General features: G+C 39.5%; 9 protein-coding genes and 2 non-coding genes across 20 annotated transcripts; 6 read left to right on the forward strand and 5 right to left on the reverse strand.

Annotated features, from left to right (window-relative positions):
- The first annotated feature begins 28,532 nt into the window (after nt 1-28,532).
- Nucleotides 28,533-28,604, forward strand: trnac-gca (transfer RNA cysteine (anticodon GCA)). The gene has a single exon. It is a non-coding gene; the product is annotated as a tRNA-Cys (tRNA).
- Nucleotides 28,605-31,595: 2,991 nt separating this feature from the next.
- Nucleotides 31,596-31,668, forward strand: trnar-ccg (transfer RNA arginine (anticodon CCG)). The gene has a single exon. It is a non-coding gene; the product is annotated as a tRNA-Arg (tRNA).
- A 5,983-nt stretch (nt 31,669-37,651) lies between these two features.
- LOC131971391 (transmembrane protease serine 6) lies at nt 37,652-57,691 on the reverse strand. Its single transcript, XM_059332819.1, has 18 exons — nt 57,451-57,691; nt 55,502-55,628; nt 54,824-54,966; nt 54,557-54,624; nt 51,015-51,202; nt 50,876-50,917; nt 50,031-50,235; nt 49,753-49,889; nt 49,544-49,656; nt 49,319-49,428; nt 46,861-47,003; nt 46,648-46,746; nt 45,581-45,694; nt 45,142-45,258; nt 44,409-44,577; nt 43,173-43,450; nt 40,222-40,358; nt 37,652-38,294 (listed from the first exon to the last, which is right to left on the reverse strand). Exons 1-18 carry the CDS (start codon nt 57,523-57,525, stop codon nt 38,130-38,132), a joined length of 2,430 nt encoding a protein of 809 aa, XP_059188802.1. The 5' UTR covers nt 57,526-57,691; the 3' UTR covers nt 37,652-38,129.
- Nucleotides 57,692-58,649: 958 nt separating this feature from the next.
- LOC131971400 (uncharacterized) lies at nt 58,650-76,636 on the reverse strand. The gene is made up of 11 exons (XM_059332829.1): nt 76,498-76,636; nt 65,103-65,148; nt 63,069-63,371; nt 62,843-62,960; nt 62,636-62,735; nt 62,298-62,385; nt 62,047-62,177; nt 61,724-61,934; nt 61,122-61,215; nt 60,916-60,994; nt 58,650-60,124 (listed from the first exon to the last, which is right to left on the reverse strand). Exons 3-11 carry the CDS (start codon nt 63,160-63,162, stop codon nt 59,138-59,140), a joined length of 1,902 nt encoding a protein of 633 aa, XP_059188812.1. The 5' UTR covers nt 63,163-63,371; nt 65,103-65,148; nt 76,498-76,636; the 3' UTR covers nt 58,650-59,137.
- A 538-nt stretch (nt 76,637-77,174) lies between these two features.
- On the reverse strand, nt 77,175-84,262 carry LOC131971406 (3-mercaptopyruvate sulfurtransferase-like). Its single transcript, XM_059332842.1, has 2 exons — nt 83,595-84,262; nt 77,175-79,917 (listed from the first exon to the last, which is right to left on the reverse strand). Exons 1-2 carry the CDS (start codon nt 84,172-84,174, stop codon nt 79,619-79,621), a joined length of 879 nt encoding a protein of 292 aa, XP_059188825.1. The 5' UTR covers nt 84,175-84,262; the 3' UTR covers nt 77,175-79,618.
- An 816-nt stretch (nt 84,263-85,078) lies between these two features.
- Nucleotides 85,079-88,324, forward strand: rps19bp1 (ribosomal protein S19 binding protein 1). Its single transcript, XM_059328797.1, has 4 exons — nt 85,079-85,266; nt 86,161-86,343; nt 86,976-87,070; nt 87,395-88,324. Exons 1-4 carry the CDS (start codon nt 85,212-85,214, stop codon nt 87,542-87,544), a joined length of 483 nt encoding a protein of 160 aa, XP_059184780.1. The 5' UTR covers nt 85,079-85,211; the 3' UTR covers nt 87,545-88,324.
- A 924-nt stretch (nt 88,325-89,248) lies between these two features.
- atf4a (activating transcription factor 4a) lies at nt 89,249-93,960 on the forward strand. Of its 2 annotated transcripts, none has more exons than XM_059332868.1 (4): nt 89,249-89,408; nt 90,433-90,612; nt 90,937-91,254; nt 92,158-93,960. In XM_059332868.1, the coding sequence occupies exons 2-4, from the start codon at nt 90,564-90,566 to the stop codon at nt 93,150-93,152; spliced, it is 1,362 nt and encodes a 453-aa protein (XP_059188851.1). In that variant the 5' UTR covers nt 89,249-89,408; nt 90,433-90,563; the 3' UTR covers nt 93,153-93,960. The 2 variants fall into 2 exon arrangements, with proteins under 2 accessions (XP_059188851.1, XP_059188859.1); XM_059332876.1 differs by having other exon boundaries at nt 92,161-93,960.
- Nucleotides 93,961-103,777: 9,817 nt separating this feature from the next.
- LOC131978277 (uncharacterized) lies at nt 103,778-109,585 on the forward strand. 4 transcript variants are annotated; one of them, XM_059341879.1, is made up of 4 exons: nt 103,778-103,851; nt 104,190-104,290; nt 106,438-106,702; nt 107,282-109,585. In XM_059341879.1, the coding sequence occupies exons 2-4, from the start codon at nt 104,199-104,201 to the stop codon at nt 107,951-107,953; spliced, it is 1,029 nt and encodes a 342-aa protein (XP_059197862.1). In that variant the 5' UTR covers nt 103,778-103,851; nt 104,190-104,198; the 3' UTR covers nt 107,954-109,585. The 4 variants fall into 4 exon arrangements, with proteins under 4 accessions (XP_059197862.1, XP_059197878.1, XP_059197870.1 ...); XM_059341895.1 differs by having other exon boundaries at nt 103,837-103,851; nt 104,190-104,351; XM_059341887.1 differs by lacking the exon at nt 103,778-103,851 and having other exon boundaries at nt 104,161-104,351.
- A 97-nt stretch (nt 109,586-109,682) lies between these two features.
- Nucleotides 109,683-112,126, reverse strand: LOC131978300 (G-protein coupled receptor 4). The gene is made up of 2 exons (XM_059341915.1): nt 111,727-112,126; nt 109,683-110,340 (listed from the first exon to the last, which is right to left on the reverse strand). The coding sequence occupies exons 1-2, from the start codon at nt 112,105-112,107 to the stop codon at nt 109,810-109,812; spliced, it is 912 nt and encodes a 303-aa protein (XP_059197898.1). The 5' UTR covers nt 112,108-112,126; the 3' UTR covers nt 109,683-109,809.
- A 5,598-nt stretch (nt 112,127-117,724) lies between these two features.
- On the forward strand, nt 117,725-118,576 carry LOC131974211 (G-protein coupled receptor 15-like). The gene has a single exon (XM_059336431.1). It carries the CDS (start codon nt 117,725-117,727, stop codon nt 118,574-118,576), a length of 852 nt encoding a protein of 283 aa, XP_059192414.1.
- Nucleotides 118,577-120,808: 2,232 nt separating this feature from the next.
- Nucleotides 120,809-137,057, reverse strand: LOC131971449 (uncharacterized). Of its 6 annotated transcripts, XM_059332918.1 has the most exons (25): nt 136,972-137,040; nt 136,699-136,864; nt 129,333-129,441; nt 129,080-129,195; nt 128,415-128,798; nt 128,263-128,322; nt 127,961-128,035; nt 127,226-127,374; nt 126,993-127,043; nt 126,822-126,872; nt 126,650-126,700; nt 126,480-126,530; nt 126,292-126,342; nt 126,115-126,165; nt 125,926-125,976; nt 125,752-125,802; nt 125,517-125,567; nt 125,396-125,434; nt 124,633-124,827; nt 124,380-124,517; nt 124,150-124,246; nt 123,783-123,898; nt 123,372-123,545; nt 122,663-122,752; nt 120,809-122,435 (listed from the first exon to the last, which is right to left on the reverse strand). In XM_059332918.1, exons 3-25 carry the CDS (start codon nt 129,437-129,439, stop codon nt 122,319-122,321), a joined length of 2,316 nt encoding a protein of 771 aa, XP_059188901.1. In that variant the 5' UTR covers nt 129,440-129,441; nt 136,699-136,864; nt 136,972-137,040; the 3' UTR covers nt 120,809-122,318. The 6 variants fall into 6 exon arrangements, with proteins under 6 accessions (XP_059188901.1, XP_059188918.1, XP_059188892.1 ...); XM_059332935.1 differs by having other exon boundaries at nt 127,961-128,032; nt 136,699-137,057; XM_059332909.1 differs by having other exon boundaries at nt 136,699-137,057.
- Between the last annotated feature and the right edge of the window lie 6,169 nt (nt 137,058-143,226).

The following is a 143,226-nucleotide window of genomic DNA, read 5'->3' on the forward strand; positions in this document are numbered from 1 at the left end:
GCTGGCTGACGTCGGCAAAGTAAAAGAATGGGGAACTTCTGTATACAGTAGTGCAAAGTGTGTGTATGCAGCAATTCCTTTCATTTAAAAACAAATGTTCTCTTATGGGAGACAATCATTTGTTTAATTTCTTTATAACCTGAACAAGAAAATGTATGTTTTCTGTTGTTTTCTCTTCCAAATATACACAGTACTGATTGTATAGTGACATGCTAAGATTAACTGGGTTGCAATCAGTGGTGGGATGTAACTAAGTACATTTACTCAAGTACTGCACTTAAGTACAATTTTAAAGTACTTGAACTTTACTTGAGTATTTCCACAAAATTAGTCACCTTTATACTTCTACTCCACTACATTTTAGGAGCAAATATTGTACTTTTTACTCCACTACATTTAGCTGCCAGTTTTAGTTACTTTTCAGGTCGAGATTTAACATAAAAAAATACTGTCAATTTAAAATGAATATGCATGTTTATTAATTATACCACCTAAAAGTATATTCCTGGACAACAGTAAAATGCTGCTTTCATAAATGCATTAATAATAATTTACAATAATATATATGGAATATACAAAACAAGCTGAGTGGGTCCATTCCACATTAAGTACTTTTAGTACTTTTAATCCTTTAAGTACATTTTGATGCTGATACTTTTGTACTTTTACTGAAGTAAGTTTTGAATGAAGGACTTTTACTTGTAGTGGAGTAATTCTTCAATGTGGTATTAGTACTTTTACTTACTTTTACTTACTTACTTACTTTTGTAAGGCATCTGAATACTTCTTCCACCACTGTTTGCAATCAGGTTTTGAGGCTACGTTTACATAATGATGGTCTGAACAGAAGATGCAAAAGTCAAGGTGGCGTTCACCTTTTTATTCCACGTTTAGACAAGCGTTTTCGGGAGAAACTTTGCGGAAGTTTTCACGCAATTGTAACCAATCTCAGCTCCTACTATTAGTGGTAAAGGCTAAGTAGTACAGATATGTTTTCATCAGTGTATCAATGTTCTTACGGACCAGAAGATCAGAAGTCTAGTTTCGCTCTAGGAGAAGGGGGTATTAGCAATTCTGCATTGAGTGTAAGAGTAAATGATTCACACAAACAACCAGGTAAGGTTTTTATGTAGTATGCTTTTGTATTGAATATGAAACTCTTTTTAAAGGTAGAAAAATATTAAATGAAATAAAAATGGATGAGTATCAATAAACACTTTAGGTGTCAACAACAGTTCACAAAAATTGAATCCCCAAAATCACAAAGTTAATGACAAAGTTACAGTTCTGTTTTTGTTTTATTTGGATGGCTCGCCACCTCAACTGAGTCCCCTTCCACCTTACAGTATAAGAAGAATCTCAGTAGAGGAAATTTCCACACAGGTCTTGGAACCAGGAACGATGTCACGAAAAGAAAAAAACCCGGCCAGAGGTTCAACCATGAAACACACACAATCTCCGGCAAAACACAGGTTCACAGGGCAATACAGCTTCACAGGACTCTCATCAATCCAGGGCTCTCTCATCTTCTTGATAAAAAGAGGGAATCTCGCTCTCCACGGCAACGAAAAGTATTAATGAAGAAGTCTGAATATCTTGCTCTCTTGGTCAAAAACGTTAACATGTGCAGGAAAAAAGTAGCATGCAGCCGCCTTCACATCGGTCCGGCAGAGAGAAAAAAGGAAAAACCAAAACACCGCAGCACGTAGGCCCTGACAGCGCCTGATTGGTTACACTACATCACGTGAACTCCTCATGTCACTGGATCTTGTACACGTTCAGAAAGGCATATTCACCACACTTGAAATGAAATAAAAATACTCTTTCAAACAGATTGAAATAAACATTATATTATATATAAATAATATTATTTATTTATTTATTGACAAATTTAAGATTTTAATCCTAAATCCTATTTATTCCTTCTGCCACATAAAAATATGAATTTATTCATTTATTTATTTTACCAATAGACTGATGAACTGGTTTAATGCCTAGTAACCTGGGTTACACCCTCCCCTCTTAAAGGTGTGTATGTCCCATTACACCCACACGACTATGAACTGGCCTAGGGGTTATTTGGGGGGTTTCTGCATAGCTGGGGTTCTGGAGTGCGTCTGCAAAAGCAAGGTTGAGGCCTTGGAAGAGTGACTGGACTATAGACAATAAGGGGTTTCCCAGTTGACTATACTGGAGTCGTTCAGGCTGTTCTCTGTGCCTTTGGGAACGTCTGGGGGTAGTGCACCACTCACTCTCTCCCATGTTGACTGGAGGGGTGTCTCTTCTCCTCGATGTCTCAGTTGCTGTTCCCTCATTGGTCCTGTCCACTGTCACTTCCTTACAAGGTTCACTGACAGAGCATCCTTCATCTCTGTTGCTGTCACTGAATGACAGGTCTGAAGAAACAGGAAGGTTTTCACTCATAATGTTTGATTCTGAGGGAGACTCTGACATATTCAGCTGAACAGGTAAGATCTCATGCTCTTGTTTGAAAGGTCTGGGACAATGTCCTGAGAACTCTCAAATAGAACTCTTCTCGCTTTGGGGGGATTTGTCTCAGTTTCTCTGTGTTCTGAGATGACCTCAGCCTCTGTATCAACAACTGCTGAATTTCCTATCCTTCCAGAACGATTTGATCTGTCAGAGCTTGGCTCATTGGAGGTCATATCTCTGAGAACAGGGGGTTTCTCTGGTTTGGGTAGAATGATTTCCACAGGTAGCAACTGTACGGTCTCTCTTTCAGATACACATTTCTTTCCTCTGCCCTGTTGCTCTATGATCGAAGTCTTTGACTTTTCCTTCAGGTCAACAGGAACAGGAAGCATATCAACTGAAGACAGGGTTGGTTGTTTTGTCTCCTCGGGATGTCTCTGCTCATTAGGTACTGTCTCTGGTCGGGTCAAAAGTCTTGTTTCAATAAAGTCAGTGTTCAATGTCTGTCTAGGTGAGTAATAACAGTAGTCATCGTCTTCTGACTCTGAATTGTCATTTGCCACCTCAGATTCATCTGTGACTTCCATTCTTGACTGTTTCCTCGTTCTAGGTTTGTTGATAGTCTGCCTCGGAAGTTGCTCGGATTCAGTCGCCGGTAAGAAACCACACGGAAGCAAAAGGTCACGGTGTAATGTGCGAAGTGGTCCATCTTTGCGCTCTGGTTTGACAGTATACACCGGTAGATCACCAGCATGTTTGACCACAATGTGAACGTCTGATTCCCATTTATCGGCCAACTTGTGTTTTCCTCTTATCCGAACATTCCTCACGAGGACACGGTCTCCTGCTTCAAGAGTGGATTCAACAACTCTTTTGTCGAAACGGTGTTTGTTGCGCTCAGCTGTCTTTGAGGCATTCTCTGTGGCGACTCTGTAGCTTTCCTCTAGGCGACCCTTTAAGTCATGCACATATTGGGAGTGTGACTTGGGCTGACTGTTTGCAGGTAGACCAAACGCCAAATCAACTGGCAGCCGGGGTTGTCTGCCGAACATTAGTTCGTAGGGACTGAATCCCGTCACATCATTTCGTGTGCAGTTATATGCATGCACTAGAGGTTTGACAAATTCTTTCCAATGAGACTTGTGTTTGTTTTCCAGAGTGCCCAACATCTGGAGGAGGGTTCGATCGAATCTCTCCACTGGATTTCCCCTGGGGTGATAAGGAGTAGTCCTGACTTTCTGAATGCCAGCGATGGAGCACAGTTCCTTTATGGTGCGAGATTCAAAGTCTGGACCCTGGTCACTCAGAAGTTTCTCTGGAAATCCGTAGTGGACCAGAAAGTTTTCCCATAAGCACTTAGCTACAGTCTGTGCCTTCTGGTTTCGAGTTGGAATCGCGACTGCGTACTTAGTGAAATGATCCGTCAGTACCAATATGTCTTTTGTGTTGCTGCTATCAGGTTCCACCGATAGAAAATCCATGCAGACCAGCTCCAAGGGTCTGCTAGTCTTGATGTTGAACAAGGGAGCTGCTCTCTCAGTTGGAGTCTTTCGGCGCACACAACGCTCACACATCTTGATCCTCTGCTCTACATATGCAGACATTCTAGGCCAATAGAATCGTGATCTCACAAGATCGAGCGTCCGCTCTATGCCTAGATGACCTAGGTCATCATGTAGACTTCTCAATGCTGTGGCTCTTAGTCCAGTTGGTAGCACAAGCTGGTGCGTGACTCGCCCAGGTTCTTGTCGTGCTCTGTATAACACTCCATCTCTTAGCTCTAGACGCTTCCATTCTCGGAGCCACAAAACAAGATCCGGAAGCTCTTGTCTCAGAGAAGGAGAGGGCATGTCTCCAGACTCCTTGTGCTCAATGATCACTCTGAGATCAGGGTCATCTCTTTGCTTTGCTCTTATCTCCTCTTCAGTCCAATGACCGATAACAGGAAGTCCATGATCATCTTCATGCTGGAAACCACTGGGCAGAGCATCAGCATGGACAGCAAGAGACTCAACAAGTGTGACTGATGGATTTGGACATGTGGAGGTTTTATGAGACCACTCAACATCATGCCTCTCACAGATGGCCCTCACTGCATCTGGAAGAACAACATCTGGAGTCTCCTGATCCTTCAGGTAGTTTAAAGTGAACTGCTTGATCCGTTCACACTCTTTCCTCGACACAGCGTCATTCTGGAGCTCTCCATGTGGCCGCCGAGAAAGTCCGTCTGCATCTTGATTCTGAGTTCCTGCTCTATAGTGGAGCTTGAAGCTGTATGTCGATAGAGCTGACAACCACCTGTAACTTGTGGCATCCAACTTCGCAGACGTGAGGATGTAAGTTAAGGGGTTGCTGTCGGTGATCACAGTGAATTCAGTGCCGTACAAGTAGTCACTAAACTTAGCAGTGACAGCCCACTTTAGAGCCAGGAACTCCAATTTATGAGCAGGGTATTTCGCCTCACTTTTTGTCAATCCTCTGCTTGCAAAGGCGATAGCCCTCATCTGTCCGTCCTGTTCTTGATATAGGGCAGCACCTAGCCCTGTTGTGCTTGCGTCAGTGTGAAGGACATATGGGAGTTTGGGGTTTGCAAACCCTAAGACAGGTGCTGTGGTGAGCTTGTCAATGATCTCCTCAAATGCTCTTTGACATTCTGGAGTCCACCTTTCCCCAAAGGATTCCTTCGGATGGAAGTAAAGGGAAGGTTTTTCTTGTTTTTGACTGTGTTTTCTGAGGGGTGGGTACCCGGCTGTGAGGTCATTTAGGGGTTTGGTTATCTTTGAATAGTCCCTCACAAACCGTCTGTAGTAGCCGGAAAAGCCAAGGAAAGTGCGCAGCTCTTTGAGGTTCTTGGGTACTGGCCAGGTCTTTAAGGCTTCAATCTTTTGTGGATCTGTCTCAACTCCATGCTGGGAGACAATGTGACCAAGATATTTAACAGAAGTCTGGAAAAACTTGCATTTCTCTGATGACAGTTTCAATCCAAACTCTTTCAAACGACTGAGGACTTTCATCAACCTTGACTCATGTTCCTCCAAGGTGTCTGAGAAGACTATGAGATCATCGATGAAGACCAGCGTCTCCTTGCGGTTGAGATCTCCCATACATCTCTCCATCAACCGTTGAAACGTACTTGGTGCATTGGTAACCCCTTGTGGCATTCTGTTAAATTCCCAAAAGCCAAGCGGGCACACGAACGCAGTCTTCTGTTTGTCGGCCTCTTCCATTTCGACTTGGTAATAGCCTGATTTTAAATCAAGGACTGAGAACCATTTTGAGCCGGTCAAGAGGGAGAACACTTCCTCCAAGTTTGGTAGAGCGTATGCATCCTTTATGGTCTGCAAGTTGAGTTTCCTGAAGTCGATGCACAACCGCACAGAACCATCTTTCTTTCGCACAACAACTATGGGGGATGCGAAGGGGGACTCTGACTCACATATGACACCAGAATCTAGCAGCTCTTGGAGGTGTTTCTTGACTGCATCCACATCATGTGGATGGATGGGTCTGGCTCGGTGTTTGAAAGGAGTGTTGTCACTCAGCTTGATGTGGTGTTTCACTTTGTTGGTATGACCAAAATCCATGTCATGCTGAGAAAAGACCTCAGGTGTGCTATTGAGCAGCTTTGTGATTCGCTCTTTCCACTCTCCTGGTAAAGGGGAATCTCCAAAGTCAAACTCCATTCTTTTGGTTTCAGGAGTGGTCGAATCAGCTGAAGGTTCTCTCCCCATCACCTGTTGAACAGCATGAATCTCAGCTAGCACTGACCTCGGAGGGATTGTGATGTCACGTTGTGTCTCATTTCTGAGCAGGATTGACATTGAGCAGGAGCGCTTGACAGGTAAGGTGCACAGGGAGCTTGCAATCAGCAATCCGCCAGGAAGAGACGACACAGATGCGGGCTCTACAACAGCCCACTTCTCCTGGTGAGCACCACTCATGTGGACCTGCCCCTCCACGACAACTGTACTGCCTGCTGGCACCACTTCAGGAGTGTTGCTGCATGCCTTTATCAAACCAAGATGTCCAGTACTTGCCTGCCTTTGTCGTACTTGAAGGATTTTTAAAACCACACTGTATCCAGGGAGAGATGACTGAGGGCAACTATCATGTCTTTCAACATAGTTGGAATAGAGGACATCTAGTGAATTGGTGCCAATGAGGATTTGGGGCACACTATTCACATCAGGGACAATCAACACTAACGTAGGGACCTCAGTCTCTTCACCCAAGAACTCCTCTGGAAATATCAGGTTGAGTTCTACATAGCCAAGATAAGGCACAGCCTCTCCATTGGCTCCTTCTATTTGCAACTCTACATCCAAAAGGTTATCAATGGATTTCAAGGAATGATGGGATAGGTGAGTCTGGAAGAATGACAACGGGATAGTGGTCACCTGAGATCCCGTATCCAGCAGGCAGTTAACTTTGTTACCTTCGGTAGAGACTTGAGCAGTACATTTTGTTCCAACCAGCTTTGGTGGCAGTATGGTGGAAGCGGTGTTAGCATTAGCACTCTTGCTGGCCACTCTCTTTGTCTTTCTAGGGCTTTTTGTCAGTCTTTTAGTCCCTGTTTGCCCTGCAACAGGGGCTTCTAGCAGTTTAACTGGTGGATGCCAATGCTGTCATCCCATTGCTGTTGTTTGTCTTTAAGAAACTGTCTCTTTCTCTCAACTAAAAGGGGATTTGGTTCACTCCTACAATGGACTGCAAGGTGAGCGTCTTCGCCGCAGCGGAAACAATACCATGGACGGGGCCTACTGTTTGCTGTTGGCCCTGAACTGGACTGGCTGCTTACTCTCTTGTTGGGAAACTGGTGTTGAGCTTTCATGGAGAAATCTTTTGAGAATGCAGGCGATGGTGCCTGATGACTCTGAGCGTGATGTGGAGTCACATGTGCTTGAAGGAGGGCAAGCTGATGTTTCAATGTTTTAATCTCTGTTGCTTCAAGGGGGTCGCTTTTAGCTTCCTGAGTTGCTTTCCTCATATCAATTACTTGTGCTTGAATGTCAGCAATCTGTTTTTTCAATGTGTCGATTTCAGTTGTATCAGGACAGCTGGCTTTAGTTTTACGTGGAGTTGTAGTCTGCAGCACAGCAACCTGAGCTTGTATCTCGTTAAGCTGTTTTTTCAAGACTTCAGTCTCAGCAACCTCTTTCTCAGTTGTAGCACAACTGTATGCAGCCACCTGTTGTGCTGTAGCTCTCAGCTTTGGGGCAGCAGGACTCGACTTGTGTAGTCCAAGGTGCTGTTTCATACGATTATGTGTACTTGCCTGTTTATCTTCCTCTGTTCTGATGAGTAGCACCAGCTCAGCAAAGGAGGGCGGTGCATCTGTTTTTCGTCCAAGTTGGAGATCAGCGATCAATCCATCATTCCAGCAGCCTCGACAGAACTGCTTCAAGAGATAGCGATTTCTTTCACTCTCTGCGATACCACCTCGTCTGACCACAGCACTCAGAGCAACTTGCAAGCGGTTAAGATAGTAAGAAGGCTTCTCCTCGTTGTTCTGCAGAACCCCCATAAACTTGGCCAACAGTTCATCTCCATCTTCAACGGAGCCATAGACTGAATCAAGTAGCTGAAGATACACTGATGGTAAAGCCTGAGGGCTAATAAGCTTGATGACATCAGTAGCTGGAGGCAATAAGCTGTCTAAGATCTTGCGTGTTCTGTGCAGGTCAGACATGGAGGGATCTGTCAAGAATATGTCAACATTCGCTCTCCAGGTATCATAGTCAAGTTCGTTGTTTGGGCGAGGAGTCTTGCCAGAGAAGGGTCTGAGGCGAAATGAAGAGTGCATGGGAGACATAGCCTCATTAGCGCGCATGACATGTTCAACAACAACTCGTTGTATGGCAGGAGGATTTACATCATTCATGGTGAGTACTGAATGTGTTGTTGAAGTAGTGCCATCATTACTACCAACTCTGTTTGGTAGGGATCTTTCGTGTGGAGTGTTCAAGGTAGCAGCTATGCTAGGGGATGGCGCCGCTGTCAACACAACAGGCTGCAACTGATCATTCACACTGGTAGGCAAGGATCTTACCTGTGGATTTTCAATAGTAGTCTCAAGCCTTTGTGATACTGCTTGGGCGTCACCAATCAATTCCCGCTGGCCACGTCTGGGTGGAGGAGATGGTGGGAACACAGCTGGTAAGTTCCTGACTATCTCTGGTGAGACAGAGCCAAGCAGAAGAGAGGGCTGTTGCATCACCTGTGACGGCGCTTTAACATTCTCAGCCTCCTGATCAGTTGCGTCATGACTGTTTAATTGGGAGTCTTTGACTGGTGCAGTGTCAGCAGGGAGGTTTACGCCTTTCCCTGTGCTCATTTTCATCAGCTCTTCCTGGAGCACATCTTGAAATGGTCTCCCACTTTCATCAGCAATGGCTTGCAGTTCTTCGAGATACCCCTTGGTGGCACTGCTGCTAACAGCGGCAGTGTAAACACTATCTAAGGAGCGCACATTAAAGATAATATCTGCATCACTTGAGCTCTGATATTCTATGGGCAACATGGGCTTTAATGTTTGCATTGCAGAGCTATTTGCAAATTCCACAATGGAGCACAGATGATACTCTGATTTTGGAGCATCAATAACGAGTACTCTGTTAATAGAGCCATAGTGTTTTAGGTGGCCCTCAAGCTCCTCATCTACTTCAGTTTGAGTTAACCCATTAACAATAACTGAGTTACGAACATTTATCCCTGCATCTTTCACTATTTCCATTGTACAATATTGTTGCTTACCTTTTTACTCTTGTCACTCAATAATACTCCACCTTCTCCTGGCTGGCTCGCCAAATTTCTGTAACCAATCTCAGCTCCTACTATTAGTGGTAAAGGCTAAGTAGTACAGATATGTTTTCATCAGTGTATCAATGTTCTTACGGACCAGAAGATCAGAAGTCTAGTTTCGCTCTAGGAGAAAGGGGTATTAGCAATTCTGCATTGAGTGTAAGAGTAAATGATTCACACAAACAACCAGGTAAGGTTTTTATGTAGTATGCTTTTGTATTGAATATGAAACTCTTTTTAAAGGTAGAAAAATATTAAATGAAATAAAAATGGATGAGTATCAATAAACACTTCAGGTGTCAACAACAGTTCACAAAAATTGAATCCCCAAAATCACAAAGTTAATGACAAAGTTACAGTTCTGTTTTTGTTTTATTTGGATGGCACGCCACCTCAACTGAGTCCCCTTCCACCTTACAGTATAAGAAGAATCTCAGTAGAGGAAATTTCCACACAGGTCTTGGAACCAGGAACGATGTCACGAAAAGAAAAAAACCCGGCCAGAGGTTCAACCACGAAACACACACAATCTCCGGCAAAACACAGGTTCACAGGGCAATACAGCTTCACAGGACTCTCATCAATCCAGGGCTCTCTCATCTTCTTGATAAAAAGAGGGAATCTCGCTCTCCACGGCAACGAAAAGTATTAATGAAGAAGTCTGAATATCTTGCTCTCTTGGTCAAAAACGTTAACATGTGCAGGAAAAAAGTAGCATGCAGCCGCCTTCACATCGGTCCGGCAGAGAGAAAAAAGGAAAAACCAAAACACCGCAGCACGTAGGCCCTGACAGCGCCTGATTGGTTACACTACATCACGTGAACTCCTCATGTCACTGGATCTTGTACACGTTCAGAAAGGCATATTCACCACACTTGAAATGAAATAAAAATACTCTTTCAAACAGATTGAAATAAACATTATATTATATATAAATAATATTATTTATTTATTTATTGACATATTTAAGATTTTAATCCTAAATCCTATTTATTCCTTCTGCCACATAAAAATATGAATTTATTCATTTATTTATTTTACCAATAGACTGATGAACTGGTTTGATGCCTAGTAACCTGGGTTACACAATGCATTTTCATCAGGTACTCCTTCCAAAAGGTTATCCCACCATCGACTAGATCTCCCAGATCTCGTCCAAAGCCGTCTGGCTCGCCTCCGACCAATTGGTGCATCCAAAATTTGATAGATCCGTCTCTGTTCAGTAATACTATCTGTACGGGACCTCTCATGGAAAGACTCCTGTAAGTTTATTAGAGCTGCCAGAGCAGCTTGAAGGTCCGACGCATTGAAATAATCCCACATGTTTGTTTATTTCCCTGTAACTGCACATGTATGTGACGTAAACGCATACAAGACATGAGCAGATCTGAATTTTGCGGCTTGGCGGTGTAGACGGACACGCTAGGGTGGAACGTATTCAAGTTTTCCATTCTGGAGGGTGGTTTCAGATTTTTGCATTTTAAGGCAAGGCAAGGCAAGGCAAGTTTATTTGTATAGCACAATTCAACACAAGGTAATTCAAAGTGCTTTACATACACATTAAAAACAGCAAGACACAATTGAAAACAATAAAAACAGTCAATTAAAACAGGGAAGATACAGCAGGATAAAAAAAAGAGATAAAATAATAAAAAGCACAAGTCAAACATCGTGTAGTTAAAAAGTAAGGGCAGTAGAGTAGAGCAGATAAGTGTTAAAGTTTAGAGTACGCTTCAGTAAACAATAGTGTTTTTAGTCCTGATTTAAAGGAGCTGACCGTTTGGGCAGACCTCAGATCTACAGGTAGTTTGTTCCACAGGTGAGGAGCATAATAACTGAAAGCTGCCTCACCCCGCTTAGTTCTTGTTTTTGGGACACGCAACAAGCCAGTTCCAGATGACCTAAGGGGTCTGGATGCTTCATAGAGAGGGAGCAGATCAAGCATGTAATTTGGTCCGAGACCATTCAGAGCTTTGTAGACCAGCAGTAAGATTTTAAAATCTATCCTCTGACTCACAGGAAGCCAGTGTAGTGATTTAAGGACCGGTGTAATATGGTCCAGCTTCCTGGTGTTTGTGAGGACTCTGGCGGCAGCGTTCTGGATCAGCTGCAGCTGCCTGATTGATTTTTTGTTAAGACCTGTGAAGATGCCATTGCAGTAATCCAACCTACTAAAAATAAATGCATGGATAAGTTTTTCCATGTCTTGTTTGGACAGAAGACCCTTAATTCTAGCTATGTTTTTCAGGTGGTAATAGGCAGATTTAGTGATAAGCTTTAGATGGCTGTTGAAGTTCAGGTCTGAGTCAATAATTACACCAAGATTTCTGGCTTGATTTGTAGCTGTCAATGACATAGAGCCAAGGTGAGCGCTGATCTTAGATCTTTAATTTTTAGGGCCGAAAATGATCACCTCTGTCTTCTCTGCATTTAGCTGGAGAAAGTTCTGGCACATCCACTCATTGATTTGATGAATACAGTTACTCAATGAGAGTAAGGGACTGTAGTCGTGTGAGGACACTGAAATGTAGAGTTGTGTGTCATCGGCATAAGTATGGTAGGAGATGTTGTGATGTTCCATAATCTGAGCTAGCGGTAGCATATAGATGTTGAATAGAAGCGGTCCGAGAATGGACCCTTGAGGAACCCCACATGTGATCTTAGTTCGCTCAGACTCATGGTTTCCAATTGACACAAAAAAGTCCCTATCTTGTAAGTAAGATTTGAACCATTGGAGCACAGTGCCAGTGAGCCCCACCCACTGTTCCAGTCTGCTGACTAGTATGTTATGATCAACTGTGTCAAATGCAGCACTGAGATCCAGTAAAACCAGGACAGAGGATTTGCCTACATCAGTGTTCAGATTTATATCATTTAAGACTTTGATAAGTACAGTCTCAGTGCTGTGGTGTCGCCGAAATCCAGACTGAAATGTGTTAAAAAGATTATTTTGCATCATAAAAGCATGAATTTGCTCAAAAACAACCTTTTCAATGATTTTCCCCAGACATGGAAGACTTGATATTGGCCTATAGTTACTAATTGTTGTGGAATCCAGATTAGATTTTTTTAGGAGAGGTTTTATTACTGCAGTTTTCAAAGTCTGTGGAAATTGTCCTGCTTGGAGAGAAGAATTTATTATCTGCAGTACATCCGGAGCTATGCAGTTGAAAACAGTTTTAAAAAAGTTTGAAGGCAGAATATCAAGGCAGCAGGTTGTGGGCTTTAATTTTGAAACCGTTTCCGTGAGTGTTGTGTAATCTAGGAGGCTAAAATGTCCTAGCTTGACTAGAGGATGGGAAGGCACCAGTGTTATCATTCCTGAGCTGGAGCTGCACACTGCTTGTCTTATCTGTAATATTTTGTTTGTGAAGAAGGCTGCAAAGTCATTGCATGACTTGTTAGACAGCAGCTCAGGAGGGACTGATGCTGTGGGATTTGTCAGTCTGTCTACTACAGAAAAAAGTGTGCGGGCATTATTACTGTTTCTATTGATAATCTCTGAAAAATATGACTGCCTTGCATTCTTCAGTTCTTGATTATAGTTGCGAAGACCCTCTTTATAAATATCGTAATATACTTGGAGTTTGTTCTTTCGCCACCTGCGTTCAGCTTGTCTACATACTTTTTTCTGCACTTTAACTAGTTTGGCGTTTCTCCAGGGTGACTTTTTCCTCCCCGACAGAACTTTGGTCTTAATTGGGGCGATAGAGTCGATAACAGTCAAAACATTGGAACTAAAACTGTTAACAAGGTCATCAACTGGAGCTGAGGGCAGGGTTGGTGATGGTGTAAAATCCTGGGTGAATAATGCACAAGTGTTTTCATTTATATAGCGCTTCCTGATTACCTCTGCTTCACCTTTTGTTGGATTGGCAAGGGTGGTCATTTTAAACAAAACACAGTAGTGATCAGAAAGAGCAACATCATTGACCACAACCTCAGAGATATTAAGACCTTTGGTAATAATTAGATCTAATATGTGTCCTCTGTTATGTGTTGGATCTGTGACATGCTGAGAAAGCCCAAAATTATCCAGAATATTTAAAAGTTCTTTAGCACACCCATCTTCAGGATTATCAACATGAATGTTAAAATCACCTACTAAAACAACACAGTCAAAATCTATGCACACAACAGACAGTAGTTTGGCAAAGTCATCAAAAAACCTTGCATCATATTTGGGGGGTCTGTAGATGGTCAAATAGATTGCTCTATAGGGTGATTTTGACTGAATGGCAACATATTCAAAGGAGTCAAACTGACCATAAGACATGTTTTTGCATTGGAAGCTGTCCTTGAACAGGGTGGCAACTCCACCTCCTCTCTTATGTATTCTTGCTTCACTGAAGAAACTAAAATTTGGGGGGGTTGACTCAATAAGAACTGCTGCACTATTATCCTGACTTAACCAAGTTTCAGTTAAAAACATAAAGTCAAGGTTGTGCTTGTGAATAAAATCATTGATTAAGAAAGATTTGCCAAGCAGAGATCTGATATTTAAAAGAGCTAAATGTAAATCCTTAACAGGAGACGCTGGTGAGTTTGGAGGATGACATGCTATACTCAGTAGATTGGCAGAGTTAATTGAACTCTTTTTATTTCTCACCAGTTTGATCCCTTTTCTGTGACTTATTATCACAGGGATTGAGAAAGCTGACTGAACTCCATGGGGCCCTGACTGCTGCTGGAACAGAGCAATCTTGATATTGATATCAGAGTCTGGACCCGGCACATATCAGTCAGACTGACAGATAGGGTCATTCAGGGATTCCCAGGTATGGTGATTCAGAGGGGGTGGGGGAGGGCGGTGACTTTTGGTTGAGCGTTCTTTCCGAGGTGGTGGAGTGGGAGGGGCTGGATGTGGGAGGTTAAGGGGGGTAAATAAGGGATTTTGGCGAGGTGTTAGCTGGATTCCAATCTTGACAAGGCTCTTCATCCTGTCTGTGAAATCCAGAAGTGGGGAGTCCTGGCTGCATGGAGAGAGTTGGAGGCTGGGTGGGGTCTGGGGGGTTGAGGATTGGAGGCTGGGTGGAGTCTGGGAGGGTGAGGGTTGGGGGCTGGGTGGAGTCTGGGGTGGTGAGGGTTGGGGGCTGGGTGGAGTCTGGGGGGGTGAGGGTTGGGGGCTGGGTGGGATCTGGGGGGGTAAGGGTTGGGTGTCTCCTGCCGTGACTTGGTGAGACTCCCCTCGTTGGGCTGTTGGGGCTGGTGGAGACTCCATTTTTTGGGGAGAGGATGATGATGCTGGCGGCTCTCTCAGACTCTGCTGTCCTCCATGGTCAGTCCTTATCATAGCGCCCTCACCAGAGCGACGTCTTATCCGTTGTTTGGGAACGTCTTGCATGTCCTTGACACAGGCTGCTTGTGTGTGACGCAAATGATAAAAAATGTTGGAGCTTAGCAACTGCACTCCTGCCTTGTTAAGGCGAAATCCATCTGCCTTAAAGAGGTGCCTGCGTCCCCAAAAGATGTTGAAATTGTCAATAAAGTTCATTGATTGGGCGGCACACATATCTTTGAGCCATCTGTTTAGCATCATCAGCCTGCTGAATCTCTCATCCCCTTGCCGAACTCCTGGTAGTGGTCCACTGAAAAACACCTCAGTATTTAAACATTGAACTTTGTTAATCAGATCAGTGAAGTCTTGCTTTAATACCTCTGATTGTTGCTTCACAACATCAAGGGCTCCTGTGTGTATGATGAGAGCATTAGCTGTTGGATGCTCAGCAGCAATGTTCAGGATCTTCTTTGAGATATCAGACACCATGTCGTTGGTAAAACAGAGTACTTTGGTGTTCTTGCTGCAAGAGCGTTTTATCTCATTCAAAGCTCCATCACCCACTATCAGAGTTTGGGGCCCAGTGGTTAGCTCTTTCTGTAGCCTTTTAGCATATGAATTAGCCTCATACCTTTCTCTGGAGCTGGAAGATGAGCCCACTTTCGGGGAGTCAGGATTCTGGGAGAGTGGAGCAAATCTGTTCTTCCGTAGAATTCCTGTGTCTTGGGGCAATTTGCTCTTCGTTTTTGTTGTAACCTTGGTCCATGGTTGCTTTCTCTTTGGTACTGGGGTTGAAGCGACATTCCTGTATGATGGTAGTGCAGGCCACTCGGTGTCATCGTAAGTCTCCAGGTGCTGGGTTCTGCCTGATAACCGTCTTCCCAAAACTGAGGGAGGTGATTTGTAGTGCTTTGGCTTTGCACCAAGAGAGTTCCAGGGAGGACTTGTTGGTTTATTGCCATTTACACCCAGCTCCTGCTGCGTCTTGGTGGTGCTAGTTAGCTTTCCGTTAGCCTGCTCCCTTTCACTGTTAAGGGAAATCGGCAGAGTAGTTTCATTCCCATTCTGTCCATTTACCTCCACATTCACTTCGAGCCGGTGAATTTTTGTTTCCAGTACTGCTATCTTCTGGAACAGTTTGTGGTAATCATCCGCGGAAAAGGGAGGCATCTTGCTGCTGTAGTCTGCTAATCTTATAAGAGCTCACAAATACACGTCTGCACTCCTCTGCTGCCGGAAGTGATAATATATTTAAGCCCCAAAAACGCCGTCACCGTATAAACGAAAGGCACTTCCGATAAAATATTTTGTCGTTTTTACCCCTCGTGTTAGCGGGGCCTTAGTTATAATCTGAGTTTTGTGGTGGTCTAACAATTTACATTATGGGTGGAGCCATAGATGCAGTGGCTTCTCCCTCCAATTTGGTTCAAATGTTCAGTGGCCGTGCTCTCTGCAGGCATATTTTAAGCAATATTCTGCACGACATGGTGGCTTGGTGAACATAGCGCATAGTTCTTTTATAAAACATTCTTCTTTGAGCCTATTAGAAAATGCATTATTTGTGCTTAAAAAACGGTTGTTGGTAAGTTAGTGACAGCCACAGATGTATCATTGTACGGCTTTATGAGGGCTCAGCATAAGTATAACGATAAAGTTTGGGATGAAAAAAGAAACTTTCCTTTGGTCTGTCCCTCTGTCACTCTATCTTTTTACGCCCACCATTCTCCTTCATCCATCTCTTTTTCACTCCAATATCTTCCTCACTCCTTCAATCCAATTTTCTCCAATTCCTTCCCTCTGTCATCTCCTGTCCTCCTTCCTCTCCATCCCCCCTCCCTCAGATCGTTTAGTTCTTTTCATCTCCCGGTCATGCTGTCTATTTGATCTGAGCTCCCTTAACTGGAGTTTTCCATCCCGTGGCTTTGGGGTCATTTTCTATCTTTCTGTCTGTTTTATTCCCATATCCTCCTCCTATATTCCTCATTTTGCATCCTTTTTTTTCAAAGAAAGTGATTCTTTTCCTCCAGCTCACCCTCTTGTCTCCCCTTTCTCTCAGATTTCCTCCCTTCTATTCTTTTTCTTGCCCTCTCCTCTCGCTTTTCCTGTGTTTTTCCGACTCATATTACCGTTCCCTCGGCTCTTAAACTGCCCTCTTTTTGTACTTCTATTCCTCAGCCTCCCATTACTATTCTCTCATGACACAATTCTATATGAACTAAAACCATAAGTATGTCACTATAAAACTCATCTTCACAGTAGACTCTTTTGGCATTTAAAAAGAAAGAGATGAATGTAGTGCAGTCAAACTGTGACCTTCTGGCATTGAAAAGTTTAGAAACTTAAAGCTCTTCACCCTTCATTGCAAAATTATTATTTTTAATATAAGTGTGGTAATGTCAGCTGGTCAGCCATTCTCAGCCATGACTGTGAATTTGTGCAAATTTAAGACAGCTTTGCAAGGGATCTACTGTGGTTATTACATTTGCCTTGACTTGTGAAATGTATTAGAGTAAGTGAGAGGAAATGATCTCATGTTGCATTTTTTATGAAATAGATCAGTCTGTTGGTGAAGACTGTGTTCCAGAATGACTCAACAACTGTTGCAGGGATAAACAGATTAGAGTTTGCATTTGTCAGATTCTTTAACAGTTTATTACACTAACTGTACACATGTTAACATGCTTGTATTGGTTGAAGCCCAGAAGACCTTGGATTTACATGTGTTAAGCTACTTGACAAGGAAAATCTTCCACAGTACCCCTATGTAAAAACGATAAACAAAACTCTTTATTTCACAGTTCTGTTCTTACAAGTGTCAATGTTGATTTCCCCTAATCAATAGTGGAAGGAAATCATGTAGCTTGGTCCTTCTGTGAGCCTCAACTAATAGAGGGTTTTCACTGACGTCACGCTCTGGGCGGTAACCCGGATGCGCAGCCATGATTGGGGCACTTGGTGTCAACAACTGAATGGTGTCAACAACTGAATGGAGTACAATGGAGAAGTACAATTGTGCGCTTTGGATACTTTAAGTGAATTTAGCCATGTCTAAACAACATAAATGCTCATCAAAAAACAGTCAAGGACTTGGACCACAAGAAAAGGTGCGGAATTATGGTTTATTGGCGGTGAGGATCCCTACGAGTTTGCTCCCTCTCATTGGATCCATCAAATACAGCACATTTTAGCTCTACATTTTCAGAACGAACAGAATAACATATAAGTCATTAATGCCACATGCTACCGATATGAATTATATTATGTCATTGTCAATAGCAGCTTTATTTATATTGCACATTTAAAATTGCCAGTGTCCTACCAAAGTGCTTTACAGTAAAATAAGTAAACAGTAAAAACAATAAAAGCAATTATTGCTTTTATTGTTTACAATTAAAAATATTATCATTACACTAGAAAATTTGTTATGAGCTGCTGCAATCAACATTTCACTTACCTAACAAGAGTAAGTGAGCTTTGCCAACCGCAAGCGCCTCCTTTCCTCTGATAACTTCTACCATTACTCTCCCTGGTTTTAAACAACTTTTGGAAGTTGATAATATTCCAAATGTTTTTCTCGGTCTAATCTATTGGTACAACCTAAAACACAATAATTAACCATTTTCCTTGACGACGTTAGGGATCTACTTCAGTGCCTGTGCCTCCAATATGGCGACTGCCGGTCTGATGACGCGCTGATGATGCTTTGTGAAACCCTCTACCTTACTTCAAAGCTTGTGGCCCCCCAAACAACTTTCTCTTAAAGTCACAGTAACCTGCCTTACTGCTCATAACAAAAGCTACGAAAAATAACATATTTTTACAAATATTATTCTTACATGAGCATGAATTACATCTAATTATGTTTATCTGACTTTAACAAAGATAGATTTTAACTTAACATAAAAACACACTGAAATTGTTCTTATTTAGTAACTTGTACTTCTATAAATGTAACTTTCCTCCCACATAGCTAATCTTTAGCTGTTTGCATAATGGACTTCTTGTTTTAGTCTTGCATGTTTTGTCATGATGCTGTAGCTGTCTCACCACCACAGGCATTATGTTTTCCAGTTATCAGTCACATTCATGAACTATAGCTCAGGAAGGCCCTGAGGATTGAGTGGTTAACACTCTTGCCTCACAGCAAGAGGGTCGCCAGTTCGACTCCGGCCTGCTGCTTTTCTGTTTGGAGTTTGCATGTTCTCCCTGTATCAGTGTGGGTTCTCATTGGGTACTCCGGCCTCCTCCCACAGTCAAAAACATGCTCTTAAGGTTAATTGGTGACTCTAAATTGCCCATAGGAGTCAATGAGAGCATGCTTGTTTGTCTTTATATGTCAGCCCTGTGATAGTCTGGCGACCTGTCCCTGGCGACACCGCCCTCGCCCAATGTTAGCTGGGATCGGCTCCAGCCCCCCACGACCTGAGTGCGGATAAGCGATTAAGGATAATGAATGAATGGTCAAAGGTTCTTTTGACAATTTATTTTTATTATGACAAAAATCTTCATAGTCAAAGGTCAACTTCACTGTGGCATGGTAATGTTCTGCAAAAACAATTATTCCACACCATAATTCAGGAAATTAAGGTAAATTGTGAACATATTTCACATTTGGTCGACTACTGAATTGGTCTTGAAATTGGTGATTGTTGTAGATCTTCTGTGCTGCTGCCTGTTTGAAGATGTAGGTAAAGCATCAATGTGTTTTAGTCATCAATACAGGGATAACTTATATCTCGCCAAAAAATCCCCCAATGCCTTTTTAAAAAATTCCTTCAAAGTCTTCACTACATATATTAAACAAGTCTGGATGGACATGAACGTAACCAGAGGCATTATTCTAGTTATAGTGATTATATTCGGCAAGGGAAAGCTCGGTTGTGGGTATACACACGACATACACACACAAAAATGTTTTTGGTTTTTTTTAAACCAAGCAAACTTGTGTGCCCTAAAACCTTGCTGAATATGTGCTGTAATTTCTGTACTGTATTCCAGAATGAATGCACTGCATAGTCCAGAGGTCAGTTATTATTATTCACTATGGAGTTGGTACTCTGACATGTTCTTCCTCCTTCTCCCACAGTTCCTTTTCTTGACCTTCTTCCTCCTCTTCTGCATCTGCCATATAACTTTCTCTGGAGCTTCATCCACTATTTTTCTCAGTTTCTTGCTGTTCGCTTTCTGCGAGCTTTCAATCAAATCAATCTAAGAAAAAAATTACTTTATTTATCCCCGAGGGGAATCTCAGTTAGTCTGGTAACTCTGGAGGATGAGACAGCCTGATGGCTGTAGGAGCGAAGGATCTTTTGTATCTCTCCGTCCTGCAACAGAGAGAGAGGAGCCGTCCACTGCTGTTTTTTTGGTCCATAAAGGTTTTGTGTAGCGGATGATCCGGGTATTTCAGGATGGCCTGGAACATGTTGACAGGTTATCTCTCCACCACCTCCTCCAGTGTGTCCAACCTGGCTCCAACCACAGAACCAGCTCTTTAGACCAGTCTGTCCAACCTCCTTGGCTTGAATCTGCTGTATTGAATCTGTTGAAGAAATGATTGAGTTCATCAGCTCTTTCTACATCACCCACCACTAGCTGTCTTTTCTTGTTGTTGTAACCAGAGATGGTGTTGATTCCTTTACGTATTTCACGGATGTTGTTCTTCTGTAGATGTCTCTCCAATTTCTTCTTGTATTCCACCTTTGCCATCTTTAGTCTCTTCTTCAACTTATATTGTACTTGTTTGAACCATGCTTTGTCACCATCTCTAAAAGCTTCCTTTAAATCACTAGTAATCCAGGGTTTGTTATTGTGGAAACTGCGTACAGTCCTTGTAGGTATGACTGTGTCTCTACAGAAGTTGATGTAGTCAGTAAAGCAGTCAACCTGTCTGTCAATGTCCATACTGTTTCCAGCAACACATTCCAGTCTGTACATTCAAAGCAGTCCTTTAGAGCCTCAATTGCCTCTGGTGTCCATTTCCTAATTGTGAGTTTAGTTGTAGGCTGCCTCTACACACAGGGTTTGTAACAAGTCTCCAAAAGAACTAAGTTGTGGGCCGATCGTCCTATTGGGGGCATGGCAGTAGCTGTGTAAGCTTCTTTGACATTAGCATACAGCAGATCAAGTCTCCTGGTGTTATCAAGAATGCTTCTGGATGTTCATTCTGTATCCTAGCAACGATGTCATGTAGAACTTCACATGGAACTTCAGCAGTTGCCTTGGGTGGAGTGTACACAAGTATTGTTATGATATAACTGAACTCCCTTGGTACATAATATGGTCTCATACTAACTGCCAATAATTCAATGTCTGGACAGCACATCATCTCCTTGACAGTAACATGTGCAGGACTACACCATCTCTGGTTCACAAATAAAGCCAAGCCTTTTTTCTTCCCACTACCTTTAGCATCTCTGTCTGATCTTATGAGAGTGAAGCCAGGTAGATCCACATGGGAGGCTGAGATGTTTTGATTCAACCATGTTTCCGTACAACACAAGAGACTGCACTCACGGTATACTTTCTGAGTCTTCACCAGTATCTCCAGTCTTGTTGGGCAGAGAGTTGACATTCCCCATGATGACTGATGGCAGAAAAGGCTTTTATCTCCATTTCTGAGCCTTAACTTTTGCACCAGCACAGCAACCACGAAAACACCTCTTCAACTCAGCTGGAATAGGGTGATGGTGTCCTCTAGACTTGCTCCGTTTCAATGAAAAAAGCTCCTCTCTTGAATAAACTCTTCTCTCCACAGAAGTATCCGTGAAAAATATTATAAAAATTAAGCAAATTTTAGCAAAATCTGAGAGCTACCTTGCTTGTGATCCATTTATCATGAATCTTTTATCAGTTAACATATAAAATATAGTGGACAGTCAGAAAACAAAATGCTACAATGGCTTGAAATGTTTTCCATGTAAACTTCACTTTTCCAAATGACCAAAATGGTCGTGTCCCTTTCCTTCTTCTCCTCTGCTTACTCCGTATTGAAAGCTGTAAATTGCAGGGAGCTTCTGCAAACTACAGCCTTTAGAGTTTTGATTAACGTCTATAAACTAAAGTCTGTCTCGGACAGAGTGGATGTGGGTCAGACTAATCGGAGCACTTCATGCATTCACTCACAAAGTCAGAAAATATAATGAGGTTTCCCTACCTTTGTCTACTTTGCATTAAATCTCACTCTTTCTCTCTTCTAAGCTCCTCTTTCTCTCGCTGTCTCTCTTTCTTTTTGCTTTGGCTTTTTTGTTTCACCCATGAAAAAAAAAGTTTCCCCTGAATATAAACAATATAATAATATGTTTATATTCCACCCTCGCATTTCTATCCTTTCCTGCTACACACAAACAAAACTACAGTGTACTTTTTTTATATGATGACTCATCCATGTGCGTGTGTTTTTCCACAAGTTTTGGTTATATTTGATTTTGTATGTCCTGCGTGTTTTGCTCTTGCCCACGGCAAAAAAACATTGTAAGCACTTCATGACTCTCAAGAAAATCATCCGTTCTTCTATTGTCATTATTCTCTTCTACAGTAGCTTTCTTTCCCTTTTTGCCCTCACTCTTATTATATTGATGTAGTTTGTAGACATTACTAAACCACAAATGCACACACGTTCATTGATTTTGTTGGCTCTGTTGGTTTTTACTTTAACTTTTTCTGTTTTTTGGTTAAAACAAAACATCCAGATCAAATACCTTCATGGCCAAAAAGATGGGGATCCTGTGCCAATCAGCAAATGAGCACCCCAGCTGGAAAATGAGACACATCTCATCCCCGGTAATTTATACGTACATGCACAAGCTGTGTACTTTTGTAGGGGCATTTCAAGGCTGAAGGCTGGAGATGTACTTGCTATCAACATGTTTGCATGTGCACGATGACAGCCTTGCATATCCTGCATTGTTGGAGTGTTGGTTGTGCCCGTTGTCTGTAATTAACATTACGATATAATATGCAAATGACCTATAGGGGCAGTGTAGGAGTAGCGGTTTCTACGTCATCTGTTTATAGTTGTCTTACTTCTAAAAAAATCTCCAGAGGCAACAGGGACTTTTAGGAAGAAGAAAAACACTAGTGCAGTAGCAGTGACTGTGACGAAGCTCACTGGTGGAGTTCATGTGGTAGGTCCGTAGCCTTGATATTTTGTTCTAAACTTGTAGGTGTATTTTTTTGCAACCCATGAATGCACAAATATAGCACACTATCAAAGCCTCATGGGAACTACATTTATTACATTCATATAACATTGTTTCTTTTTTTAGTGTTGTGTTTTAGCTTTTCAGAAAAGAAACCTCTGAAACATTCCAGGTTGGAGAAACTTGTTGGAGGCTAGCAGGGGCAGGGGGCAGAAGTTCAGCTCCTAATTTGCATAGAAATTGTACATAGCCTGTGGGAAATGTGTGCTTCAAAGTCCTACCTCTCCCCTTACCCATCTGTCTGTCTTTAGCAGTTCTTTTGTCTCTCCTTCTCTCTCCATATTTCCCGCTGGACCTCTGCACACTCTCAACACTCTCCTCCCACTACATCCTTCTCTCCCAGTCTAACCACAGCTCCCAAGATACATCTAAACCACAATGAAAACACACAGCCTTCAGCTGTTTAACCCATCACTGCAAGGAATGAGAGGGAGAGGAGCCCAGGGGAGCAATGGAGAGATTGAGAAGGTGGAGAAAAATGGAGCACAATACCAACTTTTTTTTTTTTTTTTTTAATGGAAAAGTTAGCTGAAGGCTTTGTTGAATCATGGCAGCAGATACCACAGTTCTGAGTAAAAAGTGTGATTTAACAACAATGTTACATGACATGTATCTTCATTTTCCCAATGTTTTATCAGTAGTTTTTAAGATTTTATATATTATTGTTACAGAAAAGCCAGCCAGGGAACCATAAAGTGAGTTCACCAAATAGGCCTTATTTCATATAAGCCAAGTCAATGTTGTTCAGTATCTTGTTTCACATATCTGTGCCAGAGTTGAAGAACCTGGCTATTTACTGAGATGTTAGCTGCAGTTTTAGACTAAGGTAGTATATCCTCCTCCCCACGGCTCCACAGTTATCTAAGCTTAAGATTTCCTCTTCAATACATGTCTGTCAGTATTCAGATGTGAAAAATTAGGTACTTTCATTGCATGCATCCCAGGTATCCGTGCAGAAACACATTTCAGCCCTGCTAAAAGAACCTCTGTCGCTTCCGCATGATTTGTCTGGTCTTTCTTTTGGTTTAGATGCAAGTACAAAAAAAGTATTAGCTGTCATTTTGTGCACATGTGCGCTGCCTAGGAGGCAATTGTTACAATTGCAGGCTTATTTGATTTAGTCTGACTTATTCTCAAACTATTTATAGAATGCAAATTCAACATATTTGGCAACATAAGTTCAAATTGTAACTGTGCTTGAACTATATGTTGCTTATGGAAATAATCACCTAAATATAAATCAAACTAACCTAAATAAGTCTGGCTTAACTGGTAGATACCCTTTATGGAATAGGCCTCTGGTCGATCCCTGTACGCTACAGATTATCTTCACATTGCTGTCCATTCACAGTGCTTTCCATTTGACTGACAGTCAGAGATCTTTGACTATACCAGACTTAAGCCAGGTTTAGACGACAGGAGTTTTGGGCTGATTTATCCAAGATTCTCAGATTTAAGGAAAAATCTGCTGGAGCCGGGGTCTGGCTCAGATTATCTGCTAATGTGAGGGGTTTTACAGATCCAACTGTTTCTCAGACTCATTGTTGGGCTTTCCCCAATACTATCAAACATGTTTGACATTCAGACTCATTGGATTTCTGCTTTTGTTTTTGTTTTTCCTCAGCAAACCAGTATTATGAATTTTACATCTGCTTCCCCTTGAGATCATGTGAGATGGTGCATTACTCCCTCTGGCCTCTGGATAATCTTAATAATATCCTGTAGTGTGTAATTCACCATTATTGTCAGATCCTGCAGTGTGTGCATGTTTAAGATTAGAGAGAAGAACATCTGTTGAGGTTTTCCTTATGCCTGTGATGCAACTGAATTTCAAAATTGTTAGAATTTCAAAAAGAATTCTGAAGTTGCAGCCTGGCTTTAGTTGTTGGGATTTATAATGAAAATAACTGAATACGGCAGAATTATCTCCCACTGCTGAGTTTTCACAGCTGTCAGTTTTGGAGAGGGCTATTTGCCTTCATCAGTCCAGAGAAAGTTATGTGAGCAGGCAGCTGTTTTTGTCCACCTCAACGCTTTATGGATCGTAAAGTCAGTCTGTCTCTGTTTGTCCAACACTCTTTTCCAGGGTGTTATAGCTTCACGAGTGTTGGATATAATGTCATGAAATTTGTTGCACACATTTGTTCACAGTTATTGACGCCCAATAAACTGGCCCAACATTTCAGTATAACTCTCCTAACTGAGGTGCAGTGGATGCTGTAATAATGTCGACATTAAAATGATGTGTTTCTTACTGTTGTACATGCTGAAGTGCGCTTGAACAGCTTATCTTAGGGGTAAAAAGTGAAAGAACAAAAAAAGTCAGTGACTACAAGCCTTTAAACTGAACAGAACTGAACAAAGATTTTTTGTGATTTCCACGTCTATAGATGTATCGTACTGTCATAAAACAACATTTCACAGCAATATGCACTCAAGCATCATTTGACAACCGTAATAAAAGTAGCACCAGGATTTCAACAGTACAAAATGACCCAGCTCTCTTTTAGTCTCAGTCAAGAGGCCGGTTCTCAAACAGTTTTACATTAATGGTTGGTAGTTATGCCTCACTTCTCCAGTCGTTTGGATAATTTCCTCTTTTTTTTCATTTCTGTATTATCCACATTTAGCATTTAATGTAAAAGTAGAAATGTAAATCAAATCTGCAGAAGCCCTCCAACCAACAAGACTACATAAGTTGTTTGTTCATACCATCTATTGCGATGGTAATATGTGTTTTCTAAATTAGACCTCGAGAAAATTATCTCGTTATCTCAAGAAAACAAAACTTTGTTTTCCCGACATAACGAGATAATTAATTTGAGATCTTGAGAAAACAAAACAATAGTGTAGTCCAGACACCTAGCCAGTAATGGGCCTAGGCGGCACTGTCATTTTACTCACTGGCCCACCCAGCCAAGTTTGATAAAAACATATTTTGTTACAAAAAAATATAAACATGTATGTAAGAAAGGAAATAAATGTATTTGTAACCCGGCCCGTGTGGGATGAGCTTCTCCACACCCTGGAACTCTGCGTTGTGTTGTTTACGATGATGTAGGGTGGAGGAGGGACCAATCGGACACGGGTGGTCGTTATATTTGCGTCATGATTTATTTCTCACAACGGCAGGCAGCTCAACCTTAAACAGTACAAGTAAACACTGGCGTGAGACAACAGAAAGATTAAAGGCCGGTGTTGTGTCCTTACTGGTTTCCACACTAACTGGTTGCCGTAGGCTATGATCTGCGCATTTTCTGTTAAGTGTGAGCTGTCCGTGGTACTGAAACAACAATCGCCGTCAATGGGAGAATTCTGTCTGATGCAGGCCTATGTTATGCTGTGCGTTAACACCTTATTTACTGTTTGGGTTCATCTGTAGTTGGCACTTTGGTCGGGTTACAAATACAATTATATATTTATTTCCTTTCTTACATACATGTTACTGGCTACGCGTCTGGACTACACTATTGTTTTGTTTTCTCAAGATTTCGAATTGATTATATTGTTTAATTATATTGAAAATTATCTCGTTATCTCGGGAAAACAACAGTTGTTTTCCCGAGATAACGAGATAATTTTCTTGAGATCTCGAGAAAACAAATTAAATTAACTCATTATCACGAGGAAACGGAGGGAAAAAAATATATGAATACATGGCCATTTAGGGCTTCGGTAGTTAATGTAAGGAAGCAGTTGCAGTTCGATTAGGTCTTCGAAATAAAATCAGGCCCCCCATCGGGGGGATCAAAGTGTAGAAACAACCCCAGCCCAAGGCCCAGGGGAGGGCCCGCAAAGATCTATGGACTGAATGACGGGCCCGGTTTGGGGCATTTAGTCCCCCTCCCCAAAATCTGCCCTGAACAAAACTTTTTTTTTCCATTTATGAAAAGATGTGGATTAAAATAGGGACATTTGTTTTGTTACTTAACTTCCATATGTAGCCACATGACATAGATACCCATATGACGTAGACACATTAAAACAACTTAAAATTCACTTTTGGTTTCACACAGGAAAAAAACAACTGTTTCCTGGGTCAAAGTGTTTGTCCCTCGGTATACATCTGTCTTCCTCCTTTGCTCGTGTCATACTTGCCACAGCCACTAGATGTCCCCGCTTAACACTAAACATCAGTAGTTTTACTTAAAATCAATAGTCTTAAGAGTTCAACTTTCTTCAGAGAGCCCTAACGTTGCTGTAACATAAAACTGGCTTGTGACGGGAAGTCGAGTACATTATGACGTTCTTCTTGCACATCAGAGAGTCAGAAAACTGCATATCAACATCATATCTGTTTACCCCCCATCCCTATGTTTAGTTAGGCTGTTTCCAAGAGAATAACACCATCTGCTCCACAAATAGACAGCCATGTCACTCATCAAATTGGCATTCTAAATCGCTGGAAGGTTCATATTGCAAAAATGAATTATGTTCATAGGATATGTGTTATTGTGTAGAGTTATTATGCAAATTGTTGTACAATTCCTGGCCCCTTGTGGCCATTTAAGATTCCTACTTACCAATGGGAATGCTATATTGTGCTCCACATTGTTCACCTGGTGGATCAAATGCTGTATCACAGACCAACTTCTTCACAAGTCATTATAGCCAAATCTCTACTCTGTTTCTGCTCTTTAGTTATGAAGTTATGAATAAAGGAATTCATGCTGAACCTGAAAAAACAAGATTAACTAATTTAGAGATGAATGCAACTTTCTCACCAGCATGTGTTTTTGTCAGCAGCATTTTTTTGAGTTATGATGATAAATGCAAATCATCTTAGCCTGCACCCATGGCATCTCAGTTGTTCCATAATCGTGAAAAATTGGTTTGTAAATTCCTTGTGTGCGTGAGGACACAGCTTACACTGCTGCACGGCCAGTGGTCATGGTTCAGTGAGTGCAGTGAAGATGTTTTAATCTAGCAACCCAGCGGACAGCAAGTAAACTACTGGATGGAGATTAAGTGGGCTTCATGTTGCTGTGGACATAGTTATTACCACACACACACACACACACACACACACACACACACAGCCTGAGCTATACCTACAGTATTGTTTCAAAGACTGAGCAGGATCTATTGTGTGGTTTGACCGGTTTATGTTAACCTCTAAGAGTGTTTCTGAACTCGTCCAAGGTTGCCAGATACCCCCCCCCCCCCCCCCCCCCCCCCCACACACACACACACACAAACACACACGCGCATAGGTTCAGACAAGGCCAGCAGACTGTTCAGCAAGCATGGGTGAGTAATTAGTTTGACTGTTCATTTATTCAAACAGATTATTAAAATGTCAGACACATTTAAGTGCTTCAGGGAAAATTTAAATCTGTGTACTTTGTCCAGCTGTTAAGAGTCAGATATGGCCGCTCAGTTGTGTAATGAAAAATGTGATTCAGTGAAAGAGCACAACTTGGTCGATGTTTTGAGGTCAGAAAGGCTGTTTGGAAATGCTGAATACTTTAATACCGTCTCAGGGCGTTTTCATTCTTGGCCTTAATACTTGAATCTCAACTCAGTATCACTTCTTTGGAAGAGAGGGTCATTGTGAAAGGCTTGTTCTTGCTGCATATTTTAAGTTTACATCCAGCCAGCTCCTTCTTGATTCCCATGATTCATACTTAACATTGTGGCAAGTAATCATACAATCATGCCACGCAGCTATGGAGTGGGTGGCTTGAATTAAATCCAGCATTTTGATATTGACATAAGGTTCCATTTCCTGGACGGCTCCCAGAATCAATGGCACATTTTGCACTTTAACAAATGTGCAAAAATTATGGGCTACATGTTCAGAGTGTCCTTAGAGTGATGTAGGGGGTATAGCTCAGTGGTAGAGCATTTGACTGCAGATCAAGAGGTCCCCAGTTCAAACCTGGGTGCCCCCGACACTTACCCATGCGCTTCAGAATGGGGCATTGACTTAAGAAGCTTTGAGTGATTTATAGTGAAATTATATTATTAAGTTTAACATGAAATAGAACAAAAACCTTATCATGAAAGCTTTGGGAGCCAATTAGAAAACTTGTAGTTGAAGCTGATTTATATAAGAAAAAAGGGCGACCGACTCTTAGGAAAAGAGAATCCAGCTGCACTTAAACTGCTACAGTGTAACCATGTGTCAGCAGATGGATGTTATTAATCTGCCATTGTAAAAGTACAATTTTCAAAAAGATGGACTACAGAGAGCGCATCTTTGCCTCATATGTTCTTACCATAAGGTTCCATGCAGCTATATAAACAGCTCCTTCCAGTGGTGTTCGGCCATCTGGCTCACCAGGACAAATCCTGGTGGGCTGCTGCATCAGTGGACCATCAAAAACAATCAATAGAGGTTTTACCAGCTGTGGAGCCCTTTCTGTCCCTTCAGCTCTCTCTCTCTCTCTCTCTCTCTCTCTCTCTCTCTCTCTCTCTCTCTCTCTCTCTCTCTCTCTCTCTCTCTCTCTCTCTCTCTCTCTCTCTCAGCGTGATGTGTGCTGCTGTGCCAGTCTTGGCCTGGCCAGTGTATGGCCAAACTTGCGTGAGGAAATAATATGTTCGATGTGTTGTCCAACCACAAAGGGAGAGTAAAAGCCTGCCTGTCACAAGAGAGACAAAACACAATTTCATGTTTATATGGGGATCACAGAGATACATTTATATAGACAGTCTCTCCTCGAAGCATTCATAACTGTTTGGCCATCAGGCAAGCATGACTGATCGAGAATACTGATCCCTGTAGGCTAGCTGATGTGAGCTTCTTTTTTTATTTTTTTTACAGAGCTCCTTTGTGTTTTATTGAGGTGCTCTCTTTCTCAGTGCTTATTTCGCCATGACAGGAACAAGCAGCTTGCGATATATGGGAAGCATTGAGGGCTTCTGACTACTCTTATTGATTTTGACCTCCACTTGAAGTGGTAAAAACAACAGGTTGGTGGCTTACTTGTAATCATAAAGATTACAGTAGGCTATATATCCCATATTTATGACTTGAAGTAGACTTGTATTACGATTTCAGGCATCCCTGAAGTGGATCATTGTGGGGATTGTTGGTTCAAGACCCACCTGGATCACTAACAGTCACCTTTAAGAGATGTAAAGCAGAGAAGAGCAAAAGCCCTGGATTGTAGGAAAAGTCACATCGACAATGTTTACATGCATATAACAATCTGTTAACTGGAAAAAATCAATGTCATTACTCACATTTACATAAATCAGATTGCATCACATGCGTCTTGATAATGAGATAACATGATTACATGATTCAATCAAATAAATTGGATTTCTTTCCAACGAAAATTTTCAAAACATCCTGTTAACAGCATGCGCAAATGAGCAGAAAAAGACGAGAAGCAAAAAGTTAACTGCGTTTATCGAATTTCTCAGAACGTCTTTTATTCGATAAAGAATGACAGTTTATGCTGTTTCATGAGCACTTGAATAATCTGGTAACTCCTGTTTAACGTGCTCACTGTACATCTAAGCTCATGATGGTGGTACAATAGCTCCTCTGGTAACTGAAGTTGCTAAAGAGAAAAATTGTTTTTTTACCCACCATATTCAAGTTGCAACCATTAAGTCACCTTATGTCTGTTCATTTCACAAACAGCAGAGTGACCAGAGAAACATCTGTGCACAGTCATCAAGGTCTCCAGCCAAGAAAAGTCAGCCAAAGCTTGTTTTGGTTTTTTCCAATCAAGCCATGTCCAGCATCAGCTGGCATTCACTCTCCACTCTCCCTTTTTTCCCCCACTGATATGATTTTCTCTAGTATCAAGCAGCAATTTTGCCAGTTCAAAATGGAAGAGTAGTTGATTCCAGCCATTCAAAGCTTCCAAGTTAACCTCAACTTTCTTAGTCAGCAAGTGGACATTAATTCTGTCCATTGTTGGCAAACTCTGATGTCATTTTTTTTTTTTAGGATTTGGCTTATTGTGACTTCTGCCTGTACAACAGCCATGTCTAGCTGTGTTAACAAAACAATTAAATATTGTGAAATTCAATGTGAAAGTCCCTCCAGCATTGCAGTTTTGTTCTTCTTTACTTGTTTCTCTTATGCAAATATGTCATTTTAGGAACTATGTCTTTGCAAGGGCTTTAGATTGTTAAAAATATGTTGCCCAGTTTATATGTGAATGATGTTGGTTCGGTGTTATATGCTCATACCTGATGTAAAAATTGTCAATGTCTACTTGGATTCAAGTAAAGACAAGGCATACATTATGCAGTTCTGTTTGGCTGAGATATAATCAGCTCCATCTGTCCTTCTAACTGTTTTCATCGGCAAAGCAAAACATAAGAGCAGCAAGATGGCCAATGTCCATAATTTAATCAACATCCCACGCCAAGTCTGCCGGCCTTCTCCTTCTGGCTCGCTCCTCTGCATAATTATAGTAGCCAGTCCGCTACTTTGGACTGCATTCATTTCTGCTTCTACTTTCCTGATAAATGTACTGATCAATTGTTTGGCTGATCTACAGTACATATGGATGGATTACTGAATTGGTTGACTGCATGATTGATTAACTGACTGAAGAGTAAAAGGTTGAGGGAGCTGCAGGCCTCCTCCATAACTCAACTATAGTTGTATTTTCTGCCTGGCACTCTCTGCAGTGTGAGTGGGAAACAGCTAATTATGTAGAAAAACAAGCTGCGATACTGCACCATTTCCTTTCGACCTCCCAGAAATATAACATTTATGATGTTGCATAGCTGATTGTGGCACATTTTAGGAAAAGTGTGATATTACCTCGTTTTAATCCTCTGGGGATATGTGAGTGTGACAGTGTCTGGGAGGCTGTGAAAGTCCCCATGCTACAACTTTATCTCAGTCAGGCAGATTCTTAAGGAAACCACCAACAACAGCAATTTTTTATTTGTTGTTGTGCCTATGTTTTGTTGGCCCAGTGGCCTAATGGATAAGGCATCAGCCTCCGGAGCTGGGGATTGTGGGTTCAAGTCCCACCTGGGTCAGAATAATATGTTGTATTATTTATTGTCATGATTGCAAGCTGTAAATCCCAACGGGAATGAGTTCTTAAACCCAGAAGCAAGTTATCTTTTTAGCGCCATGGGGTCTATCTCCTCAAACCTAATGAGGATTTTTGAATGGGTTAATTTTGGAGTCTAAATATGTTCTTATAAAGACAAGTGGCTAAATGAGACCACAGTGGTTGTCGGGGACATTAAACGTCATCACACAGATGGCAACTCTCTCACTAGTCCTCCTCACAGCCTCTAGTCATGTTGTTAGTGCTCTTGTAAACTCTTGTAGATTGTAAATTATGTTAATAAACGGTTTATTAGGCTACGGATTCACTAGCTGGTCAAAACAGCTGGTTAGCTTGTCGGAGACCATCTGAAGCTAACGGTAGTGACGCTGAGACTGTGGTGTAGTTCGCGTTAGCATAGCATTAACTTTTTACTTCTGTCAGCTGCATTAACGCTCTATATGTAATTAAAGTGGTGTTCATTTGGGAAGATTATCCTGCTAAGCAAAACACAAGCAGTGGCTGACTCATGGTTGAAAAAGCCACTCAAGTGCCCTCAACAGTGGTGAAAACGAGAGGAAGTGCCTTTTTGGCTGCCCTTTACATGTGCAAAAAATGATTGGGTGCCCCTTCATACAATAAATTATGATGATGTGCCCTCTCCTCCTCTTTTAAGAACAGGGATGGGCAACTTAAATGCTGGAGGGGGCCACAATTTTTAATTGACACTACCATAGGGCTACATATAGGACCGTGCACTTAACCAGATATGATGAAGCTGCGATTTTAAATATGTTTACAGTGCAGTAACTTAAAAAATTCCATGCTCAAATGCATGTTTAACAGTATAAATAGGAGTACAAAAGGTTTAAAGCAAAAATAACCACTTACTGTGATTTCTTTTTTTCAGTGCAAGAACAGCAGTAGTTAGCAGTAGTAGCAGTAGTAACAAGTAATTTTGTGCATTTTTACACTGCACTTTTAAGATTTCATGCTCAAATGCATGTAGTTGTACTAGAGCAAGAAAATTTGATAATGTGCCTTAATGAGTGCCCTGTTAGTGCTCTTCTGCCTGTCTGGTATCTTCATGGTTGAAAAAGTGTTGCTAAAGTGCCCTCTAGATGGTGAAAATGAGAGAAAGTGCCTTATTGGCTGCCCTGTATACATGAAAAAAAAATGATTGAGTGTCCTCTAGGGTGCCCCTTCATACAATAAATTATGATGATGTAAAAATCTTTCCTGTATTTTGCATGGGGCAGATAAATTATTTTTTTTATGTAATCTAATCTGCACTATTTTTTAACCTGTTTTTCCAATGTATCCTTTAGGCTAGATTATGTTAGGTTAACTGTATTTCCTAGTAAACGACAAAGCAAATGGTTGCCAACAATGACACAATAAAGTTTAAAATACGAATTCCCACAATTAAAAACGATCTATTCCATCTATTTAAGTTTTCAGTTTTAGCCACACCCCATTTAGAATGTTCAGGTGTCAGAGGGGGCTTAATATCTATGCTGAATACAGTCAGAGTCGTTACTCTGACATCCTACTACAGTGTGTGAGGTAGGTAATAAAGCAAGCTTTCTTTAAAGTTGTAAAGATTGAACTACACCAATGATACATCAGGGTTTCCCATTAATAACATAGACTGGCACTCCGCCAGAGTCTCATGTGCTGCGCTAACGTCACATTTCAAGCTACTGAAAGTATATTTACACTTCATAATGTAAAGTTAATTTGCGTTGTGTTGCCGTTGCTCTGCAGAGTGTCTGTCACCCGTCAGTCAGTCAAAACCCGACCCACCTCTCAGTCCTCCTCCGAACATAAACACGCATTCACACTCTTACACATGCTCCGAGCTGACACCCGTGCCTGTCTGTCTCAGTCCCTTCCACACATCATCTCTCTGTGTGCCTGAGTGCACGCGAGCTGAACTAAAAACTAGTAACCTGTCCGGGCCGGGCCAGTCAGAGGTGATCCAAACACACTGTTGCATGTGGCCGCGAGCTAACATTAGATAACAATTAAAGTTGTTTACCTGTCGCTAAACACATGCAGCTTTCAAAATTAGAGCACAGTGTGTCACAGAATCCATACAAAAGTTTACAAGAATACTGTCCAAATAAAATTCCTGAAATAAAACATAAAACAACCCTTATACTCCTTCAAATAATTCATTAAAATATGCAACGATCAAGATCAGTGTATATGATGGAATAGTGGCATCAGAATGTTTGAGAGGCCGTCTACTCCATGTCCTACTGGAAAGCCCTGTTAGCAGCAATTAAAAATGTTACAGTAGAATATCAATAAAGATTCTATAATACGGTATCAACCAACTGTGAAAAATGTTATGTGAGGTGTTTGCTCTCATTTAGCTCTCAAAGTGCACAAGATTGATGCATTTTACTTAAAAATTTACAAATTTTCTCCCGGGGAGGCATTACCCCGGACCCCCCTAGATGGTTCGGTTTGATGGTTTTAATTGTCAGTACCATATCATTAATTACCTTGATCTCCTTTTAACTTAATGCTAATCATAATCAAGGATGAGGACTATTTCATCATACGTGATGCATCATAGCTTTTTGCGCACTGGTGGGGCCCCATGTTGTGCAGAATGTGCCTTTTTTATTTTTCGCTCCTGCCCTTCAAACAGTCTGAGTCTGCCACTGCATGTTAGCATCAGAAACGTGTGTTTTCCACAAAGATTATTTTCTGCAATCATCCACAAAATGCAATGCAAGAATCCCATAGGAGAATTCTCAACAGACCCCATTGCAATGCTACTTGGCCTACAAAATTATGCCATTTTGTTTGCTCTCTATTACTGGTTTTCAATGACGCACACTTGCTATTTGTGTTCAGTGGCGCCCACTACTGTCAGCAAAATGAAAAGAGCTTGATAACTATTTGAAATTAAATATCCCAAAATCCTGTGTGATGTCATTAACAAATACCACTGGACAAACAACATTGAACTTTATGAACAAAAATTTTTTTTAAAGTGCTCCATAGAAAATGATGAAGGTCATTTGATAAGTATTAAACATTACTGTATAGGCATTTGGCATGATAAAATGGTTTCTGTGGCCCCAGGAGGCCAGTTTTAGCACTGTTGTTCCGCCTCATTGAGCAGAAATGTCATTATGGTTTACAGCCTAATAAAATACCAATTACACTGAAAATGGGAAGTTCCAAATATTGAAATATTCCCCAAGGATTAGGGCTCATTTCCAGACTGAAAAAGACGAGCAGGGAGAGGGGAAGTTAATGAGACACGGAGGAGTAGAGGGAGTAGATAGATTGATGGATGGATGACCTGCTTCTCTATGACTCAGCGGAATCGAATTCAAACAAACAATCTCTGTTCCAGTTTTATTTACAGAATCCAGTGACTGAACATCCAGCCTCGAGTAGGAAGGATGTCGAGCTCCACAACCTGCTTCTAGTCCCCTTGAGAATATTATTGTTGTTGATAATAAAATCAACTGAAAATAAAAATTACCTCTCGTTGCAGCAGTAATTCATAGACCCCAGAAATAACCTCTAACATTATACTTGTGCTGCGTTCACACCAGGGGATAACCAAATTTTTCATGCAGCATGTATAAATAAAAAGTCAACGCAAAGTAGCAACTAGACAAAGAATCTTGCAACCATATCACAATATTTCTGTCTAAGTGTGTTGAAAGTGCAACTCAAGCAAGAGGTTTATGTTGCAATAGTGCATTTCTCCTGCATAGCCTCCCTCTAATTGATCTGAACTTTGAGAAAACAAACATTTGAAAAGGCAATGACACTTGACGTCTTAGCTGCGAGCATCGCTGTAAACTTTTATTGTTGTGTATTAGATTCAGTTCCATATAAACAATGAAACTCCCTGTCTTCCGCTCTAAATTATGCTTGTTGAGCCGTGGAAAATCGTCGGAGCTCCCGCTATCATCAAGGCGGCGCAAAGCCAACTCGAAGGCGCCAAAAAACTTCACTGCCGATCCTGTAGCCTTTATCGAGCTGTTCAACAACATTAAGCCTGCCAGACAGTTTAACGCTAGCTTCTTGCTACTTTTCAGATGGCTGCGGCTACTTTATGGCAGGTGTTTTAGGTCTTGAACACCAGTTGGTGTCCACAACAGTTCCGTACTTGCATGTTGGAACAGCAAACAGGAAAAGCAATTCAGTATATGGCATTACTCACACAGGTGGCAACCTCCGGGTCTAAGCAGGGAGGCAAACCAGGAAGTGCCTTAAGCTGCATTCTACCAAAAATTCCAGTAGGGGGCGCTAAGTTCAGCTGCAGAAAGATTTCTGATTTATTTTTTCTTCTTCATTTCAATACAAAATGATAAAACTTCTCATTTGATTTTTTTCTGACTTTATTGATTTTAACACTATGGTCTCAATCGCTAGTAAAAAAAATCTTCTATAAGACAATTTCATGTTAATAGTTCAAATTGTGGCCCCATTTAGAAGAAAATAGAAGATAAAGAATCATATGATTTGGGCCGTGGCTACCTTTGATTGACAGGTGGCTAACAAGGCGAGCTGTCATCAGGAGAGAAGCAGAACAATGCGTATCTACGGCAACGTGTCAATAAAGTTATATATAACGTTATATAGATATAAAAAAGGTTTAGTGGTTTGGTCTTATAACTTTGACCCTTTCACACTGTATTTTCATTTTACTTTACACTGACAGTTTATTTGAACGTTTTGTTCAGTAAAAATGTCTTGTTCAGCATTTGGTTGGACTAACAGACACTCCAAGGAGTCGCTGTTAATTTTTTCTGAGGTAAGTAACGTACATTTTGTTTTTTCCTAGCCAAAACTAACATCCCAGTTAATGTTAACATGAATTAGCAGCGACTTCTCTCAGTTGGGATGCCGGTGTAGAGAAGCGTGTAGTCAGTGATCAGATCCCTCTCCTCCTCCACAGTCCAGATGTGGTCTGCTCTCGTATCGGAAACAAGATGGCGATGAGTGTAACGCTGAACTCGATGCTTCCAAAGGGCAGTCCACAAACCAATGGGTGATGTCACGGTCACAACATCCATTATTCATAATCTCTGAAGAATACAAACTAGCCGGCAAAGGAGCAGGGACAGTTGGGCATCAGAGATATATTAAAGGCAGTGTGAGCCAGAAAGACAGCTCATGTTACCCAATCACATTTCAGAGAAAATATAAACGCTATACCAATTTTCTGCAATTAAGTGGCAGTGTCCAGTTTTATTGTTGGACAACCTGAAAGGAACCAATTAGAGAGCAGCCTCAGGTCAGTATATGCTTTTACATAGTACTTAAATAAATATGATTGTTAATGACAGATTCTGAAAGTCTACAAGGAGCATTTTATGTATAATTGTTGTGTTGCATTGTAGTTTTTCATAATCATTTTTGCATTATTTTAATTTCCCTTGGTTAGTGTGGCTCTTTCACTGATGTTGTGATGGCTGTATTTGTATTTAATTGTATTTGTTTATTTTAACTGTGTTTTAAATGTTGTAATTTGCCACTTTTTATGCTGCTTTCTTGGCCAGGTCTCTCTTGTAAAATATTTTTTTTTAATCTCAACGAGCCTTTTTACCTGGTTAAATAAATGATATATATATATATATATATATATATATATATATATATATATATATAATATGTATGTCAAACATGTTTAATTAGACTTTCTTGTTCACATATTTATACCAGGGAGCCCCAGCACCCTGCATTTACCAGCCGCCACTGTGTGGGAGTGAGCAGTGAGTCGGCTATAATTAGCTGCTGCGTCATGCCAATTTACACCATAAACTTGATAAAACTATGAACATGAGGTTGGAATTAAACATCTATGCACAACAAAACATTAATCCACATGGGGCGACCTCTTTAAGTGTCCTGCTGAGTGATGCAGCACGCACTCTGATTCCGGACTTTCCAACAGAAACAAACACAATGTAGTCTACAATTGATTTAAAAAACAGAAGCATGTTTTATTAAGGGACAAAAGCTCAATATCTTTACAATATAAATGATTCCATCTAAAAAATGAAAATGATCGAAGAAGAGATGATACAACCTTTTTATTTCACTTTCTTAATTACTTCTGAAACCTGAGCTTCTTCTCCAGAAATATTAAAAATATCTTCCTTGAGTCCTAGAACCATTTTTTACTTATAGCTCTTCTTACAAACAATTCTTATTTAATTTCCCTTATTTTGGCATATTTCTTTTCATTGCATGCTGGATAAACACTTAATAATGTGTGTTCTGAAAGGTTATGCTGCATAAATAAGGTTTGATTATTATTAGCTTCATTGCTTTTTGGAGTAAAGACTTTCACACTTTACCACCTTGCTGTTTGGCCTAGAAACAATCTCAAATCATGTTCCAGTGCTTTTTATCTCCACATGGTTATTGTTGTATGTAAAGATAAAGCTCTCCGGTGTCTCAGTGGCTGCTGATGACCTGTTTGATCCAGTCACTGAGCCTGGTGATGCGAGTGTAGACGCCGTAGCGGTCTGGACGCCCGCAGCCTTTTCCCCAGCTCACCACGCCGGCCAGGAACCAGCGACCCGACGGCTCTTGGCACACCAAGGGACCGCCAGAGTCCCCCTGACAGAGACGGGCAACATTATAGGGCAAAGGGGTAAGAGTTTATCGTCTCTGCAGCACAGAATGACTGCAATTACTGACAAGGCTGATGACCAATGCTTGTGACTCAACTATGATATCATTCAGTGCTTGGATGTCTTGCTTTTAAAAATGAACGGCTTGTACTCTCTTTATGGGAAACACAAAGTCCGCTCCCTGAGGACTGTATACAGTTAATCCAGACCAGGGGTTGTCAACCTTTACTAACAAAAGAGCCATTGTTGGACAAAAAAGAGAAATAATGTCAGAACGGAGCCGCAAACTTTATTTTGAGCCTCACAATGAAGATGTAACAGCCTACTAAGTCTAAATTAGCCTACCAACATTGCTAATAAGTAATAATGAGCATTTATGAATATGATTTTGGCAGAATGCAGTGAAGAGCCAAGTGTAGCCTAAATGAGAAGCTGGACACCAAAGAAATATCTCAAGAGATCTGGAATAGCAAAGTGAGTCTATAGCTACAGAAACTCAAAATTAGACTTGAAATTGGCAAAATGTAGATGTTAAGATGCGGGGCTGTAGACGTTTTCATACCGTTTATAGGGAAAACAGAAATAACCGTTCATATTGTAAGATTTTTTTGTCACAGCCACAGGAAGCCACTGCAGATGGCCTAAAGAGCCACATGTGGCTCCGGAGCCGCAATCCTACCCCTGATCCAGACAGAAAGAGGAATAAACTAAATATACCATGAATAGAAGATGCTGAAATTTATATTAAATATTTAACCTTATTGAATTCAGTTACTATATATAGGAGTGGTGGAATGTAACTAAGTAGATTTACTCAAGTTCTGTACTTAAGTACAATTTTGAGGCACTTGTACTTAAGTATTTCAATTTTATGTAACGTTATACTTCTACTCCACTACATTTTGAGGCAAATATTGTACATTTTACTGCACTACATTTAGCTGACGGCTTTACTTTCCGGGTCGATATTTCACATGAATAACATGATCAATTGAAAGTGACTAGACATTCTTACAAATGAAAGCACATAAAAGTATATTAAGTAGTTAAAATGAGCTCTATAATGACATGCATGAATAGAAATAGTCCAATAATTTATTTGGAAAATATAAAACAATCTGAGTGAGTCCATTCTGCATGATGAGTAGTTTTACTTTTGATACTTTAAGTACATTTTGATGCCAATACTTTTTTACTTTTACTTCAGTGGGTTTTAAATGCAGGACGTTTACTTGTAGTTGAGTAATTTAACAGTGTGGTATTAGTACTGTTACTTAAGTAAGGGATCTGAATACTTTTCTCACCACTGATATATAGTGCCAAATATAAAGCTTGTGTTTTCATTTAAACCTGCATAAATGTATGTATTTTTGCCACTTGGGGGCAGCACATCTCCAGCACTAAACACAATTTTGACGTCTTATTTACTTATTATGGTGAATGTGTCAATAAAAAGTTTGGGGTTTTTTCACACATCCAGCAGGCACAAAGCAACATTAGCACTTGGAATCGTGTTTCTGTCCTCCAAATAAATATACTTCAGTTATTCAGTATTTTTTTAGCTCTATTTTGCTGCAGCTCCTTAAGGAAAATCAAAAACATCAGGCTTTTTAGGTGCTCATTTCTTGATTATGTATTCCAGATAGTTGAGTTTTTAGAGCTTATTCCCCTTAAACAGCCATCTGCAGCCAAAAACAAAGTTGATGACAGCAATGAGACTGAATCACAACAGTAAAGTTGTGGGCTGTAAAAGCAAAAATAACGAGTTTAAAGATGCTTTAAAAAACTCCTTAAATTTGAGGAGCACAGCAGATTCAGATGATTCTGTTCTTAATTATAGTGACATTTTAAATTCAAACTATACATAGCAGTGCATTATATCTTCTGTTTCATATTTATGAGTTTCTCTGTACCTGACAGGCATCTTTGGACCCGTTGCGGTAACCAGCACAAAGCATTCTGGGAGTGATTATGCGGCCATAAGTGCGGACACAGGTTTCCTCGCTGACCAGGCGAACGTCTGCCTTCTGAAGAATGTTACTGCCATTGCCTGCAGCGGTGAGAGGTGAAAGGTAAGTCAGTGAAGGCCAAAAGATCCAGAATCTTTTCATCTTTTTCAAATAACACGCAATGCATTAATGGGATTTTCAAAATAAATTAAAATATCTGCATTTACGTAATGTTGCTGTCGTATTTGGCTACATGCAAAAAGAAAAATGTTTAAATCTCGTAGAACTAAATCTGATATTTAACTGCGGACTTGTGATTCATTTTCCTGGAGCTGCAGATCAAACTACAAAACACACACAAACCCACAGAGAAAAATGTCACATACTGCAATCAAATCGAATCCTCAGCTTCAGCAGAAATAATTTAACATATATATAACATATTACATTATAAACAAAATGACCAGCCTGGAAATCTTCTTCATGGCTGTTGCTGCACACGTTATATATGCACACAGTTACCAACCAGCAGTTTTAAAAAACTGTTATAATAGTTTCACCCTTCCAATGAAAAGAAACCCCTTCTGTGGAAATGACGAGGTGTAACCACAATTTAACACAAACACGTCTATCTAAGTTTTTCTCTCTTAAGTTTCAAAACCATGCACGTCTTGAAATGGTAATAAGACTGTGTACCGGATGATGGTTTGCAACACCTTCTTCATCTGTTTATCTGAAACCACAACCCACACACTTCCACCCACATCCCTTCATCTCCTCCTGCCTCTTTAATTTAATTAGTTAATTTTATGTGTTTTCGCTCTGCTGTTATAATAGCATACCCACCAAATTACCAAAACTCCCTCACAATGCTCCCCACATCGTAACCCATTATTCCAAAATGCCATTGAAGAAATGTGGGTTGTTAACAGCCTGCACAAGTCACATAAACTCACTTCCTGTGAAAATACTGCATTATATTGCATAATACATAAGCCACTGGGAAAAAAAATCCGCTCATCCTGTCACTGAAGATTCAAAAGCCTTTATAACAAAATGAATGCTGCACTTTGGCCTTAATAAAATAAACCAACAAGTCAAAAGCACCAAATAAAAGTCCATCTTAAAAAGCTTCATGTTTATAAACCTGCATAGTTTCATTTATTAGTATGTTTTATTAGACATGCTCCTGTAGGTCACACATACCAAAGCCTGAGGTTAAATGGAAATTATAATGGGGATGAATGAAAAACTATTTCACCATTAGTCCTGAGAAATTTTGCAAATTTGTTGCAAAATATGTTGCAAATTTCTTTGCAACATAGTTTCCTCAGTACGTTCAAGGGGTCAGAGGGCAAATATGAGTCACAACTAATGGTGGTAAACGTTTTCAGATCCCTTATTTAAGTTAAAGTACTGCTATCACACTGTGAAGGTACTCCACTAGAATCAAATATCCTGCATTCAAAACTTACTTAATTAAAAATAAAAAAGTATCAGCATCAAAATGTACTTAAAGTACCAAAAGTAAAAGCAGTTTTAGATTAGATTAGATTCAACTTTATTGTCATTGCACATGTCACAAGTACAAAGCAACAAAATGCAGATAGCATCTAACCAGAAGTGCAATAGGCAGTAATTGTGAATCGTATTGCAATATGTACAGGAATGAATTGTATAAAAATGCAGTATATATATATATATATATATATATATATATATATATATATAGGTATAGATTATAAATAAAATAAATAATAAATGCAGATCTAACTGTACATTAGTGCAAGTAGATATATATATATATATATATATAAATATATATATATATATACATATACATACATACATACATACATACATACATATACACACATATATACATACATACACACACACATATATACACATATATATATATACAGTTGTTATGCAGAACGGACTCACTCAGATTGTTTTATATATTCCAAATATATTGTTGGATTGTTATTATTGATGCATTTATGTAAGCAGCATTTTAGTTTTATCAAGATGGGACTCATTTAACTACTTAATATACTGTTATGATGTTTAGTTAAAATAAAATGTTTAATGACTTTTGATTGATCATGTTTTTATGACTGTCCCAGTCTCTATTTTTTTTCCCAGTCCTATTTTTCACCACTTGGCCTCCTTTCCCAAATCCTCAACTGTTAACCTTTTCCCTAATCAGCTGAGCTTTATGTTTACTGGCCAATTTCCACTAACAGTTGCCAGATTGTCATTGCTGTTAATGCCTTTGCCAGCCAACATGACTGGTGAATCACAAGCTTAAGACTTGCAAGAAGTAACAAAGAGGAAAAGCTGCTGGAAGAGCCTCTGCAACTCAATCCTGTTCTTTACTTTGTTCCATGTTTACCTTACACCAGACTGTAACAATTATTCAAATCAAACAGTCTCTGAGGTTTTGAGGGGATGCAGGGTTAGCAGACATTGCTTCATTTTCGGGGGTCACAAGCCAAAACTAAATACCATCTTGTGTTGGGATCACACCTGTAAAGTTTCATGACTGCATCTTGCACAGTTTTGACTATAAACACCTGGAAAAGTACTCAAATCAACTTTTCGGATAGTTTTGGCTACAGTTGTTGTTACCAGGACCAGACTGTGCCATGATGACACACACACACACACACACACACACACACACACACACACACACACACACACACGCACACACACACACACACACACACACACACACACACACACACACACACACCAAGAGTCAAATGTGTTTTTCCCTTCCAAAATAAGATACTGGTGAAATAGGCCACTTGACAATGTCAAAGTGATTCTGATTTAATACTAAATCCCATTGTCTAGCAGCTTCCACATCCAACATTTCACCCTCTATCCTCTATGCCCTTACTCACCCCTTTCACGGCGATCCCCCCAGCCGGTGATCCAGCAGAGCAGGCCCGGCTCCAGCTGGTGGGTGGGCGGAGGCAGGCAGGCGGGTCGAGAATGTCCAGCCAGCACCATGGAGGCAGCTCGGTCTAGTTTCATCAGGGCCAGGTCGTAGTCCTGGGTCTCCAAGTCATAGTAATGGTGAATGTGGATTTGCTTAACTCGCACTACTTCTTCAGTAGGACTGCTGGGGATGAGCTTGATTTTCCGCAGGTAGACTGTCCACACCGAGAGGGAGAAGAAACTGGAAAGAGAAGAGTGCATTATGGGGTTATTAGTTATATCTTTCTCTTCCTAATACAAATTAAAATAACATTATCTAATCATCTACAGCAGGTTATTAAGGTTAACATTAAGTTTAATTATGACACTACATCAAAAGTTGAATCTCCAACAGATCTGTTGATTTATTTAGCCTATTTATTCCATTCATATACACCACCGGTTCCCAACCTAGGGGTCCCAACCCCACTAGGGGTCGCCAAAGCTTCACAGGGGGTCAAGAGGGCTTTGACCCTGAAGCTGCATTTTGACCAAAAGTACCATGCAATAACTTCATCTGGTACTTTTGAAGGCACTAAAAGGTCATGAAAACATTATGTCAGAGTTGAAATCAATGACCCCACCAACCTTCCAGCAATCCTGTTCATCAGGAATAGCAAATATTCAAACTTAGCAAATAGTTGTTTTTTACCTGCTGTGATTAAAAATTATTATGCACAGTTTCCATTTCAACTGCTTTAAATTACATTCCCTCATTTACAAAATGTTGCAGTAGCAGCAATTGTCAAAAAGTAAAACTGAAATATGAGCACTATACAAGAATGATGCCATCCTTATCTCAGAGGTCATTTAGCATGCAGATGAGAGGGTACTTCCACATTTTCAAAAAATCCCTATGGCACAGTTACTGCTAGTGTGCCATTGGTTAGGCCACTGGGTGCCAGTCTAAGGTTGCTGACCCCTACTCTACAGGATGTTGCAGCTATAGTTTTGGTCGTTGCCCAGCCAGCTGGGTCTGGCTTTAAAAGACGCGTATAAAAGCGTGTATACATACTTAAATGTGCTGGCTTTGAGTCAGCGAAACAGTAGAGACACAACAGTAGGTCTGAACATCAAAAGTTTCACATGTTTCAGTTTAGAAATTACATCCTAACATTTAAATCAACTCTCCATTTCCTCTTCTCTCTTCCTGCACTCACCGGTCATCATAGAAACAGTGGGCAGCAGTCGCCACCCATTGGCTGGAGATTAGCGTCCCCCCGCATATGTGGATACCCCGCACCTGAAGGCTGGCCTGCCATGGCCACTCCCCCTCCGTGGCATCGCTCCCCCCCACTATACGGCTGGAGAACTGCCTCAGGCCGCAGTCTCAATACACATAGAAATATAAAAAAACAACATACAGTTGCAAATATAGACAAATAAATGCTTCATTTTGTTGAACAAGAAAAAACAACAACAACATATATATATATATATATATATATATATATATATATATATATACATATATATATATAGATATATAGATATATATAGATATATATAGATATATATATCTATAGATATATATAGATATATATATCTATATGTAGAATCTCTGTTAGAATGAGACAGCCTGATGGCTGTAGGAGTGAAGGATCTTTTGTGAGAGGTGCCGTCCACTGCTGTTTTTTTATCCTTTTTTTAAAAAGGACAAAGACTAATCAAATCAAATTAAAGATTTATTATGATTTCAAATGTATTAATATTTCCTTTTTATTATGTATGTAAATATTACAATAAAATAGAAATATTTATATGTTAATTTAATCAAAATATATAATTAATTAAAGCATTATTTCTTGAAGATATCATAAAAAGTGATGGAAAGTGAAATTAACATAAATAAACACCAAATCATAAACACTTCACGTGTGTTTATCATCTTACCACAGTGCATCTCGTCTGAGGCGTCAGGGCAGTCAGCGACGAAGTCACACTCTGGGTTTGGCTTCTTCAAGCACGTTCCATCAGCGCACCTATAGGTCATATCTGTACACTGCACAGCTGGACACACACACACACACACACACACACACACACAAACACACACACACACACACACACATGCATGTTTAATGCTTTGCTTTGCATCTTTTCAAACCTTTACACAGCAGGACTGAGAGTTGGTTGATGTTGCATTTCTGGTTACACTGCATGTTATTTATTATTCTGCATGATTTTTTTTTTGCAGGGCAAATAGTGCCACAAAAAACATCTAACAAAGTTAGGTTCTAGGTTTTGTAGCAGGCTGGCATCTGGTATTTTGTGGGTGTGTGATGTGTAATGTGCTTGTGGCGGTGTGTATGTGTCTCTTTGAGAGTGTTACCATCAGTACAGTTCATCTCATCAGTTGCTTCAGGACAGTCTGGGAGTTGGTCACACACCTTGTAGTAGTCCACACACTTACTGTCCTCTGGACACTGGAACTGTGCCGCACACACTGAAACAAACACACACACACACACACACACACACACACACACACACGGAAAACGTAACAGCTTGCATGTGTGTCAGAGACATTGTAACAGGTAAAACCTTAGAATTACGCAACATAAAGCAGCAGACAGAGGTAGTCTGCTGTGCTTTTCACTTACAATTTAATATTTTGAGACTTGAATGTTTTAGGTATGTAAATAGAAAACCAGATACAGTGCATGTAGGCACATTTGACTATCTTATGTTGGGGAAATGGGACAAGGAGTATAAAAAGAAAAGTTTCTTCAGATATTCTTCATATCATGCCATACACCTAAAAAGCATGCAAGCACAATTACAAAGCTTTTGCTTCTGATGTGTTTCTATCACATCATTAATGCTTCTAGTCCTTAAATAGTATGTAATTAATGGCTAACGCATGCCCTACCAGGAGTTATACCATAAAAGCCAACTAATAATAGCATCATAGCTTGAAAGGCTGCCAAATCACAGGTTTTCCCACTGTGAGATACTGTCTGTCTGGTATAAAATTCTAATGATTAAAAAAGAGCAGGCCCATCAGATCAGATAAAATCACCTTGTGACTTTTAGGTCAGCCAGCTTTGGCAAGCTCATGTTTCAGATATGAACAATCCCTATTTTAGCAGTGTTTAGGCATTTAAAACTAGCAACTTTTTGTCTTGGCATGTGTGACATCATGGTGTGTCAGTGGATGCTTGTTTCACCCCTGATGATCCGGTTACTTTTCAAGAGTGGTTGCATCAGTGGTTGCAATTTATTCATCTTGAAGAATCTAGGGTAAGCTCAACATTATTTGACAGTAAATGTATCTGTTTCTAAATGCACTGGGCTTCACTTGCTTTGTGTCAAACCCATTCACTTTATAAGTTGTACCATGTGCCAAATTCCTGTTTCAATAGTGAATAAATCAATTGAAAACATTAAAAAAAATACCACAGTTCCTCTCGTCAAGTCCGTTGGGACAGTCCTTGATTCCATCACAGGCAGGAACACACAGGCCATTGGTAGTGCAAAGAAACTGGCCTGGACATGCTATAAAACACACACACACACACACACACACACACACACAGTACAAATAAATCCGTCCACAAACATTTTATTCATTTTTTTCATCCTAATGTCTTGACTTAAACCATAACTTACGATCTGTCAGGTTAAAGACCCTGTAGTGCAGCTGAAGGCCCGGCCCTGTGATTGACATTTCTGATGTCATGATAACGGTGACGGTTGTGGAGAGCAGTATGAGGCGTTCATTGTATGGCTGCATACCTCTGGTGCCACACAGTCTGAGAACAGGACAGAGACACTAAAATCAAATGGAAACTCTGGTTATGAAGGTCTCCCTGCAGAGACAACAGGAAGGTCCTGGCAGAAGCCTACAGGTTTGATATTTGAAAAAAAAAAAACTGTGGGGGGCTGAATACTACTGATAAAAGCACATCTTTATCAGATTGAAAAGAAATGCCTCTAAATTGAAATGAAAAATAGCTTCTAACAGGAGGCTAATATGGGACGCTCCTGCCCCCTGTTGGTCAATCATAATATAATCATTTGGTGATATAAAAATAACATTTTTGCTGATTTGCTAATTTGGTCCCTTTTTGTTTGCATTTATTATGAAGCTAATGGAAAGGTCTGCACATTATGGCCTGTTTGGAAACCTTTTACCAACCAATGCTTTCCTGTCAGACACTGCTATAAATAGAAATCAGTTTCAGAAGCTGACAAAACACTCAACTCTTTCTGCTCTCTCTGCTCTGAAATGTAGGAGTATTCTGTCAGGTAATTTCCATTGTTGGGAGGGTTACTTGCTTCTACAGATTACTCAATATATGCTCTAAAATGTCATCTGTAATGTATTTTGTTAGATTACTCAAATTAAGTTTTGCATTATAAATACTTTGGATTACTTTTGGAATACTTCAAAATCATCTTGTGGCTGGTGCACTTTGTGCGCAATTATAAAGATAAGAATAAAAAAGTAAAAATATCTGTTTATCATAGGGCTACACCGTGGTGTAGTGGGCCTGCTGCTCTTCTGTGTGGAGTTTGCATGTTCTCCCGGTGTCAGCGTGGGTTCTCACCAGGTACTCCGGCTTCCTCCCACAGTCCAAAAACATGCACTTAGGTTTAATTGGTAACTCTAAATTGCCCGTGTAAAAGGGGGCGTGAATGGTTGTCTGTCTCTATGTGTCAGCCCTGTGATAGTCTGGTGACCTGTCCAGGGTGTACCCCGCCTCTCGCCCAATGTCAGCTGGGATCGGCTCCAGCTCCACATGACCTGAGTGTGGATTAGCGGTTAAGCACAATGAATAAATGAATGTTCATGGTAAACAAGTGCCTCATATGAAATTAATTTTTTATGAACTAGAAGGCCACTCAGGGAGCACAGACCTCTGCCAAAGCCATGCTCTATCTCGCAAAGTTAACAAAAGTGAGAAGTAATGTGTAAAATGTAAAATGTAATGCCTATTTTCTTGGCCCGTGCTTCAGCCTTCCACCAACTTTTATTTAAATCAGCCCAGTAGTTTTCCTATAATCCTGCTCACAAACAGAAAACCAAACTAAAAATATAACATCATTGGCAATAACTACATTCAGACATCACCAATTAAAAACTGTAACAGAGTACAGTTGGGCATATTTTGCGTTTTAAATATGTAATATTGCATTCTGTTACCCCCCAACACTGATACTTATGTAAATATGTCTGTGTATTGCTGCCACCTGTGTGTTGTTTGGTATCTGACAGTGAAACAAACTAAAGTAGTAGAAGTTTTAAATCCAGACTATCCTGCTGTCTCTGGTCCCTGCACACCTGAGAGGTTTACTCTCTGTCATATATGACGGGTGCTTTATTCTATCATTCCAGTTTTTCATGAATCTGTCAATCAATTTGTTCCTGTCATCAGTCTACATGTCATCAGTTTCTGTTTCTGTTACTTAGTGCTTTTTGTGGGCCCCTGTCAAAGGTGCCCAATTGCAGTCTATAATAAATACATAAACTGTTTGTGATGGGTCCCATTTTAAAATGTCACACACTATCAGGGGGTTAGGGCCAGTGGTGCAAAAAGTATACAGATCCCATCTTAAGTAAAAGTACTAATAGCACACTGAGAAATCCCCTCACTACAAATAAAAGTATTAGCAATGTACTTAAAGTATCAAAAGTAAAAATACTTGTTGCTCAGAATGGTCCCACTCAGATTGTTTTATATTTCCCAAATATATTATTGTATTATTATTATTGATGCATTTATGTCAGCAGCGTTTTAATTTTCTCAAGCTATGGCTCACTTTTACCACTCATTTACTGTTATTTAATTGAAAACATGTTATACATAATATTTGTTTCATTTCTTTTAATGTTAACTCTCAAACTGAAAAGTAACTAAAGCTGTCGGCTAAATGTCGTAAGTAAAAAGTATGAAGATACATAAAATGGAAATACTCAAGTAAAGTACAAGAACCTCAAAATTGTAAGTAAATGCAAAGCTGTAACTTTCCTAATATAATTACAATCTGTTATTTCTTCAGATTAAATTGATTACATAACTTTTAATGATGTTCTTGTTCTCAGACTCATTGAGGCACAGCCTACCTGCGGTTCTGGATGAACCACTTTCCCTGGCTGCAGATCTGGTTGAAGCCGGCTCTTTTCAACTCGTAACCTTCAAATTCCAGAGACAAGCCCATCCCTACACTGGGCACCTGAAGTCATACGGGACAATAATAATAAAAAGAGAAAAAGGATACAATCAGGTACAAACACAAACAAACATATAATTAGCATGAGGGGCTGTAAATCATTCAGTCAATCATTTACAGTAAAGGTCCAGTTGCAGATGGTGTCTGGGGGGTAGTAGCTGGGGAAGAAAGGCGTTCTCAGTGACCCCTGCACCCCTGATACTGCCTTTAGCTCTATAGTGGAGTTACAGTCTGAGAAAGAGAGAAAAGCACGACAATAACAATCCATTCAACTTTGAATTTTAACCGAAATAGTAGAAGAAGGCCTGGGCTTTCAAGTGGCCTTACCCTGGTGCTCCCGGACCCGTGCAGAGAGAGAGATGGGCTTCTTGTAATTGTACAGAGTCTGTTTCCAAACTACTGTCATCCACTCGCCTGAAGACAGGACACGCGCCACAGGCTCAAGTTCGCTGTAGCCAAACACACTGGGAGGACAGAGGGGGAGAAGGACAGAGAGAGACAGCAGGGAAAATTCATTTTAAAAATAGATAAAAAGGGTAAAAACATCATACAAGCCTGATATGTCAGAGAAAATGAATGTATCTAATTCTGTTGAGGAAACTCACAGTGTGATGAGGTCAATATCGGAGGGCATTTGGGAGTTGTATACCGACAGCGTGTCCCAGCATTCTGGCAGCAGCCACTCTACGCGGAGCTCCAGCTGGGTGCCAGGGGCGGCCCGGAGGCGCCACATGCAGGAGGAGCGCTTCGTGTCGGGGCCACGGAGAGCCACGAGGCTGCTGGACTCCACCTTCTGGTAGTAGTAACAGTCTTGTGAAAAGAATGCCAAGAAACTGAGAGTTAGAAACTTGGAAGTCTTACGTGTTGGGGTTTTTTGCAGAAATGTAAGCCTGATTTGCTTTGATTTTTTGATTTAAGGGAATTATGAAATTAACATCAACATCAATGTAAAGAGATTCTGCTGCATGCTGATCAAAACATGTGAGATTAGCATGAGAGGGGGGGCAGGTGAGAGGGGAGACAGGTGAGGGGGGACAGGTGAGAAGGGGGACAGCTGAGAGGGGACAGGTGAGGGGTACAGGTGAGAGGGAACAGCTGAGAGGGGACAGGTGAGAAGGGGGACAGGTGAGAAGGGGGACAGGTGAGAGGGAACAGCTGAGAGGGGACAGGTGAGAAGGGGGACAGGTGAGAGGGGACAGGTGAGAAGGGGGACAGGTGAGAGGGAACAGCTGAGAGGGGACAGGTGAGAGGGTACAGGTGAGAAGGGGGACAGGTGAGAGGGAACAGCTGAGAGGGGACAGGTGAGAAGGGGGACAGGTGAGAGGGGACAGGTGAGGGGGGGACAGGTGAGAGGGTACAGGTGAGAAGGGGGACAGGTGAGAGGGGGCAGGTGATGCATTGATAAAAAATAAGAAATGATGGACAAGCAAATGAAAATAAAATGTGATACCAAATGAGGCTTTCAAAAGCTCTATGACTTTGGAGTCGATTTCTGTAAGGAGCAGAACACAGAGAAGAGATTTCCTCACACACTTTAATTTCCTGTCTTAAAAACACAGCAACACTATCTGTTCCTCTCTTTCTCTCACCACTGACGGAAAGCGAGGGGAGGAAGAGGAGATATCCGGAGAAGTTGGCTGTCTTCTTATCCTCTGACTCTCTGTATTTCTTCAGGACCTTCTGCAGGCCATTTGTGACCGTCTCCCCTGTGACCCTCTCAACATGGCTTTTTGGAACCGACATTATTATCCAGAGGTGAGCCACAACACTCCCCTGCCTGCAGAAACAAAGTAGTGACCAAAATTCACACAGTAAGTTTAGTTAAAGATGTATCAAAATGGTTACTAAGGCAGGCTAAAAGGAATGTTTTCTGAAACCACATCACTGTTAAGGTGACTAATTAATCCACTAAAGGTCAACAAAACACTTTTTATGTGCTCTAAAATCCCGGATGAATGGTACATCCTTTAAAACCCAGGCTTGAATTTTGGTATCCGAGCTGGTGCACACTATTAAAAAAAGTCACTGAGCCTGGAAGCCATCTTTATTATCAGTAAGCAAAGCATTGATTACCAAACCCTATCAATGAATTAAATATTAAGTAGAATAAACATGTGAGTGAGTTTTTTTTCTCTTCTCTGAGTTAAATTACCCCCGATAAGTATGTAGTGTTAAAAGATTTAAAAAAGGGCGCCAGCAACATTTTCTAGCATGGACATCGATCTGTATGACACTGCATGGTGTTTTCTTGATTTTAAAGCCACCCTAGGTGGGGCGCTTCATCACATTTCTTCCACTGGAAGAGCATCTTCATGGGCACTTTATCATGTTTTCTCCATATGTGGGCAGCCTTGAGGGCTCTCCATTGGAAAAGCACCCTATCCATCCATCCATTCATCCATCCATCCATCCATCCATTTTCCTCCGCTTATCCGGGTCGCGGGGGCTGCAGGCTAAGCAGGGCATTCCAGGCGTCCCTCTCCCCAGCCAAAACGTCCAGCTCCTCCTGGGGGACCCCGAGGCGTTCCCAGGCCAGGAGAGAGATATAATGCCTCCACCTCTAACAGGAGGCGCCCGGGAGGCATCCTTACCAGATGCCCAAACCACCAAAGCTGACTCCTTTCGACGCAAAGGAGCAGCGGCTCTACTCCGAGCTCCCTCCGGTGGCTGAGCTCCTCACCCTATCTCTAAGGCTGAGCCCAGCCACCCTATGGAGGAAACTCATTTCAGCCGCTTGTAACCGAAATCTTGTTCTTTTGGTCACTACCCAAAGCTCATGACCATAGGTGAGGGTTGGAACGTAGATGGATCGGTAAATCGAGAGCTTTGCGTTCCGGCTCATCTCCTTCTTCACCACGACAGTCCGGTAAAATGCCCGCATCACTGCTGACGCTGCACCAAACAGCCTGTCCATCTCATGCTCTGTTCTACCCTCACTTGTGAACAAGACCCCGAGATACTTGAACTCCTTCACTTGAGGCAGTACCTCTCTCCCCACCCAGAAGGGGCAGTCCACCGTTTTCCGGCAGAGAACCATGGCCTCAGACTTGGAGGTGCTGGCTCTCATCGCAACCGCTTCGCACTCGGCTATGAGTGGCAATGAATGCTGGAGGTTCCGGTCTGATGAAGCCAAAAGAACCACGTCATCTGCAAAAAGCAGAGATGCAATTCCACTGGCACTGTCCCAGACCTCAACGCGACACTGAAGAGTTGTGTCAACCATGACAGCCCAACAGTGTCCAGAGCCTTCAGCATCTCAGGGCGAATCTCATCCAACCCTGGCGCTTTGCCGCCGGGAAGCTTTTTGACTACCTCAGCGACCTCTGCCAGGGATACTGATGAGTCTGTGCCTCCTCCACAGAGGACGTGTTGGCTGGATTAAGGTGTTCCTCAAAGTGCTCTTTCCACCGTCTGACGACATCCCCAGGTCGGGTCAGCAGGTCTCCTCCCCCGCTAAGCACAGCTTGGGCCAAGCCCTGCTTTCCCTTCCTGAGTCGCCCGACTATCCAGAACCTCTTTGAGGCCATCCGAAACTCCTCCTCTAAGGCCTCCCCGAATTCCTCCCATACCTGAGTTTTTGCTTCAGCGACTGCCGCAGCTGCAGCCCTTCTGGACGAATGTGCTGTCTGCTGCTTCCGGAGACCCCTTGGCCAGCCAAGACCGAAAGGCCTCCTTTTTCAGCTTGACGGCCTCCCTCACCGCTGGTGTCCACCAGCAGGTTCTTGGGTTGCCTCCACGACAGGCACCGACGGCCTTCAGACCACAGCTCCTACCAGCCGCATCAACAATTGAGGCTTTGAACATGGCCCATTTGGACTCCATGTCCCCAGTCTCACCCGGGATGCTGGAGAAATTCTTCCGGAGGTGTGACTTGAAGACCCTGCAGACAGGGGCCTCTGCTAGACGTTCCCAGTACACCCTCACTACACATTTTGCCAGGTCTGTCCAGCATCCTCCCCCGCCACCTGATCCAACTCACCACCAGGTGGTGATCAGTTGACAGCTCTGCTCCTCTCTTCACCCGAGTGTCCAGAACATGCGGTGGAAGATCTGATGATACGATAATAAAATCGATCATCGGTCTTTGGCTAGAGTGCTCTGGTACTAGGTACACTTATGAGCAACTCTATGTTCGAACATGGTGTTTGTTATGGACAAACCGTGACTAGCACTGAAGTCCAATAATAAAACACCACTCGGGTTCAGATTGGGCAGGCCGTTCCTCCCAATCACCCCCCTCTAGGTACCATCATCGTTACCCACGTGAGTGTTGAAGTCTCCCAGAAGAACTATAGAGTCTCCAGGCGGTACCCCTTCCAGGACACCACCCAGAGACTCCAAGAAGGCCGGGTACTCTGAACTGCTGTTCAGTGCATAAGCACAGACAACAGTCAGAGACCTTCTCCTTGCAACTTGCAGCCGCAAGGAGGTGACCCTCTCGTTCCTCGGGGAGAACTCCAACACAGCGGCGCTCAGCTGGGGGCTCGTGAGTATCCCCACCGCCGCCCGGCACCTCTCACCCTGGGCAACTCCGGAAAAGGAGAGAGTCCAGCCTCTCTCCAGGAGTTTGGTTCCAGAGCCCACGCTATGTGTGGAGGTGAGCCCAACTATTTCTAGTTGGTAACGCTCCACCTCCCGCACAAGCTCGGGCTCCTTCCCCACCAGTGAGGTGATGTTCCACGTCCCCAGAGCTAGCCTCTGGAGCCGGGGGTCAGTGCGCCCAGTTACCCGCCTTCGCCTGCTGCCCGACTCACACTACACTCGACCCCTATGCCCTACTCTGCGGGGGGTGGGCCCACAGGTCGAAAAGCACCCTAGAAGATACTTAATCACATTTTCTGTACTGGAGAGGCAACTTAGAGGGCATTTTATCATGTTTTCTCCATTTGAAGGCACCCTAGAGGGCAATATGCTATGTTTTCTCCACTGGAAAGGCACCCTAGGAGTAGTTAATTGCATTTTTTCTACTTGAAAGGCACCTTGGAGGGCATGTTTTGTCAACCATGGGGGCATCCAAGAAGGCACTTTTTTTTAACATGGGTGCAACAAAGGGGTGGCCTCCGTTGCCCCTCCCCCTGAGTCCACCAGTGACTGAAAAGGTTTTCTATTTGAAAAGGTTTAAACAACGTACCCAAAGGCAAACACAGTGGTGCCGTTGAAGTATCGAGAAAAACTTGAGTTCATCATTATTTCCTTTACCTGAAAGACAAAGAAAGACAATATCACCTGTTCATGGCTCTTGTTGATTTGTTTCCCACCAGAGCACTGCTGTCAGGTAGCTTAACTGCTTCAAATTAAAAAAAAATCAATAGCAGTCTGGATGCATTCAGATTATAACCAGGTAATTCTTGTGTACATCATTATCGGAGGAATGTATTTATTCAGGGTCCCTGCTCACCATGTTTTGTACTGCCTTGGCCTCTTTCTTGTAAGCCAGGCTGCTGTGAGAGGACAGATCAGCAGAGAAGTTCCTGTTGAGGATGGTCAGGTAGGCTGTGTACTGCTGCCGGACACGAGGCTCCAATTTCCAAACTTTGTATTCTGTTACGAAGAAGTGTAAAGATCAACACAGTCTAAAAAGGCTAAACATGACTAGATAGTCCACAGCCAAACTGACCTACAGACCAATATTGCTGTCCTTAAAGTCCTTCTGCTTGGTTGACTAAATAACCTAGCTGGCGGGCCATCAGTATATCGTGATCCCAGTTTTCTTCATGTAGGATGATGTTAGTCATCAATAGTAGCCAGTTCATTGCAGGGAGGGCATTGACTTCAAAGGGGCACATATTAATGTTATGAACCCTTATACACCTATAGGTTTAGATAATTAATTAATTAATTAATTAAGTCATGTTTATTAGATATTTTTAACAACTTGAGACACTGGGCTATATCTCAAATTAATCTTCAGGTTCACAGCTTTCAGATGATGTCCATCACTTCTATGTGGCATATGTTGTTGACCTGCTATCTCCCCCTAAACATCCACTGCCCACAACCACCAATTCTCCAAAAAAAGGACTTTGAATACTAACTGGCTAACAAATAAAGAGGAAGATAAACAATAACTCCTTACCCAGGAAGAACCAGGCTAGTGTGGCTCCTGCAGCTGTTAGGATGAGGATGAGGAAGGCCAGGACACATCTACGGGTCCTGTAACTCTTCCTGGTGGGTGGACTCACAATTTGACCGCCAGCTTCTACCTGTGAAGGAAAGACAACACTTTGACTTTCTTCTTAAAATAGCTACGATATATTCAGTCAGAACTGTCTTTTCATGTTGTGTCTTATTAGGGGAACACCAGGGAGGCATTCCCATTGGATTATGTTTAGCCACAGGGCTTTTTACTTTCTCTACCCTGGTGAAAGCTCTTCTCAGACAATAGCATGATCTAAACAGCCAACATAAGTTTTACAATTTTGAAAAAAACAAAACTTTTTCATCACCAACAACTAAGAAACTTATAATTATCTTACTCTCATTAGTTAGGGGAAACTGATATATTTCCCTGTTATGTCCTGTATTATTTACAAAGGACTCAGAAATTTCCCCAGGTCTGTTGGCGCTGTTGTTGATGAAGCAGAAATCATTAAAGTATATGTGTGTGTGTATATATATATACACATTTGTATATATATGTATAGAAAACTAATTTATTTTAGCATTTTTTAATCATTGGATAATTGCACATTTACTTTAATACTATTATAGGTAAAGTTTGTGATCATGTTTTTACTATAACTCAGCCCCATCATGTTTCAGTGTTTTAGTTTTGCAGATAGGAGAAAGGACGGATGCATATGTATATAATTAAAAGGGCATATTTTAATTTTCAGCCTTCTGAGCTTATTTAAAAGATAACTGTACTTATGTAGCATTACCATACTTTCCTTAAAAAAAGATTAAAATTGACGCAGCATGAAAATGCAACTTCATCGCAAGGTCTCTCTGCAGAAGTCTGGTTAACTCTTCTCCCTAACTTCACACCCCTAGGATATATTTTCTTTCTCTTCTTCAGTCTTGTAGTATCAAGTGGCATCACAAGCCACAAACTCCTTTATTCACTACAACCTTTGTCACGTTATACTCCCCAAGACCCGTAAACAGACTTTGATGTGGAGTAAGTTTCCTTTGAGTCTCTTCTAACGTGTGCATGGTAAAACTTTTTGAAACAGACTTAACAAAGGGAGGCTCGTCCAATGAGGGTCACATGACAGGAAGAGGTTTAAAGGGCAGGAAACCAGAAAAGCAGCTACTCTTCAGCTGCACACACAAACCTTTCAGATAGATACAGTATCTTTGATAAGTTATATTAACTTACTATATATATACAGAGCTTAATAAATTTGTAAGACCCCCGGTTTATGCCACAGCTGTCCTATTAACAGCATTAGTAATTACCAAATTATCTTTTTTTATGGTTCTGTAATGGTAATACACCAGTATGTAGAAGCTCTTTAACCCAGATGATATTTTAATGCAAACATATAATTATTATTGTTATCCTTGAATTTACAAATTCACTGTTATAAAAAAAACATCTGTAAAAATAGTAAATCACTTATTATTTCTTGATTAAGAGTCAAATTATAGATATTTACTTGCATTCCTGAACTGAAAAATTAGTTTTAGTGGTTGAATGTTCTGCTTGATGAATTTCTGGATAAAATCTGGCTTAAAAAAGGTGAATTAAGTTTGTTATTTGCCAGATAAGTAACAACAACATTTTAGTTTTAAACAAGCTTTTAAATATTTCTAAAATATTTATGTTTCTCGTTTTTGTGACAGGTGATACTAATACAATTGTTAAGCACTGTATATGTTTACATAATTCCTGCATCTATATTAATTTCATTCTGCAAAGTTATACACTTAAACAACAGCATCCATTCTGAAAGCAGCTGACATTCTGTTAAAGATGAGTTAACTCTAATAACTCCATATGTTTGATAGATAATAATCTGAAGCTCCTGGGTGATAATAATCAGACTCTGAAGCATTTTTTTTAGTATGAGCATTACTGACCCCATTGTTCAGAGCAGCAGGTGTGACCTCCTGGTCGCATGAAATCGACTTCTTAGAGCCGTGCCCGAGCGCCATTGCATCACTCCGCTCCCTTTGCTCCTTGAGAAATCATCTCACTGCCACATATGAATTTCCAATTTTGCCACTTTTTATTTTGCATCGCTGGAAAGCACATAAGCAGACATGTTGCTCGAATAGACAGAGAATGGCTCCCTCTCTGTTTGTAAGTCCAAAGGTAAAAAACAAAAAAAAGTAAATCAATACTTCCCAAAGCTTGCTTGGATCTGTCTGTTTAGTTACTATCTCTATGCTTTGACTGGAATAAAACCATACACTAAGTCATAAATTATGGCTTCATTATAACCAATTGCATAGCACGGCTTCATCTGAAAGGAGCAGCAGAGTTAAATTAGTATAGATAATACTGAGGTCACAAATCATTACTAGGCAACAGTGATGCTTCCAGTCTCATCCCCTGCACAAATAAATCTACTGGGATTGAAGCAGAGTGAAGCTAGGCAACTCATTTCCCACAGTTCCTTTCATGCAAACAGTAGATCCCAAGTGAGTTCACAGCACAGCGCGAAAGAGCACCTGAAGCAAATTAGTTCACACTTAAAGACTGCTTTAAAGACTCAACATTTTTACAAAAGAAGTTTTCTTTGAAGTTCAAAGCTAATTTCTTCTTTATTTCCCATTATTTTTTATTCATAAATAAATAAAATTACTCTATTTTGTGTACTAATTTTATTTCATTTTTTGTTGTGTTAGTTATTTGAAAGAGGTGTGATGTTAAGAATGTTTGTGAATAAGAAAAACATTGACTTTCCTCAGCTGTAATGTATTCCATGGGCTTACTTAAACAACAACAACAATAATAATAATAATAAGCAGCAAAGTGGATAGCAAAATAACAATAAATAGTAAACAAGCAGTATAAACTATAAATAAAAATAAAAAATGTATTAGCATTTTTCATTTATAAAATTCAGAATTTCACAATAACTGCCTCGGAAAAACAATATATTTTTGTGTGCATCAATAAAAGAGAACAAGAAGAAGAGGAAGGCTGCAGGCCAGAGTACAGTGAACAGTGCAGCTTTCAAACATTCATAAACAAGAATTTGCAAAGGCTTTATGAGGTAGGGATTGCATTAAACATGTCCGTTAGCCCTGAGCAAATCCATGTCTGTATCCATGTCTGTTTACACCGATAATTTGATAGGATGCTTTTACAATTTGCTCAGTAAAAAATTATACTTTCAATAAGTCATGGTATTTTCAGTGGCCCAAGCGAAGTTAATAAATAGTAGTAAGATGTGAGAAACGAGAAATTATATTTCACAGTTCAGTGTAGCTTGCAGGGATGACACGACTCGTTGGCATCTCATAATAGATCGTCGGGTTTGTGTCTTTCGTTCATTTTTCACCTGACAGGCAGCTCAGCCACAGGGCCGTTCAATAACAATATGCTTCTGTATCATTAAGCAGTGGATCAAAGAAATCAATTCGTTGAGTTACTGTAGAAGTCCTTCCACAGCTATCAGCTCCACTCAGATTGTATTGAATCCATCTGCTGTTGGAGCACAATGCAAGAGTGTCTCCTCGATGAATCCAAACTCCTTGTACTCTGATGTGTGGGCAGTTATTCACTCGTGTAACATATTGTATTGGACAGCATGTACTGTCAGTTTTTCTGTTCCTGTCTCACTGGCATATATCCATCACTAGAGGGCTCCACTGACCTGTTGGTTGACATTAGAGCGATCCTCTCAAGTAAATGACTCGGCAGAGGTTGCAGACCTGGACTCGACCCTGGCCCAGAGGAATTGAAAGGCGGTGGTGTGAAAGAGGGCAGGGAGCATGGTGAAGGGCTGGGAGGATGACACAGGAGGCTTGTGGATTCGGTGGACTTTTCAGCGTCCTCCTCCTGACTCACCTGCTCCTCGCCTCCACTGCCCATGCCTGAATCCATGCTGAAGAGCTCGGGGCTATCAGCCTGCAGGTTCGGGACTCTCTCATAACCGGAACAAACCAGAATAGAGCTTTTGTCAAAGACACCTCCACTGCCTGCTAACAACTTCTGAACATCTACTTCTTTTCCATCCCCTCCCTCCCTCTCTTTCTCGCCCTCTGGTCTTTCATCGTGGTTATCAGTCCCGTTGATGCTATCTGCCTCCAGGCTTTCATGACTGACCTCTTCTCCACTGCAGACACCTGAATCTAGACTCTGGAGCCTGATGCGTTCAACCTGAGGGTTCTCTGCCCTCTCATAGTCTGAAATGACCAGCATGTGCTCGCTGTTGTCGCTGCCTTTGGAGAGCAACTGGCAGATTTCCACTTCTTTTCCCTTCACTTCATCCCTATCCACCTCCGGGTTTTTACCTTCACCTTGACTACCAACAGGCCCGTAAGGTGTATCAGTGGCACAGGGCGCCAGGTTCCCCGCAGCGAGCGAGGAGACAGGAGGAAGAGGACACAGCTGGGAGTAACTGGGGTTGGAGAAATTGGAATTGGAGCAGCTCTTTTCCCTTCTCATCTTCTCTAGCAGGGCTGCCTGCGGCCCGCAGGGTGCCACAGCATCCACAGCGGAGGTTACCTCCACCGAGACGATTTCCAACGGTTTTAGGAAGGAATGTAAGGACTCACTGGTGAAGTAAGGGCTCAACCAAGTCTGGGGGGTAAAGGTATAAAATATAGAAGGTTAAAAATACAAGAGAAATTGCATTTGCAATAAATAAGGTTGTAAAGGTGCGACTATAAATAGTTTATTAATAGCCATCACAAAGTATTTTTGTCACATTTCTCTGCTCCTAGAATGACGCAGTTTAAACCTTGAATCATAAAGGTCAGTTGTCTTCTGACTAATTTCATCTGTCTGGTTTCAAGGGTTGTGTGGGTTGTACATCCTGCTGTTTTGTGTCTCATTGCGCTCTCCCTTTTTCAATATACGTTGCTTTCCTTTAGGCTGCACAAATTAATATTATTATATTAACAAACGATGGATCAGGTGACTATTTGTCCTGGCCGACCGTGATTGTGACGAAGCTACAGAGAATCTTTATGGAGCCTTTTAGAGTCTTTCATACAATGATTTGGATTATTTGGTGTGCAGATTTAGGTTAAATTCTTATTCAGTTTCATGGCTATTGCCAACTTTAATTTACAGCTGAAGCAGGCAGGCAAGAAGAAATTGGTACATTGATCAGCTAAAGAGCAATAGAGTAAAAAAATTCAGTTAAGTCGTGCAGCTTTAATGTGTTATGTTAGTGTTATGTAAGTATGTAGTCCAGCTTTTCACTATAAAGTATGTACTGTTGTATTAGGGGCCATATAGACCATATTCCATATCTTCCCTCTCACATTCACAATTTTACCTATCAAGAGGTATTTTTGTGTATGTGAGAGGGAAGATATGAATTATGGCCTATAAGGCCATATATATTGAATATTTCATAAGCTCACCTGGAAATCTACATTATGCGGGAAGAACTTTTCTGGATTCGGTATGGGTGGACCTTTGATTTTCTTTACGATGTAAACCCTGCAAGACAAAACAACAATACATTAGAAATATAATGCTTTGAACATAGCACATCAAATGTGTACAGTCAGCTGCAACACAAGTGAGTTACACAAATGGCAAGTGCTTTGTGTTTGTCTCTACTTACCAGGTGGTTCTGTTCGTCCTACAGCCTACAACAATGAGAAACATGGCAATGGCTGCAGCACCGATGGCATAACCCAAAAGACCACCAGAAGGATCTGGACAAACACAGGACAGAGCATGGGGTAAGTAATTAGGTAAGTGTGTAGTATTTATCCAGCTGTAGAGAACAAATCTGGGTTATATCTCTTTTCAAGCAATTATCCTGATACATAATGACATTTTAAACAATAAATCTTAAAGAAATTACCACTGACAATGTCCCCGTATATATGAAATATGTAACAAAGTGGAGAAATAGTCTCGAGACGATAGAGAACTTTTGTACTTATCTTTTTAATGAACTGATTCTAGTGATTAAGTGCAGAAGAACGGCCGTTAGCACCACTATTTTACAAGTCAAAATAAGTCATCAATTTGTGCCTCGAGTCGGACTTGTGTTAATGCCATGTGACTTGAGTACACAGCTCTGATTGAACCCACAATATTTATATGTAAGAAAACGTACATGATCTCCTTTCAAAATGTAATGTTTGTCCAACTGGTTTCCTTCCCAGTTATTCAAAGCATGAACCAGAGCTCCGAATGCTCACATTAAACTTTTACCTGATGGTGGTGGTGGTGGTGGTGGTTTTGTTCTTCCTTCATGTGACACCCATGACACAGTTGGGCTCCATTCACTATAGGTTGACTTGTAGAACGTAGGATCAATGATCATCACTCTAGTGCGTGCCTCGTATCTCCCACCTCGTATCAGCTGATCAGCATTCAGCTCCCACATGCATTCCCATGCAGAGTCTTTTATCTCAGGATAATCCTGGGAAGAAATGTGGATTTTTTAATATTGAATCTCAAGATCTCGCCGACAGTTACACTCATCTCTGACAAAATACACAGAAAATCAGCATGGAAACAAAATATATACACACACTCCATGACTCATCCTCCAGTCTCCACTGCAGTTGGAAGGTGTACCGAGGGAACACTGTCTTAACTTGGGGGGTCGAGGAAACAATAGTGGAGTTGATGATGTTTGGTTTTGGTGGAGAATCCAGCTTTACTGGAGTATCACAAACACATAATTTGTTTCAGCTCACAAGTTAAGGTAAAAAAGAGACGCTATTATTATTATTATTATTTATTTTTTTTTAATATAGAGTTTATTATTCATTGTACTCACTGTGACAAGCTGGCTTGAAGAAAATGGTTAAACTGTGCTCTGGGCGGTTACACGTCAGAGTAATGGACAGGTTGTGGGTGGACTGAAACTGCGAATTAAAAGAGGAAAATAGTGTGCTTGAAAAGCATTCATAAAAAAAATAGTCCAAAACTAATTTTCAAATGTTATCAGATGTAATGGATGGAGTTATTTTGCAGGAGTTGTGACGCTCAAGAAAATTACCCACTGATTTACAGATGTTTCTTTCACAATAAAAGTCTGTGGGTACATACAGTATCTCTCAGTGTATATGTACAAATATTGAAGTGTTTGGTTACCGTAGAACTTCTTGAACTCACTCGCTTGTTGCGATTGAAGATCATGGAGCATTTCTTTAGCGTTGGTCTAGAGGCGTCAACGGGCGTCAGGACACATGAAGTGCTGTATTTGACATAGCTACTGGTGAAAAACATGTTTATTTTATTTCGCTGCACTCATAAACATTACTGTTTATTTGAATCTGAAGAACCTTTCAGTCTAGTTTTTTTTGTAGCTGCTGTCCTTACCCTTTAAAAACACCGAGAATTGTGCACACATTGTCCTGATGATCAGACACGCGTGTGCTGTTCCACACACAAGTGATGGTACGGTCGTAGTCACTTTCACAGGTGAGATCTTTGGGATCTAATGCAGATGAAAACAATGAAGCCTTTGCATGTAACAAAAATATCTTGCAATAGATGATGCTGGAAAATAACACAATATAAATCAAGATAGCAAAAAATCACTTACTGTTATCAGGGTCGTTCGGGCAGTTCTCATTACTACAGACATTAGGCAGAGCCAGAAATAGAAACAGCAGAGAGATTTTCTTATTTCTCTCCATTTTTTGATGTCATCCGTCTTCTTTTCTGGGGATATCTCAAACCAATAGCATGGTTGGTTTCCCAAAGGATTTCACTGACTTTTCTTGCTTGAGAGGGTTACACATCTGTATTCTGATCCTGACGACACACACTGTATGTTGCTCTCCTTTTTGTGTTTTGTGGTGTAATGCAGCCAGTCTCCAGGCCGGTTTAAACCAGAAATAAGGGGCTGTAAGATCAGGGATATATCAGACAGAAGAGGCGTTGGAATTTGGATATAAACAAGTACAGATTGCATCCTTTTAAGGTTAAAAAGTATAACAGCGTGTGTGCTCACAAGAGCGTGCTCTATAGGTGCAGCCATAAGCTAAAACATTTGAATTAATAACCTTACACACAGAGAGAAAATTTAGAGAGAACACGGGCTCCATTGGAGGCACAACTTTTTTCAGCAGCCTTGAAATTGACAAAGTTCTCCTCCGCTGTACCTAGGCAGTGTATTCAGATGATTGATAATAAAGAAAACTAAAAGGAACTTCGACTTGGTCTTTAGTCCACTTTTCTCACTCAGAGAGGTAGTAAATTTACACTACAGTGGTATTTTTCAGCACTTATTTCTGCACACATGCCAAAATACAGGTGGTAGAAATGTTTCTGCCTTAGTTTGACTGCTCTGTTTCCACTGACACAGATTGAAACCACCTGTGTAAAATGTGATAAGAACCCATCGCAGTCTAAGATAATGTCTAAGGGAAGTCCCTATTAACTCAGACTTCAAAGGTCAGGATCAGCACCACATTTAATAATTATCTTTTTTGTATGCATCTCAACTTTTATTTCTTTGACTGATAGATTAGACACAGCATCCTCCCTCGCTGGGATTCAAAGTCCTGCCTAACAGCACTAAGGTCACCTCTGACCACGCCCAGCATCACCTACTGTTGCAAGGTAAGAAGTGAATACACTGGAAGTCATGAAAAAACACATTTTCAGGAGGAAGGGGAATCATCAGTTATAAAAAAGTCACTGAATAGTTTTTAAAGGACTGTCTTGTCCAAGTCCGACCGCAAATCTCCAACACAACATTCAGTCAGCACAAAATTAGTGCCAAACATCAGATATACAAGCCGATTTATCAGTGCATCCCAAAAGTATTTCCTTGAAAGTACACACAGCGGATTGACAGCTTCATTACTTGCAGAACCCCGGTATTTTTTTTGCTTTAGTGATACATCACATGCTTTTCTGTGTGTCAAAATTTTGGTAAGACAAAAGAACAATAACGGGACTGTTCTGGTGTTCCCTGGTAAATAAAAGTATTTATGAGGAGGCATTTTAAGCCCTCATTATAGGCCGTAGATAATGATAACAGGAAACAAGTGAAAGAGATAACAACAAAAGTCCCCCGCTGGACTCAAACTGCAGCTCATGGTCTTAACCCAAGGACCCAGCTTGGTTGATATAAGTAGGACAAATACTCTATTTCGTGAAAAATTAGCAATTAATCATGTTATTACCAAAAGCAGTTGTTATTGGTTTCAAAGTGGCCATAAGTATTGTCTACTTTAGGTGTGATTTTTTGCCATTTACTGTGCTGAAACTGATACTAAAGACCAAAATGAAAACATATCTTCAACTTCATTCTTCCTCCTGTGACATCTTAGTTTGATTTAATGTCTTATAGTGTCAAATAAAGAAACTCATATACAACTTGTAATCACATACGATGATAAATAAAAAGACCAATATTAGTGCCAGTTACAGCAGCTGATACATGAATAATCCCACTATTAATGTTTCTTTCGATGTGGGTGTAAAACTGATAAAAAAAACAAATTACTTGTGGTACACTCAACATTTTCAATAATGTGCTTTAAAGAGACACAGTCATCATACCAGCGTGGAAAAAACAGAATCATTCCCTGCAAGCCCAGGTATCACATCCTGATGAGTGTCTTACCTGTTAGTGAAGGATCTGTTTCAGTGTGTTGTCTTCATTTGATACTCTGTGAAAGGACAGCGCACAAAGTTATTTATCTGTCAAAGGAAATGGCAACCCCCCGCCCTGTTAATATAGGTCACCACGGAGAAATGTTATCAGAAAACAAGATCCTGTCTTCTCACACTTCAGTCATTCTCACTCACTGAGTTTTTGTGGTTAAGTTCTAAGAAGTTTCCTCCTCCAGTAAAAGCTAATTAAATAAATAAGTTAAAGACAGGCAGTACTTGTAACCATTAAGTGATGCATGGATTCAACAATTTAAAAATCTCCAAAAAAAACCTTCCCATTACTTCCCTGCTGCTGTCATTTCCCCAGTCTTTACACCAAGTGGATGCACAGACACAGTATGGTTTTTAATCCTCTGAGACCCCCACAGAACCATATTTTTTTAAATCTTTTTGAGGGGGGCTGGGGCTGTAGGAGGGAAGATAGCACATCAACAGTAGATGCCACATAGAAGTGGTGCATCATCTGAAAGCTGCAATCTGATTAATTTGAGATGCATCGCAGCACTGTGTGTCAAGTTGTTGTTGTTATTTTTTTGTTTTACATAATGAAATAAACATTGTTTTTTGGGTAGTCACTTATACAAACTTTTTAGGTTTGAAGTGTAAAAGGGCTTATAACATTATCAGATAAGTATTTGAAAGTTATACTCATGCTCAAATGTGTTTCATATTGCAATTTTTGCATTGGAACAGTATATTTTATGCAGTGAGGTCAGGTTCTAAAATATTGGCTATAGGAACTAACATTATCACACATGAATAGAAATATGCTTGTTTAATTCACAATAGTCTCAGTTTCCAGACATACCCAATTCCAAGACTGTTTATGGGCCCCAGAAATATTTAAATACACCATTTTAGAAGAGGCAAAAATATTTTACTGCATGCAAGAACATGCTGCCTCACACTGCATGGTATTAGCATAAATTAAAGGATGTCTGTATAGGGAAGGCTTGTGGGTACCCTTGGAAACCATTCTTATTCTTAAACCTTGAGGTCAAAGGTCAAGGGGGCCCTTTGTAAATGGCAATGCCAGTTTCTCCCTTGCCAAAATGTAACCTAACTTTAAGCTGCATAGTTTTTTGTCCCAAACTCCATGGGGTGAGAATAGACATTACCATGTGTTTAAAGAGGAGAGTCGTGGGTACCCATAGAAAACATTTCCATTCAAATATCTTGAGGGCAAAGGTCAAGGGACCCTTTTGAGAATGTCCATGCCAGTTTTTAACCCATTATTACGTTTATTAACCCCCTTCCCTAATAAGATATCATGACTTGGTTGGTACAACTTGATTAGCTCCCCAGTGTTGTCACTGTAACATTAAAACTGAGCCCATTTCAGCCTCTGACAGACAAAAAGTCAACGTGTGGGTCTCAGGGAGTTATTTTTTCATATTTCATATGTATTTTGTCTCTTTTTGCCCTTCATGGCATACATTCTACAGCTGCGTATCTGAACCACACTGACATTTAAATCTGTCAAAAACAGGATGAAAAATAAATGTGTGCGTGTCTATCTCAGGTATAATTTGTTTTATGTGGTTATTACAGCAATAACAGTACATTTTTTCAAACATTTTATAATACTTGCAAGAATACATTTCTATTCAAGCAAATTATACTTTTTTTGCCATGTGCACACAATATTTATATAAGTTTATATCTTTTTTAAATTTCTTTTTCCATTTCCGTGCCCAGGGGAAATACACCTCGGTCACCTGTTTATGTGGTTTAAAAGGTCAGAGTGTTTTTTCTGAGAACTCAAATGTTCCACTATTTTAACAAGTACACATCCTGCTAACATCGTTTCCTTTTCTAAAAACAGCACTGATCTAACTGTAGATCATGTTCTCTGTAATCATAATTACATGGTAGTTATACAGGAGTCAGAAAGCTGAAGTGTATATCTTTCCAATTATGGGAAACACTTCTGTCAACTGTCATCTGAATGGTAAAAAAGGTGAAAAGGGAAGCTAAACTGCATAGATCCTCTTAAAGCTACAGCATACCACTGTATTGGATTCAGGACAACTGCTGCTTGTAGGAGTCAAAAGGTTTAAAACCAGAAACAATCACAATTTGGTGGTTCTATAGTTTTTGTAACAGGAGGTCCATCTGTATTACAGACACATGAAGTCCATCTTATTGTATGATCCTGAATAAAATGTTCATACAATATCATCACTGAAATAAAACTACTACTCCCAAGTGGCCTATGAAAGCATATTTTTTACTCTGGCTGATCTATATAACCTCAAATATGTCTAACTGGATCGCGGTAATTGCAATAAAATATGCAGATACATAACACCTGTAAAAGTAGAGAAATCAGGCTGCTGAAATAAAGTCGACTATGTTAAAAATCAAGGCTGTACAAACTCACACATATGGATGTGTAGCACTAATATGAGATATGTGATAAGTTACTAAAATGTCAAGTAATGTGAGGTTGTATTTTATTGGTTTCATGATGATAAATAGCTTAGCTGTCAGGCAGGGCTGGACTAGCCATCTGGCATACCGGGCAAATGCCCGGTGGGCCGGCAGGTCTTTTGGGCCGAAAGACTTGAAAAAACAAAACAAAACAAATTAATTTAATTTTTTCATTAATTAAGTAATTAATTTTTAATAAATTTTTTGGTTGACTGATTGCCCAATGGCCAATAAAAGAGGTAGGAGGAGTGCCGAAGTCCAAGGGCCCCTCCAAATTGGCCCCTTCTGCTGTCAATCAGCCAATCATGTCAAGGCTCGGCAGTCTCATTGGCCAATAGTCAATAAAAATGAGGTAGAGGGAGGGCCGAGAGCACTCCTCCTTGGGCCCATCGATTGTCAATCAATCAGTAAAAATAAAAATGTAAAAAAAACGCGGAGTATCGGAGAAATTAAGAGAAATCAAACGATAAGCCCTTCAGGCGGATGCTGCAAAATGCGCTAAACTAACCAAACCAAACTGTTTGGTGCTGCAGCAGCCGCGGCTCGTTAAGAAGAGTAGGAACAAGTCGAAGTGGCACAGTCCTCCTGTAGCAGTCTTCCCCAGCTGCAGAGCCGAAGGGGATGTTTACCCCTTAGCGTCCAGTCTGCAAATTGCTAACAGGCTAACAGTTAGCTCTGTAGCAGTACAGTGTGTATGTGCTGCTGCTGCAGGAGGTGTTCACTTAGCGATCTCTGTTTGTTTACAACAAGCACCGGACACTCTGTACAGTTAGCGATGCCGGTTAATTCACGATCACTACGTTTATGATCAGTGGAGACGCTTCTTCATGATCAGCTGCTGACATTGTGCACAGCTGTCTCACTAAGATAGTTGGTGAGTTATCAGTTGTGGTGGGCCGGTCGGGGCAAAAAGGTCAGATTTTTGTCCCGGTCCAGCCCTTGTGTCAGGTCACCCAGTGGTTTGTGGACTTTGGTTTTGAGGGAGGCCGTACTTATTCAATTTACAATTTACTAATTGTTCATCTGAATTTTTAAGTGACCAAAATGTTACAATAAAATCTGATGTGTGTGTTTTCTTCTTTGAACTATTACCCTCCTATTGTACTGTGGCAATGACCTGTCAATCACAAGGCCTAAAGCATACCCTTCTGCTTTATTGTATATTCTACTTTAAATGTGACCAGCATTTACTAAATGAACATCATGCTGTTTTTAAGACTTGGAACTAGTGATTGAGACCATAAACTCTTTGTAAGTTTTTACTGAGGTAATAAACAGAGTGAGAAGTAGGCTTGTTTTCCTATTTACTTATATACAATTGTATGTCATTTTACCGAGGCTTCGGAGCGTGTGTTGAGAAATCCGGGAAGTCTTTTATGAAGCGTGTATCGAGGCTTGTTTCTTTAAGGGCGAGTGACGTCATTGATGAAGTTTGAAGCCTGGCTGGTTCAGGGAACGGTTTGAGTGTTGGCATGATATATGAACATTTACATTTACATTTACATTTAGTCATTTAGCAGACGCTTTTATCCAAAGCGACTTACAGGAAGAGTAAAAAGCAAACAATCAAGGTATAGTGCAATAAGAGCTATTAGTGCTAGTGACAATTCTTTGAGGAGTAGACTTATCATGTGGTCTAGGAGAGAAGATGCTCTCTGAAGAGCTGGGTCTTCAGGAGTTTTTTGAAGGTAGAGAGGGACGCCCCTGCTCTGGTAGGAACTGGTAGTGTGTTCCACCAGCGGGGAACAAGAAGTGCAAAGAGTCTGGATTGCCTTGGACCAACGGGGGGCAGAGCCAGGCGCCGTTCATTGGAAGAGCGCAGCGGTCGTGAGGTAGCATATGTCTGAATCAGGGTGTTCAGGTAGGTAGGAGCATATATACATATATATAGCGCAATGGATCCCCATGAAATTGAGTCCAAGCACAGTGGCAAAATATTGTTTCTTGATAAAAATGAATAAAGTCATCACCATCACCCCAGTATTCACAAGCACAACCACTGTCTAATCTTTGGAAACCACTGCAACAGTTTAACAGAAACATCTCATGCCCCATTGGATTTATTCTGACACGTTTTTTGACAATAATAGACTTTTACCATTACTCACACATTAATCAAAAGCAGATTAAACGAATGAATGAATGAATGAACCACACAAAATCAAATTAAATTGTTCTTGGCAGTGATTATTCTCATGCTGCCACTGCTGCAGACAGCCAAGAGGCCATCACAAATAGTTTAAATGACAATAAAGGTTTTGACCAGCAGGGGCATTTGTGAGCACATTAAGCCTTGAGAAATTAACCTTTTTTTTAACCAATTGGATGGAAAGCTTCAAGGATTCATGGGGCTTCATTTGGCCAGCACTACTCTAAGGGCAGAAGTGGGAACAAAAAAATGTGTAGGTGGAACTAAGTGGTTCAAGGTTGATAGCCTTCACCACAGTGTTTACTAAACACAGAGGTCACAGGACTTGCCTTTACTATTTTAACAGCAGGCTTGGTCTACAATACATGAGCTACAAATAACAAAAGGTTATACATTGAATGGCATGTCACTAACAGAGGGAATCACATTCACATAAATAGTAGAAAATAGTTGCTCTATGTCCTATGAATGGCTAATGAGCTACAGTTACATCTTTACATTTCTCAACAGAGTCTCTTAAACAAAATGTAACTAACGTGGTTCAAATGGTGAGTTAAAAAGTTTTCATTGTGATAGAATTGTTTTGTAGAGTTGTATAGGGACACATAAAACCAACAGGCATCTTGTAGTGAAGAACACTGCAATGGAAATCAGGGAAAATATGTCGTCATCACCAGATGTATTAGATTAATTGTTATCAAACAGCCAAAGGAGTTATAGTGAAAGTGTGTCCAAAATATTCCATAAAGGGTTGTGTGGCCGGTTGATAGCAACTTGTCTGTATTGACACCATTATCCATATGTTAATTTAACTGAAAGTAGGTTCTGTTTCAGTGAGAGTTGTAATCTGATAACATTGTATAAATCAGAAGTATAGTTGCAATGGTTAACCACAGTTTAACATACTCTATGAACAGATTGACGACAGTGGTTGAACTGTTGACCGGAGCTTTGTTTGAGGTTGCCTGCTGCACAGTTTTAAATGAAACTTGTCTGTGAATCACAAATGAGTATTCTCCAGAACAATGGAAGTATTTAAACTTTGTGTCAGAGTTCCAGAACCAAATTAATTAAAAAGTTATCTGCTAGCTTGATTACAACTTGAGTACAACTTCTTTTGAGACTAAGTCAGGGCCCTCATGCAAGAACCCCTCTTACAAACCCATTAATTCTTAAGTGAATTAGGAGAACTTGCTGCATTCATCAATACAGTTTGTTTTTGAGTAGTCCTGACCCGATGTAGAAGTCATGTGCAATTTTTTCACTAATTGGTTGTATATTACATTACTATGAAGCAACTCTGAGTTTGAAAGTCGTTTACAAATTATAAACTAAGTGACCCCTGGTTTTGTGTTTTTAAATTATGCAAATGAAAATATAGGCACATGCATCAAGTTGCATTATGGAAAGTGAAGGATCTGGTGTTTTTTGCACCTTTACCCATAATAGGGACTAAAACTTTTGGTATTGGTAAAGCTCTCTATTCTGACTGGAACTGTGATGAAATATTTTCAACCGGTTTATTTGTCATCTCATGGCTCACAATGGCACAATTCAGAGCCTGCAGTGCACAATCAAATAAATTTCCCAACTTCACCAAATGTCTAACTCATGATCTGCACCTGATGGTGGGGAAAACCTCACTGAGGAAGCAGCACTTTGAATCAAAACTACAAACCAAGAACCCTTTGCTATCTGCTCAACGGTAAACCTTTTCTAAGTTTCACAGAGAAAAGTTTTTTCTCTGTTTATATCTGTTCTCTTCCGATACTTGGACTTCCCCTAAACATATTTTAAAGCTGACACTGTTCTCTTCACTTTCCTCTCACACAACAACCACAAACTACTCACAGAAAGTGCATGCATATCACGTCTCTTCTCAGAAAGCTAACATTATTTCTAAAAAAGAAAAAAAAGAAATTACTATCCAGCCATAATTCTCTTCCTTTCTTGCTCTCTTGCTGCATGTTACTGGTGCAGAGAAAAAAGCCAGTTTAGTCACATTTTATTCAGATCTTTTCTGCATGAAAAAAAAATTTAAATTTTAAATGTAGAACGTAGAACAATGAAATGTAGGTTCTCCTGAAGTTCATGGAACTACTAGCAATCATAACAGTTAAATATTAACAAAGAAGGAAGTCATGTGCCAATTCTTTATTCCTCATTTCCAACCATAACAATAACAGTGTTATTTCCCTTTAGTAACAAATTCTATATTTATAATATTTTCCTCATGATTGTATGCAATGAAAGGTAAAATAACTGCAGCTGTGTTAACATTAATAAACCTCTGTGTGGTCATTTGGTGCCTGATGAGCATCTAAACTGAAGGATCTGGACTAACTGGATCATATTTTTTAACTAAAGCAATTTTGGTCTGTTTTTGGCATAGCTGTTGAGTTAGCTCAGGTTGCATGCAGATACATTATTTTTGGCAGGTATAGGTGTTTGATATTCCTTTATGTTGCCTCCCACCTGCTCTTAAGAGGTGAGGTTTAACAGGCTGTCAGTGGGTGGACATTTAAGTGATTCATTACATGGTGATGAATGATGTTTTTAAGTTATCAATAAGGTATTTACATTTTTTTTACAGCTTTTTTGGATTTTCAAATTGAAATCCAAAGATTGTATTAGGTGCTGAGAGGAGCACATTCAAATGTGCAACACAGCAGACGTCTTTCAGTGGACGCTTTGGTTATAAAGCTATAACTAGAATAGAGATTGTGGGGGAAATTAACATAACTGTCAACAGCAGCATGAAGCATGTAGGGGTAAACAGCATGACCTGAAACAGCAGCAGCGACATGACTGATCACCAGAACCAGACTGTGGTCAAATTACATATTTAACATTTACTGGATAGGTTGCTGCACAATTTGGAAGAAACTATAACCAACCACATTCATGGTTTAGACCAAGTATCACAACAAGTTTGAGCATCCCCTGATTATTTCCCAAGTGACACCAGCAGGTTGATTTTTAGAGTTAAATGCCATGAAAACCGTTGAAAGGATTGTCCTGAAAAACAGTAATGCTCCTAGCTTTTCCTCTCGTGCCAGCATTAGGTCGGAAATGAAATTTATCCAATCCTTTGGTAAGAAACATCAGCAATGTGAGGATTGCCATTGTAAGCTTGCAGTGGTGGAATGTAAAAAGTAAATTTACGACATTTAAAATGTGGAAGTAAATTTACTTAAAATGTCTGCCTTTTTATACGCTGTTTACATAAGTTAATCACAACAAATAATCTAATATTATATTTAGAATATATATCTGAAATATATATTTGAGTGGGTCCATTCTACATAACAAATACATTTACTTTTGATACTTTAAGTACATTTTGATACTAATACTTTAGTACTTTTACTTCAGTAAGTTTTGAATGCAGGACTTGTAGTGCAGTAATTTCACAGTGTGATATTAGTACTTTTACTGAAGTAAGGGATCTGAATATTTCTTCCACAACTGTAAGCATGTTAGACATAATCATTTAGCCTTCTAAACACCCCATTAAGAGTTATCTGGGTCATTTTTTTCTCTCTCTCCTCACTCCCCCACACTGTCGCTTTTCTCGCAGTCTCTCACCCCCTCCACCTATTCTCACCTTCCCACATATGAAACCCCACACACCTGCCTTTCTTTCTTTCTATATGAAAAGTTACAGTGTATGTATGGCACAATGTCAGAATTTACAGAACTTCAAAATGCAAACAGAATTTGAATTATAACTCTTTCTTTGATACAAAAGAATAAATAAAAAAAAATCTTCATAAGTTAGTATTTCCAAAACATAAAGTTGGATTGTTTTAAACAGTTACTCTTAATTTGAAAAACTTTTCAGGCATGATTATGTCACCCCCTATAAAGAATCTTTTTTTAAGATTTGGCTAAAAGGGTTTTTCCACATGACATATCTACAACCCAAAGCTTCAGTTTCCTGTCAAAAAACCCAAAACCTTTCTGTCATTGATGTATTTCATTGACAGATCAAAAGATGCCACTGATAACTGATTTTAAAAAAAGCTGCCCAGAGAACATTGAGTTCAAGTTATTTCATCAGACTTCACTGTAATACTTCTACTTAAACAAATGAACAAATTCAAATTACCAGAAAAGTTACCAAAAAGATCTTGTCATCATGACAGAAGCCGTAATCATCATCATCAAACACACACACACACACACTTAAGCCACTTGTGTAATCTGTACTCACGTAGAAATACAACCGCTTTATCAACGTCTCCATCATCACAACCACACCTGATGTAGCATCATTTCCCTTCATTGACTCACTCATTCATTACACTGAAAAATAGTATTTCATCATTTACACAAGATCCTACCTGTGTCGAAAAAACACTTCCCTTTTCTTGACTATTTTTCATCACCAGCATTCAACATGACTGATAGTTGTTTCCATGTCTGTAGACTCATTCAGACTTAAATGAAACTTCTGTTTCCCTTCTGCTAGGCTATCGCTTCTCAGCATTAATGTGACGTGTAGGAAAAAAACTTTGTGTGGTTCGTGTGGTTTCCTTGACGGTAGAAGTTGGCTGAGATGCTATCAGGAAGAAGTGTGAAAGAACAGGGAGAAACCCCTTTCTAAGGCTTGGCTCTCTTTCTTTTTGTTGGCCCGTTTCATTCCCAATTTTATTACGCTTTATGTTCATTTTACATTTATAACTTTAGGATCAGGCGCAGTAGACATTCTGAGTTTCAGTTCGTCATAAAAATGTCATCCTTTGTGAGAAGTGTGAGTAGTGTGTGTGCTTTCCCCGACTTGGCCCTAAACGGCCCCTACACACAGAATTACCCGAACACGCTCGCTTTACAAGCCTGTCCCCTAAAAATGACATCCCCACACAACAAGTCAGCATTCTCAATTACTTTTTGAGGGAAATGTATTTTCTCCCCAGTTACTGTTGCCGTTTAAACACCTGGTTTAAGTAGTAACTAGTTAAATAAGTTTATCAAGTTTCTTACATAACTTTCCATTCTTTGCAAACCTTGAGGATAGGTCAATTTTAAGGGTATTTTGAAGGAATAGATTTTTGGTAAATAGGCTTATTTGTTTCTTGCTGAGTGCCAGATTAGAAGATTGATGCCACTCTCATCTCCAATTTATATTTTAGCTTAACACAAAGAGCATAAACAGGGAGAACAGCTAGCTTGCCTCTGTCCAAAGGTAAGTGAATAGTGGGATCAAAATCAACAGCCCTCTTTCTGTGAAACAATGCAATCAAAGCTAAACGATTCAGTACTCTGAGTCAGTCAAGTGTGTGTCTTCCATTACCTGATAGTCGTGTGTGAGCATGCTGCTGTAATAATCCTACTACTCTGGAATTACACATCAGATCAGACATTTGCATAAAGAAACTGGACTTTACAAGGATGAAAAACCAACCAGTAAATACAGACTACCAGGAAGCTCTCCATTGTCTCAGCTCCACAAGGACATACATGGGAAAACACCAAGAAGGAAGTTTGTACTGAAGAAACAACTTCATTTACGTAATTGAGGCGGCATATTAACTTCAGCTGAACTTACAATGCATTTTTTATACAGAACAAGTACTGTAGATTCTGTGATCTTTCATCTCACTGTACTAGGAGGAAGTGAACACTTTATGGTCAGTATGGAGAGGAGCAAAGCAATGTTTGTGCCTCCATATTAAAGTGATTTAATTTTGGTATATAATTCATTAGAACAGGTATTTCCACATCCTCCACTTTTCATAACTTATAGAAACACAATAGCTGCCACACAGACATGTCAATAGTGGCTTTTTCCACCTAAAATAATGATCAAATATTCTGTTTCCGTCACATTATTTGTGCTTTCCAGAATAACACATTTGACTGTTTTTTTCTGAGAAGAACCAAACTGAAAAAAGATACAGAACTACCTGTTTTGTTTTATCCACCCAGAGGTCATCTGGAATTCCAGTTTGATTTTTATGACACATCAGCGGGTGGAATATGAGGAGCTGCCACATATTAAAACCACAAAGGCCCTTGGTGCCAGAGAACATTTAACTTCAACTTTTTCAAACACGCACTTGAAACTTCAGCTATGGTAACAGTTGTTCTCACATCCCATTTTGTGAACAGTGGCATGCTAACAATGTGACACAACAGGATATAAGATCCCTGCACGTAGTTCATTTATTCTGAAAGTATAACATAAATAATACAATTCCCTGATTCATTTTCTCAAAAGCCTCACACCACTTTAGCAGCAGTTGACAATAATAATAACAAACAGAGGAATATCTACAATATAATATTAACATTGTAGGGAAACTAACACCTTAAATTCTGATAGATTTCTGTCATCCGAGTTCACACTGAGTCAGATGTTTTGCTGCCCCCAAGTGGACTTTTTAAAGTTAACATTCTAAACAGGATTTTTTCCATTAAAGTAAAACTTACAGTATAGTAAGTTTGTTTTATCAATTAAAATCAAGACAGTGAATCATTTTGTTGTTAGAAAATAAGACATTCATATATTGTTTCCTAAAGGAGAGTATCTGTTACTTAATATCTAAACAAAATGAAAGAAAAGTTGATCCTGAAATAAGACAGTGGAAAACTAAATTGTAATTTTACACCATATTTTACATACCTATATTTTGAATAATTCATTTACAAAAGGTTTTGCCAGTGTATTTCCCCAATAGGGTCAGTCCATCTTGATAGTGGACCTCATGTTCACAGCGAGATAACAGAAATTATTTCATTATCAGAGCAGCACACTCACCAGTTAGAGCCACGACGAGAAGATTATTGCTTCAGACTAGAACAGCAGAGATGACCCGTTTGAGTCCTTTTTTTGCGTCATTACAACACATACGTGAGTGATTTAAGTTGTATTACTCAGGAAAGTGTGACAAATGGCTGCTTCACACCAAAAGAGGAATGCTAATTTTAGATTCGTCACTTCCCTTTTCATTTAAAGCTGTGTTGTCTTCATTATAAAGGACCTCTGGCTTTACTAGTGACACTGTTCACCACTGTTTTAAGTAAAAGAATGTAAATTATGTGATAGAAAACAAAGATGACTTTCTAGTTAAATACAAAGGTATAGAAAAAGTAACACACTGCCTGGAAAAAGTTTTTCTAACTTTCAAAATAAAGTGCTGTAATTGCTGCTGGACAATTTGAGGCATCAAATGAGAGTAGTTTGTAAAACAGGGTATGGCTGTGTTTTAGGTACGTGTTGGTCTCAATGTTGATCTGTGTGTGTGAGAGAGAGTCTAATCAGCCTTTTGAAGTCCAACGGTCAAACTTAAAGTGCAGTTTCAAAACACACATACTCACACAACGTCAAAGTACATGAGATTGTTCAGCTTTATTTTATTCCAACAGGAGAATTACAGCTTTTTTTTGTCCAACTTTTGGACATCCCATAATATGGTGTTTTTCTGTCATTTCTGGACAAACTATGCTCTAATTTGTAACAGACTATAATAAGTAATTTTCAGCCATTTTAAAATTTGACAATTTTTGACAAAAATATGGTGTTTTTCTGTAATTTAGGGATAAACTATTGTCAGGCTTGGGCAAAAAGGAGGACTCAGATGCAGATAGGCAGCAGTAATGACAGGCTTTATTTTACTGAATAGATTTCTCAGACAGGATAAATCAACAAGCTATGAAAATCTAGAAGGTCCAAAGACACACCAAGAACACAAAACAAACAGAACCAAAAACGCTCCCGAAGGAGGAGAAAAATAACTACTCTGATCTTAACAGGAAATACTTTATGAAAATTTTGAAAAAAAATCACTCCGAAGAGGAAAAGCACACAGGCTATGAAATTATCTATTCTTATCTGTTACAAAATTAAACAAAAAACGCTCCAAAAGGAGGAAAACAACACTACAAAAGTTACTCTGACCAGAAAATAAAAAGAAGCTAACCAGAAAACTATGAACAAAAAATCACTCTGTTTCAGAGGAAAAGCAATTCTGAAAATAAAACTTGACACACTTAACTTGACTCAATACAGGACTGTGAACAAAGCTGGACGCATACGACAGGACGACGAAATACTCTGGCAACAAGGACAGGGGAAGACAAAGACTATATACACACGGGGAGGGGAACACAGGTAGAAACAATCAGGAATCAGGGAAGACACCAGACCATGACACAGGAGGAAGGGCAAGTGACCTGAAACGAGAGGGAAGTTACTTTTCAAAATAAAACCAGAAGTTACTTTTCAAAATAAAACCGTAAATTCACAAGACAAAAAAACCAACCGCGGTGTGACAACTATACTCTAATATGTATCAACAGACTATAATAAAGTATTTTTTAGCATTTTAGGCATTTTTGGACATCCGATAATATGGTGTTTTTTGGTGTTGTCATTTATAGACAAAATATACAACTAATATGTATCAACAGTCTATAATAAAGTAATTTTTAGCATGTTTGTGTCAGTCTAATCAGCATTCTGAAGTCCAATGGTCAAACTTAAAGTGCAGTTTCAAAACACACACACTCACATAACACTCACATACATTTAATTGAAATGAAGATCGAAGCACATGAGATTGTGCAGCTTTATTTTATTCCAACATGAGTATTACAGGTGTAAACAAATCTTTTCCAGTTCCAAAACAGTTTAAAAAGTCAAGTGTAGTGTTATATTGCTGGCTCTTTAGTCAAGGCATCTATTAATGTGTTTGGCATGACAAAATTCCCCATTTGTTGCAAAAATATATGTTTTGATTACCCATTGTTTTGTTTTTTGAGTTAAAGGAATAGTTTCATATTTTGGGAAATTTGCTTATTATCTATCTCGAATTAAATGAGAAAAATGATACCACACTTCTTATCTGTACTTTAAATACAAAGTGACATCCATATTTTTGTGCACATAAACAAACAAGATATTACATGTACATTTTTAAAACTGCTGAAGTGCTGAGTGTAGTAGAACATGGCAAGCTTTTTCCTGTTTCCTGTCTTTGCTAAACGAAACTAACCATCGGCTGGCTGTAGCTTCATAAATCATCTCATGTAACTCTCACCAAGACAGCAAATAAACGGTCAATATCACTATAAAGTGCCTGTGGTGTCCTCATCAGAATTGCCCAGTCATCATGCAATAATATATAAATGGCCAAACATTTACACACATATCAGTACAATGAAAATCTCCTAAAATGTGTTTTCTTCATTTTATACTCTTTTTTTTTTTCTTTTTTTTTTCATTGGATGTACGTGATTTTGGCATGTCCCACACACTGCTGCGCCTACTACAGTGTGTGTAATTAGTGGTTAAATGATACTAATTCAGAAAAAAAATTACATGGTTATATTGTTCACAACAAGTTATTTGATAAAATGAGTCATTTTGATCATATATATTTTATTTTCATAATCATTTCAAACATGTTTCATGTGTCACTGAAATTGCAGTCCACCCTGTCATTATGGGGTAACTGTAAACAGTAAACAGTCAACTTGCTAACTGAGTCATGTTACTAACTGAAGTTCCATCCATGTTAAATTAAATGCAAAGTATGTCCACCCTGTCATGACAGGGTGGACATATTTTGCTGTTTGCATGGGAAAAAGTGTGGGAGCTTGACCAACATGCATTTCTAACAGCATAACCTCTATTTAATACAATAAATATGAAATTAAATGGAAAATCTGAACTTTTATTTTGGAAATGGGGAAGTCTCAAAGGCACCTTATGTTGATATTGACTCAAACACTTAAAGTATTTCCAAAGTGTCAAACTATTCCTTTAAACCTTAACACATAGAAACAATCAAAGAAAATTGTCCTTCTTCTCTTGTCTTCCAGTACCAGTCTGATCCAGTCCCAACCCATCAACCCCTGCTTCTGTTATCCAGAACCAATCACAAATGTTTCCCCCGTCCTTCAGATATGACGTTCTCAGGCACGGCGCGGGTGTACCACTCCGACCAACCACCGTCGTACACCGACACATCAGGGTGCCCGCATTCATGGGCCGCCAGCGCCACGTTACATGCAGTAACAGTCGAGCCACACAAGACACATATAGGGAGGCTGAGGTCCACACCCGCCCGGGCGAACAAACCCTGGAGTTGCTCCTTGGGCAGGAAGTGACCCGAGGTGGACAGGAAGGAGTGGAAGGGCACGTTGATGGAACCGGGGATATGGCCTGGCTCTGTGTCTGTCAATCACAAAGAGAGAGTATGAGAGTAAGATTTATGTTCAGGATTTTTCAGGCAACTAACAGAAACTTCTAGTGCAGAAAAATCTAGTTCAGTGAAATAGCCCTGCAACCTGCAGGATTCTGGCCATACTTCATGCATGTCTTAATTGGCTCCCATATAAAACAAAGTTAGGTAACATTGCAAAAATCAGACATATCCTGTCCCAGAAAACAATTTAATGTTTTTACAACTTCAGGTTAGGTTATTGCAACTCCAGGCTGCTCCAATAAATCCCTTAAAGTCTCCAGTGGTTGAGTCCTGGTGCAATCCTCTGCTTTCTTGTTTCACAGGTTTGGATAAATCATGGGGTGCTGGGCTGTGGTCCTCCTTGGCACACACTCCTGCTGTCGTCACTGCCATGGATCTTGGCTGGCCCCAGATGATGACTGCTCCTCTTGCTGTTGTCCTGCTCAACACCAACTACATCACTGGCCCGTGGTGGGTGTGGGCTATGGCCTCACCTGCTGCCATGATCCTGTTAGACACCACTACTATTATCACCATCACAGACTGTGGCCACGCCTGCTGCTGCAGCCTTGCAAGACACCCACTACGACGACCATCATCACCATGGCTGGATCATGCTTGGGTTGGTACTGTTGCCGTGGTCACGCTAGATTTTATCTGATGACTAATGCTACTATCATCATCAACATGGATTGTTGTTGGGTGCAGATTGTTGCTGCACCTGCTTAACTCCGACTGAAAATAAAAAAATGTATTTAAAAAACACCATTTTATGGTAGGTTAAAAATTTGAAAAACAAAACAAAACACCATAGTATAGTATGTTGAATAAGTGTGTGTAGTTTGCCCAAAACTGTAAAAAAAAAAACCCCGCTGTGAACAGTACTGACCACTACACCATCATGTACCTCCCCTTATTATAGTATGTTGATGAATGTAATGTCCAAAAAAACAAAACAAGAGAAACCAGTTTCTTTCTTGCAGTGCCCCTTAAAAAAGACAGATTATTATCTTACTTGAAATTCCTATCCAACAGCAAACTTACAACATAAACAAAACTTGCAGCTGTGAGCGCTGCATGCATCAGTCAGAGTACAAAGTCAGAGGGCACAAGTTACATCATTCCAGCTGCACCCCACTATCAACTACTCAGCATTATTTAACCAGTTGGGAGGGATAGAGAACATATTAGCAGATAAATGTGTCAACTGCTGAAAATATCAAGTCTGTAACCTCTGAACACATCACTATTATTAATCTTGGAGTGTTGGAAACTATACTGTACATATAGTGAGTAAGGAAAGGTAATTTTCAATATGATCACCATCTTGTTCCTCAGTTTTAATACCAAGCAATATCAACATAATAGTTTTTCAATACGTAACTGAAAACTAAAAGTAAAAGTATGAACATGTTTTTTTTTTCACAAAAGCCCTTTTAGCATTTAACAAAGAATACAAACTTCCACATGTATAAAAACTTATCTAAATAAAATATAGCCATACAAATATATTTTACATCCAAAAGATTATTAGATTATATACCCAGACCTTATTGTCAGTATTATCACAGCTATAATAAAAATTGAACTCCAAAGTTATAAATATAGGGAATTAAAGCAGCAAAAACTCACTAATTTCGAAAAAAGGGGAATAGTTCCTCTCACACTTCCTTAAACTATATACTGCTTAGACATGTTTTTTCAGTGGTAACAGTCAGTTTTCCTGAGGTCAAAGTTCAATGCTGAAACTGCTTTCACCTGTGGAGTTTCACCTGTGGATGGGCACTTCAACAGCACATCTGTGCATTGTTGTGTATGCAGATATAGCTGTCTGTGCAGTGAAAAGTGTATGAAATAAGATAAGACACGTACTCTGGGCGTCTTATCGCTGTATACAGACTGCTATCTCAAAGGATCGGCATATCTAAGGGTGGACAATATCTAAGTCCTCCACCCACCGTTCAGTCTACCTGCTACTGTCCTTTTGCAATGTGTGAGCATATGGGGCAGTGACTGTAGATGAGATGCATGGTTATGCGAGCATGTCCTTATTGCTCGCTCTCCTTATGTTTGTGTTGTGTTGAGGCTCAGCTCTGCCTGTGTGTTTGTCCAGAGCAAACTCTGCAAAAAGCCTATGTACAAGGAAGTTGTGGACTCAGTGGACAATTACGTCTTTCCACTAGATGTCTGTGGCACGCTGAACCCAAACTGCCACAGACTGTGACAGGCATGTTTTTATTTTTATGAGGGTACAATACTTACATATGAGTTTGTTTGTTTTTCACAGTGTTTGTTATGTAATTTATTATTCCTTACATCACTGATTGCATTGAATGTAGATAGCATGTCACAAAAATTAATACTGACGACAGTTGGAAGAAGTGTGTTTATTTTAGCTTTCACAGTAACATGTTGGTAGAGCCTCTCTTTGATGTTGGAAAGTGTGACAGTCACTCTTAAAATGAAGATGTGTTTGAAGCAGATACTAATGATTATTATAGGGTCTATTTTGTGCCAAGTGATCGGATATTTCAGAGGCAGAACTGAGCATGACCATGCTTAAAGAGCATGAACTACACTGTAGGACAGTAGATGACAAGTGTAGCACACATCAATTTATTACTGATGCAATTATTGTGCTGACTAATTTGTATTTAGTAAGTACCAGTCATTAATCACTTACAGTAGAGAACTGCTATTTCTCTGAGGACATACAGACCTTTACCACGTGCAGTGTGGATCGAAGGCCACAGCACGGTTGTTCTCTGCCGAACAAACAGTTTGTCCTGTCTTATATACCATGAGATGCTGACATGAACAACAAATGATGTGTGCTTAAACATCAAAAGACATTAGTACATAAGTTCATTGCACCGAATGTTGATATTTGTATATAGATTAATACATTTTGCAAACATTTGCCTCAATATGAAATATCCTCATTTATCATGATGCTTTGTTGAATTGTTTTCCAGGTTGTGAATCACTATCAACAGTGTCACAGTCCACTGGTTTACTTTAATTCAAAATAAAACACATTTCAGAAGATTTCAGCTGATGTCTGCTCAACAGACCACTTGATTCACAACTTGCTTCAGTCTGACCAATTTTCCTTACTATTCTTGTTGTGTAATGAGCGTGTCTGCTCTTATGTTACTTCTCCTGATCTGATCAATGAATGAACAGTATCTGATCAGTGAGGCTTAAACACGAAATTGATTACTGCAATCAATAAAGCTATAGATTATTCTTTCTTGGGGCAGCTTCAAAGTGTCAAAGACTGGAGAAAATACATCATTTTAGTTAGGATGTTGTAGTAGGCTGAGGACCCTGTTTTCTAAGAAAATTAGCAACGTAATATATAAAAAAATGATTATGATGTATTGAAAAATACATTTGACATGTTTGGAGAAGGGTGCACAAAAGAAAATGGTAACTGACAGCAGACAGCAAAGATATGTTTTATAGACCTATTAGTTGTTTTTTATTATCTGATTATGGTCTAAGGATTAGTTTTTATTGCTTTCTGCAATATTATTCCCCCTAAAACATACATAAGTACAACTCAGTTTGGTGTCTGATAAAACTGACCATTGGCAACAGCATTGCTGTTTCATGCTTAACTCCAACTTGCAAGAGAAGTAAACAGAAGAGAGTCATCACTCACTGTCTCTGGGTTCAGGTTCCAGTCCTCTGAACCTGCCTGCAGGCCTGGCGTCCACCACCTGGAACCTTTTGGTGTCCAGGTTATCCAGGATGTCCTCGTAGGTCTTGATCCAGGAGCGGTTCAGGGAAGCCTTGAACTCGGACGGTGATGGTTTGACGTACTGGTCACTCACTGGTAGACCCTCCAGCTCCCAGTTCCTGAGCCCCCCGTTGAGCAACGAGACCGCGCTGTGCCCGAACACCCGGAACATCCACCACACACGGGGCGCAGAGAACGCGCCGAACTGGCTGGCGTCGTACAACACGACGTGCGTGTCGTGCTCGATCCCCAAATTTCCGACGTAATCTGCAAAGTTCCTCTCAGACGGGAGCATGTGGTCCAGAGGAGAAGTTTTATCACAACACTGATCTATGTCAAAGAAAGCTGCGCCCGGGATGTGCTTCTTCTTGAACTCGCTCTTGGCGTTTCGCCGCAATTTGGGCAAAAACCAAGAAGTGTCCAAGATGCGCATTTTCCCCTGAACCTTTAAAGCATCGGCCAGCCATTTAGAGGTGACCAGAGTTTTCGCTTGAAGCGCCATGGTTAATGCTGGAGAGGTAGACAGGTTACAAAGTTTACTGTACTGCAGCTTGATCGTTTTACTCTTGTGCTAAAGGTTGAAAGTGGTAGAGAGAGCACTGGCATTAATGATAGAGAGAGAGGGAGTACGCCCCCAGTTCACAGTGCAACAGCTGGAAGTGAATGGAAGCGGTGACGCGTTACACTAATATGATTACTTAGTTACGAGCACATGTTGCATGGAAGCAGGTATTTGGAATCATTGATATAATAAAATAAAATACATTAAAAAGGCCTACAGGTTAATGCATCACCGCATGTGTTATTGAGCCTATTGTAGCCTATACTGATATCTGAAGTAGCCTTTAGTCAAATATTGTCCACAATGGTTAACAACCATTCATGCTCTCAATGAGCTTTCTGTGCATCCATTTGTGACTTATTGCAACAGATTGGATTAACCTTTGTTGTGATTTCGTGAGTCTGTTTATTTTTTTTTAAAGGCCACCAAGGGGAATGACAGTTAAAATCTATTTATTATTTTGTAACGATCCTGCAATTGTTCTAAGTAGCCTATCCCACAACTGTTGATATATTTCACTCAGGTCACAATCCTATACTTTTTATTTTCTAATAGGCTAATAATAATAATGATAATAATAACAACAATAATAATAATGATAATGATAATGATGAAGATGTGATCAAATTGAAACCAACCAATTTGCTGTTTTGTTAAAATATTATTATTATTATTAATATTATTATATTGTTGCTGTTATTATTATTATTAGTATTATTATTATTAGTATTATTATTAGTAGTAGTAGTAGTAGTAGTAGTAGTGGTGGTGGTAGTAGTAGTAGGCGTGGTATAGAAGCTGCGGAGGAGGAACTTTACGTATCTTCGACATTTTTCCAGCCGGATGCTTTCAAGTGACACACAGGAGTAGCTTACCGGATGTTGATAGATTCACATGTTGCCGTGAAGAATAAGAGGAAATTATCTATCAATTTAGCTTGTATTCATTTCTATAGAACGTCATATTATTGAATCAGGATGTCGGCATCGTTGATCAGGAGAGGACTGGAGTTATTGAACGATGATATTAAAGGTCAGTTTAAGCTTTTAGCTTGTTCGGTAAAAATTGGTTAGCATTAGCTAGCATTGGACCCAGAATCATGTCAGCGTGGTGATTTTGAGTGTTGTTTTATTGTTAGAATTTGGTTGTAACAGTCGTGCATTGGCCAATCTGTTAAAATGCACACATCGTCACCCTGTTAAAATAATCGCCTATTTAATTTTTTCAAGTTTTGGAGGAAACACAAAAAACTTCACCAAAAGTGTAACATATGACATTTATTGATCATTTCACTCAAAAAGGATGTAACAAATGATGGCTATTGGCATAGTAATAACACAGTGTGTAAATTATGTAACTTCAGATAAATAAATGACTTAGGCAATTTTTTGAACATGCCTTTGTGATTTCAGCAAGATATGGTTACACTTTATTTTGAAGGTGTCTAAATAAGAGTCACACAAGCCTGTCAGAAACATGACATGACAAGTATCATGAGCATTAATGTTACTTCAAAGTGTCATTAATGTTCATCACACATCCCATGTCATGCTTATGTCACGCTTATGTCACTCTTATGTAGACACCTTCAAAATAGAGTGTTACCATATCCTGCTTAAGTCACAAAGGCATGTTCAGAAGATTGCCTAAGTCACATTTTATTTTGACTTAGGCATAATAAATCCGCTTAAGTCACACACTTGACATAGGCCATTATCTTAAAGGGGTAAAATCACATGTTCTGATCAACTGAGGATGTAGGCAATTTACCATAGGTGGCCGCGTCATGAGGAGAGGATTTAGGCAAAAAAAACAATTTTGACAAAAAATGACTTAGGTGATTATTTTAACAGTGTGACGATATGTAAAAAATGTATTATCTTATGAACTGTATAACTTGGTGATCTAACTTTCTCTATATCCCAGATGTCAGTAAAATGAAGAAGAAGAAGAAGCAGCAGCAGCAGACACCCAGCTCGGCCAAGGTGATGGAGCTAGTCAGCACAAAGCGACAGGGCGTCACCAAGCAGGTTAAACGGCTGCAGGGTCGCCTGGGTCCGGGCAAGAGCAAAGCTACAGTCAAAGACAAGAGGATCAAGTCTGCAGTGGGTCAGTCTTCTCTTAGTCTCGCACAGCATCACTGTTCAGAGGGAAATATATCATAAAATAGAAATAACTGTGTTGTTTTAGCAATGTTTCAGTTGCACTTTGTGAAGTTAGTGTCAACGTATATGTAGATATTGAACAAAATCACTGGAATAGACCAATGTAAGTTGTGTGTAGGGTGTTTTTTGCATTGGATATGGAAACAAAGGCTTTATGAAAAAAACAAATGACTGATTGTCATTTCAGGGTTGGAAAAAGCATTTCAATGTTTGGGAAATGGTTAATATTCACTTTTACAAATGCTTGAATTTTTATATATTTCTTTTTAAAAAATCCTTGATTTTCAAAATATGTTGTTTCACCTACACCATCACTCATGCAAACCAAAAGTTATCATATTTGTTTGTTGTCTCCTGGAGTCTCACATGGACAAGACAAGCTACCTGATACCGAGACAAGTCCTCTCTTGATCCCTTACTCTGAAAATTAGCAAGTTATAATTATTCACAGAGTCCCAACTGTTTTGTAATTGTGATTGTACTTAATGTAATTGCAGTCCTAGGAGCCCTCTGGTTTTCATTTTGTGTTACAACACCTGTTATACACATCATCTTCTTCTTTGGTGTCGATTGTAGAGGAGTTCAGGAAGAAGCAGCCGAAAAGCCACATGAGCGCCAACCTCAAGTACTTTTTGGAAAGTCACAAAGCGACAGATTCTGACACTTTAAAGGTAAGAAAGGCAGAGATCACTCATCATCAGTGTTTGTAACCTTTTCCTTTACTTTTTGTTCATCTGCAACAAGTGACATTTTTATATCAAATTGTGGAGTACAAGAGTTAAGGATCTCTAACAGAAATCTTTTTTGTAAGTTTACTAACGTAAAAATGTGTCAGTTGATCAAAAGTCTTAGACTACAGAAACATAATAATTAATTTGTGATTCATATTTGTTTTACTTAATCATTAGGATTTAGTTTATATTTGATTATGCTTCTCTCTACTGGCTGCAAGTGAGTTTGTCATATGGTGATGACTTGTTCTTTGTCTCACTTAGATCCAGAGCCATAATTCCGGGAGACAGTCGAGGAATCGCCCGGAGCCGGTCGCCAAGAAGGCCAAGGAGGAGGAGTCTTTGTTCACAGAGGAGGAGTTCCAGCAGTTCCAGAAGGAATACTTTGGCAGGACTGTGGAGAAGAAGAAGTAAAGTTCACCGAAACACAAAGACATTGCAGCTACAGTGGAAAGCCAGAGAGCTACGTTTTGTGGATCAAAGTAGAGTTACAGACCAGAACTTGGCTCCACTTCATGTCTCGCAACAGAACTTTGAAGAGAAATGTTATAAGTGGAATCTATGACTGCAGACCCATTCTGTTGCATACAAGGGACATGAGATATATAGAGTTGTTCCTGCCAAGGGTTTCACTCCAAAACTAACAAATTGAAAATCTAACTTACAATAGATTTGTCACAAAAAGATTCAGACACAAAATTGTTAAGCCTATAACCAACTGATGTACAGATTCATTTTTATATTGTTCTGGTGGCCTCCTTCAGTCAAAGTTCTCGTCTGGATAATTCAGTTTGTACCTGAATTTATTTCCATAAAGACTTCACTATAGAGTGGGAAATTCACTGTATTACGTTGTCAATATCAAGAATTATATGTTGACTTTGTTATTTTCATTCAGGGTGTAACAAATAAATCTACATGCAGAAATTTCTTATAAGATACTTTTTTATTCTTTTTGTGTTTTTGTGGTTTATGCAGAATTTTCTGTTGAATTTTAAATGCATCAGGACTTTGAATTGCCTTTGTATAAGAAATACACTTGCAAACTTGTTTACCCTGCTTTAAATATTTGGTATTATTTGTCACTTAAGATTAGTGTGTACACAACTCTAAGCGACTAGCCTCAACATTCTGTTTACAATATCTTCTATTGTACAATGTCCTGAAATTTATGAAAGACAGAGGAGAATAAATGAATGGTTTTACAGCTAACCACCAGGGGGCAGTGCAGTGACAGTCTATGCTGTTGACCATAGCTGGGTTTATCAAGTTTAACTACCGGCTGTAATGAATTCTCAAGAGACTGCATGTTGCTAATGCATACACATATCAACAATACAATATAAAGTTAGAGTGCAGGGACAGCCTACAAATACAGGGGTTTACAGACTGTGGAGCCCTTCGAGGCAAATTTGTGATTCTGGACTATAGCCTATAAATAAAAGTGAATTAATGAAATAAGGGAATATAAGTGAAAGACAAAAGTATACATAGATATGAACATTTATTTCCTTTCTCCTCGTCACTTGATGGTCAACCAAAAAAATCCTTTGTTGTAAAATAGCTTATAGATGCGATTCAGATCATAATTCATACATTGTTTAATGTGGCATTAAAAGTAAAACCGGACTAAATCTAAAATAAATAGGCACCGATAAAAAAAAAAGAAGTAAATACTGGTCTAAATTAAAAAGCAAATGTTGTTTGGTGTTTGTCTCCCGATCAGTCAGAGACACTGAATATGAGTCACAAAACCGTTTCCTTTCTCAATGTTTACATTTTGCATTTGACCTATATGTGACGTAGGGGGCAGTGGCGTCTGTGGTTTAAAGCTCCATATGGATCTATTTTGTCAGCTGTGTCCACGTTATCCATTTTAGCTAATGACAAATCGGATTCTAGCGAAGTAATATCAGCGGGGCACTGGGTTTAAAACTACCAATTATTCTCTCAGTGACTATCTGGAATTCGCTTTAGCTTAAATTGTAGTTTTTCGGTAACTCTTCTTACTCACGCTGCTAGTTAGGCTCAAACTCAAACGCCCCCGCGGAGTGACACCGCGGATGAATACATTGGGCGGTGTTTAGGCTCTTTATATAGCAGTGTGCCTCTCTCCGCCCGTTCTTCGCCCCTCAGTCACAAACAATAAATATAAACTCCCGGTGAAAGCTCTCCCGCGCTAAAATGGCAGTCTAAAGGCGTGCAGCGGCTAATCTTGCAGCGGCAACAACTCGGCAGTGCAACGGCTAAGTGCACTGGCTATTTCTGGCAAAATGGCGTAAGTAATTTATTTTTGATATACATTTTCAGCTTTATGAGTGCCGGTTTCAGCCGCCTCTAAATGTCAACTGAACGGTGTGGTTAAAGTTAACAGACCTGTAGAGTACGATTCAGCGAACTCGAACAATGAAGTTACAATAAAGACTAGTGTTAACATGTTAAAAAGTATGTATATTTCCTGGTTTGGAGTTGGTGTCAGTATCAAGTTACAGACTGTCAGTTGATGTATCGGCTGATGGGACAGCTTGGATTCTACCGTTTTTGTGGTGCTTTGGCGAAGGATGTAGCGGTACTTATTTAAGCCCATTGTGTAAAGCTATTTTGTATTTCACAGCCACAATAAGGCTTAAGAGTATATTTTTTTTTATTGGTCATGTTTGTGTATATACAGACTGACAACGTGGCGTGTCCAAAATGGCGCGCAGTGTCCTTTTCTCCCAGCCTTCACAGATGGCTCTGTTGTGAAAATGGCGGTTGCCCTCCTACATCTCCGTGGTGACGCACTAAGGGGGCGGGGCTACCGTCTAAAGCATGCCCAAATTAGGAAATGTTATCCCCCGGTGGAGGGCGGGGTGTTTCTCTTCAACGCCGCTTTGTCACTTCAGTGAAACGGATTAGCCAAAATTAGCCTCCCCTCCCCCCATGTAAGAGACGTTAACAGCCTTAACGACAGAAGCACACGTTGACTATTAAAGCTGCATGTTTGCATTGTTCACATGAAGGTTATTAAAGTCAGGAAAGGTGTTTCAGGAAGTTCAGACACAATGGGGGGTGTTTCAGATGTACAGATAAGGTTGGCCTGCTTCAAAGTAATGTGAGCCACGTGGCACGATATTGTGATATGATTACCTTAACATTTAAATTTACCATTTTCTATGGCCAAATGCATACACGTTTATATTTGATGTTTTCAGCTCCCCAAATCTCTCTACCTATATTTGACCCATTAAATAAAAAAGTCAGTCTTCATATATTCCTCATTTTCTTCCCATAACATGCATCTCTGTGTCTCCTTTACCCAGGTCTCTCTCGGCAACCACATACAGCTTTGCTGTTGTCGACAGCAGTACCGAACCCCTCGACTTGTTAACGTCATCGGACTCGCCCTTGTTTTTATTCACCCTTTCACGACTAACACTGACCAGCAGCAGTCATGACACTCTCCCAGCTGGCCTTGGAGGACGTGGAGGCCCTGTACTTCGGTTAGTGTTGTGATGACAAATGTTCCCTAAGCACCACTGCAGACATAAATGAATATAGCACTGTCAGTTTTGATTACACGCTGGAAAGTATGGCAAATTCCAAAGTTTAACATTAATGAAAATGTTTATATTTTGATTTTATCTTTTGGCAACAAGGATAGATCACATAATTTATTTAATGGGTCTGATTTTAAGATCATCAGATGACTATAGTTGACCATCTTAGTTGAGTTAAAACACACTATTTTTTTTTTTTTTTATAGTTTTTATAGTAGAAGTATTCTGTAAGACTTTGATACTTAATGACGATTGCCTTGTTCACAGAGCCCTCGTTTCTGATGGCTGACCCCATGGGGCCCCTTCTGGACCAAGATGAAGAAGAAGCTCTTTCTCCCTCCTCCTCTCTAGAGGGGAAGGCACCAGCTTCGCCTCCCCTCTCTTTCTCCTCCTACGCATCCTCCCCGTCTCCTTACCAGACCCTGTCGTCTTCCCCACTCTCTTCTGCCTCCCCACCTCCCTCTCCACCCCCCAACCATTACTCCTCGTTCCTGGAAACCAAGGCTGGAGTGGACTCCCTGTCCCTCCCCTGGCTGGGTGCCAGTGACCTGCTCGACGCCCATGTGGGAGCAGACAATGGCAACGGTGAGAGTGACTTAAAGTTTCCATTTATCCTATCTTATTAATAATCAGATCTTAAAGGAAAAAGACTGGAAGCACAATTAAGTAAGATAACACATTCAGAGTAGAGGAATGTAGATGATTAACTAACTAAAGGGGAGCTAGGAAGTCAAATTACAGGCTAAGTTAGGAACATGCGCCATCAAGAAGTTCTGTTTTGGAAAGAAAGGTTCATTTATTAAGCATTTTAGGGTGATTGGACAGTTGAAAATGCTAACTGCTTTCAGGCTGGCAATAAATATTTTATAGATGCTAGTTTGTCTGTAAAGCACTTAAGGTTGCTCTGGGGGCAGCATGTCCTAGATGTTAAAATTAGGTTGAGACCTCGGGATATTGTCCTTTTTTCAAAGGCAGTGCCACACTATGCCACACCTACAGCCAAGCTGGACACACACCAAAATGAAAGGCATGGCTGAGTAATTAGTAGGTGTGTTGGGCAACAACAAACAATCATTGGTTAGCAGCAGGTAGGTGTGGCTCTGAAGTGTGTAGTTGAGACTGGCTATGACTGGTTTTGGTAAATGTGATATATCACAATGACGTGATCCATTTGTTGTAACCTCAATCATTGGTATGATGCCTGTTGTGGCTCTTGGCAGCTGTTTAAAAGTGTAAGGTTCCTCATGTCCTGGAAATACGAGCACACGTGTTACAAATAATACAGGGCGGGAGTCTTGATGTCATCTTTAATTAAATTATCAAGAGATTCAATACGCAAACAGATTAACTTTTGTTTTCACTAAAAATCCTATCAAATAGGACCTTTAAAAATGCACAAATATTTGTTTGTGTAATTTGTTTCTATTTTCTTCTCTTTTTTTTTTTTTTTTTTTTATCAAATTTTAATAAATGTATCATCTTTATCAGCAGATGATGCCTTTGAGGGCATGGACTGGATGTCAGAGAAAATCGACCTGAGTGAATTTGACCTGGATTCCCTCATTGGCTCCTGCTCATCCGATGGGTCTCCCAGCTCCCCCGAGGATCTCCTGGCTTCCCTTGACTCCCATGTAGATCTGGACCTAGAGTCCTTCGACACAGCCATCCCCGTCCCACATGACAACCTGGAGCTGGGTCTGTCGCTACCCAGCATCCCTTCTCTTCCTCTGGAGCTCCCTCTCCCTGGGGCAGACGAGGCCAAGAAGACAGAGGTGGCTCCTGATCAGGAGGTTGTTATGAAGTCTGAGCCTCTCTCCCCGGCTCCCTCTCCAGCCTACACATTGGAGCTGGGGAGTGAAGTGGATGTCCTGGATGCAGTGAAAGCAGCCACATCCCTCACAGCCACCATCATTCCAGATCCCAGTGGAAGCATTCAGACCACCAGCCCCATTGTGCTCTCTCTTTCTGCTTCTGGCCACTTTGTGGTGTTGCTCACCAACAAAGATGAGCCCTCCCTCATATCTCTCCCTGACCAGGCCATCAAAACCTCTCCTCCATCAAGCGACTGCGACAGCGACTCTGGCATCGAGTCCGTTGCCAGCTCACCTCCTCGCCTCCCATCTCCTCCCTCCACCCTCTCTCCAACAGCTGGTTCCTCCAGGACCAAACCCTACTCCAAATCAGAACCCTCTGACACACCCTCCCCCTCGGCCAAGTCCTCCAGGATCAAATCAGTGTCTGGTGCTCCCAAGGTGGTGGAGAAGAAACTGAAGAAGATGGAGCAGAACAAGACGGCAGCCACTCGCTACAGACAGAAGAAGAGGGTCGAGAAGGACCTGCTCTCCGTAGAGTGCGAAGAGCTTGAGAAGAGGAACAACGAGTTGGCTGAAAAGGCAGAGTCCATCAGCCGAGAGATTCAGTATCTCAAGGACCTGATGGAGGAAGTTCGTAAGCGCCGTGTCAAGGCCACCACAGTGGCATAGTTAACAGAATATGAGAGGCACATTCTGCTGTGTTAGAGTAGTGGCGGCGTTGTTTCTGCTCCATTACTCACATGCCATTACAAAGTACCACTTAGTATTACAAGAATGCTTCCAGAGATTAAAGAAAAATGGCATGTGAGGGTGGATGTATGAAACTTGAGCAGCAGCAAAGGGAGACTGGCTGGATGAGAAATGAAAAGGCTCTGAAAGTTGATGATAGTGTAGAGCAGAGCAGGGGGCTGGGAGGTAGTCAGGTGAAGCATCTGTACATGCTTGTCTCTCAGTCCCCTGTTAGATCCCCATAATGTACTTCCTGTCTTACAAGCAGTACTTGTACAAACAGGCAGGCTGTATATTTGTATTTGTAGATTAGGCATGCAAAATCCAAATCACCATAGCTCCCAGTAGTGTTGTAGACCTTAAAAAAAGATATTCCCTCACACTCCGAGTATCCGTCAACCGCTCCGCTTCAATAAAAGAAATCTGTGTCAGTAAAGTGAGAAAAAACTTCTACCTGTTACCCACTCCTTTGTACCCCATTTCCACCTTCCTCTTAACAGCTTCAAGTCCAGAAAGGGGCCTCAACCTATTTATGAAATCTCGATGTTACACTGTCAACATGTTTTTCGTTTTTTTTTCTTCATGTATATAGTTTTCTCCTCCTTTGCTTGCCGATAGTAGCTTCTGTTATTTAATGCTGGATGAAACTTGATCATGTCTTGAGTAGCTCAGTCTCAGCACGGCTGTTTGGCATGTAAAAATGCTTTGCTCTTCTTTTTCTAATAAATATCTATCAGTGCTCAAGTGACTTGTGTGGTGTGCTTTACTGACTTAAAGTTGGTATTAAAAAAACAACTTAAATTATAGAATCTGGACCCTAAGTATGGGGGTTTTGCTCAATAAACTAACAATACATTTAATTTATATTGTGCCATAAAGGCATACATGGAAGTGATTAATATATTTTTCAGAATTAAATGTTTTTTTGACAGTCCATGAAAATATCTTGAAAGCTTGGAATATGATTTATTTTAACTTGTGTTCTCATGGTTATGAATATGCTTGGATTTGACATTTCATCTGAACAATCATGTAAACCAAAAATCCTTTAATATTTGAAATTAAACGTTTAACGTTTAAACTTTAAACGTTTGTCTTAGATGTGATGATTAAGGCTTTGAGAGACTGGAAACTTTGTTTAGGTAACCAACAAATGGTAGAATTTTACTATGCAAATCAGAGCCCTATAAAATAAAATTAAAATCATTTTGTGATCCAAAAGTTAAAATAAATATTGCTGCAATTAATCATTTATGCATAGTTAAGGTTGTTCATATTAATACTATAGGTACAATTCAATGTATATTCTCAGGTGTTTGTTACTGGAAGTCACTTAATTATCTCAGTTACATGATGAGAAGTAATGTGTTTTAAGAATGGAAACATGAAATGTGTCATGGAGACAGTTAAGAGAAATGTTGCTGTACTGGTTGTAGTGTACTCGTATTTACATGTTCCATGCTTGAGTCATACAGTTCCTGTTTGGTGTGTCAGTATAATCACACAGTGAAATAAAGCTGGCTTATTGGTTCCAGTAAAGGGTGTGAACGTTAAGTATTTAGCAGAGAATCAAAGCATTTAGTTGCAGAATATCTTTATATTCTGCAGCAGAGCAAAGCCCACCAATATCAACAAATTTCACTCAAAAACCTGTACGAACCCTGTAAAATAAAAAATATAATTTATAAGCCAAAAGTTTAATGTAACTCCTGAAATTTATCATGCATGTTTGGAAATTGCTGTTCCTACATAGTTAATTTATGATAAAAGATAGTTTACATTAATACCACCAGAGAAATTATCAGTTTTAAAGAATGGGAACATGAAATCTTGCTGTACTGGTTCCACTGTAGTAGCGTACTAATATTTGCATGTTCCTTGCTTGAGTCGTACAGGTCCTGTTTAAGTTTAGTAACTACAGTGAAGTGAAGATGGTTTATTGGTCCCGAGAGGATTGCATTTTGCAGGAAAATCAAAGCTTTTAGTTGCAGAATATCTGTAAATTCTACAGCAATATCAACACATTCTGACTAATTAATGCTTTTTTTTCGTGAAAGCTGCATCTTTACTCTTCACAAACAATACTCAGGGTAACCACAGGGTCTTAAAAAGTCTTAAAATGTCTAAAATCCCATAATTTGAATTCCACAAGGCCTTAAAATGTCTAAAATTATTTTAACGTTCCATAAAATGTCTTAAATGCGATTTTGAAAGGTCTTAAAAATGTATTAGCATTATTTTTATTTAAAACAAATGCATAAACTTCAGTCTCCCATTTAAATGTTTCCATTTTTTTAAGGAAGTTATATGAATTAATTCATATACTTTGCAAGTAATTCCGGGCCTCTGATTTTCCTTTATTTCTTCTGTACTTTTTGCCAGTATGGATGTGAAATGGGTCTTAAATTGTATTCATTATGGTCTTAAAAAGTCTTCAATTTGACTTGTTGAAACCTGCAGAGACCCTGTTACTGATAAAGTTTGTGTTAGTGTGTGTACAGTTTACACTCACTTCACCTTGCAAACTGGTTCAAACCGGTCCACTTCTTTCTCAGCTGCAAAATGCTGAAGTCTCATGTCACTGCCTGCAGCCAAACATGCAGCTTTTTTCTAAATCTGGAAATGAGAGAAATGAGAGACAAGACAGAAAGTGAGAAACACCTGGACAAATGCTTTATGGGAAGGTCCTTGTAATTGTGAAACCAGACGACACTCACCAGTCTCACAGGTGGGTGTCAGAGAGAGAGAGGGGGGGGGGGGGGGGTGGAAGTAAATATAACACAGGGGTAAAGCAGCAGATGTCTGCTCTGAAGCTTGAAGCCTCAGATGTGTGTATGTGGTCGCATTTGGAGAAATATTTTTGACATTAAAGCATTTGATTGGGGACAGCCCGATTAAACTGGTGCACAAGTTAACATAGTTTCTGTCTTAATAGTGACATTTTTTCAGATGAGTTTTGGTTATAATTCCAGTTATATTCCAGTTATAATTCCAGTTATGCCTCGTGGGATTTAAAATACTGTAAGTCAGTGTAGTATCCCTGAAAGTGATACTCCTACACGTGTGTATTTTAGAGTCAGCAGTGTCAAGCAGCTGTGTAAATTTAGTCTTGACAGTAAAAACCCCTGAAGCGCGCACACACACACACACACACACACACACACACTCCTCCCTGATGGATTCCACAGTAGTGAGGCCTTGCCCTCCTGAGAAGAGGCAGATAAGAAGAGCGACCCAGCTGTAGGCAGGAGAAAAATAAAACAAAAGGCTGCTTTATTATGACTTTATGATAGCTACAGATATGAGTATCTCAGCAGAAAAAATATCTTGTATAAATTACAGTACCAGTCAAAGGTTTGGACACACCTCATTCAATGGTTTATTTATTTTATTATTTTTAACATTGTAGGTTAATACTGAACAGTGGTGGAAGAAGTATTTAGATCCCTTACTTAAGCAAAAGTACTAATACCACACTGTGAAATTACTCCACTACAAGTAAAAGTCCTGAATTCAAAACTGAAGCAAAAGTTCAAAAGTATCAGCATCAAACTTAAAGTATCAAAAGTAAAAGTACTCGTTATGCAGAATGGACCCAATCAGATTGTTTTATATATGGTCTAAATATATTTTGAGTGCTCATTTTAACTCCTTAATATACTGTTATGAGGTTTAATTTGAAAAAAAAAAAAAAAAACTAGAGTGTAATAACTTTAAATTGGTCATGTTTTTCATGTTAAATCTCGACCTGAAAAGTAACTAAAGCTGTCAGCTAAATGTAGTGGAGTAAAATGTACAATAATTTCCTTAAATGTAGTGAATTAGAAGTTTAAAGTTAAATTAAATAGAAATAATCAAGTAAAGTACAAGGACCTTGAAATTGTAGTTAAATACAGTACTTGAGTAGATGTACTTAGTTACATCCCACCACTGCTCCTGAAGACTTATATTACCTCTGATGGGACACATGGAATTATGTAATAAAAGAAAGTTTTAAGCAAACCAGAACATGATGCATATTTTAGATTCTTCAATATAGCAATTCATAAAATAAAAAAAAAGCCCTTTAATGAGAAGGCGTGTCCAAACTTTTGAATGGTACTGTTTGTTAAATTAATTTTGTGCTCACCTTTTAAGTATTCATTAATACTTTAATATCTGCATACACCTGTGCTTTACCTGCTATGTTAAAATGTCTGAAGTGAATACGCCTTAAAGTGCTTCTTATCTGACTCTTACTGTGAAAGTCTCCACCTGCCTGGCCAATGTCGTGTATTATCTTCTTATTGAAAATAAAATAACCCAGTTGTCTCAGAAGTAGGTAGGCTATGCTTCAGAGATAAGTTCCATCCTCACGTGTGAAATGACCTTAAGAAACCAGAGTAAACCTGAGGTCTGGTTACTGTCAGAGAAACCTCAAACATGCTTCACATGGACCTGGCAAAGGTTAAGAGGTTCGTTTTGAAGGTTCGTTCAGAAAGCTGATTTTTTTTTCAACCACATGAGCAGATTATGGGTGTGGTGACTCCGAGCAAAGCTGCAAAGATTATTCTTGTCTTGTCACATTCCTCTGCGGTCCTTAGTAATCAGGATCACGGCAGTTTCTTTCACTTCACTTATTCACTCACAGTGACAGTGTGTCATTTAATTGTTTCCTCACGCATATGACAACGACAGTATGAGACCAGAATCTGTGCATGACTGTGTGCAGTAAAGTGTCGCCGTTCATTAGGTTTTCATGACCGAATTGGTTTGAACTAAAGCCTTGGTTTACGGCACACAACAGGCTGCTTTGTTGTTATCAAGAAATATGAATAAAGTGAATCACATTCTCTGGCCTTCCACAGTACAGAAGCGTCTTCTTGATACCCACTGTGATGTTTTTTTGTTTTGTTTTGCACACCTATTTTTAAAAGGAGAAGATAAGTTATGAGTTAGCGCCTGAAAGACTCAGTAAGAAGGCCTTGGTTGCTAAGATGTGCCATTGTTACAAAGCCAGAGAGCATGAAAGTATGTGTTTATCTCTGCTCTGACTTACTGTTACTACAGCTAAAGATTTTTAGAGATGGTAGGTGGATTTTCTCAACTTTGAAGAAGCAGGCATGTTGTTCCACCATATTTTCAGTCTTTATGCTAAGCTAAGAGAGCCACCTCCTGCATTTGGTATGAATCCTCTTATCTAACTCAACGGTCACTTCATTAGGTACACCTGTTCAACTGCTCACTAATGCAGATTTAAGTGACTTTGAACATGGCATGGTTGTTGATCTGAGTATTTCACAAACTGCTGATCTAACAACCATCTATAGGGTTTACAGAGAACGGTCCGAAAAAGAGAAAATATCCAGTGAGCGGCAGTTCTCTGGGCTTTCAAAATGCCTTGATGATGCCAGAGGTCAGAAGAGAATGGACAGACTGGTTCAACAGTAACTCAAATAACCACTCGTTACAACCAAGGTCTGCAGAAGACCATCTCTTAACACAACACGTCCAACCTTGAAGCAGATGGGCAGCAGAAGACCACACCCCCACTTTATTGGGTACACCTTGCTAGCTAATAAAGTGGCTGGTGAGGTTATAACCATAATACCTTTCCTAAAGGTAGGATAGTGCAGGGCTGTCGTATGGGACTGCATTAGTTTTAGCCAGAAGTCCTCACAAATTGGAAACTGAAGGTACGCAGCCCTTAAAGATCGAGTCACCAACTCTGGAGAAAGATTGTTGAAATTGGAACTCAACACCCAAACAAATACACCCCTCCTGTCATTACTCCATCCAGCTTGTTTCCTTCCTCCCTCAATACGTCTATGGGCTTCCCCCTGTCCTGGCTGGAATAGTATTGTGTGTGTTTATTTCCTACTTGCAGAGCCAGAGCTGGGGATGAACACCTGTTTTTTTTTAACGAATACAGACGGAAACTTTGTATAATTTAACATACCATGTATTGGATAGGAATCGCTGACTGCACCTTAACCCTCTTCTTTTATCTCTTTACTTTCCTAACACCTCTTTTGTTGCCTGGAGGTAACCCAGTAAAACCAGTTTTGAAATGGCAAAAAATTGTAAACTCAAACTTCCTGCAGTTAAATGTTAGAAGCTTTAGAGTACAGCCTGTCGAGACAATCCTCAGCTATATTTCTAATTAAATTACACCACTTTTTGACATTTGGCTCACCGAGGAGTGAAACCTAGTAAGGCTGTACAGCTATTCATAGTTTGTCTACTGTAAGTCATGATAGCCAAGCAATCTGACACATTCTGATATTCTGGTCTCTGGCTGTTCGTAGGTCTATTCCTGGCTGATATTAACACATGTAGATCATGCGACAGATATATTAGGTCCCCCTGTGGATACTTGATTAGAATTGGAAATGCAGGATCATTTCATATGGTTGCAACACAGAGGAGTGGGCTGTGGGATTAACCTTGGCCTGATAATCGTTCTGCTTGTGTTGACACATCTATGCTACAAAGCAGCCAAGTGTGCAGAACAGCTGATTAAGTTTTTACATTGTAAATTTGCATTCAAAAGTTTACTTTTCATGGTAACCTTGACATTACTCAACACAAAAACACAGCACAATCCTGGATATTTTAACATTTCTTTCCTTTTTGGGTAAATTCTGCAGCAGTAAAAGTAAAGGAAATTATGGGATATCAAGAGATATATATGTTAGAGTAAGCTCCATTATTATCTGCTGTCTCTAATGGAGAAAGGCTGCTGGGTTACAGGAGCAAATCCACGTCAGCAGGCATGAACACATGACACTTTACTACAGCTCCTACCATATGTCTTAATGAGCCAGAAACACTCATAAACTACATGAGGCTTTAAAGCTTGAAACAGACTCTAAACAAGGAAAATGTAGAAGTTTTGCTTTGAGTTAGAAAAGAAAAGGAAAAGACCAGTTCCTGTGATTTTCTTAACCCTTACATGACCCCAGGGAGAAGCATTCAGTGACTCAGTTTCAGTCATATCAAAGAACCTTAATTCCTCAGGGTTGTGGGTTAGTTTGTCTTTCTTCAGACATCTGTGCCACAACATCTGTTACTTCACATCCTGTATTGGTAAATGTTTCTTCTGTAGTGTGTTTCCTATTTTACACCCTAAAACAAGAAGCTGGAGGAGTGCTATACTCATCTGAATACATTTGTTACGGCAATTGCGAGGCTTAGCTGCAAAATTAGTATTTTATTTTCCTCAATAATTTTACTATAGCTGCTTCTTAAATCATATTTCTTACATAGATATAAAGTCTGGAAGCCGAACTCACTGATACACTTGGATTATTTATTATTTCAATACTGAGTAAAAGCAGTATAAAGGCTGCTTCTACAGTTCTACTTCTGCAGTTAAGAGGACTTCAAAGTGATCTTGAGAGAGATATTTTTGGTATTTTTGTGCTCCGCTCCTGAATTTCACCCAGTGTGACCCTCTGCCCACTCTAGCTGAGTGAATCATCGCACTGGTCTTCAGCTGATATGCTCCGCAGAGGATCGCTGAGCAGCTGAGCTCATTACTGAGGTCATGGGCTGCAGATTAAGAAGACAGATTTACTCCCAGAAAGTGGGACGACACACTCGTTCACTATACCTCACCTTCTTCCCCACCTTAGACGAAAGGAATTAACATTTATGAAATTTGACATATTGGAAACAATGTAATATGCTTAATTTCATTTCAAACACCCCATCTTAGTGTTCATAGTACTATTCAATAATATATATCAGATATGATAATAACAGGCGTATTCAGTTACAAATAGTGCTTGAAGAACTCTTTTGTTTTGCCTTAGCAAAGAATTATACAGTGGCTCTTTGTTACATAAGAGAGTAATGTTCTTTTTTTCCTCTCTTTTTATTTTCCTGAAACATATCCAAGTGTTCATCTGGATAAGATCAGGCGCTTAAGGGCAATGAAAACTTGTTGGCTTCTTCGCAGTCAAAGCCATAATAGTGGGTGGATACCAACATGTCTGTCTTGGTGAGTTTCAGAGCTACAGAGTGAGGAAATTGTAGAAGTGAGGGCATCACTTCCTCAAATTGCTCTGCTTTTTTACAACAAAGATTATGCTCAGCTGAAGTTTAAAGGAAGGTCAGTAGGCTATTGGTTAAAGACAGTCAGTAAGGGATTTCACAAGTATAAAAGTACATGTGTGTGTGCAGAGAGTCATTTCAGGTTGTAGTAACTCGAGCAATGGGTGGAGACCGAGAAAGTTCACAAGTGTAGTAGTCTGTGGGGTTTTTTATGTTGACATTCCTCGGAAAGAGGAAGTGAGTGTGTTTCTGAGAACAAGGCGAAGATAAGAGGAATTCACACTTAGTTGTAACAGAAATTCTGATAAATTGGTGTAGATGGAATATGTGTTTGACAGTTTGAAGTTTGAGTTGTGAGTCAGAAGTTTTATTGCAGCAATTGGGTTAAATTTGCCTCTGAACTTTTTGTATTCCACCATTGAGGAATTCATTCTCTTTGTTTGTGGCTTAAGAGCGTCCTCTGGTGTTCAAACTGCAAACAAACAACGACTTACTTCTTATATTTAAAAAAAAGCAAGCTAGAAAAAAAATCCAAAAACATTAAAACATACATACATACATACATACATACAACTAAAACATTTCTTGTGAGAGTCAGGTTTGAAAAACACCCTGACTTTGAGGATGTGGTAACATTTTGTCAGAGTGTTATGAGACACAGGTCAAATGAATATAAGCTGTGCTGACACAGGTCAACATGGCCCGGTCTCATTGATTTGTTCATTGCTTCTTGACAACTTGAACTGTTCAGTTCATCGGATTGTTTTGTTTTATAATGCACTACAGAATGCACATAAACACCCAGCTGTTCTCATTTATTTCACCATGTTATTTAAGCTAATCTTTGCACAGCCATTTCATATCTTAAAACATTGCCTGATTTTATTTTTTGTTATGTGATAGGTGATACTGTGCAGACTAACTATCTGAACCCCAACAAGCTGCTTCAGGGTGTTTCTTCCTCTTTTTTACATTTTACTCACCTTGGCCTTGTATTTCACTGCACTAGCCCATATAAGTCCTGCTCCTCTATGGAATCAGCAGAATCAAGGCTATTAGTGTGAATGACTTAAAAATGTGTTAAAAATAAAATAAAACAAAATAAAAAATGCAAAATACAGTTATCATGACATACATCATAAAAAAGATAAAAACACAAGTTGAATTCCTCTAATATAAATTATTATAATTAGAATAAAATGTAATTTATATATCCTACAACACTTTTCCGAGGGCCCATGAGTGTCATGAATATTGAAAAAAACAAATTGGTCTCCTACGATAAAGGAAGAAGAAACTTAGTATGGCAGCCCCAGAATACATCGTAAATATTTTATTTACAATATGGCCTTTGCATCCCCAAAGAGGAGCTGGGGGATGTAGCAACAGAGAAGGGCGTCTGTAGCTTATTACTAAAATGGTTGTTTCAAAAGTAATTTGAAGTTTTTGTTTGATTTACTGTGATGAAGGGGAATCAATATATATGCAATGCAATTATTAGTTTTTATTATGTTATCAAATAATGCTCCTAAGAATGCTTTCTTTATTCTGTTTTATTGATTCAAAAACTGTATAAAGTATCAATCAAACATGAAACAAAAAATAGGTTAACACACCAATGAATTATGCACATTAATCAGCCAGAATGAAATAAAATGTTCAGCTGAACTTAATGACTGCAGACCAGTAGCCCTCACTTCTCATCATGAAGACCTTGGAGCGGCTGATTCTACGCCTACTGAGAGTTGAGGTCAAAGACAAACTCGACCCCCTGTAGTTTGCTTACAAACAACACATGGGAGTGAACAATGCTGTCCTCTACATGCTTCACCGTGCCCTTGCACCGTGCCTCCAACCCAACATACTCAAAAAGACAAGCTCACAGAGAGTGGATGTTTCCTTCATATCCTGGATCACAGATTACCTGACTGGAAGACCACAGTATGTCAGGTTGGGGGACTGTGTTTCTGGGACATTAATGAGCAGCACAGGAGCTCCACAAGGGACTGTTCTGGCTCCATTCCTGTTCAAACTGTACCCAGCGGACTTCAAATACAACTCTAAGTCCTGCCACATCCAGAAGTACTCGGACGACACTGCTATTGTGGCGTGTATCAGGAATGGACAGGAATCTGAATATAGGGATCTGATAAAAGCCTTCAGTGACTGGAGTCACAAGAACTATCTCCTACTGAACACCTCAAAGACTAAGGAAATTATCACAGATTTCCACAGGTTCAAGCTCCCCCTTCAGCCAGTGAATACCTGAGGGTGGACATGGAGGTGGTGCCAAGTTATAAGTAAGAGATGCAAGGCGGTTGGACAGACTGGTCTAAAGAGCTGGTTCTGTGGTTGGAGCCAGGTTGAACACACTGGAGGAGGTGGTGGAGAGATGCACTGTCAAGATGTTCCAGGCCATCCTGAAATACCCAGATCATCCGCTACACAAAACCTTTATGGACCAAAAAAACAGCAGTGGACGGCTCCTCTCTCTGTTGCAGGACAGAGAGATTCAAAAGATCCTTCGCTCTTACAGCCATCAGGCTGTCTCATTATAACAGAGTTACCAGACTAACTGAATTTACCCTCAGGAATAAATAAAGTAGTTTTGATTGATTGATTTTTGATTGAGAATGTGTATTTCCTATACTGACAGTAAAATCTATTACCTTACATTACATTACATTAGATAATATTCTTATGAATGCATCATTGAAAATAAAGTAATTTCATTAGTTACTAAAACAAGCTTAGAAAATGTATGTTTTTTCTTTCCAATGCTCTGTATTCCAGTCCAGTAGATGGTGGTAATGCTTCGTTTGCCATATGCCAATAAATTTAGTGAAGAAGAAGCGTCTGACTGAAAAACAATCACGAGATTGTAATGTTTTCTGTTAGGCGATAGTCCTTTAAAATATGTGCCACTTTCGTTTCCCTCAGTTCTGACGGATGTGGCGAGGCGCAGCTGCCGTCTCCCTCCTCATAGCTGCTTGTGCTTATTTCACCACCTTTTTCTACGAGCCGAGAGAAGCAGAAAGCAGGTCTGTTGCAGCACAGCCTCCTGAGGTACTTTATGCTGTTTACACGGTTCATTATTAGGAGGTAGGTCAGCTAAATGTGAATCATTAATTGTAAAATGCCCTTTGCTCACGATGGTTTTATTAAGTGGAGAGAGAGTCAGACAAACCAAACTCCATTCTGAAAACAGGTGTTTTATGGCAACATCGTGGTTTAATAGTAGAAACTTAAGTTACATCTTCAATGGTACTCTTTTTTTGTTACACTTTCATCTACAGGCACAATCGGCATACGTGTAATTTAGCTGACATGTGTTAGTTACATAGCATGAGCAAAAGTAAATTAATGAACCCAAAGTTATAGCCTACCTAACTTAATTTTTGACAGATTTACCTGAAGTTTCTGTAACCGTCCAACATAAGGAGACAATATTGTAGCTAACCACTGTAAATCAGAGTGAAAACTTACTGTCAGTTTCGTTTTTACGTGTTAAATAGATTCCCTCATTGTCCAACCGTTAACCAGCGCCACATGGTAATTTAATTTAATTTAATTTATATACTGTATATGTAGGGCAAAGTCACGAATCACATTTTCCTCAGAGGGCTTTGGATTGTGCACTAATAGTTTTAGAGCTAATACCAACGAACTAACTAACTTTTCTTTTTGTAGGGTATTTTATTTCATATTTTGTTTTATATAAGGGTGGTTGACGTGAAGTCAAATTCAAAGTGAAAAAAAAATAATAATTCAAAAATATATGTCAAATGACATACAATTATATTCCCTTATATGTGAATAATTCATAACTGAATGTGTCCATTTCCAGTTCTTCATATATTTAGCATATTATTAACTTTTTGGTGTGGTAGTCCTAAAATGTGTTCACCGGTGCAACAAAATAAAGAATGTCATTATTTAATTCAGAGAATGTTGGACAGATAAGATAGATAAGCCCAAGGCATATTAGTTATGAATATTTTTTTTATCAATTTACATTATTTTCAATGATCAATCAATGTAAATTGATAAAAATATTCAGATCAATACTTAAACTGCGTTGTACCAAAGGACTACCTTAAGACGACCAGTTCCAACACTGCACGGAAATAGTAATAATATGAAAATATTTGAGACAGAACTGATCTTGTGTGCAGTCCACCTGCTCCAGAGATGTCTTCTGTCCTTCCTGATTCTGGAAGGACCCCTCTCAGTAATGGGGTGGTCACATTAATGCCTGTTTTATATCTACATCATGGCGTTGCTCCAGGAGGACACCAGTTTTGCGGACAAAATGTAATGTGTCATAATAACTCTACATAGGGACCTTAACACTTATATCCTCTAGATTCAATAAGTAAACACTCGTATGACATGCATTCAAGTATTTTAATGTATTTAGATTAATTTTTCATTAAATTACAGTTGTTTTAAGATAAGTAATGCTACCTAGTACAGTTGCACTGGTGGACAAATGTCATGTTCAAAACAGAATATTTGCATAGTTGAAGAACGATACTCATTGTTTGCAGATGGATTAGATGTAGAAGAATGAACTGCATATTAAAACATTAATTTTAATGAAATATTATCAAATTTTAGTAATATTTGTCACTGGGAACACAAAAATTGAGCGTCACGTCAACCACCCATAAATATAAGCTATAGTCATCGTTTCTGCTGTTTGTGAACAGCAAATAAGTAAAAAAAAATGTAACCAACTAAACATACTTTACTTAAATAAATACCACTTTGTTAAAATACTTTTTTTTATGAATGCAGGAAAAAAGGCTCCTATGGGTGTTAAATTATTTGACATCATAGTGATGTATTATTATTACTGATACATTAATGTGTAAGAACCTTTTTACTGTTGTAGTTGATTGAGGTGGGGCTCATTAACCACTATTAGGTTATTTGTAACAAATATTTTATGAGATTATAACATGTAAGGCTTGCCGATATTATTCCTATCAGGATATTGATAAATCAGCGTTTTGGCAATTTTTACATTAATTCTCATTCTTTTCAGTGCCCTAATTTCTCAACATAGATAATCACAATGTCATGTCCAGTAAATGTCCTTTAATTTGTACTTTGAATGGATTTAATAGGTAATAATAATCTCACCTGTATCCTCCATCCTCTCCTCTCCCTCCTATCTCCTCAGAATGTCCTCCACTCTTCACCGTCATGTCATCTGGGAGTCAGAGGGGCTTGTGGCCTACCTCCACCCCCGTCCCTGGACCCCGGGCTCTGTTATCCTGGAGCGCAGCAGCCCTGGCAGCCTGGGAGGCAGCATCTTCCACCTGGAGAAGCAGGAGTACTTATCCTGGCTGCTGGGGGCGAGAGCCGTCTCAGAGCTGCTGTGTGACAGGTTGGGGGTTCGAAGGTGTGCGCTGGTCAGCAGACCCCACAGAGACAGACCTGCACAGGTGAGGGTTTCTGTGATTAGAAGACAGGTAGGGGCTGAAATATGTGCCACCAGAAACTGAATTAGAATTATTTATATTTGAATTTTAATTGCTTAACTTGAATAATTGCATTAAAAACGGAATCTGAAAATTGCAATTGAATTGTAAAAACTGAATTTGAATTGTGAAACCTGAATGTTCAGTTCCAAACTAACAAATTCAATTTTCAAATTACAATTCAGATGCAGTTTTTCAATGCAATGATTCAAATTGAACAATGCAAATTCAAGTTATGGGATTCAAATTCAGTTTTTTAATGCAATTATTCAAGTTAAGCAATTCAAATTCAAATATAAATGATTCAAATTCAGTTTCTGGTGGCACATATTTCAGCCCATAGACAGGTTTACATGTACAATAAAAGCAGTGCACTGAAAATGATTCTGCAGGATTTAAGATACTTACCAAGAAACAGTCAGGGGCCACCAGGAACATGGAGAAAAGTATTGTTTGTTTCTATAAAAATGTATGATCTATTTGAGTGTACTGAACACCACACACCACTGCTAGATAACATATTTTTGACTTTCCCTTCCACAGATCCGTGTTCTCCCTCTGCATGGTCTGGATGCAGAGTGGCGCCCTCACCTGGCAGGAGAGGAGGAGCACAACGCCCACGACCCGGGCTACTGCACCTCCAAGACCGCTCCGAAGTGGAGTGACTCCAGCCTGACTGAAACCCAAACCAAGATTCGTGCCAAGCTCCCCCTCCCTGACGCCGCGCCCAATCTGACTTTCCTCGGGGACGATCCGGCTCACCCCGGCCTGTTTTCACGCATCGTTCGCGGGGAGGCGCAGCAGTGGCGGGTGTGGGAAGACGAGGGTCACGTGGCCTTTCTCACTCCTTTCCCCAACTCACCTGGCTTTACTGTGCTGGTCCCACGCCGACCTTTGACCTCTGACATATTCAGACTAGAGGAAGAGGACTACAAAGAACTGGTGCTGGCGACCCACACTGCATCACGGCTGCTTGAGGAGGGCTTGGGTGCCTGGGGAATCGGGCTTATCTTTGAGGGGTTTGAGATAGACTACGCTCACGCCAAGTTGATACCGCTGTTTTTACCTTCATCATCGGGGCCCGGAGAGGACGCCATGAAACCACCTCCCCCTCAGTTTTACCCAACTTATCCTGGATACGTGACCTCAGAGGATGGACCTGAAGCCAGCCTGGAAAGTCTGAAGGAACTTCACCTTAAACTTACTCAGATTTAAAGCTGTTGCTTAAAGTTAACCTGTGTGACTTTGTCATTAATATGATTTTTACTATCAGATTTAGTAATGTATCCAGCCTCGTCTTTGACTCATCATGACTGGACAGGGATGCTGCAACAGCCACTATGTAAGCTTTTTCACAAAGTAAGCCCAAGGTATCTATTGGTGTTAGATTTGAAAACATAATATGAAACATTTGATTTAGAACATTTTAAATCATGGTGAGGATGCATCACAAATTAAAACAGCTCTGAAGTTTGTAGCAAAAATGTCAATTACAAAAGATTCAGTAACATGCAAAAAAGAAGTTTGCAAGTATAAAAAAAAATCATTAAAAAATGTATTCCCATTTTCATCAAATGGAACAATAGTTTTTGCATTTTAAATATTTTTATTAATTACGGTATATTTGTGAAGTTTTTACAATCAAAATAAGAACAAAGACAAATCATTTTGCCCTTCAAGTTCTTTCACATACAGTCAAAAATTGTTATACTTAAATTTCCTGTTCATTTTAATACCTGGTACAACTAAAGGAACATTTGTTTGGTCAGATATAATGATAATAACAACTAGCTCATAAGAGTTAAAATTAAGAGCTGATATGTTAATGATTTTGGTTATTATCAAGAAAACCATGGAAAATGCAACACATCGTTTTGAAGAAAGAAAATGTAAACCACAGCTGTAAGTTACATAATATTTTTCGACAACTGGTTTAAGAAAAAAAAAATTGACATGATATATACAGTACTGTGCAAAAATTTTAGGCAGGTTTAAAAAAATTTTGTAAAATAAGAATGGTATCAAAATTAGAAATGTTAATAGTATTTTTTTCAATCAAATAACAATGCAAAGTGAGTGGACAGAAGAAAAATCTAAATCAAATCAATATTTAGTATGACTACCCTTCGCCTTCAAGCCAGTATCAATTCTTCTAGGCATTTTTTCACACCTGCCTAAGACTTTTGCACTGTACTGTATATGTGTACATAGTTATATCATTTGCAATTTAACTTGTTAAGTACACTCATCACACTGTAGAAATATTTGTGTTGCTTTATTAACAGTGTTACGTCATCATTTTGTTAACCACTAGCAAAATGTGTGTCCCCACTCATTACACTGTTTCTAATTGGTCCCACAGTGCATTTCTAATTATGAGGCTTAATTAATGACCAGCTAAGTGCTTCATCAGTGCTCTGTGAACCAGTGCTGCCCCAGGCTGATGTTGAAACGGACAAAATGAGGTGCATGTGTTTAACGAGACGGGTTTATAATACCAGTTGCCATAGGAGATGAAGAGAGCAAACAATTGTGTTGTATTTAATGATTTCTTCTGTGCTTTGACTGTTGACTACAGTGCAAGGGAAGATAGCAATCATTAAATTACAAGACAAGGACAATAAAGGTATTTTTGCCTACATATCATCTATTAGAGCTATATTTGTTTGATTTTTATGAAATATATAGTCACCAAGTACATTTTAAAAAATAAATATTTTGTTCAATTACAAATAACAGCAGGGAAAAATTAGTAATTACATTTAGTTTCTGCTTTGCTTTTAGCGATCTCTTGCTTGCTGTATAATTCTCAGACTGCAGTTGAGCACTTTTTAAAGTTTTTTTTTTTCAGATGTAAATGCAATTTTTTACAAAACTCATACATTTTTGTGGCATAGTCCTACTCATTTTGTTAAGGAAAGCATGCCAAACTATTTTTTTAACCAAATCTGTACAGTAGTGACTGGATTTTGCCTTTTATGGACACATTTGTCCAGTTATCCATGGTAAGGATGTGAATATCCAAAGTAAGACATGTCCTAGATGGGTTTGATTCCTGATCCCAGGCTCGATCACACCTTGACATCTTCCGGTTTTTGAGACAAACTCCGTCCACAGCACGTGCCGTCCACGCGCTCCATCTTGGTGATGTAGAGGAGAGGCTCAAAGCTGCAGCTCAGATCCATGATGGCGAACACGCTGACGCTAATCTGGCAGCGGAACGCCACAAAAGTGTAGTAGGACACAAAGGGCATGAGAGCCACCGGCGTCAGGTAGTTGATCACAATGATGGCCAGGATGATCAGCACCATCTTGAAGGCCTTCTTCTTTACCGGGTGCATCGCCTCCTTTCCCGCCACAGATCGTCTGAGGACCCACATGACGGAGATGTTGCAGAAGACCATGACCGCAAACGCAAAGAGGATGACGCCGCTGAAGACCTCGTTGACACTCATGACTCCCAGGATGGACTTGGTGAGGCCGTAAGCCAGCGTGAGGCCCCAGACCACCACAGAAAGCCCGATGCGGATGTTATTGTCTCGAATACCAGTGAACACTATTGGGTGGACCACAGCCATGTAGCGGTCGAGGCAGATACACACCTGGAACAGCAGATCAGTGAAGAAATGTCATTCTACAGTGTACTGAATGCACTTCCCCTGTTTTGGTAGAAGTTGAATCTTACTGGGCTAGAATTTTAATTGAGAAAAAGCTGAAGAAGCTGTTCAGATGACCTTTATATATATATGACCTCCTTTTGTGAAAGGAGAGAGTGTTTTGCATGCAAAAGACCAACATTTTTTAAATACTCATACTCAATGAATACAAATAGGCAGCGTTTTTGCATAAAGTCAACTTGAAGTTTTACTTTTGAGAGCTTTTTCAGCTTAATAACACATGGAAGTTTTAATGGAACTTCAGCTACACAAGGAGCTAAGTTGATCTGAGCCCAAAAATGTATAAATGTCAAATTTGGCCTCATATCTTATACATTATATATGATATCTGTCAAAATGATTTTAAAATAGTCTAAAATATACTTTAAATAGCATTTTATGCAAAAAAAATAAAATGCAAATTAAAAAACAAATTAGTCAAACAAAGGCATAAAGGTTATGGATTACAATTACAATTTGCAACAATCAAAGATTTTGAATTTAGTTCACAGGATGATGAATAGTGTATCGTCCAAGCAGACTTGCATTTAGTTATATTTTTTTATGTGTCGCTGTGTTTCAGATTTTTCTGCATTAAATGCAAATGATCAGAACTCATATTTTTTAACATATAGCCAGTGGTAGAATGTAACTAAGTAGATTTACTCAAGTACTGTACTTGAGTACAGTTTTGAGGTACTTGTACTTTACTTGAGTATTTCCATTTTATGTAACTTTATACTTCTACTCCACATATTAGAGGCAAGTATTGAACTTCTTACTCAAGTACATTTAGCTGCTAGCTTTAGTTACTTTTCAGGTCAACATTTAAAAAACATAACAGTATATTAAGTAGTTAAAATTAGCCTTATTTTTACAATTTACAAATAAAATCTTTACAAAATGAAAATACTGCTTACATAAATGCATCAAAAGAAAATAATCTGATATAATGTATATCTCTAATATATATAACAACCTGAGTGGGGCCATTCTGCAGAACAAGTACTTGTACTTTTGAAACTTTAAGTACATTTTGATGCTGATACTTTTGTACTTTTACTTAAGTAAGTTTTGAATACAGGACTTTTACTTGTGGTGGAGTAATTTCAGAGTGTGATATTAGTATTTTTACTTTAGTAAGGGACCTGAATACTTCTTCCACCACTGCTAACAGCCACATGTATTGAGCTTTACAGGAACCCGTATTATCACAGGATACAGGTTTAGAAAGACTGTCATATCCAAAAATACCTTGACCTGAATATAAAGTAGAGTGTGACATGTCTAGACTTTGACCTTCTTTTTAGGCTGCAGAGATGTATCACTTACCAGAAAGAGCGGCGCCAAGTCCTTGACCCCATATGCGAACCTCTGAAAGTACCAGATACGATTGTCGCCAAGCAGCAGCCGGTTGACCATGTCTATGGGCGACATTAGGCAGAAGTACGCGTCTAAGATGGCCAGGTTGAAGATGAAGATGTCAGAGGTGGACGCGTCACTTTTCTTGGTGGCGATCTGCCAGATGACCAGGATGTTACAGGGCGTTCCCACTGCCAGGTTAAACACCTTGACCCCGAAGTAGAAAATGAAGCCGTAAGGGGCCACGGCGCACACTGGGAACTGGTACCATGGTGGAGGTCCACCGGGGCCCCCAGGGGTGGTGGAGTTATTGTGGAGGTTGGTGTCGGGGGTCAGAGTGGTGTTGAACATTGTGGGGTGCAGATGCTGAAAGGAAGGGAAGACTAAGATGTTATGAGAAAGAAAAGGTTAGTTTCAAGTATCTACATTTGACCCCTAAAGAGTGTCAGTCACATATTTTACAACCCTGATTCCAAAAAAGTTTGGACACTGTGAAAACATAATTAAAGAAAATCCTTTGTGACCTATGAAGCAGTGTACTACAGTGAATGAGAAGAAATCAGGCAACATCAGGCGTCATGGATGTTGCAGTGAACTTAAAGCTCACAATTATTAGCTGCTTTTTGAGTTTACAGATCATAACAATCAGTGTAAGCAGTGGTTGCTCTGTTACTACACATTTATTTCCCCTTATTTAATACATTAAATGTCACAGAAATTCTTTGTAGTGTATAATATACAGGTATAAATACTGTACAAAGCCAGCACACCAGCCTCTGCTGGGTAGTTGAAGTCAAATATTTACCTATTTTGAATAAAATACAAAAACAAGATATGCAATGGTTGGTGCAAAGCTGGAAACTTTTGTTAATAAATAAACTAATTATGAATTTGATGCATTCTGTTTTTATTTATGTTTCACTGCATTCCAACCTGAAAGTATAAATAACAACAACAAAAAAACTTTACTAATGCATAAATGCTCCTTATAGTACACCTCAGATGCATATATGCAATGCAATGGAACCAGACATCATATCAACCCATCTTACCTTAATACAGTTCTCAGTGTCCTGCTGTCCAACTCTTCTTAACTTGCTCCAAAACTTTTCAACATGTAGCAGCAGATCACCGGGGTTGGGGGCTTATAAACTGGCTCCATAGGGACTAATGCCATTGTTGCATTGGGCCTGTCTGAGGGACAACGGTTGTCTCTCCTCAATGTGGTGTCCAACTCAAGCTGTGATTGGACAGCAATGAAAAATAGACTTTCTTGTAGCATCTGTCGTGATTGGGCGGCTTGGATACGTACAAAGAGGTGTGTTTAGGTTGAGTTAGATTGGTTTGGACTGTGTCGGTGTAGAAGTAGAGATATACATGCTGCAGGGGAAAATATTATTGTCTTTCTTCTTTGGGTAATTCATGTGTGAAAGGGACTCTGTTTTTGCCCTGAGGGTTCAACAACCTGCCTGAAGAATGTTATGTTATTGTCTACACAGTCCTTTAAAATGCCCCTTTGTGTTCGAGTTAATATGCATTAAGCGGATTCCCATTAAATCATACATCAGTATTTTAGTTTTCCCAAGCTGCCGGCCTGAGGATACCTTCTCATTTTTCTCAAAAAGTGTAATCTGATCCCAGGTCTGCTCCTGTGGGTAATTTCTATCTAAAGCAGCACTACAGCTAAACATTTGTTCTCACTGATGCAACTGTACACTGTTCAGTAAACAGGTGATGCAAGGTAAGCATAAATGAGAAATCTAATGCAATGAGTTACAATTGTGCCCAGACTGTGTTAAGTGTTGAGGAAAAAGCCTGTTGGGAGTACAGGCTGCCGGCAAAGTCACGACAAACACCCACTTACATAAATACTGCCGTGTGTTTCGTAACAGTTTTCATTACACAACTGATCATTTTACACACGATCAGTTCACACATTATGAGGAGTTTTACTCATCCTGTAACAGTCGCTGTGATTATCTCAGATGGGGTTTGAGATGTTGAATGTGCAATGAAAGGCCTGGCCAACAAACTGACAGTGTGACTTGAGATGAAAGATTTGGATATTTACTAGCCATACAGAGTTGAGAGAAGGGTTTAGAGAATTTAGAGAATAGTTTTGTTGCCTAAACATGAACAATTAGTTTCAAGTAGTTTTTGTTAAATTCACAATGTTAATTACGTGTTTCAACTGCGACCCAGTACGTCTGTATGCTCTTCTTTCACCCCACATATAGTATAAAGTATAAAGCATGAAAAGGCACCCTGGAGTGGGCTTGAGGGGAGGTTGATGGGTCAAACAAACTCAGGATTTTCACCAAGGAGACTGAGGTTCGCGTCCCAAAAGTGGACTATATCATTTGCAGTAACATAACTTCTGAGCATCAAGCAACTAGGTAATTTGCTGTGCTCTCGTCGCCTCTTATCAACCTTATTTCCTGCATTAACATGCATTTATTTTACTTTTTATACTATGTTTTATAACTCCTAACCAGGACGTTTTTTTCCCTAACTTTAGAGGAGTAGTTTTGTAGTGTAATCTTGAGAAAACTGCAGCCTTTTTACAAAACATAAAGGTTTTGTTTTAGGCGAGAGGCTACGAACGGGCTAATAACAACCATCTCAACCCACCAGGAGGAGGTGGAGCGGGCTGCTAACCGCCCGTGCTTATGGGAATGATAGCTCATAACGCCTTTTCAAGCTGGTGATGGCGTTTGAAAAAGGTGGAATGGGAATGGGTTGCAGCAGTTCAGAAATATTGAGATTCAAGATATTTGTGGTCTACAGAAAAATACAACAGCAAAAATTTTTCTGGTTCCTGGGTTGGTAGATTGCTGATTTTTTTTCTTGATGAACGAGCTGCTGCATTTACATACATCAATTCACAGATACCTCCAGCATGGAGAGAGGCGTGCTATACCTATCATCTGTCAGTTTTGATTGTGGGTATTCAAATTCAAGAAAAATTCATCTCCACTGAAAGCCTAAAAGTTTTCGTCAGGAGGTTGTCTGTGTCTGATCTCTGCTTGTTTCCCTGGACACTGATTCTTTAAAAGGTAAAGTTAATACGATGGAACTGCTTTTTATGATTTACTCTAATACTCTTACTTCATGAAATTATGCATGCATGACAATAACTTTGTTTGGATTACAGAAATAATTTATGTTTACATTTTCTTCCCTTTGCATTCCATAATTTATGCATTAATGGCTTTACAGTATTGTTTAGTGTAAGTATTTTTCTCTTTATCTTTATCTTTCCAGGTGTATAACTTTTAACATAACTTTTTTATTTAAATACATTTGTAATAGAAGTTACTGGCACATCTACAGCAGTATGTATTCTATCAACCAAACATAAATCATGTGAAAACCTGAAAACAAAAAAACTTATAGTTAAAGTGTTTTGTTAAGTGTAAAGAAGCGGCAATCACTAGGGCCCAAAACCAACCAAGTTTGAACAACGTGAAAAGACAATTAAAGTCCCTGGCTGCATTCTACACAGAAAATGTTTGTTTTGTAGATTATATATTGACAGATGGCCAGATCCTCAATGTTAGAGAAGTTGATTTGTTGCCATGAATCTGCCGGGTTGAACTCTCAGTTGTGACAAGGCAACACAAACTGTGGTTCAAGAATGACAAGCTGGACCTCTCATAAAGAAAATATGCTTGTGCATTATGAAAATATTGCACGTTCAACAGCAGAGACTCAGTCATAACTATGAAAACAATAATGTGATCGCGTGCAAATAGATTGAATTTGCATCATGTTTGCCAGCTAGAGTGTGCAAAAAGAACACCTGGCAAGATAATATGCAAAATAAACAATAAAGTTTGTGTAATCAAAATGTGCGAAACAGCACAGACGGTAGCAGATGAAACGGTTTTCAAGGCAAACATTCTGATATGGCACAGCAAGACGAGTGTATGTACAGAATTTTATAAAGGCGAGAAAGTTCTAGGCTCTTGTCATTGTGTATGCCTGCCCACTGAAATAACATACTGGGACAATTCACCACTTACTCAATATTACTATTTCTTCCAAAGAAACGCTTAAAATGCTGCAACATCCCTGAAATTAATTACAATTAGCTCCTCAACAATAAGGTGTATATGCATATATCTGGTATTCTTTGATAGGTAAGAAGCAATTGCATATGCATATGTTTTTATTAATTCATATGCAATTTTATTTTATTACCATTTCAGAGTAAATGGAGATCAGTTGAAGGAAGAGAAGATATTTATCCTTGTTTAGTATGAAATCAAACTTTGACATTTTTAAATATCCAAATTATCCTGAATCTATTGATCACAACTTGTTCATGAAGTTTTTATTTGTATGACTTTATTGGTAAAATGCATGTTGACATGCTCCATGTCAGCTGTTTGCTAACATGTTTGCCATATCGTCTTTATAAGATAATACGTAAATATACATGTTCCACAAAAAAGAGAGGTGAGAGGTAAAATTGTGAATGTGAGAAGTAAAATTGTGTATGTGGGAGGTAAAATTGTGAATGTGAGAGGTAAAATTGTGGGAGGTAAAATTGTGAATGCGGGAGGTAAAATTGTGAATGTGAGAGGTAAAATTGTGAATGTGGGAGGTAAAATTGTGAATGTGAGAGGTAAAATTGTGTATGTGAGATTGTGAATGTGGGAGGTAAAATTGTGAATGTGGGAGGTAAAATTGTGTGTGTGAGAGGTAAAATTGTGAATGTGAGAAGTAAAATTGTGTATTTGGGAGGTAAAATTCTGAATGTGAGAGGGAAAATTGTGAATATGAGATTGTGAATGTGGGAGGTAAAATTGTGAATGTGGGAGGTAAAATTGTGTATGTGAGAAGTAAAATTGTGTATATGAGAGGTAAAATTGTGAATGTGGGAGGTAAAATTGTGTATGTGAGAGGGAAAATTGTGAATATGAGATTGTGAATGTGGGAGGTAAAATTGTGAATGTGAGAAGTAAAATTGTGAATGTGAGAGGTAAAATTGTGTATGTGAGATTCTGAATGTGGGAGGTAAAATTTTAAATTTGGGAGGTAAAATTGTGTATGTGAGAGGGAAAATTGTGAATATGAGATTGTGAATGTGGGAGGTAAAATTGTGAATGTGGGAGGTAAAATTGTGAATGTGAGATTGTGTATGTGAGAAGTAAAATTGTGTGTATGAGAGGTAAAATTGTGAATGTGGGAGGTAAAATTGTGAATGTGAGAGGTAAAATTGTGAATGTGAGATTGTGAATGTGAGAGGTAAAATTGTGAATATGAGAGGTAAAATTGTGAATGTGAGAGGTAAAATTGCGAATGTGAGAGGTAAAATTGTGAATGTGAGAGGTAAAATTGTGTATGTGAGAGGTAAAATTGTGAATGTGAGGGGTAAAATTGTGAATGTGAGATTGTGAATGTGGGAGGTAAAATTGTGAATGTGAGAGGTAAAATTGTGAATGTGAGAGGTAAAATTGTGTATGTGAGAGGTAAAATTGTGAATGTGAGGGGTAAAATTGTGAATGTGAGATTGTGTATGTGAGAGGTAAAATTGTCAATGTGAGATTGTGAATGTGGGAGGTAAAATTGATCTGCGAGAGGTAAAATTGTGAATGTGAGAGGTAAAATTGTGTATATGGGGGGTAAAATTGTGTATGTGAGAGGTAAAATTGTGTATGTCGGAGGTAAAATTGTGTATGTGAGAGGTAAAATTGTGTATGTCGGAGGTAAAATTGTGTATGTGAGAGGTAAAATTGTGTATGTTGGAGGTAAAATTGTGTATGTGAGAGGTAAAATTGTGTACGTGGGAGATAAAATTGTGTATCTGAGAGGTTTTTTTGTGAATGTGAAAGGTAAAATTGTGTATGTGAGAGGTAAAATTGTGAATGTGAGAGGGCCCCTTATATTACAGTATCCTTTCTTTTGACAGATATTCAACTCGAACATATAATATAGAGGGCACCTCAACTTAGCCACCGTGATGGAAAACTTAAACGGAACCAGCACTCACAACAGCACAGACTCGTACGTCGCTGTTCTTGTCTGGTATTTCTTGCCCACGGTGGTCACAGTGCCACCGCTCGCCATTCCAGCCAACGCTCTGGTCATACGCCTCCTGCTGCGCAAACCTGGCATCTGCTCCACCTCAGAGATCTTCATTCTCCACCTGGCACTGTCTGACATCATGTTCTGCTTCATGGTCATCTCCGAGTACATCCGTTTCCTGTTGAATCATACAGCTGAGGCTGGCAAGTTCCTGGCCTGGGGTATGAACCAATCAGGAGGGCCGATGCTGCTCTGCATCCTGAGTTTGGACTGCTACGTGGCCGTGTGCCATCCACTGCTCTTCATCCGGCTCAAGGATCCTAAACTGCGACTGTCGTTATGCTTGTTGGTGCTTGTTGTAACTGCTGTCTGTAGCATTATAGCAAAGGTGTCTGTATGGTACAGGTGGAATGTGATGTTTGGGCTCCTGAGCAGTGCCACAGTGACCATAACAACCTGTAACATCCTGATTCTCAAGTCCCTCTGCCAGTCAGGGCCCAGCAACAAGGAGGTACACCCGGTGAAAAAGCGAGCATTTAAGACAGTGCTGACTGCGCTAGTGCTGATCAACATCCACTACCTTATTCCGTGTTTAGAGTACCTGATTAGGGTTTTTGGTCCCAGTCAATTCAAGCCCCACTCATTCCTCACCAGTATAAGCTACTTGGTTCTCTCCCTTGGCAGTTTCGTTCAGCCTCTGTGTTATCTCGTCCGCACCAAACAGCTGCCAGAGATGAGATGTGACCGCTGCACTGCTGCTGAGACAAAAACTGTGGCTACAGTTTAGTGTCACAGAACCACATGTACAGCCGTAACCTGGATGGTGTGACGACATATTAACATTCATTTCATATGCTTAACACAATTATATTTTGGGATGACTTTATATAGATATTTTTGGGGAAATTGCAGACTTACCTCTGGTGATGCTTGTGGTGGAACTTGCTTGTAGGCACACTTGAAATTCCTTTCTGTTTGTTGGTATCTGTTCTCTTAGATATGTACTAACTAGAGCCTGAAAGACATATCTGTTTTATTGGAAGATATTGGCCTTTTGGTATCGGTGTATATGCTTTCCAAAATGTGCCGTTATGAAAGTTTTTTGTATACAAAATGTTGCATTGTGTGATTTAGATTTTAACTTAATTTTTTTTGTAATATATAGTCAGCAATTGAAACTGAAAAGTACTTGTGTTTATTCAGCTATTTATTTTAATTAATATTTATTCTTTTTTCTATTATAATTTATAAATAACAATGTTAAATATTATTTAACATGTAAATTGTTTTATGTTTGAGGAAGTAGCTCTCTAGGTACATTGCAGAGTGGTGAAAAATCGGTGCATAAAAAAAGGTATATTTTCATTCCAGCAAAAAAAAAAAAAAGGAAAAGAAAAAAATACTATATCGGCCACCATATTGGTTATTGATGAATTTTCCCCCTCTAAGATTAGTATTGCCATCAGCCTCAAAATTCCCATAATGTTCGGGCTCTAGTAATAACTAAAAATAACTTTGTTATAAAGGAAGCCACTAAACCTGGATACAGCCCTAAAAAAATCAGCTGGAGTTTCATTATTTTTTTTGTATTTTGTATTCATATTAACTTTGACTGTGTATTGTGTTTTGAATATTATTGCTTTAAGTGAGTGATTGTGCAGAAGAAACACTATTAGTCTGTAATAAGCATGTTTTGTCCATAAAATCTACAGGCAATTTTAGAAAATAGAACTTTAAATAAAAATGGATGCAGTGACACACATATATTACAATGTTTTATTTATTGAATCAGACAAACATCCCAGTTTGGCTTAGAAATGGGTTTTGATAGTCAAATACTCTGGAGAACACCTCAGGCAGATTCTGACACATGAATGTTGAGAGCTGTGTGCAAGCAATCAATATGCTCTAAATTCCATGTACAGCAACTTTAAGTTAGTTGGACTTTTGGTAAGTGAAAAAAATAGACATGCATTATCAGATATGTATGGAGAAGATGAACCTAATTAAATGGCTTTACACAAACAAGCATGTATTGTGTGTTCAGGTGAGAACACATATACAGAAAAAAGCATTTAGACTGTACAGGCTGTTCAACAGCTTTATGGAAACAATAATTTCAGCTCTTTCGGGTAATAATAAGTGAAAGAAAATATATGTTTATATTTCCAAATCCAGGAGATATTGTACATTGTACTGTGTATAATAGCACAGATTTGACATCATCTGCATTTAAAAATCTGAACTCAATGTTATACATAAACGTGCCTCTGCCAAGATTTGTAAGCCCTGCAAATCATAATTCATGGTTACACATAATCAAGCATCAGAGCATTAGAACTGTACCAAATTCCTTGTATTAACTACAATCACAAGTTTAAATACAAAATAGGATGCACTAAGATTAGAAATGTATGTTTAACTTAAATACAATTTATATCAAATATAAAAGTACAAAATAAATAATACCTGATACTGAATAATGTCATGATCCAAATCACAATTGTCTCAAAACAAAGAGTCTGTCTCTCTTTTTCTACGTCATTTAAAACTAGTAAATACTTAATAAAAGAAATTGGTGAGAAATTCTGGATTTTACCTGGATTCATCTCTAGTGCACTTCAAAATAAGAACAAGAACTTGTATTTTTTCTTCACTATCTCCTGTTTAAATGTTGTGTACAACAAACACACAAAGAACCAATGAAAAAATGATTAAAATGTCCAAACAGGTACTCCTATATCAATTCTTGGTTATGAATTCATAACTCTTGAATTCACAATTGAACATTCTCATTTTACAAATAAATAACACCTTTCTTTCTCATACAAAATGTAAGCGTCATGTACAAGGAAGTACAATGTCATGAAGTCAACATGACTTCTTTTTAAAGAGGTTAGAAAAAGAGGTTTTCAAGTATTCAAGTACCAGTAATGAAGTCAAAACTGACGAGTTAAAACTTAAAAAAGAAATGTTAAAAAGCTGCATATTTTATCTTCTTAGGAATATTAAATCAAACAATCACTGCTGCCCTCTGCATAATTTCTACCTTTTGTTCGTAGGAGAGTATATCCCATCAGTCAACAACAAAATATCCTGTCAAAAATGGTGCAACAGCTGTTTGAATTATTTTGGATTAAAAAGGAAACTTACATGCATGATTGAGAACTTGCCAAACTAGATCCTTAAATTGTAAAGATATTAAGTATTAAAATTCATTTAGTACCCAGAGAAATGGACAGATGGTCTTTTTTAAACCTTATTTATGTTTTGAATCACTCGTGTGTTCTGGCAGAAAGCCTTGAGGTGCAAGCTTACAACTATTAAATTAAAAGTAAAAACAGTCAGAGTGCAGTAAAGCAAGGTGTTAAACAGTCATAAACACTGTTAAAACACGTAAAACACTGGTAAAAAAAACCTGTAATTGTATTGTGGAGCTCCCAGGTAGGATTGTGCGCTGTACTAATGTAAAGGAAAACACGATAAATAGTAAGAATTAATTATAACAAAAGTTAAAACATTATTCTTTGTGGCACTCTCACATGAGGGAAAGCATAAAGTTTCCAGAACGTCATGCTCCCAAATGGTTTTACTAGGTAGATTTTTGGTTTTTAGAAATACTTTACACTAGATACTTTACATTTACTCAAAGTCAAGTGTGCAACTTAACCACTGTGCCTCATCAGGGTTATGTAAAATAAACTGTGTAGCCAAAATTCAAACACTCGGACCCTCCAGGTCAAAAATATCCACATTGAAACCAGTTTCGATTCAACGTCCATTATAGCATAAAATCATGCACTCTGTTACAACAAGCTTTCAGTCCAGAGCTCTGTCTTCAAATTTGTAGTTTTTACCGTTTTCCACCAGAAAAAAAATAATTTTGCCGTATGGGCCGATACATGCCATTTCCCTATTTTCCAGCAGGGTTATAACTGCTGTATTATGGAGCACTGCACTGTTTGAAGCAATGCTTAAAAATTTTTTATTTTTTTTTTGTAAATCATTAACATACCAAAGGCTGTAAAAAAAGTGTTTAGTTTACAGAAAATGATTAAATTCTTTGAATCTTTACCCTAACAATGGTGACAGTATGTTTAAAAAAAGGGGGGAAAAGTGGCATTTAAAGATTCTGAAAATTCATTAATATTTGGTACTTATGATCAGGACTGAAGTTGGTAAAAAAAAAATGAACTCTGTGAAAGTGAAACAAATATTTACATATAATATTTTTATGGCCCTCAGGACATCAGATCATCTTTTTTAAAGTGAGGCACAAGGGTTAAATTGTGCACAAAAAGCCTCCCATGATTTCTGTCACTTTGACATTAAGCAGTCTAAAACACAGCAAAACCAGCTGACACACTGGAGTGACTTCACTCAACACTAATATCTTTTCAGTAGCATTTGACCCTAAACGCAGCTCAAACCACAAAATTGAATTCAACTTTTTTTTCTCCTTTGAATAGTTTACATTGCAAATGTACTTCCTGATATGTTGGAATGGCGCGGGTGGTGACTTTCACGTCTCATGTGGAGGCGATCTGTCCATGCACACGGAATCGATAGAGACACGTGTATTCAACGTGACCCCAGTTAGTGAGGACACGCAGCTCTACAAATCGATACACCACGTCACTGGGGTTCTGTAGAAAGGAGGGTGGGGGCCAGGAGGAAAAAAAAGAGGAGAAAAGGAAGAAATTAAAGAAGAGTCGAGGAGTGATAAAGATAGAAAAAGAACACCCAAGTTTCAGATTATTTGCCTTTTCACAGCCAACATATAAGAAGCACTTCTGCAAACCTCATACTTTAAATATAGAACAGGAAGTTTATGGTTATGATGTCCTATTCATATGTGTCAGTATCAACTCACAGGCAGCCTGAATGTCTGCGTAGGCTCTCCGTTTTCATCGTAAGTGAAGGTCCCCAGCAGTGTTCCTTCTTCTGTGTCATTTTTCATTCCCTGGGAAAGAGAAAGCAAATTCCAGATTATGTCAGGGTGGTGACTATTCAGAATCAGAAGTGGTCAGCCACTCTATGTGACTTTCAGTTTTTTCCTGAGGTTTGATCGCAGAGTGACAGGCCTTTAAAATGCTTTGTAAAACAAACAAAACGGAAAAATTAACAACAGATTTAACCCTTCATCACAATATCTCGATATATGATTTCATCACAGCACAATTACAAAGCTGCTAAATGGTAAATGGGGTACATTTATATAGCGCTTCTATCCAAAGCGCTTTACACTACACACTACGCTCATTCACCCATTCACACACACATTGACTGGTGCCACGTGCCACCATTGGGAATTCATTCAATATCTTGCTCAAGGATACTTTGACATGTAGGCTGCAATGGTCGGGGATCGCACCACCAACCCTCCGATCGCTGGACGAATGCTCTACCAACTGAGCCACAGCCGCCAATCTAATAATATCATCTAATAAAAACCTCATATTTCCACAGGTTCATGCCGTTTCAGTAGGTTTGCATTTACTTGCTTTTACTTGTTTTGTCAGCAAATCACATTTTAAAGCAACAGCACTGCCATACTGCATTTCTAGACTGGGAGCACTCACATAGACTTCAAAGTCTTTGGGGGCGGAGTCGATGCGGCCGGTGGGGGAGTTGTAGCGGGGCAGGTGGTCCAGCGTCACATGAGTTAAAGTGATGGGGTGGGACAGAGAGATCACAAGAGTCCCCTGGACACCGTGGAACGCCCAACATTTCCCTGGAAGAAGCACTGGGTAGCCCTGGGAGGGAGGGAGGAGACAGTGCTGTTAGTGTCTGGGAAAGTAGTAAAAACAGTGTACAATCTTTTTCTTTGTGAGAAATGGATAGAGAGAGAGAGAGAGAGAGAGAGAGAGAGAGAGAGAGAGAGAGAGAGAGAGAGAGAGATTTTTATGGAAAATAGATAGATTTGACATAACAGAAAGTATGCGGGAGGCATGTTGGAATAAAAACAAAAAAACCAGAGATCATAATAATACCTGAATAACAGTGCGTGGGCTCTCAGATGGGTACCACAGAGGGAATCCAAACAGCGTCACACATGCAGAACGAATACGATACGTCTCTGAACACCTTGTACTGATCACACTGGCACCTGCACACAAATAGCACAAAATAACAGTTCCAAGCTGCCTAACTGAATCCAGGTTAATTTCATAAAGATGTCCATTGATGATTTTTAATCCATAATGAGACAAGACAATAAGATCCATTCTTAAATAACAGTTATGATAAATTTGTTACATTTTAAATAAAATGACAACGTAGAAGACAAAGCAATGAATTGATAAATTATCATTGCTTTTTTACCCCCGAGCTATAAAAATATCCAAAAATGTCCCCAACCTTGAGTTTCCAATGCAAAGTCTGGCATTTTGTCAGCTATGGGACGTCCGCAGTCTGAGCAACCTACTTTGTCACCCAGCCTGATAGCATCCTGCCCCTGCAAGTACAGTACAAAACATCAGTGTGTGAGCACTAAGCCATAGGTATCAACAGACAACAAAATACAGACATGCACGAAAATCAGATTATATAAGCGCTATTATTCAGAATTCAACAGTCCCTCCACACACCTTGATGCGGTCAGTGAACCACTTCTCCATGGCCTGTTGGAGCTCTGGGGTGAGGTGGTTTTGGACGGGGGCGGTGCTAGTATCAGGACAGGGGGCAGGAGGAGGCATCATCTGGATGGACGACCACTCCTGGGACAGCTACAAGAAACGTTATTTGTATGTTAGAAGATAATATGAACGAAAGACAGGATTAACATGTCTTTCCTTACAAAAATCTTTACCAGTTATATACATTCTCTACTAGTTCTGTTACCTTTGCATTCTGGGCCTCTAAAGCCTGCATCCTGAGGCTGAGGCTGTCAGTAGCAGAGAGCCTATCTGTCTGATGATCATCCATCTGCCTTCCCAGCCCTGCAACCTCCTGCTCCAGACGGAGCTGACTGTCCGAGTCAACGACCTCAAGTTTGGCTTTCAGATCCTGCATGTCGAGCTGTAGACTGTTCTTTATCTGAGAGAGAAAGGTATGACAGGATCAGCCATTAGTGGATTTATGGTGGTGAGACTGGAGAAAAGTGTCAGGGAAAAAGTGCTCAAATCAATCTAAAAGCTCTGTGATAAAAGAGGTTACTGCTGAGGCTTACAGAGGCGTTATTGATGCATTAAACATTATACAAGTTATGAGAAGTGGACTCTTGCTAACCGATCTCATAAACCCCTTTTTTCCTCTAGCTGTTATGCCAAGATCACCACCAAAATTATAGACTTTTTTCCATATTGCCCTAAAAAATATTTACAGGTAACAACATCCATTTAAATCAGGAATGAACCTGTTGATTTGCACAGAGTATATGTAAGTAACACTACAAAACTCTCTGCACTCTATTCTCTGTATTACTCCATCGCCACCACTAGATGTTACTCTAGCACAACCCGGGTTTTGACCCTGTTGTTTTAGTATGACTTCAATCCTGTTCTCACCATGCAGGACATTTCAACACACACATTTTTATTAACAACAAGAGGAAAAGAAGGAGAGGAGACACAGAGAATAACAGAGACAGAAACAGTTCCCTCACCTGAGAAAGAATGTGTTCCTGCTTCAGCTGCTGCTCCTCCTGCAAAAACCACAGATACAGGTTACACAAAAATAAACTGGTGGAACCTGTACATCACACTTTAGGACTATCTGTGTCTTACCAAAAGATGATGCATCTGCTCTTCTACAACAGCAGATACAACAGCTGGATCCTAGAGAGAAAAAAGGTCTCTTAATACTTTCAATGTCACAAAAAGAGTTTGTTAGCATTTTTATGCTTGGCCTTTTCATATTCTTACAACTATATTATCAAAGTCTCAAAAAAATCTCACATTTTCATGCCAGCAAACCCAAAATAAATAGTTGTTTGCCAATTTTAAAAGTTTGCAGACTTACCAACAGATGCTGCATCTTTGCCTCTACAGTAGCAGACACAACAGCTGGATCCTAGGAGGAAACAAGGTCCCTTTATTCTTTCAATGCAACAAAAAAGAGCCTGCACTTTCATGCTAACAAACCCAAAATAAATATGTGTTTGCCATTTTCAATAATTAACGATCTGTGTCTTACCAAAAGATGTTGCATCTTTGCCTCTACAGCAGCAGACACAACAGCTGGATCCTAAGGGGGAAAAAGGAAAAACAAAATCTTAAAACTATACTATCAAAGTCACAAAAGACTCAGAATTATCATAGCAACAAACCCAAAACTAAAAAGGTGTTGTCATTTTTTAATAATTGCAGACAATCTCTGTCTTACCAAAAGATGCTGCATCTTTGCCTCTACAGCTGCAGACACAACAGCTGGATCCTAGAGGGGAAAAAGTACTTATAAAACTATACTATGAAAGTCACAAAAAGACCTGTCATGCAAACAAAGCCAAAAATAAATTTGTGTTTGTCATTTTCAGTAATTTGCAGACAATCTCTGTCTTACCAAAAGGCGTTGCATTTTTGCCTCTACAGCAGCAGAAACAACAGCTGGATCCTAAGGGGGAAAAATAAAAGTACTCTTTAAACAATATGATCAAAGCCACAAAAAGACCCTGGGTTATCATGTCAACAGATACAGATAATAATAGGTTTTGGTCCTTTTTAATAATATGTAGACAATCTACATCTTACCAAAAGACGCTGCATCTTCCCCTCCACAGCAGCAGACACAACAGCTGGATCCTAGGGGAAAAAGGTCTCTTAATACTTTCAACGCAATAAAAAAGACCTTGCATCATCATGCCAACAAACCAAAAAGGTGTTTTTCGTTTTCAGTAATTTGCAGACAATCCGTCTCTTACCAAAAGACGCTGCATCTTTGCCTCCACAGCAGCAGAGACAATGGCTGGATCCTAGAGGGGAAAAATGTCTCTTATTACTTTCAATTCGACAAAAAGAGGCTGCATTGTCATGCCAACGAAAATAAATAGGTGTTTGTCATTTTCAGTCATTTGCAGATAATCTGTGTCTTACCAGAAGACGCTGCATCTTTGCCTCTACAGCTGCAGACACAACAGCTGGATCCTAAGGGGGAAAGGACTCTTAATACTATTGATGTCACAAAAAGACATCACATTTTCATGCCAACTACCCCCAAATAAATAGTTTTGTCATTTTTAATAAATTGCAGACGATCTCTCTTACCAAAAGACGCTGTATCCTCGCCTCTACAGCAGCAGACACAATGGCTGGATCCTAGAGTGAAAAAACCAAACACATTTTTTTTGTCAAGGGCAATTTTGGCAACATCTATCTATCTATCCATCCATCCATCCATCCATCTAGAATACCCATTCATCCACTGCCATCAATTTAAATGTAATCTCTACAAAGACACACACACACATAACCAGTGAGATGAACATTATCTGTCCTACCACCACGTGTGTAGGATGTATGGTGTTGGGTTCAGGAGGAGGAGTGGCACGGAAAACAGGTTGATTGTTGGGTTTGGTTTGTGACAGGGTCTTTGTGACAGCCATGCGGGAGAAGAGAGAGGTCAACAAAGGAAGGAGGAACCAAATACCTGGAGAAAATAGGAGGGATGGTGTCTTAAGAACAGCACTTAGAAACTGAGACACTGTGCACAAAGTAAACATCATCTGAGTACATGATCCTTTCAAGATCACAGTGTCTGACATGTGAAACCTGTAATGACATTTGCCATGACTCATTCGGTCACACTGGGGTGGAGATGTGTGGAAAAAACTCACCACACAAGAAAAGTAGACCAAGCAGTGCTGCTGTGCAAGTCAAACACACATTCCCCTAACATACCATCTCTGCTTAGAAGTTTCTTGGGGGAAATCCAGAGTACCACAAATCTGAGATGTCATTTTTATATTATCACGCTACAGGAGGCATGAGCTTCTTTGATCAATGAGTTTCAATGACTTGAGGAATCTGCAACAGTTTGAGCCTCACATCAGACATACCCTGCTCAACGAGTTCTCCAAAGTTATTATGTAAAAACTAAAGTTACATTCACTTGAAATTGTCTCTTTTTAACAGGAAACATGTAAGACAGGATGATAAGGGGTCACCAAGTTGTGATTAAAAACTTTGCAAGATGACATGCTAACTAAAATCTATTGAATGCTCAAGTCACTTACATAGAAGTATGAGGAGGAGGAGGAGAAACAGACCACAAGCCTTCTTCATGCGACTGCTGACTGAAGTATTAGCTGCTGGGACACACAGGGAGAAAAGTTGATTTGCAGGGATTTCTATATAAGCTGGAGCAAAAATCACATGCAACGATTGTGAAAACAAAAACCTACTGACATGTGAAAGCGGTATGCATGTGGACACAATCTGTACAAATCCACTTAACAATGTTAGAAAAACAAGCACAAGCATTTACATACTACACACATGTTCAAATATACACTTATCACAGACAGGAAAACCATACCTAAAGCTGCTAGATGCATTATTTTTGACTGTGACACAACAGCCATCACCGTAACTGATTCTGCACAAAACAAATGAAAACGATGAGATTATTATAAAGGCATGCAAAGACACACACATGCAAAAACACACATGATGCACACCAGTTCTTACCCATCAGACTAGAGAAGGCACTATTGATTCTGCTTCTGTATCCAGCAGTGGGAGAGCCACCGTTACTGCTGATTCTACTAGGATCACTGGTGGGGGTGGTGGTGAGTTTCCTGAGAGGACCCTCAGAGGATGAGTACCCGGAGCTGTCCACACTGCTCTGACTCAGCTCTTTGTGGCCTGGTCTGAGATGTAATCCTGACCTGCTGGAGCTGCAAAGCCCAGAGTAGGGGCTCTTCTCTGAGGTTACTGAGGGGCAGCGTACAGGCGTCACACTCCGGCTAGATGACGTGGTCAGGGGTGGCCGAGGGGTAGCCGTGGTGGCGATGTATGGGACAGTCCTCATGGTTGGCTGGGTGGGTCTGCTCAAAGGAGAAGGACCCAGGCCTGAGAGGCAGAAAAGAAGAGACAAAATTAGAGAGCAATAGTCAACTGTGAATGATGATATAATAATTAATAATTTGTTTTCTTAAGTTACAAGTCTCCTTTTCTAAATAAAGGTTAATATATTATCATGTATTCAGTTTTATAGTGTATTATTTATGGACTCATCAAACCTCTTAAAAAGGGATGCAAATGGTTTTGAAATTCCAGACAATTTTGCTTCTTCAGGCCTCCAAAAATTATTACAAAAAACATTCCACTGATAGGATATTGCATTGCTTTACCATCATACTGGTCTGCAGTCGTGGGTGACTCGGGGCCGGGAGAACTAGCATTACTATTGGCTCGACTGCCTGTCCGGGAGCCGGCCTTGCGAGTCCCCGCCTTCTTCTTGAAGACCCTGATGATCATAAATGAGACAAAAACACCAACAAGATGGGACAGTAGCATAAGGCAGAGGGCAAAGACAGCTTATCATTCCATTTTTCTTGAATCAGAGCTGTTGACTAAAATCCAAGCTACGTTAGAGTTACGTACTTGACAGGGTTTTCACGGTAGGATATGTTCGTCACGCTACTTGAATCAGATTCTTCATCTGAGTTATAGTAGCCGCCGGACACCAGGCGAGAACTCCTACGAGACATGTCTGAAAGACAGAGAGAGAGAAAAAAAAAAAGGAAAACACCATTTATGAATAATTAATATATTTACATGTACATTTACAGTACTGTGCAAAAGTCTTATGCAGATGTGATAAAGTGCTGTATTATAAGAATGCTTTCAAAAATGGAAAAATGTTAATACTTGATTTTTATCAATTAACAAAATGGAAAGTGAGTGGACAGAAGAAAAATCTAAATCAAATCCAAATTTGCTGTGACCACCCTTTGCCTTCAAACCAGCATCAATTCTTCTAGACATTTTTCCACACCTACCTAAGATTTTTGCTCAGTACTGTACGTAAATGTGTTTTATCTTTAAAAAAATGGGCGATAAGAGAAAAAAAAAACCCTTCGAAGTCAAAGCTGTTCTGTCTAAATAGTTGCACATGTGTGTTGTGGCAGTAAGCCCCAATTTCTTCAACCTTAAGGTGCTGGGCTCTGTACCAAATAATAGTCTTTAATAACAATAAAGCTCTGCTTACACATGATAACATAAAGACGAGTAAAACTGTAATGTTCCATGCATATATACAATATAGGCAGATTGATATTTAAATCTTTTACTCCCCAATACCGTACGGCCCAAAAAAATTGGATATCGGTCAGGTTTACAGTACTAGAGGTAGTGCAGTTAACAGCAGTCACAGCAGCAGTTAATAGTTTCAGTAGCAGTTACAGAGGTTACCAGTACAGTGAAAGATGCAGTAGCAGTGGCAGTAGAGGTACTGTAGCAGCTGATGTAGTATTGGTAGTAGTAATACTAACAGAAAGTCTATGACAGATGCTCTCTTGGTTAATCTCAGCAGACTGTAATCCAACTAATCTACAAGAGTCACCCTGTTGATCAAACAGTCACTGAGACTTACAGAGCATGGGGAAAACACCAAAACACACAAAGAAATGCATTTGAACACATAAGCACAATGAACAAAGACAGACACTGTTAGCGTGACACTGTGCAGACACATTCAGAGCACAAACAGTACAAAGCAATACTGCAGAGACACAAAAAAAACTCAGAAATGCAGCATACCTTAACGGACCCACCATGCTTAGAATGAAGAAAAATCTTTAACAGCAGGTGATGTAGTTTACAAGAGCAAAGACTCAGCTGCTCTGAATTGTGGTCGTGTTTGTTAGCAAGTATCCAGCCAGGTTAACTTTCACAAGCACGGCCATCACAGTCAATATGTAGCAGGCATCTTAAGAAGAGCACCCTGATTGGTCAGTGTGTTCTTACAGTGCAGATGATTAGCATAAACCACAGCTCATGAGCTTTACTGCTTGCTGTGCCCACTTCTGTGGGAAGAAAACTTTCATGTATATGCATGCAATCCCTGCAGAAATGCATCAGACATTAGCCTACAAACAGGAAATTGTATATATTCTAGTTGAAATACCTGCATTTAAGTTTTTAACTTGTACAGAATATTACTATCTCAAAAGTGCTGTAAAAAAAGAGTGTTCTGTAAAACAGTAAGGCAGAAGTGACCGGCTCCAGAGGTTCTGCTCTATAGTTTCTCCTTATGTCTGACGTCCAGGTGGGGAAATCAAGTCAAAATATAGAGCAGAGTTTAAGTTTAATGCAATAATTTGCAACACACACACACACACACACACACACACAATCATCAGGAAGAATGAAACATTTTTTCTGGCTGACTTCTTAAGTATTTAAGCAACTTAGGTTGCAAGACAACTGGCAAAAACAAGTGAGGTTTTAGAAAGTAACATGATTTTCGAAAGTTGCAAATGCCAGACTGTCTATTCCTCTGGGCGTTATTCAACTCAATGACAACCACGCCTGCCAGAGCCTCCATTTATTTCTGTCACCACTGTTCAGAAAATCTACTAACCTTTAGAATCTGTTTCGCTATCCAGTCTTTACAGTATATCCTGCCTCATAATGCGCTTCTCTCCATTAAAAGCCACTTGTAGTCTCAGAAGCACTAACCTGGTTACGGTTTGAAGTAGATTTGTGAATATCATTAGCCGGGAACAGCGTGACAGCAGAGTAGTTATGCTGCTACACAGCAACAGAAGATGACAGAAAGGGAAGCTGTGGCTGTTTGTACCCAACAGATAGAGAGACAGGAAGTCTGTCGCACACACGCACACACAGAAACATCCACTCCTAAAGGGGCGTTAAGGTTTAATTTTGCCAAATTTGATTATCTTAATCAGTGGATAATTACACTGATGTTTTTCCACTGAGGCCATCCTCCATACACATGCTCAACATTGGAGCAGTGAATGTCCAAATCTTTTTCTTTAATTTCAATTTCCTTTTGTTCATGCAAGTGTTTAACATAGTAATGAAGTGACATTTTTAGTCTTGCATAAAAATCTATATGGACATACTGATAGGACTAAAAAGGTGTAGAGATCACTAAGCCGTATCGATGCTGTAAACAAGCAATAATAGCAACACCACCCGTGACTACGCCTAAGAGCAGTCCATTACTGTGGTTGCCAGCAGACAGATCTCTGTTTAGTGTAAATAAGGACAACACAGTTATACAGGAACTGATTATTCTGCAGCAGCTGCAAACAATCTATAAGTGAGCTCTTATTTTCCAAAACACCTCAAACCATGAAGCTGCATATGTTTTCACACGACAAACTGTTCATCAGTTCAACTTAAAAGGACAGAAATACCATATTTGAGTGAAAACAACATGTATTTATTGTAAGTCTCCCTCTGTGTGTCTATCGTGACACAAGGTTGTTTATGCAAATGAGTTCTCGCATTTTCATGCTGCATATTTGCATGAGAGTTTTTAATAATCACTGACCTTGCAAGCAGCCAATATTAAACAGGTCACATATAACTCTTTATTTTTCCTTAGTGGGTTTCATTTAACAAAGATGGAGGGTGAGATATATCAGACACAAACCTCAGTTCTAAAGATAAAGAAGTATATAAAAAACATGCCAATGTTTTTTGCAGATCATATTATGAACACAAAACAGACAAATAGCTACAAGGGCGACAAATATTTTGATTCCACAGCAAAACAGCCTGAAAGTGTATTAAGCAAACAAACGTCCCTCTTTCACATAATTACCATTTCTTTCTTTGAGGCACGTGAAGAAGCTTTAGCTAAGAGTGTGGAGAAAGGAGCAGTTTGTATGATAAGTCCCTCAAATCCTCCCTTTCACTTTAAATGGCATCTCAGTGCTGCCTTGCTCAGCACTTTTCCCTGCCTGAACATACCAACCCCCTCCTTATTAAAGCAGAGGACGCCCCTGCACAAAGCTACACCTCCTCGTCTTCTTTCTCTCTTTTCACCTCCTCATCGTTGACCAATTTTCCCTCTAAAAAGACTGCAGAAATATTTGATCCTGTCCTTCATTATTTTGTAGCATGTCCTCTGTGTTCCTGGCTAACCATCCTCTCCCCTGGATCACAAAAATAAATTACATTTTACAATTGCCCATTCATCCTCTCAACTTGGAAAGCCAATTTTATCCTGGAACAGGCTGCAAAACATTTGAAAGATTTCAAGAGCCTCTGGGTTTCATTTCAAAAGCCTTATTCTTCCACCGAAGGGCCGAAAACAAAGCTGTTTTTTTTGTACAGTCTCACATTGCAATGCTCTATGTGTCCTTGAGGCATGATTCTTCCATTTAGGGCTTGGTACATTTAGGCATCGACCAAATTGCCTACATCTTACTAAATATCAAAAAATGCCTTGTCATTCAGTACCAGCATCAGTGAGCAAATAAGCATGCATCATGTCTGTACCAAGATCTTATAATGCTGTTGATTGGCTGTAGAGGCATGAAGGAAAAATACTGGGTTATCCACTATTTTAAGAGGTTTGACTACATAGTATGAAGGAGCTGAAAAAATAAAAAAGAGTTGCATCATAATGTGTAATGTTGTAATTTCCTTTTGTTAAAATGGATTTTAGAAAATTGGTTTTGAAGGAATATTCTTAAGTCAGAGGTATTTGTACCTTTATCAAATATTTTTGAACAATGCTAATAATATGCCAATAATAATATTGGAGGGGTGTATCATTTCTGCATCTGTATAAATTTTTTTTTATAATAATCAGAGTGCAATTTCTTTTTTGCAAGGATCTCTACTAAATAACATTCTTAGTCTGTAGAATACTCAATTCAGAATAGTATTTTAACACAAAATATTGCCATCCTGTGATTTTGATATTAAACTAGTCCATATTGCTATTTCAATAAAATCTCAACAAATTGTTGAGCAATAAGAGATACTCAGCCTTACTTCTATGTGTATGTGATTGGTCTGTAAAGTCATGAAAAGGCAGATCTCAGTGGGACAGAAACATCCTTAAATAGAGCGAAACCTGTTCAGTTCCTGTGGGAATAAAAGACACAAAAGGTACTGTTCATCTAATGTAGTGTACAGTTGAACACAAACGGCTAAAGTTACATTTAATTTATGTGTGCAACTACACTTGCAGTGATTCTCTTGGAAGAATTAACAGACCTGCATTATAAACGGCAGTGGGGAATCACATCACATCTGGCAGTAACTTAAGAAACTCTGCGTGCCAGGTATTTTGTGTTCTGCCCACAAGAACTGAACAAGAAGCAAAAAACGAGAGTGAAACTGTCTCTTGAACACCAGTAAGCGGCCTCAGTCATCCCTTTGGTATCTCACGTCCCCTTACAGGATTTACGGGTAATGATTTAATGTATAAACAGATACAAGAGGAATTCTTTTGGGACTATGAGCAGCACTGCTTATTGAGGGCAGCAGCAGTGTCAAAACAACCCAAACACCTCATACACACAAACACATTGTACAAGCATGTGTGAGCCCAAAAAAGTCCCAGACAGGCATTTATGCTGGATTAAAATCGGAGGCAGCAGAGATTGGGATGTAGTGGTGCTGTTTGCTCAGGGCTGGGCAGGGCAGGGCACTGTAACTGGTCCAGTATCCTGACCACTGACACTGGCAGAGCACAGACAAAGAAGGAAAAATGACAAGAGCAGATTGGGACAAAGGCATGGGAGGTTTGGACAAAGGGATAAAATGACAAAGGGGGGACGAAAGAGGGGAATGTGTGTGAGAAATGCTGGTTTAATTCACTGGAGGGAAAATGTGTAAAACATTCTTGTGGGTTTAAAAGCCAGCAAGAGAGTTTCAAGTTTTCTTAATGAGTGGAAACTCTGGAAGAGAAAAAGCATAGGAATTACAGACCGGGTGAAGGAAGAAGTAAATACAGTGGGAAGGAGCTGGCAAGGAAAGGAATGTAAAGAATAAGTCCTCACCAGTCCAAAACTGACTGGCAAATGGTTTAATACTGTGGCTAACTTTAGGCCAGTGCCAGTGAAATATGAGTCGGACATAGAGAGTAGATGAGTCATCTGTGTAGACTGGAGTAAGACAAATTACCCCAAGCTTTTTGTAAAGTAGAAGGGGAAAAACACAAACTACAGTTAACTGAGCAGCTTCCTACTGAGGTCTGTTTATATCAATGTAAACCAGATAATTACGTTGCCATGCTGCTGAGTTACAGCTATTTGAAGATACAAATCTTCTGCTCTATATCCTATAACTTCCCTTTCTTAACTATTTGTCACAGCAATGCCATTGCTTCAGTTCTTGAGTTCTTGAGAATGAGTCATCATAATAAATAATAGATAAAATAATAACAATACATCTGCTTACATAAGATTTTTAGAGTTCACATCTTAAGTATAGAAGATGATAAAATCTTTTTACCTTTTTGCGAGATATTTTTAACTACTTTTTAATCTTTAAAAGACACCAAAATCATAACATATCAGACCAGGCGCAATAACTGAATACAGTAACTTACTTTCACTTGTCTGATAAGTAACACTTGTACTATAATCCAATTACAACACTCATGTTTAATAAGTAACATGGCCTGTTACAAACTCATAAAATGAACGAATCACAACGTTCAGGACACTAACCCCAAAGACCAATCAGATGCATCTGGTAAGATTTGAAAAAGCCCTCCAATTAACTTTCCAAAAATTGCTGTACTGTAAATGTACAGCCTTAAGGTTTCAAACAAAACACTTATCCTCTGCTTTGGTATAAGTTACATGTCACTTTTTAAGAGACAGTCAGTATGTAGCAGGCATCTTAAGAAGAGACATTCCCTCAAGTCCCTGAATGACCCCTGGTGGTCCCTGTATGCCCCTTGGGATCTGCCGACATATAACCTTACATTTAAACAATGGAGGGAGAAAAGGCCTTTGTTTAGTTTACCCTTTATACAGTCTAAGAGTTTACCCTATATTCAGAAGTTACACAACACACTCCCATGTTAGTTACATGACAGTTGTATGTGAGTTAATACTAAAGCAAGACCGATGTATTGGCTGATGGGTAGAAATAGATACCAGAGCTCAAGAAAAATTAAATGTTCTCTCTTCACCCAAAGATGGCTGAAAAGTGACAGCAAACAGGCAGTAAAGCCTGAAACTACCTCTCCAAAGAATATGATGTAGTTGCTAATGTGATACATTATATGTACAATGTAAAGTAAGGCATAGAATGTTATGTATAATGTTATATATATATATACACACACACACACAAATAAGCAAATATGTTGAATAAGGTAATTTATACCTAAGCTAGTATGCCACTTATGGTACTTTAATAAAATGCTCTAATATTTAATGCTAATACTTAAATGTAACTATTTTTATTTTATTTCTTTTTTTTTGGCTAAAGTAACGTTAGCTGTTAACTTGGCTAAACCTGCTTATAAAATAATAAATAACTAAATAAATAATAATAATAATATTAAATTACAAAAAAATAGCTCTGTTAGCTATATCCAATGCCTGTATTGACGCCTAACATACCCAACCCAACAACCCAATAATGTTATAAAGCTAGCGGCTATCGTAAAGTTATTATTGTTTTTGAAAGTAAGCTCATTGTAACATGCAGCTTTAACTCAACGTACGTTACAAGCTACATAAACGTTTAAACAGTAACGGTTGGTCTATCACGCAGCAGGGAATCAACGGAGAGAAGCACCTCACATCACTGGAAACCGAAACACAAAAACTAATTGTTTAAACATTAACAAAAAAGTTACCAAGCGATTATATTAAGACATGAGTTGGGCTCCTGTTTTACTATGTGTCCTTAACTTACCTTTCCTGGGTCCTCCTGATCATAGCAACCAATCACTCCGCCGAGTTGGCAACGGAATGAAGTGAGTTGGCAATTCTGTCAGATATATGAGGCAATAACTCACCTCGTTATGTTCTGGAGCTCTGTAGCCGTTGAACTAAACACCACGCCAACCAAGCCAACGGTCAGGCGGGGGACTGTCAAACTCTCCGTCAGGAAACGATAATCCTCTCTTCAGCCCTCACGACCACCAAGCTCCGCTTAAAGAAACATCTCCGCTCTGTTCAACTCTGAGAAAGTCCCCGAAAATATAAAATTACAGCACCTCAATTACTGCGGGGTTTTCAGTGAGTAAAGTATAAAGATGTATATCATGATTGTGGGCAGCGAGACAGACCGACGCTTGTTGTGACAGCTCGGATGTTTCTCCCTGGTATCTCCCATATACAGTCTATGGTATCTCCGCTACAAATGTTGACAGCAGCAGAATCAAGGTAACCATAGTAAAGACGACCACTTCCGGTTAGGCTTTACAAAATAAAGTTATGCATCCTGACTCAAAACCTCTTACCAAGAACAAAATATTATCTTTATTTTATTTGTTTTATTATCGTCTTGATTTTTATTAAATTTATTGTATAGTAATAATAATAATAACTATTAGTATTTTATATACTGCTTCTACCACTACTAATAATAATGATAATAATAATTATCATTATTATTACTGAGCAACTCACGTAATGATTTTCTTATTTGAATCATTAAAGACGTATTATTACAACCAAAAAATATATTTTTACCAGGAACTACTAAAAAGCAGAGTCCCATTTTATTTAATTATTTCATTTATTTATATATTTCACCTCGTACACGACCATAGAGATGATGTTGTACACTTTGAAACTGTTTCCGGTCTCGTTCTAGAGGTTCATGGCACAGCGCATCTCACAATAACAAAAGACATGGCGCCCTCCAGTGGTGGTATGTATATATGTACCCTCTGCCCTCCATTAAACTATTTCCTTCAGCTGTTATTTAGGCATGCTGCCACAGAGTGGAGCCATCTGGCCATGAAAAACTATGTCCTGTACAGCTCAACAAACCTGCTCCACTGTAGCATTGTTAAACTGACCATGTAATACTCAGTACCAAAATCATATCAGGAGTGTGAATACATTACCCTATTATCAGTGTTTGGAACACAAAATTAGTTACTAATTAATTAGTTAAATATTTGAATTACAGACTGAGAGCTGAATGACACTTTTCTCAAACTTCAAACCAAGTCAGCAAATACTGTTGCCTTTTACAGTGAAAGCTTTCATCTGTGAAATATAAAATGAAGCTGCTCTAAAAGCTGCAGCAGGGTTTTATTATAGCCCATTTAGAAGCAAACTAAACTGTCTGACATCAAAGTAATTTCAGAGGGAAAATCAATCCAAACACATAGACAGGATGGGGATGCAGGAGTGTAGAGGTGAGAGATATTTCCACTACCAGTAAACCAAAGCTCTCAGGAGTAAATGTGGATGAAACGGTGTCATATGAAGCATATCATTTCACGGTAAAATTAGATATAGGGATTTTGAATAATGTGACCCCAGCATGAAACAAATCATTCATTAATAAGGTTAATTATTAACTTTTCCTGGCATTTTATATCATGTCACTAAATCATGTTACATTAGCATAAGGTGAGTTTTATTTTCAATTCAGCCTTTTTGGATAAAATCCCTTCTCACTGATTATTCATCATCATGGCCCATGTTCATCTTGTTATATTACACATTGACATTCTTGCATCAATGCAATATTATTTGCCAACAGTGTCTGTGTATATAGCCATGGGAATTCAAGCATTAACTGCAGGTGTAGCTGTAGCATATTAGATATATATGATATACTGTATACAACTTAAACCAATGCAATATGCATGCATATGGTGTTTATATGGTCACACCATATGTTAAATATAACCAGCCTCCTCCATCCTTCTACTAGTTTGTCTTGTCTTGTATGATAGCCGTATCCTTTTATTGTCCTATTTTTTTCCCCTATATGTTTGTCTGTCATGGAAAATCTACAAAAAAAAAATCTGAAAATGGAAAAGATATTCATGATATAGAATCATGTATATAGAGGTTTTTTCACATGCAATGACACTTCTAGAGATACTGTGTGGCGCTGTGCAGATGAAATGTGTTCCAAAAAAGTGTTTGAAAGCTTTTGATATATTTTGATTGACTGAAGATAGAACAACACAAGTGTCAGGTAATGCAACCAGTCAAGGTCAAACCTCTCAGACAGAGAGACCAGGTTTGAGAATTGTTCCCTCAGTCTGTTTGGCACACGTGTTGGACCAAAGCTCCCAAAACACAACAAAATGCTTTTAAGGGAAACCCACAGGGCTTTGGTACTCTTTGCAGTATTGCAAGCAGCCCAAAATAAACCCAATCTGACCTTATCACTGGGCAGACACGGTCCAGGCAGGGGGAGGGAAGGAGGGAGAGGGATAATTCTTTATTCCAACGGGTCATTTTAGAAAAAAAAAAGAGAAAGAAAAAAGCTCAGAAATGCGGCTGGTATGTCCGGATTGTTCCATATTTGATAAATAATTTCAGAAGGTCTGGAGACTATCAGCAGCACAGGCAGGACCCCTGACCCCTGAGCTTCACCAGCATTATGTGTGTATGTATTGTGCATGACTGTGTGTGTTTGTGTGTTTGTATTTACGCCCGTTGAACCCATTGTCTCCGAGTCTGTTATCATTATGCAGCAGTTTCCTCCGGCTGGGGTGAGGGAGGGGGAGAGACAGAGAAATAGGAATACACTCAATCACCAGATGCTCAACAATGAAGAGTCTATAAAGTTGACAAGCTCATCACTCCCGGGCCAATTCCACTGACTTTTATCCCAACATTTCTTATGCACTCTTTCATGTCTGGCATTTCCCTCCTCTCTTCACTCAAAATGCACAAACACACACAGACTCCCACCCTGCTTATCTACCAAGCTGGTGCCCCAGACACAACCACAGTATGCAAACAAACAGCTGATGTCATGGGCACACATGAACACACACACTTTCCGATTTCTGGTCTGAAGTCACTGGGTTGGAATGCGATCAAAAATAGAGTGAGAGTGAAATGTGTGTATGTGGGGCGTGTTTGTTTTTGAGACCAAGAGTGTGACAGAGGGAGGGGGAGTGAAAGGGACACGGAGGAGGAGGGCAGATTGGGGCATAAGGGGGGGTAATCTTTTAACAGACACGGGGGCACACCTATAGACGGTGACGCACACTGTCCACACTCAGACAGGCACACACACCGTCTGAGTCATCACCAGTGATCTCTTATCAAGGCCTAATAGGCAGCGCATAGTAAATACACTAGTCACACATATGCACAGACTGTACTGCAGGTGTGTGTACACTGTATAAGTTTAACATGATGCAATGTTGATTATTTACACATGATAACTATTATTTACATGTCACAAATCTGACAAGTCCCAGATTAGTTTGAACAAGAAAGTTCATTCAGCTTGCTCGTATGGAACTTAAAAAAAACAAAAAACATTTTGTGAATGCTCACTGTGTTTGAAGTTGAAATTTGGTATTAAGGTTTGTACTCATCACGTTCTGTAAACCATGCCATCAAACTGAAAAAATAAACTTCTCCATGCAGGGAATTTAAGCTCTTTCCCTATTCAATACTATAGAGTATACTGTGTATATATAGTATACATACTGTCATACAATACGATTTTAATGTATACACTACACAGCATTGTACACGCAACAACTACTGGGTGGATTGGCATGAAACGTTGAAATACAGTTATTCATGTTCCCCAGAGGATGAATCTTAATGACTTTGGTGATACCCTGACTACTCCTATATCACCACCAGCAGGTTGATAGCTTTTGCTAATTCAGACAAATATCTCAACATTTTGTACAGCCATTCATGGTTCTCATGTGACGTACCACCCTGACATTTTTCTGTACAGCTACCACAAGGCATGACATGAAATGTTTGTTTTTTATTGAAATGTTATCGGAAAAAACAACTGGATGGATTGCCGCATAATAAGCAGCAGACATTAATAGTTGGCAGAAAGTAATAATCTTAATCCACTGACCTTTTATCTGGAGTCATTATAAGGTCAAATTCAATAAGTTTAAAAAATGTCTCTGACTAAATACTTACAAAACATGTGAATTGCATCAGCCTAGAGCTTTACTTAGGATTCATTGATAAATAGCTTATGTTAACATGCCATCAAGCTAAAGTAAAATGGTGAAAACCAGCTCATGGTATGTATTCCTGTAGACTCTCAGTCTTGTTGAACTACATGCAATTAAACTGCGACTATGGAATTATACTGCATAGCACTCCATTAAAACAAAGAAGAGACATTTTTTTCTTTACGAAGATCTAATTTTGTTTTTAAGTAAGTATTGCATTGTGGGACAACAGTGTGCATCAGTAGTTTAGGATTTAGTCAGTGGTGTACTCAGGGGCAAGAAAAAAATAAAAAGACCCATGAGGGCACTTCATAATGTATTTTCCATTTAAGGGCACCCATTAGTGCACTTAGTGCACTGCATCTCGTTTTCTTCACTGGAAGGGCACCTTAGAGGGCATTTTATCATATTTAATCCACCATAGGAGCATCCAAGAGGGAACTTTTGCGATGGTAATTTAAAACCTGCATAGACTTAGCAGATAGTATGGAAGTGGGATGTAGCTTTTAACTCAGAGCCTACAGGTGTATTGGGGTACGGAGGGGGGACTTATAAAATCCTTTATGAGCAATGGCAGCAGGTGCAAACGTTGCAGTGACACAGCAGAGAGGACAGATCATAAACAGATTAAAATGACTACCCTATTGCAAAGGGCGCGTTGGATATATGTTGCAGCGAATAGAGCGTGTCGTGTGAGTGTCGCACTCAAGCTCTCTGTCTGTCTGATGTGGCTCGCAGGCTTTGCTTCATTTATTCTAGGTCACACTCACTAAATATTTTATGGCACAAGTCTGGTGAGAAGCTTAAATTTAGATGGTTAAATCTGGGATGGAGTCCAGACATCTATGGTTAACACTTGACAATTGTTTAAACTGTAACCAGCTGAAAAAATACTCCCAAAACAATCATGTGGCTTGCTAAAGTGTTCTTGAGCAGGGTCATGCAACTCTCACTGTAGATTTAAATTACCTGGATAAGAGAGAAAGAGTCAAGAGTGCCTTCTGAAAGGTAGTTTTCAACTTGACCTTTAAAATGAAGAGAGGCCTACACCCCTGCTACACACGGCATCTGCAAAGTGGAGCACAGATCAGCCAAAAGCCTTCTGATATTTCATGAGGTTACGGAGGGCAAGAGCCTGAAAACTTATCAGCACTTACGAGAAATCATAAATCTAGGGAAACAATAAGACACAGACATGATGATAAATTGGAATGATAGCAATATTTTTCCTGTCTGATCAACCTTCTTGTGACAAAAATACACCTCACCCCACTTTATGCTCCTCCTTACTGTAATGTAATGACAAGAGCGTCACTGGGTTTTCCCTAATAGAGGAAATGAAGAAACTTCCAATGAACTGTTGACAGTGGTGAAAAGTAACTAAGTACATTTACTCAAGTACTGTACTGTACAAATTTGAGGTGCTTGTACCTTACTTGAGTATTTCCACAAATGTAACTTTATACTTCTACTCCACTACATTTAGAGGCAAATATTGTACTTTTAACTCCACTACATTTAGCTGACAGCTTTAGTTACTTTTCAGGTTGAGATTTAACATAAAAAAACATGATCAATTAAAAGTTATGAAATACTTTTAAATTAAACCTAATAACAGTATATTAAGTAGTTAAAATTAGCCCCCTTTTTTATAAATATAAAAAACTGCTTACATAAATGCATCAATACAAATAATCTAAAAATATATTTAGAATATATAAAACAATCTGAGTGGGTCCATTCTGCATAACGAGTACTTTTACTTTTGATACTTTAAGTGTATTTTGATGCTGATAATTTTGTACTTTTACTTTAGAAAATTTTTAATGCAGGACTTTTACTTGTAGTGGAGTAATTCACAGTGAAGTATTTTACTGAAGTAAAGGATCTGAATACTTCTTCCACCACTGATTGTTGATCAATTGAAAGTTACCATGTTAACAGCTGTTATTGTTTTTTATATTTTTTTGTACAGTGTCCATGAGAAAGCTTAGGGGCATTTCCAGCCTCAGATCTGTTTTCCTGTAAGGACGATGACACATCATGACCTTTGTAATTTTTTGGAATGTGCAGGATGGAATAAACAGGATGGATTTTCCTTCCGCTAAAGCTGACAAGCATTTTCCAAAACATAGTTTACCTAAAGGAACGCTTCAGCTGAATTTCAAAAGAAAACAATGTTCTCACTCACCTCTAATGACAGTTTATTTCGCTATCGACTGTTTTCAGTGGAACTACCATCCACTAAATAAACACTTGTTAATAACAAAGTGTTGACGACATGTTGTGTCATGGGAACACTGTTTCTGGGAAGGGATGTTGCTGTCTTAATTACCTTGTGCACAGCAAGCAATTGATATCTCAAAATCTGGACACATTAAGAATGTGTTTCCATAATTT

This window comes from Centropristis striata, chromosome 1 (genome assembly GCF_030273125.1).
Source record: "Centropristis striata isolate RG_2023a ecotype Rhode Island chromosome 1, C.striata_1.0, whole genome shotgun sequence".
NCBI classification, from domain to species: domain Eukaryota; kingdom Metazoa; phylum Chordata; class Actinopteri; order Perciformes; family Serranidae; genus Centropristis; species Centropristis striata.

Coding starts and splice junctions, on each gene's coding strand:
- atf4a (XM_059332868.1), top strand. CDS start 90,564: ATGACACTCTCCCAGCTGGCCTTGGAGGACGTGGAGGCCCTGTACTTC. Junction 90,613..90,936: donor CGTGGAGGCCCTGTACTTCG/GTTAGTGTTGTG, acceptor CCTTGTTCACAG/AGCCCTCGTTTCTGATGGCT. Junction 91,255..92,157: donor GGGAGCAGACAATGGCAACG/GTGAGAGTGACT, acceptor CATCTTTATCAG/CAGATGATGCCTTTGAGGGC.
- LOC131978300 (XM_059341915.1), bottom strand. CDS start 112,107: ATGTTCAACACCACTCTGACCCCCGACACCAACCTCCACAATAACTCC. Junction 110,341..111,726: donor ACTTGGCGCCGCTCTTTCTG/GTAAGTGATACA, acceptor CTGCTGTTCCAG/GTGTGTATCTGCCTCGACCG.
- LOC131971400 (XM_059332829.1), bottom strand. CDS start 63,162: ATGGAGAGAAATAAGAAAATCTCTCTGCTGTTTCTATTTCTGGCTCTG. Junction 62,961..63,068: donor CCCGAACGACCCTGATAACA/GTAAGTGATTTT, acceptor CATCTGCATTAG/ATCCCAAAGATCTCACCTGT. Junction 62,386..62,635: donor TCTTCAATCGCAACAAGCGA/GTGAGTTCAAGA, acceptor TTTAATTCGCAG/TTTCAGTCCACCCACAACCT.
- LOC131978277 (XM_059341879.1), top strand. CDS start 104,199: ATGTGGCGAGGCGCAGCTGCCGTCTCCCTCCTCATAGCTGCTTGTGCT. Junction 104,291..106,437: donor CCGAGAGAAGCAGAAAGCAG/GTCTGTTGCAGC, acceptor CTATCTCCTCAG/AATGTCCTCCACTCTTCACC. Junction 106,703..107,281: donor ACAGAGACAGACCTGCACAG/GTGAGGGTTTCT, acceptor TCCCTTCCACAG/ATCCGTGTTCTCCCTCTGCA.
- LOC131971406 (XM_059332842.1), bottom strand. CDS start 84,174: ATGGCGCTTCAAGCGAAAACTCTGGTCACCTCTAAATGGCTGGCCGAT. Junction 79,918..83,594: donor GGAACCTGAACCCAGAGACA/GTGAGTGATGAC, acceptor TGTGATTGACAG/ACACAGAGCCAGGCCATATC.
- rps19bp1 (XM_059328797.1), top strand. CDS start 85,212: ATGTCGGCATCGTTGATCAGGAGAGGACTGGAGTTATTGAACGATGAT. Junction 86,344..86,975: donor GAGGATCAAGTCTGCAGTGG/GTCAGTCTTCTC, acceptor TGTCGATTGTAG/AGGAGTTCAGGAAGAAGCAG. Junction 87,071..87,394: donor CAGATTCTGACACTTTAAAG/GTAAGAAAGGCA, acceptor TGTCTCACTTAG/ATCCAGAGCCATAATTCCGG.
- LOC131971449 (XM_059332909.1), bottom strand. CDS start 129,439: ATGTCTCGTAGGAGTTCTCGCCTGGTGTCCGGCGGCTACTATAACTCA. Junction 127,044..127,225: donor TACATCCTACACACGTGGTG/GTAGGACAGATA, acceptor TTTTCACTCTAG/GATCCAGCCATTGTGTCTGC. Junction 126,531..126,649: donor CAAAGATGCAGCGTCTTTTG/GTAAGAGACGGA, acceptor TTTTTCCCCTAG/GATCCAGCTGTTGTGTCTGC.
- LOC131971391 (XM_059332819.1), bottom strand. CDS start 57,525: ATGGCGCTCGGGCACGGCTCTAAGAAGTCGATTTCATGCGACCAGGAG. Junction 50,236..50,875: donor GCTTTTGAAAGCCTCATTTG/GTATCACATTTT, acceptor TCTTTTCACAAG/ACTGTTACTACTACCAGAAG. Junction 40,359..43,172: donor GGGGGATCGCCGTGAAAGGG/GTGAGTAAGGGC, acceptor TCACCGCTGCAG/GCAATGGCAGTAACATTCTT.
- LOC131974211 (XM_059336431.1), top strand. CDS start 117,725: ATGGAAAACTTAAACGGAACCAGCACTCACAACAGCACAGACTCGTAC.